At 42.6% G+C, this 144,179-nt stretch overlaps 2 protein-coding genes across 5 annotated transcripts; one reads left to right on the top strand and one right to left on the bottom strand.

The window, feature by feature from the left end:
- The first annotated feature begins 25,501 nt into the window (after positions 1-25,501).
- Positions 25,502-112,746, top strand: ATXN7 (ataxin 7). Of its 2 annotated transcripts, XM_021695037.2 has the most exons (12): positions 25,502-25,814; positions 26,035-26,103; positions 66,085-66,189; positions 93,862-94,114; positions 96,174-96,433; positions 97,111-97,193; positions 101,116-101,381; positions 102,919-103,117; positions 103,474-103,595; positions 108,189-109,146; positions 109,979-110,045; positions 111,927-112,746. In XM_021695037.2, exons 1-12 carry the CDS (start codon positions 25,502-25,504, stop codon positions 112,034-112,036), a joined length of 2,805 nt encoding a protein of 934 aa, XP_021550712.2. In that variant the 3' UTR covers positions 112,037-112,746. The 2 variants fall into 2 exon arrangements, with proteins under 2 accessions (XP_021550712.2, XP_021550713.2); XM_021695038.2 differs by lacking the exon at positions 109,979-110,045.
- A 10,892-nt stretch (positions 112,747-123,638) lies between these two features.
- PSMD6 (proteasome 26S subunit, non-ATPase 6) lies at positions 123,639-138,661 on the bottom strand. Of its 3 annotated transcripts, none has more exons than XM_021694933.2 (8): positions 138,420-138,661; positions 137,633-137,838; positions 134,343-134,488; positions 133,872-134,091; positions 133,639-133,747; positions 128,555-128,723; positions 123,975-124,052; positions 123,639-123,849 (listed from the first exon to the last, which is right to left on the bottom strand). In XM_021694933.2, exons 1-8 carry the CDS (start codon positions 138,562-138,564, stop codon positions 123,753-123,755), a joined length of 1,170 nt encoding a protein of 389 aa, XP_021550608.1. In that variant the 5' UTR covers positions 138,565-138,661; the 3' UTR covers positions 123,639-123,752. The 3 variants fall into 3 exon arrangements, with proteins under 3 accessions (XP_021550608.1, XP_044772618.1, XP_044772622.1); XM_044916683.1 differs by having other exon boundaries at positions 138,537-138,564; XM_044916687.1 differs by lacking the exon at positions 138,420-138,661 and adding an exon at positions 138,276-138,356.
- Between the last annotated feature and the right edge of the window lie 5,518 nt (positions 138,662-144,179).

Genomic DNA, 144,179 nt, shown 5'->3' with positions numbered 1-144,179 from the left:
AACTTGACAGACACTCAAGTGTCTGACACCCAGCCTCAAGTTAGCATCAACAATGATAAATGTACACTTGATATGATGTAATGAGAATGGCACTTTATCTCTGTGGTCTTCCTCCTCAAATTCGATAATCCCATTATAATTATGAGAAAACCGTTGGTAACTTGAGACTTTCTATAAAATATCTAACTAGTACTCCGCAAAACTGCTGTCAAGGTCATCAAAAAAGGAGTCTGAGAAACTTTCACAGTCTCGAAGAGGAGTAAAGAGATAGGACAACTAAATGTAATGTGATATCCTGGATGGGATTCTGGACCAGAATAAGGACATTAGGCAAAAACTAAAGAAATCTGAATAAAGTACAGACTTCAGTTCAGAATAATAGGTCAATATTGGTTCATTAGTTGTGACAAATGTAGCATACTAACGGGAGGGGTTAGCAATAGGGGAAACGGGGTGTAGGGTAGAGAGGAACAATGTGTGGTCTTCACAACCTCTCTGTAAACTTAGCATCATTCTAAAATTAAAAGCTTATTTTTACACAAAGACGGTGGCAAGGACAAGAGTCTGTAGTTCAAGTTTAATTTTCACCATGCTGGGAGCCTGAAGTAAATAAAAAACCTTGGTGTCCTAGGCTGATTATGGTGTAAAGTGGGGCAACTCTTCTTTGCTGTCATCTTGTAAAGCCATGACAGTGTGTTTGCAGAATCAGAGAATGCAGGAATTTTAAATGTTCTCCTGTGGAATTTCCTACCGGCATGACTTTTTTTCCCCCTTTGCTTCTGCCGGGTAGCAGTCCCTTGAGTGGCATTTGCTGTCCTAGTTAATCAGAGGGTAGGAGAAATGAAAAACTCTCCTCTTCCCCCTCCTATGAAGTTTCAATGGGCACTGGAAATGTAGGTCAAATTGCATCACTGTAGAAAGGAGCGAACAGGGAGGTATTTATGAAGTGCTGCCAGCCTCTCTTTAGATTCCGAGTTATGATGAGCCAGTGTTGAGCCAGCTTAAGTGTGAGATACATGGAATCAGAGAGTCATATTTTTGATGTAGTCCCAGAATGTTACATTTAATCAATGATAAAAAGATTTCTGTCTAAAGCCCTAGTGAGAATAACTTGTACTGGATTTGTTTAATTTGCATCTCCCAGCTTCTGGAATTCTTTTTGTCTCTTATTTATTATTGGTATATTGCAGCAATTTATATTAATTTAGCCAGAGAGATGTTTGAATTGTAGAAACTATTGTTATGTGTACATGTTTGGTAATCGTATAAGTCTGATAATGTATTTTGCAAATTACACATAATCAAATGCACAGTGGGATCTTCATTAGCATACAGAAATCACGAAATATGTTTTTAAATTAGGTTTCAAGTACACCGTCCCATGGCTTTCTATTTTTTTTTTTTAAGATTTTATTTGTCCGAGAGAGAGAGAGAAAGAGGGAGAGAGAACACGCACAAGCAGGGGGAGCGGCAGGCAGAGCAGGCTGAGGGAGAAGCAGGTTCCCCGCTGAGCAAGGAGCCAGATGTGGGGGCTTGATCCCAGGACCCTGGGATCATGACCTGAGCCGAAGGCAGACGCTTACTGACTGAGCCACCCAGGTGTCCTGGCTTTCTATTTTTTTAATGGCAAAATCTTACCGATTTTAAGATAAGCCTTTAAATACATGTTTGTATTTTTTTTTTAACATTGTATACTACTTGCCCTTTGTTAAGACATCCAGATATTTACTGCCCAAGTGCTCTCTCTTACTCACATTGTCATGAACAGTAAGCATCCTGACAACAAAACCAGTTGTAAAACCTACTCCATTTCTACTCTTTCCTTGCCTCTATTAAGATCCTGGGTAGTTTGTATACAAAATGGGAAATCCAGTGGTAAAAAAAAAATAATTGCACAGGTTTGGGTTTTATTTAATCTTACAGGTTGCATAAATTATTCTGTGAAATATGTTTATAATCTAACATACTTTGTTATTTTTGACTTTTTATTTTGAAATAATGAAAGATTCACAGGTTGCAAAGGCAGTTCAGAGAGGACCTGGTTACTCTTCACCCAGTTTCTCCCATCAGTTACATCTTTCCTATCTATACAGTACAATATCAAAACCAGGAAGGTGACATTGTTATAAAGTATGTGTGTAGTTTTGTGTCATTTTATCTCATGTGTAGATTTATTTAACCACTACCATAATCAAGATATAGAACTATTCCAAAAACAAAAATCTCCCTCATGCTATCCTTTAATGGTTATAGTCATTCCCCTTACCTTCACAACCCCTAACTCCTGGCAACCACTAATCTGTTCTCTAACTCTATGATTTTGTCATTTTGGGAATGTTACATAAATGTGATTTTTTGAGATTGGCATTTTTCATTCAGCATTTTAAAAAGAATTTTATTTTAAAAGAGGCATCAGTGTTAAACATTTAAAATTTTTATTTATTTTTTAAAAGATTTTATTTGAGACAGAGAGAGAGAGCACAAGCTGGGGGGCGGGTCAGAGGGAGAAGCAGACTCCCCACTGAGCAGGGAACCCGTCATGGGGCTTGATCCCAGGACCCCGGGCAGATGCCCAACCCACCGAGCTACCCAGCACCCCCAAAAATATATTTATTTTTAAAAGAAGTTGTTGTCCAGAGTTTGATTAACTGATTTTCAAACCTGTACTTTTCTAGCTTGGATGTTCTATAGTCTGTTGCTATATTTGAACAGCAGCGAAAGTCGTATATGCCGACGTAATAGCTGATTATAGCATTAACCTTACTGCCTACTGTAAAAGATGATACTGCAAAGTTAAAGGGAAAATTACCCCTGGAAAAGCCCATCCCGCCAACAAATTAAATGTTGCAACTGTTTTACTGAGCAAGGAGTAAGAAAACCAAATGTATACTTTAGTTATAACAAATAAAGTAACTGACCCACATTTGTGTTCATTTCTTCTTGAAAGAACTTTTCAAAGAGAGACTCTTTGGAACATGATACTGAAATGAATAGCAGTTTAAATATTTGCATTAATTAGATAATGAAAGATCAGAGAATTGCTATACAGATCTTCCTTGACTTATAATGGGGTTACGTCCCAATAAGCCCATCAGAAGTTGACATTATAAGTCAAAGATGCATTTAAAACACCTAACCTGGGGTGCCTGGCTGGCTCAGTATGCAACTTTTGATCTCAGGGTTGTAAGTTTAAGCCCTCACTCAAAAGAGATCATTTAAAAATAAAATCTTAGAAAAAAAAAATTTTTTTTAAACGCCTAACCTGCCTAACATCATAGCTTAGCCCAATCTATCTTAAACCTGCTTATATTAGCCTACAATTGTGCAAAATCATCTGACACAAAGCCTATTTTATAAGAAAATGTTACTATCTCCTGTAATTCATTGAATACTGTGCTGATAGTGAAAACCAGAATGACTCTATGGGGACAGAATGCTTGTGTGTCAGTTGGGGACCCTCATGACTGCAGGGCTGACCGGGGGCTGTGGTGCTGCTGCCCAGCACCACGAGAGAGTCCTACCACATATAGCTAGCCTGGGAAAGAGCCAAATCCAAAATCGCAAGTATGGTTTCTACTGAATGTGTATTACTTTCGCACCAGTGTAAAGCTGAAAACTCATTAAGTCAAAACATTGTTAAGTGAGGGACCTTCTGTATGTGGTTAGTGTGAAATGTAACCATAGGAAGGCCAGTGTCTGCATCAAGTGTCTGCATCATGGCAACACTGTCATAGTAGGAAATGGAGTCCTGTGGTAGATGAAGGATAGGAACAAACAGCCTCAGAAGGAACAAATCTTCCTTAGATGACTGTAGGTTGTTTTCTAACAAAATATAAAAAATATGCTAGGAGCCGTAGGAGGACACATTAGTGTTTTGCTGCACAGAATGATACCATGGCTCTAGGGAATCCCATGTGGCCAGACCTATGTAACTGAGCAAATAGAAGGTGAGTCCCCAGGCACCATTTTACAGCTCACTAGCAATGAAGGGGGGATGTGAGCATGCACTCCTTGGCTTGCCCAGAATTCATGTTCCTGAAAATTGTGTCAGAGCAAATTTTTTTATAAATGAGATACTCTTATAATTGGCAAATGATCTTTATTTGGCTCTAGCTCCTAACATTTTAGACAGTCTTCCTCCCCGTAGGAAAATATTCTTTGTAGTTAAAATCAGCCTCTACTTACCACTTTAACATTTTTCTTTTTCTTTTCTTTCTTTTCTTTTTTTTTTAAGATTTTGTTTGTTTGAGAGAGGGAGAGAGAGGGAACCAGCCAGCAAGCACAAGCTGGTGGGGGGGGGGGGGGCAGGGAGAGGGAGAAGCAGACTCGCCGCTGAGCAGGGAGCTAGATCCCAGGACCCTGAGATCATGACCTGAACCAAAGTCAGATGCCTAATGCCCTGAGCCACCACCTTAACATTTTTTTCTGATCATCTTGTTTTCTTCAAGCAGCATATGATTGTATTTGAAGTAGCTGTTAGGATAGAGGAAAAGGGAAGCAATCATTTATCGATCATCAGCTGTATGCCAGGCACTGTGCAAAGTGTATTAAATAACTCTTTGTAGCACGTAAGTCAATTTTCTTGGTCAGATTTACTTAAGAGGCCTGCTGCTCAAAACAGAATATGTATGTTATGTATTATATATATTTTAAGATATATATGCTAATTTATATATAAGTAGATAAAGAATATATATTTATTAATTTGTGTACTCATGAAGCAATGTGTGAAGTGATATGGAATATAGGGATGTAAGACCTACCCCTCCCATTAGCAGCTCTCTATCCAGATAAGGAAAACCAATTATAAGTAGAAGAAAAATCAGCTAACTACAGGAGTGAAAATTGCTCCGCGCATCAATGCAACATATATAATAAGGCAATCCATAAGTAATTACCAAATAAATCCTTCAGATTATAAATGTTGTAGTTGTTCAGAGGAGGAAAAGATTATTGATCTCTGACCCTTGATTGTGTCACCTGTAAAATGCAGATGATACCTACCTCATAGTGAGAAATGAATAAACTGTATGAGTGAAAGCCTTATTATATATATTGCCTGTTAGTACACCTTTAATAAATTGTAGCTGTACCATTAATAATGAAAATTGTAATAGCAATAGCAGTAATGCTGTATTAGGGTGGGCTGACTGTTGCTACACAAAACTTTAGTAGCTTAATAAAATGGATGTGCATTTCTCACTCAAGTCACAGATTGGTGTAGGTTGGCAAGGAAGCTCTTGCTTTACCCAGTCATCAAGGGGTGAAGTTTTGTGGCTCTGCCCACCTCTAGGGGTTTGGAGCCCTCTCCATTTTACCAGCCTAGGGTATGAGAGACTGAGGATCAAAACAAGGAGGTTTATATGGATCAAGCCTAGAAGTGGAACCCAACGTTTCTCTTCATATTTTAAGGACTCACATAGCTACACCTTACTGCAATGGATATTGGCAAGTTTAGTCTGTGTGTTCAGGAAGGTGAAGAATGTGGATATAGGTTGACATTGGCAATCTTTATCTCAAATAATATTTAGAAAGGCTTATTAAAGAAGGGGTACTGTCCCTGGATCTTTTAGAAAAGCCACTAAAAGTTGTAGTAGGTTGCCCAGCCTGCCTTTATTTAGGTGGCCTTACTTAAAGAGGAAGGGTAGAAGAATTAAAAAACAAACAAACAAAAAAACCAAACAAAAACCCCACAAAACCCTGCAAGCATTATCAATAAAAATTACGTATTTATTGCACTAGCAGCTGCCTCTACTGTGAGCCATTTGGTAGTGACCTTAGGCAAGCTATTTTACTACTTTAGACCTCCATTTCTCACTTCTAAACCTTCTTCATAGAGCTGTGGGGAACATTAAACAGGACAGTGCATGTGAAGTACTTAGGACAGGGGCTGGCCCAGAGTAAACACTCAGTAAAAGTTGTTACTGTTATTGGTAGTGTTAATAAGTATGCCTCCAGAGTGAAATACTTGCTAGCTGTTCATTTATTTGACATCTTTCCTAAGGGACTGTGTTAGAATAGCAGAGAAGGATTTGAGCATATTTGTGTGGATTTTAGAATTCTATAACCCTACTCCAGTAACAGGAGATTAATGTCCCCCTGGCTGAATATTGGGGGAGAAACCCTTTCTGTCCCTCCTAGGCTCCCGTCTTCCCTGTCAACACCACAGACTTTTTAATTCCCCTATCAAGAGGACAACAGGAGTCATGGACTTTACTTTTCATCCCTTCTTCCCCTTTTTCCACGATAGGTGGATTTGGCTGGGAAGAATGAGGGTAGATGCCAGAACAGCTCCATATTGCTCAGGCGTAATTGCAAGTTCTCAGCAAGACAGGAACATCCCGCCCACACACACCCCCTATCCCCAGGCCCACGTTATCTTGAGTGGTTGGGTAGCTGTTAGATCCTGGAGTTCCATTGAATTCAATTCTATTCAGTAGGGTTTTATGACCGCTTAGCATATCAGGCCCTGGGGATGCAAGGGTGAAATGTTGCAGACCCTGCCTCGAAGAAGCCCACAGAAGCAGGGAGGTGTGATGACCTGAAGAGTTTATCTGAATTTGTTTTGAAGGCTGGATGTGAGTTACTTGGAAGGTAGGAAGGAAGGAGTGTAGGGTGGTAGGAACAGCAGGTGGGGAGAAACAGAGGTAGGAATTGCTGTGCAGGGTAGCAGTAGAAGGAATGGTTTTCAGCTCCACATTAGTATGCAGCTGCCACAGTTCTGCCCCTTTTGGGCCTCATCTCACAAGTCTCAGTTTTTTCTCTGCTAAAGGAGGATCATAAAAGTTCCTACATCATAGAACTGGGAAGATGAAGTGAGAATGCATGTAAAGGGTATACTGTGTGTTGCAACTGGGCGCACAGTAAGTGCTTAGTGAATGTCAGCCACTGTTAGTGTCCTGTGCTTTTGTAATAGACCTGCAAATCTACTGACTTGAGCAAGTATTTTGCACAAATTGGAGAATTATTGACAGTTTTACTATTCTTTTTGTTTTTCCTTTAGGCTAATGGTGAGATAGTGTACTGTAGTCACACTTGATGGACAGATGGCTTACCCCTCAGCTAAACGGGCAGTGGGCGGGGGGGGGGGGGGGGGGTTAACCTCAGTGAAGCCTGGGAGAAATGGGGCTTGAGATAGGAGAGCCATGTGACCCGAAATGGCAAGGGAAGTGAGGGATGGCTACACTGAAATCTTCCTGAGAAGGGAGGGGCTGGTGCCAGGCACTGGCAGGAAATGGAGGCTCCTTTTACGCAGTTTCGCGGAGGGTCAAGAAAGCCCTATGACTAACCGCGGAGACTAAAATGTATCCTTGAAACCTAGGCCAGAGGTATCGGAGTCCTTACTAGTAAGCGATTTCAGCTCCCTGTTTAGCGGTTATGTTTTCATGCTCTCATTTGGTGTTCAGTGGAGTGACCCTGAGAGCAGGCCCTGTTGCTCAGTAGGTGGGAACACTCCAGCTGACCTTTGAAGAGGTGGAGACCCAGAAGCACCGTTGAAAAGTCTGGTTGTGTGGAGTATAGAGTTTCATTTTTAAATTTGCTTTGCCAGGGAGAAAGCCTGTCAGGGTGAAAGCAAGGAAGAGAATGAGTAAACTCAGGGCCACGCTAATTCATATTTTTGGAGAATTACAGGGGACAAGTAATCTGTTTTTAAAATGTTTGGTCTGTGGTGTTTCATGTGGGAGAAGAGCCTGAGGATTATCGCATAGGCTAAAGGTCACACACAGGAGATAGGTGTATAGAGAAAACAAGTGATGCAGCCAGGTGGGAACTTTGAAAAGAATGTGCCCAGTGAGTGACAAGGGGTGGCCCATGACAGCATCCCAGTTATTCCCCCGTGCAGGGGAGCTGCCCCCTGGTGGCCACATTTTTTAACTTTCCAAGAGAAAAAGGAAATACGGAATTTTATGTAAGCCTTCCCACCTTTTAAATATTAGCGACAAATCTCTTTTTTTCCTCTAAGATCGCTAAAGTAACAGAGACAATAAAGTGACCTGTTTTAGGCCTGTGGACTCTGTTTGCAGCGAGCGTCAAACAGTGGAGAGAAAAATGTGCAGTCCAGGCTGCGCAGCTGAATACATGGTCAGCTCTGGTGCCAGGCACGGTGCCTGGCATGGAGCACATGCTCAGCATGTTTTTGTTGAATAAATAAATGGGGCAAACCTCTGTTGCTAGTCGTTCTTTCCATGTGCAGAATGGAGTGATTGGAGTGAGCCTCCCCTCAGCTCTAACTTAGAAGATAGAGGATCCAGTCAGAACTTGTATTGCCCTCCTTGCCGGACCCTCTCTACCCTGTTCTCTTCCCTTTCATGCCCTCTCCAAGCACCTAGGGTACCTAGGGGTTCAAGCTTCTAGATTTTAAGAAGGTTTAAGAAATAAAAAGAAAGTTCGTATTGTTACACTTCAATACAAGACTGATTCAGTTTAGCCTGGTTTTCTTTCCTCTATTATGGTTAGTGCATTTTTGTTTAATTTTGACAGACTTGACTGTATAATAAGTGATCCAGATTATAGTGAGGCTCACACAGAATCTTACAAGTACATAAAAATGTTCTCCTAGAAAATAAGTCCTTTTCCCTATAAAGGTTGATATAACATTGCTCATGTAACAGTGTGGGCTTTTCTCTGTTTAAAGATAATGAGAGAATTTTTCTGAACCCTTGGGCATCTCGCAGACCCTTCTTTTACAACAAATTCTGGTGATATCTGCCCTTTTTAAAATAAAAGTTTTTACTGTCTTGAGCAAGATTATTTTTGTTGCACTTATCAAGAATCAGTTAACATTTAAGCTCAGAAGAGGGGAGCCATTTACAGGTCCGTGGGATTCTTAAACCCTTGGGAAAGGAAATGCTTTGGGCCTCTGGAGGACCGTACCTGGGACAGGAAAGTCCAAGAACAACCCTCCCCCACCCCACCCCCCAACACAAACTCTTTCCCTTTCTCTTCTCTGGGATTTCATGGCCTCCTGGGTTGGGTTCTCTCTGAGCAGCGTGTGTATTCTTCTCTTTGCTGACTGGCTTTTTCTTACAGACTGAGAGTACATGAGGGTAGCTTGCAGCTGAGACCAGAGTAGACCCTCTTCATTCCAAATTCTAGTTCCAAGGAGAACAAATGGAATGTCTCAGTTTGGGTCATGTGTCCAACTTCAGCCAAAACAGAGGAGGAGTTTGGAGTCGCATAATACAAATATCATTTGGCAGGGAGTTGAGAATTACATAGTACTTAGAAAAAAGGGTCACCATGGGCTAGGCAGCTCCTCTAGAGAAGAAAGCCATCTTCTACAGTCTTGCCCCCCTCTCCCCCCCAAGTAAATAAACATATGCATCTCTCAGGACTTTGGAGAAATTCAAGTTATATATTTTTTCTTTTTTAAAGATTTATTTATTTGAGAGAGAGGGAGAATCTCAAGCAGATTCCCCTGCTGAGCACGTAGCCTGATGCGAGCTTAGCTCGATCCCAGGACCCAGAGATCATGACCTGAGCCAAAACCAAGAGTCAGACGCTTAACTGACTGAGCCACCCAGGCGTCCCTATATCTTTTTTATTTACTTCTCTCCCATCTTTGCCTGTCATTTAAAAACTATCTTATTGAAAATTATATTTATTGAATGTTTGTTACATAGTAGGTGGTGAATGAATAAAAGCTGTCCAGTTTTATGTTTCTATTCTTCAAAAATACTCTCCAGTCTACCTTTTAAACAATTATCTCTTTGTTGTTTTTTTTATAATTTTTTTTTTTTTTTAATTATCTCTTTGTTTTTGCAAAACAAAATTAAGTTGCTGTTTAGGCAGTTTGGTGTACTGGTAAGGGAACTAAATAACATCAGAGGCCTCCATTCTAGTTCCAATTCCAAACCATTTATTTACTGGGTAATCTTGAGCAAATTATGACCTCTCTCAGTCTGTTTCCTTGCTAGTAAAATGGGGACCCTAACAACAACTTTTTTGAGCACAATGTTCTTGTGAAGATAAAAAAGGAGAACATATACAAACATAGGATGGTTGTCTTTCTACCCCCTGTTCTAAGAGAAGTTGCTATTTTTAAATGCTTATTTTTAGTAACTGCCACTACCTTTTTTTCCTCTAAGAATAGAGTTTCCCTTAAAGCATTTTTAAGGTATGCAGGCTAGTAAATGGTGAATTCTTTTAAAGGTAAATGCTGTCCTGGGGGCGATCTCACAGCACCCCAGATCTGATGACTTCCTTGCATACTTTGGGGATAAGGCTGGAGTGTCCTGATGGAAAACGGAAAAATAGCTTGACCTAATGAAATCCTATCAAGCACAGAGTTTAATCTGATGCCAGTGTTGTTTCACCTCCAGTCTGCTCTGAAGGAATCCCTGGCAGCGGGCTGAATGGTTATCTCTAACCTAACATCTTTATTGGCTGTCTCTATCCTGGTGATTTGTAGCTTCCTTTGAGTGATTTTGCATAGCTGTAAAGTGTTTATGATGCAAAGAAATGAATTTTGGCTCAGGACAGACATGTTAAGCAAGATAGTGGCTTTTATTGGAAATAAGGCAGAAAAAGAACGCTAAAATGGAAATCAGAGAAAACTTTTAAAAGATAGGAGACTAGGAAGGAATTAGAAATCTAGGGAAGAGAAACATCTGGCTTATAAAGATTGGAGGAATGATTACTGAATGCTTACATTACTGAATAACATTTTGTGGATGAATGAAACTGAAACTGTTTTAAAAAGCGAGAGGGAAAGGATATGATCCAGGAATAACTTAAGAGCCAATAAAGATAATTATGAATAAATGTTCAAAACATGGTATAGAATTTCAGCTGCTGACTTTCAGAGATGCTTTATTAGTGTCTCAGACCATAGAAATTTTTGGCTTACTATCTTAGAGTATATGAAAGTAAATAAAAGTTAAGCAAAACAATCTTCTTGCTACCCATCCTTGGTATATAGGTTGTAAGGATCACAGGAAGCGAAGTGTATTAATAGTGAATTTTTCATATGAAATCATCCTGCCTTGTGCTTTACACCTTGACAGCATCTGCTTCATAGCATGTCATTACCTGTATTTGCTCTTCTTTCTCTTGTGCTGCATGTCAGACTTGAAAACCGACTTCATTTCGAACTCTAGTTTGTTAACCTCCAATCCCTTGACTCCTTAACTCAGTGCTCCTCTCCAAATTAATTTTAATAGGAACCACATTCTACTTGAAATATATATGTATGCATAACTATGCAAATACATGCATGATGAAACACATAATTCCCTTGTGCTTTTTAGGAGGATGGCTTAATTGAGTTTTTGTTTTCTATTTGTAGTGTTATGAATTGCTTTTTTTAAATTGCTGAATAATAAAGGACAGAGTGAGCTCTCCAAATAATAATCTCATTCAGTGTTGTGTGTGTTTTAAATTTGTGATACTGACAGGTTTCATAGGAGCAGGCTTTCTGAATAACCACTTCAAAAATTAAGTGAAAAGTCATTAGTGGCAAATTACACACAATGATTTTAAGCCCCAGGAGGCTTCCCCTATGTACACATTGAATAGTCATTTGTTCTTAGGTTATTGTAAATATAGCCAGTTAAATTCACTGTAAAAAGGGAAAAAAAAAACAAAACTGAATTGCATTTGTTGTGAAATTGGTAAAGTGCCTCTAATTTTAACAGTTTGGCATTTCAAAAGACATATAATAATTTTGGAACATCTGGCAGCGAATGAGATTGTAGATTCCTGACTAGCTTTATCCATTGTTTCATCCTTTTTTCCCTTTTCTCTTTTTGTAGATCTGAACAGAATTAAGAAGAAAGAACTTCCACAATCACAGCAGATGAAGATCCACTGGTAAATTGATCAGAATTTTTGGCCTGCCCTCCAAAGAAAAGGTAACTGGCTGTCCCAACATAGCACAGCCGAATAAATGCAGTGCTTCTGGTTACAATAGAGTTTGACTTTTACCAAAGGATGATAGTTTAAATTAAAGTTCAGGGTATCTGAATAAGATCTCCAGTATAACCCTGAAATGATCTTAGTAATATGAAATGACAGTGAATTTAAGAATACAACATTTTTTGGTGTGTGTTTGTCAAAAGAAAAAGTGTTAAATAACCACCCCCAAACTTATTAACACTGTAGGAGGACTTTGGAGATAGGAACATTTCCCACTCTCCATCTCTATCTACCTTTTCCTAGGAATTTATCCAAGGACATGCTCATGTGTTTCTGTTCAGTTCCACTTTACCTCACTCCTGTTTTCTTCTCTCTGTAAGGAATGCCGACCCAGCTGCTCAGAGCAGGGAAGATCCTAAGCAAATTTTAAAATAGGCAGGAGTTCTTCAGACACACGCTCTGGGCCCAGTGCCTTTGCCCAGATTGCCAGCAGTGTGTGCTCATGAGCAGTCCTAGATCACTACAAAAATAGCAGCCACTATTAATTGAGTTTCTCACTACATATTTGCCATTGTGCATTTAATATATGGGGAGGAGGGCGGTAATTTTCACATACTGTGAAAAAGAGGAAGAAATTCCTGGAGGAATTATTATTACAACAACAAAAAAGTCCATTTTCCCATCTACTCCTGAAAGGAATGAGGGAGCTTGAATTTAAGATGCAGTTTAAGATGAGTCACTGAGGGATAAAACTGAACATGATCCAAATAGGGAAGACCAAAGGAGTTTCAGCTTCTGAAATGGATCAACTTGTATATTTAGGCAACAAATGCAGTGCTTCAAACAGTTTTAGGCAACTGTAGCAAAGATGGAAACATTTTGAACAACATGAACGTTCATCCTCAGAGATAACATTTTGAACATTACAAACAAACAGGAGCTTCAGGGAGGATGTAGCAGTTCTGTTTAGGTGCTTAGAACAAGTGACTGGATAACTCTGAAGTCTCTACCTTCAAAAGGGGCCCTTAAAATTTTCTGACCTAAAGCTGAAAGGCCAGCATTTCAGAAGTATCCTTCAGGGATCATCAAAGTCATCACAAAGGATGGCATTCATTGTGGAATGTCTGGAAAGTGCCAGAAAAGCAACATTTTCCTAGATGGTGGTGAGCAACTGTCAGTGGGGGGGGGAGGGGAGGTAGAGAGAAAACACATTTGACTGAAATGCTAGAGGAGCTCTTTAGTCTGTAGTTGTTCATTGAGCTTCTACTGTGAGCAGAGGGATTGTCCTTGAAGAGGAAAAGAGAATAGGAGGTGGTTTTCACAGGCTACAATTATGACTTATTTTTTTTTGAGTAGTATTCAGATGAAAGATTAATTTGATACCAGGAAGTCAATGACAAGGGGCAGGGAAGGAAGAAGCATAACAAACTCAAGTCCTCAGGAAGAAGTGTGACAAACTCAAGTCCAGACAGGTAGAGGAATGAAATGCGCCAGGTAGAACTGCAAGGAACTGTCAAATTCATGACCAGTCTGAAAGGGCAGCCCCTTTTCAGTGCCAGCTGATTATAGGCCCAGTACCATTCAGCAAATGTTTCTTGAGTGCCCACCTATGTCATGCTGTGCTCTCTGGGCATTGGGGATTAATTAGTAAATCAGAGGGACAAAAAGTCCCCGCCAGGGCGCCTGGGTGGCTCAGTTGGTTGGGCGACTGCCTTCGGCTCAGGTCATGATCCTGGAGTCCCGGGATCGAGTCCCGCATCGGGCTCCCTGCTCGGCAGGGAGCCTGCTTCTCCCTCTGACCCTTCCCCCTCTCATGTGCTCTCTGTCTCTCTCATTCTCTCTGTCTCAAATAAATAAATAAAATCTTAAAAAAAAAAAAAAAGTCCCTGCCATTGTGCCACCTACTTTTTCATGGAAAGAAACAGATAATAGAAAATCTAGTAAGTAAATGTAGTATACTAGATGATGATAATTGGTTAGAAAAAGCAGATCAGGGTAATGAGAATCAGGTGTGCTGATGAGGGGTGAACTTGCAGCATTAAATAGGGTGTCAAGGGGATGCCTGGGTGGCTCAGTCGGTTAAGCACCTGCCTTCAGCTCGGGTCATGATCCCAGGGTCCTGGGATTGAGTCCCGCATCAGACTCCCTGCTCAGTGGAGAGCCTGCTTCTCCCTCTGCCTGCTGCCTCTCCCTGTTTGTGCTCTCTCTCTCTCTGACAAATAAATAAAATCTTTAAAAATAAATAAATAAATAAATAGGGTGTCAGGGTAGGCTTTTTGAGAAGGTGAGATCTGTGCATTAACGATGAAGGAGTGAACATTTCGTGCAAAGGCCTAAAGCAGGAGTCTGCCTGGGCCTTCCGAGAAAGGAGAGGGCCAGAGCTGCGTGAGCAGGCAGGAGAATGATAGTAAATAAAGTCAGACAGGTACAAGACCAGTGGGTACAGCCTTAAAGGCCATCCCCAGGCCTTTTATTCTGGGAGGAGAGGAAGGCCACTGGAAGGTTCTGAGTAGAGGAATGGCTTGATCTGACTTGTTTGGTTTTTTTTTTTAAGATTTTTTTTTATTTATTTGACAGAGAGAGAGAGAGAGAGAGCACGCGTGTGTACAAACGGGGAGTGGCAGGCAGAGGGAGAGAGAGGCAGGCTCCCTGCAGAGCGGGGAGCCTGATGCAGGACTCAATCCCCGGACCCGGATCCCACTGGGGCTCGTGACCTGAGCCCAAGGCAGACGCTAAACCGACTGAGCCAGCCAGGCACCCCTGTGACTTCTGTTTTAATAAAAGTGCTGTGGCCACTATATTGAGATGGGCTCAAGGGGGCAAGGGTAAAAACCAGTTAAGCTGTGGGTATTGTAATAAGCCAGGCAAATTTTTAAGGGAACTGAACTTGACTTCAATTATTTTCCTTGAGTTTTTCAATGATATCAACTAATTTAAGAAAGAAAACAGTTTGAGTAAACCTAAATAAGTCTGGGATTCTGCCATCTGCTGACAGTTTGCTACCTCACCTATAGAAGTGGAGAAGGAATTCAAAGGGTGAGAACTTCGGGGTAGGCTAAATTGGGGAGGGTAAGAGTTGATTTGAAACTCATGTGAAAGCTTGACTTTGTTTAGCTGGTAAAGCTGAAGGAAGGGAAAGATAATGGCATGCAACTATTCATGATAGCCAAAAGGTAGCAACAACCTAAATGTCCCTCACTGATGAATAGATAAATTGTGGTACTTCTACACAATGGGATATTATGTAGCCATAAAGAGGAATAAATTATAGATATGTGCTCCAACATGGATGAACCTTGAAAACATTATGCTGAGAGAAGCCAGACACAAAAGGCCACATATTGTGTGGTTTTAATTATGTGAAATATCTAATATAGGCAAATCTATTGAGACAAAACAGATGTGGTTTCTACAGGCTGGAGGAGGGATGGGTGAAGGGGAGTGACTGCTTAATGGGTACAGGGTTTCCTTTTGGGGTGGTGAAAATGTTCTGGAACCACATAGTGATGATGGTTATAGCATGCTGTGTATGTACTAAATGCCACTAAGTTATACACTTTAAAGTGGTTAAAATTGTGAATTTTATGTTTTGTGAATTTTGCCTCAATTAAAGAAAAAAGAATGGTACGCAGAAAAACATTTGAGGGATGTCTATTTTAGGTCCTGTTTAGCTCAAGTGGAGACTTTGTAAGGGGGACAGATGGGTGGTAAAGCTGGAAAAAGGATGTTGGGCCAGGTAATGAAAGGTGTTGCCTGCTAAGCCAAGGAGTTTAGAATCTCTTCTGTTGGCAGCTGTGAAATATAGCAGCGTATATTCCATGAGAAAGAATGAGACTGAAGAGGGGCACCTGGGTTAAGCAGCTGCTTTCAGCTCAGGTCATGATCCCAGAGTCCTGGGATCGAGCCCCATGTCAGGCTCCCTGCTCAGTGGAGAGCCTGCTTCTCCTTCTCCCTCTGCCTGCCTCTCTGTCTACTTGTGCTCTCTCTCTCTCTCTCTGTCAAATAAATAAATAAAATCTTAAAAAAAAAAAATGAGACTGAAGAGAGGTTGGTACTTTGGGAATCCCAGCTTCTGTGTTTCAAAGCAAAATAAATGGATTCTGGCCTTATCAGTCTGTGATAATTGCTATTCACTTGGTAAAATTTTGTGACAATCATACAAAGGTCTCAAACAAAATTAATTTAGAGTTTCTCCTTTAAAAAATATCCATATTATAGTTCCTGGTTTTATAAAAGGTTGTTGTTAAAAAAATTAAGGTAACTATGTGAGGGGAGTGGGATGTGTCAACTAACCTTATTGTAATCATTTTGCAATAAGTGTATCAAAATATCATGCACATCTTAAACTTACATGTTATATGCCAATTATAATCCAATAAAGCTGGAAGAATTGAAACATTATATAAATATATATGTTAATAAAAATCCCTTTAATTACATTCTTTCACTTCCTGTTCCCCATAAGTCCAGAGTTATCTAGACTGTTTTCTATGCATAGACTTGTCATCTTTATCACTATTACTGTTTCACAAAAATAGGCACATATTACGTATAGTATTTTGCATGTTGCTTTTAAAAATTTTTACCTTAGCTGTCTTTCCACTTCTTTTTTTTGGACTGCTACATTATATGCTAACTTCATTTGTAAAAACAAACAAAAAATGAAAAGCAAATGCTATTTACCTCTATTACAAAGAGGATGAGGTATCATAAAATATAAAAGTAGCTAACAATGAGTGCTTACTATGTGACAAGTGCTCTTCTAAGCATATTACATAATTGACTCCTTGTAACAACTTCATAAGGTAGGATACTGTTACGGTACTGCATGGATGAGGTGTAGATACTGTTACAGTCCTCCTGTTAGAAGCTAACTGAGGCAGAGACAAAACCTGTCCTATTACGGTCCAGAGTTAGGCAGTGGCAGAGATGGGCTCCAGGACAAGTTTCAGCTCCCACTGATGGTTGTCCTGAGGGACCTTGTGGCCAATGGTGTGAGATCGTAGAGATTTTTCAGAAGTCAATCTGGAATTTTGTGTGAAATTTTCAAGTTTAATGCTGGCTTTAAAAAAAATTTTTTTAAATTGAGCTATAATTCAAATACCACAGATTTACCCATTTAATAGTTTTTAATATAGTCATAGTGTTGTATAACTGTCACCTCTATGTAGGTCTGAACATTTTCATCACTCCCAAAGGAGGACCTTATTTCCATTAAGCAGTAACTCCTCATTTTCCCCTCCCCTCAGGTCCTAAAAGCCACCCATTTGTTTTCTGTGTGTATAGATTGGCCTATTCTGGACATTTTATATAAATGAGATCATATAATATGTGGCCTTTTGTGTCTGGCTTCTTTTACTTAGCTTGTTTTTCAGGCTCATCTACTCATCTGTGTTGTAGCATGTATCAGTACTTTACTCCTTTTGATGGCTGAATAATAGTCCATTGTGTAGATATGCACAGTTTTATTCATACATCAATTGATGGGCACTTGGATTGCTTCTACCTTTTAGCTATTGTAAGTAATGCTGTTAAGAACATTGGTGCACAAATCTCTGAGTCCTTGCTTTCAGATCTTTTGAGTATATACCTAGAAGCAGAATTATAGGATCTTATTGTAAATCTGTGTTTAACCTTTTGAGGGACTGCCAAACTGTTTTCCACAGGAGTTGTACCAACAATACAAGAATTCCAGTTTTTCTGCATCTTTGCCAAGACTTGTTATTTTCAGTTTTGTTTTGATAATAGACATCCTAATGGTTGGGAATTGGTATCTATTGTGGATTTTATATGTATTTCTCTCTTTTTTTAAAGATTTTATTCATATGACAAAGGGGGAGAGAGAAAGCGCGCACGCACAAGCCGGGGGAGCAGCAGGAAGAGGGAGAAGCAGACTCCCCGCTGAGCAGGGAACCTGATATAGGGCTTGATCCCAGGATCCTAGGATCATGACTTGAGCCGGAGGCAGATGCTTAACCCACTGAGCTACCCAGGCGCCCCCATATATGTATTTCTCTAATGAAAAATGATACTAGGTATCTTTTAATTTACTTGTTGGTTATTTGTGTTATCTTTTTGGACAAATGTCTGTTGAGATCCTTTGCCAATTTTGAAAATTAGATTATTTGCCTCCCGCTCCCTTTTTGGATTGTAAGAATTCTTTATACATTCTAGATACAAGTCCCTTACTAGATACAAGATTTGCAACAATTTTCTCCCTTTGGGTTGTCTAAGGTGTCCTTTGAAGCACAAAGGTGTAATGGTTTTGGTGAGCCCAGTTTATCTATTTGGCTCTGTTTTTAAGAAATACCTGGTAAATAGGATTCCAGCTTACTAACCACTTATATGATTGCTGCTCTCTGCTGCCACTCCCCACAGAAACCATTTGGAAAAATCCTAATGCTTTGTGAAAATACCTGTTTTCTGAAGTGGAGAGAGGCAGGAGGCTCTGGAAAGTAGCAAAGGTAGATTCCTCACCAGTAGCAATTTTGTTTCAATTCTGTTTTTCTGCCCCTGCTGAAATTCCTTTACTTAGAGCAGTTTGGTGGGGAGGAGGCTATGGTGGAAAGTGAAGAGTCCTGCAGATTTTACATTGATCAAAAAAAGGTTAAAATAGGTTAAATAGGTTAAAATGTCAGAAACTTTGCCTTCTTTCATAGGTTGTGGCATTTAAAATCAGAATGGCCATGGGGATGCAGTAATTGTGTGTTTCTAGGAAGAAAGGTTTAGGGACCATCACATCTAGAAAGTCATTTGGTTTAAGGTCTCCCCTTCTGTATGAGAGGATACGTGTTAGAATAAGGGGTTGAAGACAGAAAACTGTGTTCATTCATTTACATGTTTAGTGAAAAATAGTTAAATCTGCATGCCATTTATGTCTGCCAAGAAAAGGAAGGTTTTATTTTGGAGGTGGACAGGGGATGCAAGCCTTTGTGGAACAGTCTGTCCTTTGGGAAGCAGTACAAGCTCAGATGGCTACAGGATCGGGGGCACACAAACAATGGGGAAAAGTCAGGGGGGTTGTATTTGCGGAATCTAGGGCTTTGCTCAGAGCTGGAACTTTGCTGAGGAAAGAAGGAAGAAAGATGTGATGTTCCTTCCCTTTGTACTAACACACTTGCACTGTTAGTCCTGGAGTTCAGCCTTAAGGCATTTTGCTGACTAGCTTTGGGAACTGGCCACCACACATCTTCAGTTTGTGGGTAGGTACATTCTAAGCTCCCAATGACACCCTTATGTTGGGAATGCAAACGTTTGATTCCTGGGAAGATTAAGTGTATATCTCATTGCCACCTTGATTTCAGAGCAGGTACTCTTAACCCCAATCCATGAAGTCCTATGATTTAGAGGTGGAGATGAGTTCTCATGTGCTTAGTGTGAGGAATCGGGAAAGATTTTGTTAAAGAAATGGAGTTTAAAGAGGGACTTGGTTGAACAGTAGGATTTAAGCCAAGGGAGGCAAAGTTTTATAAATAGAGTGACCTTTATGAACAAAGCTTGGGCGCCAGGCTCTGGAGTGGGGAGCATATTCAAAACCATAGATTGGTCATTTTGGCTGGACTGTAGAGTACCTGCTGGAGGGAACACAGTGGCCGTGGTGATGTGGAACCAACTTGAGAGGGCCTTGAGTGCCAGGAGAGAAGTTTTTATTGAATCCAGTGGTCAGTGGGGAGCCCCTAAAACTGGTAGAGTGAGGACTAACATAACTAAAGCCATTCTTCATTCTGCAAGACTGACCTGATAGTATAGCGTGGGTAGATTAAAATTGGGACTTTCTGTGTGACAGACACGGTGTTAATAAAAATAGCTAACACTTACAGGGTGTTTTTGTACTGTGGGGTTTGCTAATATTCCTCATAAAGTAGATACTCCTGTTTTATTAATTTTATAGATGAGGAAACAGGTACAGAGAGGTTAAATGGTTTCCCCAGAATTACACAGCTAGTAAGTGGTAGTACAGGGATTCAACCTGGGCAGACCAGCTCTAGAACTCATGTTCTTAACTGCTGGGCCCATAAGGTGGTGATATTTACAGTCACTTTAGTGAAAGCTGTATCAGCAGAAAGAAGACTTAGGAAATTATTTTTAACAGTGTGTTTAATCTTTGCATTTTATTATATCTGAGGCAGTGCACTAGAACTTTATATAGTCAGCTTCTTTTTATAGCTAAATGCTGGTCTTCTCCATTTTTCCCCATAAATTTTTTTCTAGACACCCCCCCTTTTTAAACTACTTAAAGCCTTTAAGTGAAGATTTTAAATCAAGTTTGTTCGTAGTTTAAAATTATAGGCCAGTATTAAATCCCTAGAAACATTTGGTCTTTATTCAGTTCAAAGTTAAAACTTACTATTTTGTATTTTTTTAAAAAAGATCTTATTTATTTGAGAGAGAGTGAGCAAGAGAGAGAGCATGAGCAGGGGCAAAGGGAGAGGGGGAAGCAGAAGCAGACTCCCCTCAATCCCAGGACTCCGGGATCGTGACCTGAGCTGAAGGCAGAGGCTTAACTGACTGAGCCACCCAGGCACCTCTATTATATTGTACTTAAAATTTTTCTCTTCCTTCAAATAGTTTGCTATTACTGGTGAATGTTTCTTTGGGAGAATTCGCCCGTAGCTTACACATGTGATTAAGAAAACAAATTTCAAAATTTTGAATTTTTTGGCAACTGACACAGCTTGTAGAATGAATATGTATACAGGTTAAATCTTTAAAAAGGTAATTACCCTCATCTTTAAGTTTCCACCTTTGCAGCTATCCTTATTATTTCTAATTTTGCACTTGATTGTCAAGCCTTGCCAGCTACTGAGCTGAATTCAATTTCCTCCTTCCACTGTTCTCCCCCTGCTGGAATAGAGGTATTCATGACAGGCTGTAAGTATTTCACTAGAGGGAGCATGGTTAAAGGGTCCTTGCCTGCCAACCCCACATGCAGAAGAGAGCAGAGCCCTGGCTCTGGAGAAGAAAGAGGGAGAGAGAGAGAGAGAGAGGTGTGGTCAGAGGAGGAAGAGAGGAGATGAATAAAGGCTCAGCCAATTTTAGGAGAAATAAAGAAACCAAAGCCAACACATTCCTAATTCAGGGGATGAGTTTCTTGTTACTTAAATGACTACAGTCCTTTGGGGTTGATAATGGAGAATCTCTGTTACCAACCCTGTAATTTGCACAGATAAATATATTGTAGTTACTGGTTTTCAAGTTTATTAAAATGTTGTAGTGGGACCAGTAGGGTTTTTTTGTTTTATTTTGTTTTTCCAAATAAAATGGCTGGTTGTGTGGGGTCTTGCGTCTTAGAAGTTTTGGACAATTCAACCATTTTACATTAAACCAAATTTAAAGACTGGAAAAGATCAACTTCTATTTTTTTTTCACTTAGTGATGCCTTTGGCCTTTGAACAAAGCATTTTACAAGTGAATCTGCTGTGCAAAGAATACTTTTTGTAAAGAGAGACCTTGTTACCCTTGGCACCTACTGGGAACATCCCTAAATTTGGATGGTGAAGTAAGGCCATATTTTAAATGCATCCCTGGAAGGGATGAAATGATCAGAATTTGGCAGCATTTCACTTCTGACGGCCTAGTTCTTATGCCACATACAGCCTAATTGGTGGTGACAGCCTTTTGCATAAGAGTATGTTGATGCATTAAATTTTTTTCCCACTTCTTACTCTTCTCAGGTCCTCAGCAAAATTACTATGTTGTGTTTACCAATTGTGCCGATCCGAGCACCAGGTATGTGTTAGGCAATCAGGAAGTATTTGATAAATTGAGTCCTCATTACTCAAACCTTATGAAACATGTCATTTATCTGTGCAGATGGATAGTGAATCCTCAGCGCTATCAGACATCATCAGTACCCTGGCAGGAACACTGATGGATAGCATACAAGGGACACTACTATATTAAAATAATTATATTAGATGAATACAAATTGTATTGGTAATTTACATTTTATATTTTTGGGGTAAGGAGGGGGATATTTAGGTAAGAAGTCATCAGGTTTTTTTTATTATGGCCTGGTAGGTAAAATTTGATTTTCTGCTGTACTCTTATTTATAGACCGTGCCCTGTTTATAAGGAGTACTGTGGAAATGTTGCCCAGATTTGCATATCAGAACACTGTACTTTCTCAGCTACCGGTTTTGACTTTTGTTGGTGACTCAATTGAACTATTGGGAAACCCAAACCAAGTATGGATATCAGAATCTGGAAGGATTTAGGACTTATGGGTGAAGAGAGTGTAGTAAAATGCATTGGCTGCAGCAGAATAGAATTGGTGGGGGGCTGCGAAGAGTTGCCTGTTATTCTTTTGGTCCCCACATCTTCAACTTTAAATTCAAATAAATTTCACAGGTAAGAATTGATCTGGATTGCTTAGTTTGATATTAGACACTTATGTATAGGGTTTATTTTGTGTTAAGCTTTGTACCAAGTGCTTTCTATGGATCGTTTCCTCAGAAGAAGCTTGGCTTTATCTCCATCTTACATATTAGGAAGCTGAAGTGCAGACAAGTTAGATTAGGTCATTTGCTGTGGTTACACATTTTGTAAGTGGAAGAGCCAGTAGATGGACCCAGAAAGAATTCATAGCACCTACCTTCCAGAGCCCTCCTCCATTGTCCTTATTTGTAAGTTGCAAGTAGTACAACTTCTACCTTATACAGTTTTGAATATTAATTGAGATAATGCAGTAAGGTACCTCTGGCAATGCTTGGCACCTAGTAGGTACTCAGTAACTGATAGTCGTTATTAGTAACAGTTTCTCTTAATAACTATCATAATGCTAAGAGGATACTTAGTATTTTTCACTTAAAGCCCTATTGTGTTTTCTTTATTAAGCCACTCAAAAACTGTGAAGAAAAAAAAGAGGTATTGAGCAAGAGTAAGGACAGAAGGTGAAGTATTATAAAGTGCCATGTTGAGCCCATTGACTAGAGGTTATATTAATGAATCTTGAAGGATTTTCACATGTAAAAAGAGGGAAATCAATCATTGTCTTAGGGAAGTCGGTCTGTACTTAGGTTTGCCATTCTTCCCCTTATTTCTGTTCTCACATTGTTTTCTCAGAGATCAGAAGGGCTGTACTCAAACAGGCAAGCTCCCTTTGGTATCTATACAGCTGGGTGGCCCTAAGTTTTTTTTTTTTAATGGCAGCTCCAAATGACATTAAAATTCAAATTTTCATTTATCTTAAACATTGAACTACAAAATTCAAAGCAATTAATAAACTGTATACTTTAATCTAGGAACACCGAGAAATTGGGCATTTTTATGTAATTCTACAAATTCTTCAGTGATTTGGGATGAATGAAAAGTTGAAAGTGCACTGGGGACTTCCTCTTCCAATATTGAGGGCCTATATCAAGAGGTAGGAACCCTAGCAGTGTCAAGGGAATTATATGTTTTGTCCAGGTGTTTTTCTCACTGATAACTCATGTAGGAAGTTAAAGCCTTAAAAATGATTTGTTTTTTTATCCTTCCAGTAATTTCCACCATTTTTGGTTATTTTGTTTTCACTACTTTTTTTTTTTAAGATTTCATTTATTTATTTAGAGAGGGAGTGTGTGACTGCTGGGAGGAGTAGAGGAGAGGGAGAGAAAGAATCTCAAGCAGACTCCACACTGAGTACAGAGCCAGGGTGGGTCTCCATCTCATGACCCTGAGATCATGACCTGAGCCGAAATCAGGAGTCAGACACTCGACTGACTGGGCCACCCAGGCGCCCCTGTTTTTACTGGTTCTTAGATAAGGACAGGAAGCATGCATAATTTCACTTTTTGGAACTTATGTTTGCATTCAATCCAGGAAAAGTTATACACCATTATTTCTAAATCTTTTTAAAATAAAAAAATGTGTGTGTGTATTTTTTAAAGCTTGTAAAATTTCAGTGGACACCCTTTCTTATAAGAGCCCTGCATTAAGTTTGGATTGCAGTCACATTTCCTTCTTAATTTCTGTTCTTATTTAAACATTTTCGTTTCTGCAAGTTGGACTTTGTTTCTTTAGCAGAGAAGTTGGCTACCTCTATCACAACAGATGTTCGAGATAAAAAACATGAAACCCTCTTCCTCCCCACCTAGAGAAAGCACCTGTAAGCAAACAAGTGTGACACATGTGCTGATATTATTGCCATGTGAAACATGATCAAAATTCTTGTTCTGTCTCAGGCTTCAGATTCTCACATCAGTTTGAAACAACAGAGCACTTATTGAAGGTGGCTGGTGTGGTCTGCTACTGTTTCAAGTACTTCACATGCTTTAGTTCATTAAGCAGCCTTTTATTCTGCTATCTTTACCTATCACTTAACACTTAAGCAAAAGCTTTACATCCTGTGTGTGTGTGTGTATGTGTGTGTGTTGGGGAGGAGTGCTAAATTTTGTGGGCTAGTGCTTAATTTAGTGTACAAAATCTGACAAAACACTATCTTCTAGACACGTTATCTAGGAATGCTGTATATTCTCCAAGCCCTGGGTTCCTGCCCTGCCCAAGCAAAGGCAACCATAAAGAGGGAGGGACCAACAACTCGAATTAAAAATGAGTACGATTTTAAAAATGGCAAGATTGTTTTGTTTTGTTTTAATTTTCGGGGCGAACAAATCACTTCTGGGGGCAGTGAAAGGGTAAATAGAGAAATTTTGCATAGTGTCTCCAAAACATGTACATGGATTTCCTTCCGTCTCTCTCTCTCCCCATCTTACACTGATTTCATGGTCTCTTTGCTAGACGAGAAGTTCAAGTTCCCAGGGCGCATGCTGTGACCTCTAGTGGTGGGCATCGGGCAAACACCAGGCTTCAGGCTGACACCTGGGATGGCACCTGGGCCGCATTTCCTTGCCGGCCCGTGGTTTCCTACACGTTAGGCGGTGGCTTGCCATTCATGCTTTTGACAGCTGCGCGGCCGCAGGCGAGCGGAGAGCGAAGTGCTCCCTGCATCAGCCCCTGCGCCCCGGTCCGAACCCCCGGGTGAGAGGGCCCGATGGCGACAACACTCGATGGTGTTCCGGGCCCCGCCGGCCGGCTCCTCCGTAGGTGGCTGCGTTTCCGACTTCGCCCTGGCTCCACTCCGGGGGCTTGACGTGCAAACTTCGCCGGAGCGAGCTGAGAGGGAGGGACCGGCGAGGGGGAGGAGGCGGCGGGAGGCGCCTCTGCTTAAGGGAGCCGGCCGGGCGCCGCCGCTCGGACGGACGCGCGGACGGAAGGAAGGAGCGGGACCGCCGGGCCCGGCCCGGGGATGCGAGCGGCCTCAGGGTGGGCAGCCCGAGGGTCGGGGGTGCGTCTTTGGGCCTCCCCGCCGCGGGCAGCCGTGACGGAGGCAGCTCCGGGCGCCGGCCTCCGTGCGGGTCTCGGCGGCAAAGGCCGGCAAGGGACCCTGTGCCGCGGTGGCGGGCCGCCGCCGGCTCGTCCCCTCCCCCGAGGGGCCGCGGGAGTCGAAAGCGAAAGCGAGCCCGCGCCGCGGACTTTGCGCCCGGGGCGGGGGGTGGCCTCGGAGGAGGCGGGTTGGGAAGGCTGGGCGGCCGGGGGGCGCTGTCAGCCCGCCCCACCCGGCCTGCGGGCCGCGCACGCCGCCGGAACTCCCCGGCGCCTCCTTAAAAGCGGCCCCCGCGCGACTCTTTTCCCCCTTTTTTGTTACATTGTAGGAGCGGAAAGAATGTCGGAGCGGGCCGTGGATGACGTCAGGGGGGAGCCGCGCCGAGCGGCGGCGGCAGCGGGCGGAGCAGCGGCGGCGGCCGCCCGGCAGCAGCAACAGCAGCAGCCTCCGCAGCCTCAGCGGCAGCAGCAGCCGCCGCCGCCGCCGCCGCGGCGCCTCCGGCCGGAGGACGGCGGCCCCCCCGCCGCCTCCACCTCGGCCGCCGCCGCAATGGCGACCGTCGGGGAGCGCAGGCCCCTGCCCAGTCCAGAAGCGATGCTGGGACAGTCGTGGAATCTGTGGGTCGAGGCTTCCAAACTTCCTGGGAAGGACGGTGAGTGTCCACGCCCTCCTCTTCCCCAAGTCCCCCCTTGTCCCTCATCCTCTGACCCTTCCCCCCACCCTGTGACCCGCCCCCTCGGGGGTCAGAGATGCTATCGCTCGGTTGGGGTACGCGGAGGTGCCCGCACCTACTCCGTGCGTGCGTGAGCGTGCGTCACACTCCCGGCCACTGATCTGCCTCTCTCCTCCTCCTGTGTGTGTGTATCTCCTAGGGACGGAATTGGATGAAAGTTTCAAGGAGTTTGGGAAAAACCGCGAAGTCATGGGGCTCTGTCGCGAAGGTGAGTCCAGCCCCCCATTGGAGTTTCTGCAAGCCCTGAGGAAGTTTCCTTGCTCGCTTCGCCCGGGTGGGGGACTTCATCCCACCTTACCCATTCCTTACCCCCGCGAAGATGCTGCTGTCTGAGGAGGAAGAAGGGGGAGAGCGGAACGTTTGGAAAATCTGGTTTCCGGGGCTTCCTGTAATGGGGAGCGTCCTGGAACCCTTCACTTCGAGGCCTGGCTTGCTGCAGCATGAGCTGCATTGCTCAGTGATAAGGTTTGGGGACCGGCAGTGAGTTTAACCCAAATCCTTTCTGGTCTGACCCTCTTCCCAACAAACACAAGTGGAGAAAGGAATTCTTAGCTTTCGAAAGCATTTCCACGAATGCTTTAGGAGGCTTTGGAAAGGAAATCTTGCCACCAGAAATTTTCTGCTGGCAATCAAAATTGATTTCAAACTTTTTAGAAAAGATAACGCTTTATCTGTGTAGCCTTATTTCTATGGGATTTAAGCTACAAAGTTTAGGATGCCTCAGAGGGATCATCACAACTGAGGAGCAGTTGTTCAGACTTTGTGTGTGAGCTGCCAAGATCAGGGCAGGAAAAAGTCCAGAATTTTATATGGTGAAACAAGCGTTTAGTGTCCATAGTTAGTGAAACCAGTGTCTAATTATTGTCAGTTTTTAATAAAACTGATACTTAGGCAAATACTTGTAGCTAAAGGTATGTTTCCAAATGAAAGGTCAGGTATCTAGAAATCGTCAGACTTTTTTTTTTTTTTTTTTCAGATTTTATTTTTCTTTGAATAGTCAACTTTGCTATCTAATGCTTGTGCCAGGCCTGGGCACAGTGCCGTCCAAAAGGACTTCTGGAGGCCAGTCGACTTTAGGTTCAGTCTAAGTTGCTCTTTCAGTGGTAGTTAAGGACAAGGCCTTACATTAGGTTTGGTGTCCAAAATACTGAGTTTATATTCCCCAGTGCAATTTCATTCCTCATGTGTAGCCGTTTACTTCGACATAATTATTGTCCAGAGCCCAAGAATAGGTAGAACTTTGGCGAGCTGAATGTTTTAAAGTCCAGAGTTGGCCCATTGTTACTCTGTCTCCATATTTACTTCTTGTTTTTAGAGCCTCTCTTTTCTTCATGTTCGCTGTTTTGGTGTTTTGAACTGGCCTCTTGTTGGCCTCTTGGCACTCGCAGGAAGAGTAATACCAGTGGCAGCTCTGTGAGAGCTTCCAGTTGGAACAGATTATAGAGCAAATTAGTTGATTTTGAAAATGAGAATCGCTGTTTGAGTTCGAAGGAAAGAGAGGGAAAGCAAAGGACTTGGCTGGCGATGTTGCAATAGGAAAAATCAGTTGTTAGTCCGGTTTTAGTGTTGAATTGGCAGTCCGCCTGAGCTTAAAAAATTAAAATCACTAGGTGGCAACTCTCATAGGAAGCAGTTGGAGTAGAGCATTAGAGGACCTGACCCACTCTTGTTCTTAGTTTTTATTCTTTGGGTGTGGATACATTTCCCATAAAGGGTTTCTAAATCTGTTTGAAAACAGCGTGCTAATTATTGGTAATTCCCCAATAGAGGGTGAGTAAGTGTATTAGTGTATCACTGGGCAACTTGGTCTGGACTGACCCAACCAAATTTAGTGGCCTGAACCCAGTTTTTGCCATATTTATTATTTTCTGCTGGGACGTATTCATCAGATTTTACCATGAGGATCTAAGACCTCTCAACTACCTTCTTGAGGCAAAAAAGGGTCATAGATTTGGTTGTGTATGCTTCTGACCTATCAAATGATGAGTGATTATTAAAGGTGCTATTTTTTAAAAGGTACTCTAACCATTCAGAGGATGCTGAAGGGGCCAGGATGGCTGAAATTCTGCCTGGCTGTTTTGAGTAGAGACTGAAGTTTTTAATTCAGTCAGTTCTTGATTCATTTGTGACTTGATGGATTTTCTGAGACAGTTTTAAAATTCAGGCATGAGAACATTTAGCACTCATGCAGTGGGCTTTGTCTAACAAACAGCTCCTGTTGGACTGTTTAAGAAATGAAAATACATTTTAAAATTATCAAAAATTATTGGACAGTTATCTTTTGTCTTTGGTTAGGATTATCTCCTTCCAAGAAGAGGTGTATGGAACTAAATCTGTACTAATTCCTCTTGGCAAGGAGGTTAAATTGAGAAGAAAATGTAGATAAATTGACCATACAGTTGAAGCACTAAAAATCAGAAACTTCCCATGTTGGAAGAGATCTAGGACTATGGACAAGACTCCTTGAGTTCTCATCTGGGTCATGACCGTGGACCTATGGGTTAAAAACCTGGGTGTGAGAGCAGGTTGCCTAACCTTGCATCTGTCATTTGACCTCTCAGAATCTAGCTTTCCCTCTTTATAAAAGGAGATGACGGTACCTGCTTCCCAAGGTTGTTGGAGTGCATGTTAAATGAGATAACGTACGGAAAAGGACTCTGTGCATCCTACTTCTTTCAACCCTTTCAACTGCTGAAAATCTTTGATTTGATTTCTGAATTCGATATTTATCTAGGTCAGGGGATTTTAGTCTGGGACTCGAATGGGCTTCAGGATGGTCGTAGTTGCCTTGCAACGGTAGGCAAAAGTATGCGTGTCTACTTTCTAGGGCAAGTGTCGACAGCTTCTCTTGAATTCTCGAGGATCCTTCATGTATCTCTGACCCCCAAATTCAGAACTGCTAAGCCAGGATTTCTGTCTTTTTCTTTTTCCTCTTGTAGCTTAGTTTGGCTAGTTCCCTCATGGCAAGACTGCCCAAGGGCTAATGCTGTGGGAGAGGTTAGAACTATTGATTTAGATGGAAGTGAGATTATTTGTGGTTTAGCTAATATATCATCCCTTTTCTTCCTATTGACACAAGTAGGCACATGTTAGGATAAAATTTCAGTTATCTTTCAGGGGTCAGCCTATTTTTCGTTTGCATCCTCCTATTTTTATTGCCTTTTGTTTTCTGTAATTTGTAATATTAGTTGATAACAGAGTTGATCTGGGTGGAAAAAGATGGATAATAATTTTTACTTTTTTTCAAACGATTAAACTCAGAAGGCAAATTACTCTTTTCTAAAGGTGACTTGTGAAATTCTACATTTAACAAAATTATTTTTAGATGAAATCAATTGGTATAAGTAACTGATTAAGGTTTCCATATTAGTGCCTGAACATACAGAGAGCCTTAAAAAATGAAAATGTTAAATGCCTTAACTTCATGGCAGATTTTAAAAAATAAATGGTGTCATTGTGGGAGTCAACAGTAGAGTTGGAAAAACGACCTTTTCTTTGGGAAGTCATCCCTAACTTTTTAAGCCACCTGTTGTAAAACAGTCAAAGTAGCCTGTACTTTTCCTTCCAATAAACACTTAGCCTGTCACCATTGAAAAGTATGTATTATGTGGTGGCTCTTTCATTAGAATGTCAGCTCCCAGAGGACAGGAGCATTGTTGATGGAGGCATATTCAGCTTCTGCACCATTGGTGCTCAGTAAATATTTGCAGCCCAAAATGAATTAATTGGGCTACTTAGAAAAATTGAACTGAGTACTCAAGGATTAAGAGGGCAGATGATAAATTTTCCACTGTGAGCCCCCACCCCCCCAGGTACCTACTCTGTGGGAGGTAGGCTTTATGGCCCCAGGGAAGGCCAGAGGCTGTCTTTCAGCACTTCCTGTTGCTTTGTCCTGAGTTTAGCACTCCATTTACACTTTCCAGAAAGTGCAGACAGGACACCACCTCTCTTATCTGTGATATTTAGGCAAGGGAGTAGGATGGCAACCCAGAGTGATATCCACACTTGATGATAGGTGATTTCCCTGTCATAATAACGATGACATAATTGAGCCTAGGGCAAGATGAAAAAGAGGTTAGTTGGCATCTACGGGCAGCTAGATTAAAAGAAAAGAAAATAAAAGACAGACTAGGAGGTGGGTAGCTTCAATCAACACAGACGGAGTCAGCATATCAATACCAAATTTTTCTTTCCTAGGAAAAAAAACGTTCATAGTCAGTTACTGAAAACAAATAGGTATCTGTGTGAAGTACTGTAAAAGTAATTGCATTATAGGCATAAAACCCTCTTCCTGAAGTGAAGAACATTTCTGTTTTTCACTAGGGTTTCTCTCGTTTCTTCCCCTAACTTTTTCTTATGGACAATTTGAAATCTACAAAAGTACAGAAAAAATTTTAATGAGGCTTGTTGTATCCATCATACAGTTTAAACAACTAATGAGTCCTGACCCAATCTTGTTTCATCTCTACCCCATTCCCCACATTGAATTATTTTGAAGCATGTCCCAGACAGCATATCATTTCTCTTGGTTTTCTTTTTTCTGCTTACATGGATTTCACCTTGCCTCTTCCAAAATGGAAGCTTGTATGTGAGCTGTACATTCTTTTGAGGCAAGCCAGGCTGCCATTTCTGACCTCTTCCATGGGTGTGCAAGGGTCTGCATTCTGCCTACATTTCAAGTGGAGATGGAAACTGAGCCTCAGATGGGAATCAGTGAGATCCAAGTTCACTGCATCAGAACTCTGTTAATACTCATTTAAAGAGCACTCAGGTGATTCCATTTCAGGTCACCCACACTTGATGCTTTGTGGATGAGAGTTAGGACTGCATTGAGAGTGGGCAGTGTCCTTGCTGACAGTTCATGTATGTGACTCTCTGCCTCTAAAGTCTGCACTGACTTGAAAGACCCCCTGGAGGCCTAGAGACCCTCCCACAACAGGGATCCCTTTCCTTTGATTCTGGCTCCTTAGCTCTTTTAATGCAAACTATAGCCCACCTGTGGGCCAAACCCTGCCTGCAGTCTAGCTAAGAATGGTTTCTACATTGTGAATCATTGAAGGAAAAACTCAAAAGAAAATGATTATTCCACGACCTGTGAAGAACATATGAGATTGAGATGTCAAGAGTCCATAGTAAGGTTTCGTTGGAACACAGCCCCAGCCATTCCTTTACTGATCGTCTGTGGTGGCTTTCTCCATACACGGAACAGCAGAGCTGAGCAGGTGCACCCGAAGCCATACAGTCCGCCGGGCCCAAAATTGTTTGGTTATCGACAGAAAAAGTTTGCCAGTTTTTGTTCTCATGGGTTCCTTGGTTAATGAAGGGAAACTCATTCTGCAGAATGTGGTTCTGGTACTCCTCGTACTTTTCTGTTCTGAAGGGGACATCCTTTAAAATACTAAAATCCATTATTCTTAAACCAAAAGTTTGTTCAGTATTGAAGAAGTATGTTAGGTTAGAAGGAATACGTAAGACTCTATGTAAGGTTTTGTGTAAGAAGGATCCTATCCTTGTCCACTCTTGTCATTCACTGCCACTTCTCTAGGACATAGATCTTTTTCAGGGCAATTTAGATACAGAGCATCAACAGAGCTGTTATTGTCTCAGCTTTCAAGAGCCTTAAACTGTGAGGATGGTGTTTGGCTTCTGTTAAGCCCGAATGGAGAAAGAATCGAACTTTCATGGGATCTTCAAAAGGATACCTAACTCAAATTCTTCAGCATTTCTGCCCTTGCATTTGGCTTAGAGAAGCTGAAGCCTCGTTGGAGGTTGTCTTGGGAATTCTAAGGCAGATTCACCAGGAAACAAGTCTGCATTTTGATTGATGGAGAGGGTACACAGCTTCTATATGTGTGCATTATATCTCACATTTTTAAGAGTTTGTACTTGCTGAGGAGTGTAACACCTGGCACAATCCATGCTGAATTCCTCAAACATCAACGCCTTGTTGTTCACGGAAATCCTTTACATTAGCTGTAGTAGGATGGGATTCCCGAGCTTTACTCCCGTTACAGTTGTGTTTCTTTGTGAACTTTTAACTTTGGAGGTGAAGCATGAGGAATTTATGCATCATTATTGAGTGTGACCTACATGTTCTGTGGCCTCATTTCTTACAAGGATATCGTGCTTCTCAGTGCCGTATCTCACAATGTACCTTATACGTGTGTGGACAGCTTAAGTTTGGCGAGACCTTTCATTCTGTGCCACCACAAGTTTTTCCTTATGTAATTTTTACAGCACCCGTGTGATCTCGGTGTTACCATTTCCCCCTTTTACAGAGGAGGAAACTGAGGCTCAGAGAAATGAGGTACCTCAGTAAGATCACAAAACAAGTAAGAGACTAACCGAGATCTGCCTGACTCCGAGGCCCACATGCTTGACCCTCTGCTGTGCTGAGCCCATTCCAGACTGCTCACCTGCTTTTCATGAGCTTGAGCCGGTTGCTGTGACCTTTGTTTTCCATGACCTTTGTTTTCCATATCCTCGGCTAGAAAAACTGAACCTTACTGCCCCCCCCCCAAATTTATTTTAAAGATACTGGAGCCTTTTCCTTGCTGTGCCTTACAGCAATTTGTACGTTGTGTTTAGCAGTTCTTTTATAAAATCTTTTCTTTGAGGGAGAGGGGAAGTGTGTGCGGTTTGCATTAGAAGTAATTGGCTTTAAAAAAAAAAGATTAAATGAAAGCTAAGGTTGCAGCAGATAGCAAACACAATCATCTGGGATTTGTGCCATTAGAAAGAATCCTTGAAAAAAGAAATGAAATTCTACTATTTAAATAGCATTTCAGGGCAAGATTGCTTTTAATCACATTGATATTCGAAGTTTATGGCAGTATTTTTAATAAATGTGCCCCTCTGATTATTAAAGTATTTTTTGATTGAAGTTCTAAGGAGAAAAAGAAGCCTGTTAGTAGACTTAACAGTTGGAGTTACTGTACTTTTGAGAGAAAGGCAGAGGATTACATTTATATTCATCTTGTACAGCAGGGATTATTATAAATGAGCAAAAGAAGGAAAAGAATGATTTTTGCATTTCAGGCACTCAACGTAAAACTAGATTAAGTGTTCTCGTTCCTCTTTGTAATAAAGACCCTGCTAACATGAAATGCATTTTCTGTTCTGTGTAAGCTTATGGCAAGCAAAAGTCATAGGTTATTATCAATTATATCCACAGTCTTAAAACAGAAAATGTTTCCCTCCCAGGTTATACTGATGTTTTCCACAATCTTGAACTGTAATGCAGTAGGGAAAAAAAAAAAAAAGAATGTTTTTAACCAATGGTCCCAGGCTTTTATATTTCAAACCAGAAAGTTTCTTAAATAAATTGGAGACCAATGCTAGGGTTGCTAGCATTCTAGGATATATATAATTAGACACATGTATAATTCTTACCATTATAAAAGTATGAGGGCCACTGTTTTGGAATATGGAACAGTTTTTTAAAATTGAAGAAAGGTTAAGAAAGGCACAATGCATTGTCCTTATTTTTCTCATTTCTTTATGGACTTCTAGGAGATCATTATTTATTTTGGCATTTGAGAACCAGTGTTTTATTATTTGTTTATTTTTAAAGATTTTATTTATTTATTTGACCGAGGGAGAGAAAGAGTACAAGCAGGGGGAGCAGCAGACGGGGAGGGAGAAGCAGGCTACCCCATGAGCAGGGAGCCCGATGCGGGGCTCTGTCCCAGGACCTTGGGATCATGACCTGAGCCGAAAGCAGATGCTCAACCGACTGAGCCACCCAGGCGTCCCGAGAACCAGTGTTTTAAATCCGTTTCCCCAAGTGTCTGTCATGCAGCCCTGCTTCTGTGTGCTGCTATTAGAAGTTATGCAGAAAAGGAGTTCCATGTGGTAAGTTTGAAAAAGACAACTTTAGAGGCAGTACTGGCAACTTACCAGTTCTGGAGGTAAACAGACCTGGCTCACATCTCAGCTATAGTTGTTGAGTAACTTGCTACCTAGCTTTGCTAAGCCTCAGTTGACTGACCTGTAAAATGGAATAGTAGTAGTACCTCATAGTGGTTAGGAGGATCAAATTGTATAATGCAGTTTCAGCACTTCATACAGTGTCTAGCAGACTAACTGTTCACTGAATGTTAATTGCTAATTCTGTTAATTTTATCAGTAATGAAAACGAAGTGTCCTGAGCATGCCTCGAATCCAGTGGTGGACCAGGACTGTCAGGGGGGCAGCAGGCAGTGAGATGCCAATTTTCCTTCAGCAGGCCGTATGTTGGCAGTGAGAGGAAACCTCAGCATGCTCAAGGGGGCAGAGAGTAGGAAATGAACCCAAGTTTCGAGTTTTCTCGGACCGTAGTAAAAATGAGAAGTGGGATTTGACATTTCTTGTTTCTTCCTTTAGCCCTCTCTTTTTGACTTGCAGAGGGCAGCCCAGTGTGGTTATTTACGTGCTCCTGCTTGTACAGAATGGCACTGCTCCTCTTTCTGGAAGCCTCAAGTTTGTCTTTAAGGAGCCTCTTAAAATGTTTTACAAACCTCTTTTTCTGAGCAAGAAAGGTAAATTGCAGCTAGTAGAACAAGTCATCCTCACTAAATTGTGCGGCGGATAGGATGACGGAGGCGCTCCCATTTATGTGATGTGTATGTGTGTGTTGGTGGTCACAAGGGGTTTTTTGCCTGATGAGGGAATTTAGAAAAATGCCTTTTTAATTCTTGGAAATTTCCAGTCCAGCTTGAAGCAGTTCTTCATTTAAGTCACCTTGTTCTCTTTGAAAACTATATAGGCAGATATGTTTTCATGGGAAAAAAAAATCATTATTATTATAAAAGTGAATGCTTATTCATTGTAAAGATTTTAAAAATAATGGAAATATGGAACATGAAAACTGTCATTCTCTGTAATCCCATTCTGGCCAATTTTAAATCTTCAGTTACAGGATTTGGATTTAGGGCGATTCATACTTGATCAAGGACACCCATGTAGCTGCTTTGGGCTCTTCACGATAGGACTCAAAACTTGCTAGCCTGGTCATTTTATTTCCTGACAAGGTCCAGACCTTGTCTTTCGGCAGGCCTCAGGATATTTTGTCCAGCATGATTCCTGCCTCGAGAATCCTCTGGCTGTTTTGCCTTTGTTCGTTTAGCTTTTAACCCACAGGCGTTTGATAGACATTTTATGTGTGCCTTTTGCTGGCCTAGAGTCTGAGGGTACAACTGCAGACAAGGTAAGAAGGCACAGCTGTAACCCCCAAGTCAGGCAGTTGGTCAGCAAATATTTATGGAGTTACCCACTAAGTGCCAGGTTCTCTGATGGGTGTTGGGGATAGAGTGACACAAGTCAGAAAGAGCCCCTGCCCTCTGCCAAAGAGAGACACAGTAAATACACAAATATTTTTCAAGGACGTGGAGTGCTGTAAAGTAGGCTAATGATGTGGGGGTGGGAGGAGGGTTCTAGCTAACATGACCAAGGAAGGCTTTTCTGAGAATTTAGCATTGGAGCTGAGATATGAATGGTGTGAAAGAAGTGGCCACTGGATCTTCTGGATGGGGGAAAGGGTGTTCCAAGCAGAAGGAAAAAGCAAGTACACAGGAGGAAAATGAGGTGTATGAAGGTTGGATCACAAAGGTCACAGTCAGGATTTGGGTTTATCCTCAGGTACTGGGAGCCTTCAGCAGGGGAATGGCCCGATTGTGAGGTGTGCAAACCACCAGCTCTTGTATGTTGAGCGGTCTGAGGGGAGGGGGTGGGCCAGGCAGCTAGGTGAGAGGTGGGGGTGGCAGTGGCCGCACAGACAGGATGTCCTGCTAAGGGTCTGCTTTGGAGGCAGATTTGACGTGACTTAGTGAAGAATTGGATGTGGATGAGGGAGAAGGGTAAGAACTGAGCAGCCGAGTGGTACCAAAGTAAGCTGAGGAATGGTGGAGAAGGTGGAGCCTGGGTCAGGAGCTCAGGTTTTGGCCCCAGTGTGTGTGATGAACTTAGCCTTCACACGCAGCTCTGGAGTCGGCCGCGGAGTGTATGGTCTGGGGCTCGGCGGAACAGCCTGCGCGGGCGGCCGTGTGAGTATCTGTGTCACCAGTGTATGGAGAGTGTGGAAGCTTGGCGCACAGGGTGCTTCCTCCAAGGTGCCAGTATCCGTGATGAGTAGAAGAGGGCCAACAGCAGAGGTGGTGGGTGGGTGAGGAGGAATCTGTAGGAGGAGGGAGGAAGCTCTGATGGGCAGGAAGGGAATCCAGGTGGGTGGTGGTGTAGAATTCAAGAGAAGAAACACTTTAATTGCGGAGCGATTGCCTACGTCAGATGCTGTGTGATGTGAAGTAAAGCCAGGCCAGGGAACTGATCTTTGGTTTGGCAGTGTGGAGGTGGTTAATGATCCTAATCAGGAGAGTCGGAGAGACTGATGCCTCATTGGGGGTGCCTGTTGGAGTGGGCTGTGAGGACCAGCACTGAAAAAGTGGAGAGGACAAATGTGGGCAGGTCGCCAAAGGGTTTTGCTCTGAAAGAGAACGGAGAAATGCGGCGGTAGCAGGATGGGAGCATGGATGAAGGGGAAATAGGGAAGGATTATTTTATTCCATTTTATTTAGTTTTACTTATTTGGGGTAATATTAGGGCATGTTTGTCTGCCACTGGAAGTACCTAGGAATGGGGGATAATTGATTGCATGGGAGAAGATGGATCATCACGAGGATAATACTTTGAGATGAGAAAAGGGGATGGGATCAGAGCCCAAGTAGACAGGTCAGCTTTGGATAGAATGAGGCTTTTTTCTGTTGTAATGAGAGATTTACAGATGCAGTTATAGGTAGAAATGTGGAATTGGGGAAGATAAAGTAATTAGTTCTTTCCTGTGAAGTAAGGGAGAAGTTAGGAGGTCATCAGTTGAGAGTGAATAGGAAAAAGAATTTTGTCTGCCACTTTTTCAAAGTATCTAGATGGGGTGGGGGAGGCTGGATAGCCAAGTAAACTGGCAGTTTTGTATCCTTTGGGGGCTTCCCAGTGCACTTGTAGGAAATCCAAACTTCCTAGCAAGGCCTGTGAGGCCTTGGATGGTGAGAGGGTAAGCCCAGAAAATCAGGAATCTTAATAACTCTGGTGTGGAGGACAGAGTGGGTTGGTGGGAAAGCAGGGGTCAGGTAAGGGAGGCTTCCTGGAGATGAAAGGGAGAGTTGGTGCTATTGTTAATCCTTGAAGGAGTTAGCCAGTCTCGTGTGGGAGCAGCTTCTGAGGTGGGACATCTCTGCGAAGGAGCCTGGAATCGGGCTGCAGCCCTGGGAAGTGAGCACTGGAGGGCACGAGGTGGAGCTGGTTGCAGCAGGAGGAAGGTCTCTCCAGAGGGTGGGTGTCAAGAGATCAGCATGGTAGCCGTCTGGAAATTGAACTGGCTGTGGCTAAAGTAGAAGTTGGAGGCCAGTGGGGCATTAGCTTATCTCCTTCATGTGAAATCTCACATGTCTAGGTAAGGATAAACTCAGGAAGTGAGGTTTTAAAATACAATTTTAAAGTCTAAAGTGGATTGTTTCTCTCTGGTAAAACTCTTAAATGTCTTTTTTTTTTTTTTTTAAGATTTTATTTCATATGAGAGAGAGGCAAAGGGAGAAACAGGCTCCCTGCAGAGCAGGAATCCCGATGCAGGGCTTGATCCCAGGACCCCGGGATCATGACCTGAGCCAAAGGCAGACGCCCAACCGACTGAGCCACCCAGGCGCCCTAAATGTTTCTTTTTGTTGGTGTTCATTCAGTCAGCCTGTTATTTATTGAGCATCTACTTTGTGCTAGATACTGTTCTGATTTTCAGAAAAACAGCAACTGTTCTAGAACTGCCCTTTTAAAAAAAAAAAAAAGGAACATATGAATGTTAGGTGGTAATGAGCGTTCTGGAGAACGGTAAGTATGGAAGGGTACGATTTACAATAGGGCGAGGAATTTTCTGAACCAAGGCTTATAGGATATGAAGGCGTGAGCCATCTGGATGTCATGGATAAGCTTCAGGCAGAAGGAACAGCAAATCCAAAGGCCCTGGTGGGAGAGGATCCTAGGGTGTTGACAGGCAGGGGGCCAAGGTGGCTGGGGAAGTTGAGTAGGAGTATGGTAGAAGTCACATGCTAAGGGCTTGGGGTGAGTTGGGGAGGCAGAGCCCATCAGGCTTTGTAGCCCCGTGAAAATTCAGATCCTTTTCCTGTGGCCCACAGACCCTGCTTGGTCTGGCCTCTGCCAGGCTGTCCAACCTCCTCACCTTCCGTTTTCCCCTTTGCCTACAGTGCCTCAGGGGTGCTAGCCTCCTTCCAATTCTTCACACACTCTGGGCTCTTTCCCACTTCTGAACCCTTGCATATACTGTTCCCTCTTCCTGGGCTACTGCTGCTTCTTCTGGCCCCACACTTTCCTTAGCTTAGGGGTCACTTTCCTAAAAGGAGTCCTCCATGTCACTATCCCTTTGTAGCCCTTATCAAAAACTGTCCTTTAGTATCTTGTGATGATGTAAAGCAAGCCGTCACTTTTACTAAAATGTGGCCTTACTGTTAGATTTGGGGTATAAATGCCGGGTAGAAGGAATTATCACGACACAGGTCTTGGCTAAATTTGCAAAATTGGTCTGCCTAGAGGGGAAAAAACTGTATAGACCACCTGCTAATAATATTTTTTGGCCTCTTTTTGTTGGGGAGACCTGGTAGTGTTCACTGCAATAACCTTCATTCCCTTGTTGGATATAAGGTTTGATAGATCCTTGTTCATCATTGCTTCCAGTGTTCTAGCATCCTCTTTTTGGTTGAGTAACAGTGTGCCATGAAGAGAGAAATGGTTTTGGTTTTGGAATAACTGGTTTTATAGGAATAAATGACAGTGTGCCTGAATCCCTCTATTACATCATCGGGGTTTCTTTCCCAAGATAAACTCTGTGCTTTTTTCGGCCTCTGAATAGGAAATTTATTTTCTTCCTTCCCTTTATTCCTGTTTCTAGGCCTTTTTCTGTCTCCTCTGATGAACCACTGTACTAGAGACAGGCTCAGAGTTTACTGTAGATTTTATGTACTACACTTTCTATTCCTCTTATCTTACTTAGCCTCATGTCTGAGGAGCTTTTCATTGTTAACTGGCAGCTGCAATGGCTATTTCTTTAAAAGATCTTGTGTGTTTGGTAGATGTTTTCCTAAAAGCTAGTGGCTATTGCTGAAAATAATCTGTTGTGTGAGTTTACAGTCTCTCCATGAATCCTAGTCTCTTCTCATTAAAGAGATAGTTATGTCAGGGTAACAAATAAAAGAACTAATTTTTTTGTAGTTTAAAAACCAAACCATCCAGATAGATTACTCAAGTTGGTAGGCATTAGTAGTCATCCATTGCCGTATAAGTGTAGAAATTTTGTGAAGATCCTCTTTTTTTTCCTCGCTAGTAATTCTGAAATAAAAACAGCTCCTTAAATATAGGATTTCAGTAAATGGCATTTAAGAATTATGAAAACATGTCAAATCCTGTTAGCTATATGGTTTACATACCCATTTTACTTAACACTGGGAAAATGCTTTTAAGAAGTACATTAGAACTTGAAAAATTAAGCATTTTAGCCAGTACCTAGTAACTAGTATTAGTGACTCTCATTACTTGACCACTTCCTGTGTGTCAGGCGCTATACCAAGAGCTTTACATGGATTGCCTCACTTAATCCTTACAAAGTACTACAAAACAGGTACTTACATTATCACCATTTTATTTTTTTATTTTTATTCTTTTAAAGCAGGAGTGGGGGGCGGAGGGGGAGAGTGAGAAGCAGATCCGCCCCCCCCCCCCCCGAGCTGAGCCCATGGGGGTGGGGTTGGCGATCCCAGGACCCTGAGATCATGACCTGAGCCGAAGTCAGACGCTTAACCAACTGAGCCACCCTGGCACCTCTATATTATCCCCATTTTAAGGGTGAGAAAACTGAGGCTCAGGAAAGTTAACTTGCCCCAAATCACACAGTTTATAAGTGGCAAAACTGGGATTTCTGGTCTGGCTGACCCCAAAGCCAGATGGTTTACTGATTTGTTGCTTTTAGCAGTGACCAATTTCTGCTCGTTGAACATTCCTTTATGAGGGGACACTTGGAATAGGCTTTGATTTATTGGTAAACAAGTAGAGTATCAATGCACACTCCAGAGAGCAGTTTAAAATCAAGGAATTAGCTTGGTTGGTGTTTTAGGGACTACCGGCAGCAGTGAAGTTCTGGTGGGGAGAGTGGGTTTATTGTCTGAGAACTTTGGACTTAAAATGTTGGGGATGGTGGGAGAAAGAGAGAGAGAGAGAGAGAGAGAATTAGGCCATGCAGGGATTCATTTAAAATCCATAGTAAACATAATTTCTAGAATGCATGGTGGAGAAATGACTAACTCTCCGAAAGTATATCCTAATGGTTTGTTAACTGAAACAGGAAAAAGTAATTTAGACATTTCTTAAATGTAACAGGGAAGTGGTATGTATACTAATTTTTGAGGACAGTGTCTTCATCTGGGCAGATAAACACAGCTAATACAGTCTTTTATAATAATGCACAAAGATGCTTGTAATCCAGAGATTCTCCAGGAGCATTTCTTTTGAAAATGAGACTACTAAATTGTACTGTCTCACTTACCAAACCATTTTCTGGTTGGTATTAAGTAGCTAAATTGATTGATCTGATCTTTCATTCTTGTCTTTGCATCTCTGCTGGTCTTGTTGGTAGTGCTTCCTGAAACAGAAATAGGTTACAACAACAACAAAACTTTCCATCAGAAATTTTATTTGCTTTGGTCATGTTGTGTTACTGTGGTCTTGCCTGCGTGCAGCACGACTAGCACAGGCAAGTGGGAGTTTTCTGGAAGGCCAGGCCAGCCTGCTCTTCCTGGCTGCAGAGCCACTCCCAGCATTCTGTCTTTCCTCTGCGCACAGTGGGTTCACGACATGATTGAGAAGCTCCCCAGCCATCCACAGGGTGGATGCTCGGTAGCCTTTGGCAGGAATCTAGGGTCTTGAAATGGTTATGACTAAATTGGACATAATTAATTAACTTCTTTCTTTCTTTCACAGGAAAAATAGATCTTAATGTATATTTTAATGGTTTTCAAATAGTGCTAATTACTTTGAGAGGTCAGGCTTTAATGTTTGATTTTGGTAAAATTTAGCAGACCCTGTTCAGAGACAGCTTTTCCTTCCATTTTAAAAGATAACAAGTTTTTATTTTTATTCCCAAATCCCCAGGAAATTTTCAGTGCTGTCAGTTTTATGAAAAGGTAATTAGGGAGTGAGTAGGGAATGTGTCTTGCAAGCGGTTGGTTTGGCATCATCACTGAAGTTCTTATTTGCCTGATGAAAATATCTCGTAATAAGATCCCTTTGTGTGCAGCCCCTCTACAGCTTTCCCTGGAAGGCCTTGGCCATAATTATGTCTATATCTGGGCACTGTCAAATGAAGAGAGGAGCCAGAGTAGACGAACAGCCACCTGATCTTTTTCAGATCCCACAGTTTAAAATTTGGGGTGACTTCTAACATACCCCTATTGCTTAAGGATTTTTGTATCAAGGTTTAAGACACTGGACACGTGGCTACTTCTTTGGAGACATACTAAGAGCATGTGTACTGATTTTGTTAAATATGTCTGTGAAGTATCATGTGGGGCATGGGAGAGTGGAGCTGTCTCTTTCAGACAACCACTAAAGAATTAAAGTGAAACACAGAGGGGTCTAGAAGAGGTCAACCCTTAAAGCTGGAGTCAGTGGGGAGTGTACAGTGGAAGTTCTAACTTCTTGTTTCTACTGCTGATCTTATTTACTTGTAAGCACCACCCTCCTCCCCTCCCCACCAAAAAAAGTGGAGGGGAAGACATGAAGCTTAATTACTCAAAATTTTAACATAGTTCTGATAAAGGGTTTGTGAGCAATTATCTGTGGATAACCATGTGTGGAGTCGATGCATAGAGGGTGCCTGGCCTTGACTGCAGTGTCAGGAAGGAAGAGCCCCTGGAGACGAGAGGGGGCGTTCATGCACTTGCTCTTCCTGCAGAAAACAAGCCAAAACCCTGGCCCCTGAGGCCACTGACGGACCGATCCAGTGTTCATTCCCCTTTCCTTATAGCCTTTTGCCTTCTCTTCAGAAAAAAGGTACATCATTACCATCTCCCCCCCCTTTTTTTTTTGCTTTGTTTTCAGTGCTCTTGGCTGTATTTTTTCTGGTTTAGGTGGTCTGCTTTGTACACCCACACCCTCTTTAAATTGCACCCCCCAAACTCTCCACTCTTACTTCAGGAAAAGAGTTCACATGAAATCCTGCTACCTTTTAACGTTTCCAATTTCACGTCGTGATGTAGGTGACCGCTGTAAATTGTGACTGTGAAACACCTGGGTCACCTTTAAGTGGAGAAGTGGGAGTAGACCTACAAAGAAGTTACTAATGCAAGGGCTTTGAAATAAGTGGTTCTCAAACTGGGTTTATTTGAGCAATGGAGGTCCTTGAACCCCTTTGTAGATACATGCAAAATACTGTCAGTATTTGCCTAAGTATAGTTTTCTAAAAAGAGAGAATATACTTTTGAACAGATACTCAGAGGCCTTTTAAAGGTGGTTTGGCACCACCAATAAAAATACCCAAAGACTTCTTATAAGCTTGTAGCTAGTCTCCATTATTATTTTATTTGCAGTTAAAGCAGGTTTTTTTGTTCATATTTAAGATAATTTTAAAAAATCTCCTATTCAGTTTCTAAATCTTTTGTTTTGTTTAATGCTTTCATAGCCCTATTTTTTTCTATAATTTTCATTAGAATCATATAGCATTCTGGCTGCATTCAAGGTTAAGAGTCATAGCTGACCAGCCTGAGAAGATACCCATTTTTTGTCATAGTGATGCCTTGTGGATCTGCATCATCTCAGACAGACAGGCAGATAGATAAAAAGCTCAGTCCCACCTGACATTTTGTCCTGAACCTGTTTATAAATTCTGAGCAAATAAGGCACAGACTTTAGGACGTGGGGTGATCTTTCTAAGACTCACATTGAATAATGTTTATTATTGCTTAAATGACTTGCTCTTGCTTAACTGACTTCACGGATTCCCATTGCTCTTGGGGTAAAGCTAAAACTGCTCAGTGTGGCTGCTGGACACGGTTCTCTTTACCTGAGGCTGTCACAGCCTCTGGGCTCCTTCGCCTTTCCCTCGGGGTTATGTATGTCTTTGTGCAGGGTAACTACCCCCTTACCCCAGACACCCTTCCCCTCCCTGCTCCCTTCTTTACCCTAATTCCCTCCCCCCAAAGAAAGAAAAGTAACTTTCATCTCTCAGGTCTCACCTTCTACCTTAGTTCTTTCAGGCAGTGGCCCAGCTTTAAGCCAGCCGCATGTTTTTTGTGTTCAACCACAAGGAGAGCTTCCCATGTCATTGCGTTGAGTTCTGCCTTTTTTTTTTTTTTAAATCCTGCATTGTAGATTGTATTATGAATATACTATGGTTTTTTAAACTCCACTTCAGTGGATGGATATTTAGGCTCTTGGTACTTTTGCTGCTTTTATCAACAGTACTTTTACAAGCTTCTTAGCACTAGTGAAATTTTTTTTCTGGTTTTGTAAATGAACAGGCAAATGGAAAGTATATTTAAGTAGATAATGCCAGAGTGCCCTCCAGAAAGGCGTTTTTGGTGTCAGAGGTCCATTTAGATGACAGAAAAGTTGATGGCAGGGAGCACAGTTCCTTTCTCTTAGAGTCTAACTCTCCTTATGGAACTGGCAGGCTTACCTTTTTTCCCTGATTTCCTACTCCCCAAGTTCTGCGCTGTTGAAAATGGAGTCTTCCGTCCTGTAGAAACTTAGAGCCCTGTGATTTGAAAATGCAGTCTCACTTTCAAAGTGTTGTTAAAGGAAGAGTTCATTGGATGTTTCCTGGTTACAATGATTGTTTTCATCTGAGAATCACAAAGTACCTGGGGTATTCCTCTTTAATCCATGCAGAATTGGGGGTACCATTTTTGCCACCTATTGTTGATTTTCTTCACCTACCCTGCAAAGCCTCAGCCTCCACGGTCTCAAAGGCAAAAGCTATTTTCTACCTCCCTCTAGAAAGTCCACGATGAGTGAACTGTACATCTCATAACAGGATTTGGAGTTGAATAAGGAACACAATGTTAAGTGACTGTAGTCTCAGCTACTTTTCTTTTACAAAAAAAGAGGAAATAAAATTTTCCTGTGACTGCGGTAATCTCCCTTGTTGTCCCTCCTGAAAAAAAGGACATTCTTCATTGGGTATTGAAATAAACCTTTGCAGAGCAGTTTGTTAGGTAACCTTTCTGGGAAGGGAGGTTAATGGTTCCTGCTGAAGGGATAATAAAATTGGTGTCTCACAGGTACCAGATGGAGCAAGTAGCTAGCTGATTTTTGTTGTTGTAGTTTGTATCGTATTTATTTTAAGATGGAACTGTAATTCTTTTTTATTTTAGAAGAAAGTTAATTGGAAGTTGGGTGATTGATTCATTTGCAGATTTTGCACTTGAAAAGCTATTAGTGTTCATCCTCATTTTCAGAATCATGAATTGCCCTCACACCTTCGCAGCTAATGGCTAACACTGTATTTGCACAGAGAAGCCAAAGACTAATTCCTCCAGGAGCTGGGGAAGTCTGAAAACCACCCCCTTGTGTCCTATCCTTTCATATTTGCCTGCCAGCTGGCAGCCTCTCCCACCGCCTCTTCATTCCTGCCCACTCAGAGGTTATGGTTGAGGCTGGTCTCTGGCGCACGGGGTGCCAAAGTTACGCCACTTCTGGGAAGAGAATTCACAAAAAGAATTGCCTGTTTCTCTGGGTTCTTGGGGGTGGGGGATGTTTTTGTTTATGCTGATGGGAAACACTCTTTGAACAATGGAAGGAGAAATCAGAAATCAGACGGCCCTCCTACTGACACACCTCTTTCCAGAGATCAAGATGGGATGGGGGAACACTGGAAAGAGATGGCCTTTGTGGGAGGCTAGAAAGGGAATACCTCTGGATGGTAACTGAGGGAAGAGAGGGTGAAATGAAGAGTGTTACATCCTGGTGACTCAGTTCTTTTAAGTACTTCCTCTCTGGGTTCCTGTAATCATACCAAGAGTTTTGTAGGGTGTTAATGCTTGTTGCACCGTGCTTCGCATTTCCTGGGTTACAGTCCCTGCTCCATCACTTCTCCACTGACCTTGGGCAAGTTACTTAATACCTCTTAGCCTCCATTTCCCCACAAGTGGGCATGGGTTAGGATAGACTTTTCCCCATACGGGTTTTAAGGGTGCTTTAATTAATGGAGGGTTTTTCAACCTCAGTGATAATGACATCTGGGGCCAGATAATTCTTTGCTGTGGGGGAATGTCCTGGGCATTGTAGGGTATTTGGCAGCATCTCTGGCCTCTGCACTGGATGCCAGGAGAACCACACGCCCCGTTGTGACAACCAAAAATGTCTCCAAACATTGCCAGCATCCCTTTAGGGGCAGAATTGCCCTTAAATATAATATATATAAAAAATACATAATATAAAATATATATAATAATATAAAGGCCCTCACTCAGGTCCTGGCATACAGGAATGTTCTTCAGTGTTGGATGCTTATGAGGTACTCGATAAATGTTTGAACAAATGACTGAATGTTGGTGTTCCTGGTGTGATGCTGCTGAAAGACTGCCAGCTCCTTCCTTAGAAATCATATTATGGAGGAAATTCCTTGCTGAGATTGTTGTGGTGTTACATTAACTACATTCTTCTGGGTGACTACCAAGAGAAGCACTCCCTTCCTTATCCTGAGTTTCACTGATGTTGCACAGCCACACCTGAGAAGTCCCAGAGTAACTGTTACTGTATATCCTTGATTCCAAGATGCCACTTTTTCTTTCTTTTTTAAAAAATTTTATTTATTTATTTGAGAGAGAGAGAGCACGCTTGTGCGTGTGCGCGCGTGTGTGCATGAGTGAGGGGAGGGATGAACAGAGGGAGGGAGAAGCAGACTCCCCCTGAGCACGGAGTCTGACCCTGGGGCATAATCCCAGCACCCTGGGATCATGACCTGAGCCTAAAGGAGATGCTTAACTGACTGAGCCACCCAGCTGCCCCACATCTTTTTCCTTTTAATATTTCTGAAATAAGAGTGGACTATAAAGTTGAAAGATACACTATTCTTCCCCAAAGGCTGATATTGACACACCCTTGATGGCAGCTTTGAAATGAAGGGATGTGGTATTTCTGTGAATGTCTCGGCTTTGCAACTGGATTGGAAGCTCTTTATGGGCAGAGGCTGCTTTACCATGCTGTTTTTTCCCAGTACTCAGCACAATGCCACAAACATACAATCTCGAACATTTGAACAGCCTGCACTTTTCACTGTTCTGTGATGATGCCCTTAAACTGCTTTTCATATGGTTTTGGACCTTCACACAGCTCAGGACAAAAAGCAGTGCAGCCTCTCACATGATGTTGGTACCAACAGTGTTTTTTGCAGTTGTCCCTGTTTTGTCATTTCAGCAGTGAGTGTGAGTGGTTATGTGACTGTTTTACTGCATTTTGCTCACAAAAAAGATAAATAGTACAAACTAGTTTCCTGACACTGCTGATAAAAAGAAACCTAGGTCTTGGGGTGCCTGGATGGCTCAGTCAGTTAAGCATCTGCCTTTGGCTCGGGTAATGATCCCAGGGTCCTGGGATGGAGCCCCGCATAGGGCTCCCTGCTCAGCGGGGTGTCTGCTTCTCCCTCTGTGTGTGCACGCGTGTGTGCACTCTCTTTCTCTCTCAAATAAATAAATCTTAAAAAAAAAAAAAAAAGAAACCTAGATCTCAGACTTCTACAGGAGGGTTGCTTCATACATGCTTGTAGCTTCTGCAAATTATACCTTACGATGGCACAAAAGAGAAAAAACAGTGTGGCATATTTCACTAGTCATTCAATGCATATTGCCCTGAAATGAGCTTGAAAAGGGAGGTGTGAATCAACTAAGATATAAGTTCCAGGAGGGCAGGATTTCACTCACAGCTGTATCTTCAGCATCCTGAAAGAGTGTTTTGAACATAATGAATATTGATTGCTTTTCCTTTATTTGGAGATGCTTGTGGGAACTGAGTCCAAGTGCAAGCATCTCATTGTCTTGTGATTCTGGTGTTGAATTACATGGGTATTTTCATACGGTAAGGCCCCTAAATACAAGCCAGCTATTTCATTTGGTAGGAACAGCCATCTGTTCTAACATCAGACACACAACTGGCTGTGCAGGACTTACGGGTTGGCCTCCACACGGTGTCCGAGACATTTTTAAGGATGATTTCAACTGATGTTAGAAACTAACCAACCAATTCCTTTCCTAAAATGGAACTCCACTGTTAAGATCAAGACAGATGAAAATCATCAGGCATGCAGAAAACTGTAATATCAATTATATGTTAGGTGGGCTTAAGCTGGGCTCAGGGGACTGTTGTATTTACCTTGAAGTACTAGACGTATATCCCTGGAGACTGTTTTAAAGGTGATCCATAATTAGAAATTCTGTGATTTGTGGGGTCGAGTACAGGATCCCAGTAACCTCTTGTTTGACTTTCACATAGGGTTTGGTGTAAGAAACTAGGGGATTGCTTGTGGTAGGTTCTAGGTAAATTTGTGTTGATAGATTAATCTCCGATTATAATGTAGTGAAAGAGGTGAAGGTCTTCCCTGCAATAAAGCTTGATTTGTCTTCATCCATGATTCCATTCAGCCCATATTTTGTGCCTTTGACTGGCTGGTCAGTTTTCAGTCTGTTCCTTTTCTTCCTGATTGCTTATTCATGCTGGAGTGAAGAATGGAAACATCACAGTCTCCTAATAACTTTAATCTGATTTGCAAGCATTCTACAACTCAAACCCATTGAAAGAAAGGCAACAAGCCCCACGATAAGAAATCTCAAGAAGAAGAGTGAAAATGTTCCCACTTTAGCCTTGTGTAATTATTTTTGCTGTTCGGTTGCATAGGCAGGCTGCCAGAAGATAGGGGTACAAATTAATTAACCAACTGTTTGCAGAGATATGGCCATGTCATTACCGATAAGCACAGACGTAAATAAGGCAGCGTGTTGGCTGTTTTTCCGAAATGAGGGAGGACAGAAATATGTTAACTAAAATAAAATAGACCAAAGGCTTACTGGAGTGAAAAAGCTTACTTTGTTAGTTTCCATTTATTAGTACATAAAGTTCTTTTTCTGTGTTGTCTTAAGTGCTTCGTGATATGTTGAATGAGGGGAGAAAGTGTGGATTGTCATGTTAGTCTTTTAAGAACATAGCTGAATGCTTTGTACTTCAATCGAACATACTTAGATCCCACCCCCACCCACTGAAAAATTTCCAATGTAATTTTTATACACCATAATTTAAGGTAATTGAGATTTATTAGGTCAGTGGTGAATTTTAAGTAATATGTATAAAGTAATATATGTGAACAGTTTTGCCCACACAAGTGTCTTAAACAGTTTTCATAATGTCAGAAGCTGTGTCAATTCTGTAAGGGTTGGATCTTTGTATTTCTTGTTTACTTTTCCCCAGAGGTGACATTAGTGGGACCCTTAGTGAATACTTGTTGAAGGAGGGAATGAAACTCTGTAACCAGTGACATGTCATTACATGCTGGTTAAGGACCAGGATCTGGAGTCAACTAGATTTAACCTTTAACCCCAGACCCATCTCTTGCCAGCTGTGCCACCTTGGGTGAGTCACTTAATCCTTCCATGCCTGTTTCCTCATTTGTAAACTTAGGCTAATAATAGTACCTCTACCGCAGGGCTGTTGTGAAGATTACATAACATAAAGCATGTAAAGTACTGAGCACACTGTGTAGCCCAGTGAGTGCTCAATAAATGTGTGACGCAGTGACTATTGTTATCATATTGTATTTTAAATGTTTGACGGTAAGCACTCAGACAGACAAACAACTGAGGAGAAATGGGTGTTTAACTTGAGGCATCGCTCTGAATTGTGGCTCCGCAGGGTGTTATCTACCAACCACATCTGTTTGCATACGGTTGTGGTAACTGAGCTTTGAGTACCTTGTTCAGGTGTGTGGACCAGTTTGCCCTGGAAGCACAAGGAATGCAACTGCGCAGTCTAAAGAAGTGCAACTGAGATAAGAGAATGCATGAAGCTTTCTGGTAAAGGTATTGCCCATTAACTCTTAGCGTTCTTGAAGCAGAAATGAGCTAACAGTCAGAACAAACTTGAGATACTTAAATATTTCCCAGTAGTAATAAACTACACCTAATCTGTTTAAACAGAGAAAGCCTTTGTAACATTAGGAGAGATTAGGAGTAGAAGTAATTAACCAGCAGTCAACACTCCTCTTTCTTTCTCCCCTCAGTGTTCCCTTATAAGTCTCTCCCCTCCCCATACCCACCCGGAGACAGCAGCTGTACAAGTGAGTTTCCTGCACAAAGGGAAGGACTACCAGAAACGTTTATAGAACTAAAGATGTATAATATTCAGAAAAGTCGGCGTTCAGACCAAAAGAACAATTTGCACTTTGATGACCTAGTCTGATCCAGCTGTCTCCTAGGTCAGACCAAGTGCTGTCAATTAGGAAGCATCTAGTATTTATGGAATGAGTGGAGGCGTGAACGAATCTGATTGATTTGAGCTGTTTTCACAGGCATCAATGAGAACATTAAATTGACATGTGTACAAGTGCAACAGCATCTTTTTAGACACAAGGGAAGATTTATCTTTATTTTTTATTGTAATTTCTCTTTAAATATAGCTGCCTTTGGGGAAAGCTTTAATTCATTTGAGTGTAAGCAGTGAGTAGTTTCAGGCATTTATGCCTGGTTCTCATCATTCTTGGAAACATATTTTTAATTCCTGGGTGACTTTGAATTATTGACACTTAGTATTTATGCCTTGCCTGTTGTTTTTGTTTATTCCATATGGAGGAAACAATGTTTTAGGATTTATAAGACATTTCTCTAAAATCGGGAGTAGGGGTGAGTCCTCAGGATGAAGGCTTCTTTGGTATCTTCTTGGAAGTCTCACAGGTACCTAGATTGCAGATGTCTCAAGTGTATGTTCCTCATTCGCAGGCCTGGCATTCTTCCAGAATTCCTTTTCAGACACGGGTGCCACCCATCCATCCTGTTCTACAGGACAGGAGATGTGGCGTCATTCTCTGTATCACCCTGTGTCTAGGCCATTACCAAGACATGGCAACCGTTCCCTATGAATGTCTCAGAATCTTCTCTGTGCCATCACCCTGCCATCCCCAAGTCCAGACTACCCCATGTCTCTCACCAGTACTATTGTAAACAGCTCCTGTTTGGTTTTCTCACTTCTCCTTTGAACCACGAACCTGCCTTCTCCACACTGCAGTCTAAGCAGTGTTGAAAATAATAATAAACAGTCCGATGATACTCTTGCAGTAAGCACTTCCAAATGGCAGAGTAGGGACCCCTGAAAATCTTCTCCTCCATAAAAATGGTAAAATGCTGTCAAGAATTGTCAAAATTAACTTTGTCAGCCTTCTGAAAATTAAGACTGGCAGGATCTGTTGAACACTTACACAGGAAATAAAGCTGAATCTCTGTAAATACAGCAAACTCTGGGGAGTTTTAATTCATTCTATTTCAAACCCCACCACCAGCTCCATAGTAACTTTGAAAACCAACTGCCCTACAACTATGATAGCTGTGAAAACCAGCAGCCTAGAAGCCACCAGAAGGGACAGAAGGGGTTTGGAGCTCCCCCAAAGTCCTATTCCCAGGCATTTGTCACTCTTTAAACTGTGTGGTAGCTCCCTAAAAAGTTCCATTCCCAGAACTTATCTTTACTTGAGCTGGCTCAGGGTTCACTATGTGTCCTGTTTATTCAAAAAAAAAAAAAAAAAAAAATTAGTGGCAGTTATTGACCATTACAGTTGTCTGAGGTAGTGATACCAATTAAGGCTAACAACAGTCTGACCAACAAACTAAGGCTAACAGCAGTCTGACCAACAAGGGAAAAGATGTCAATTGGGAGACCTGAGAAAGCCCTAATCTCTTACCTGGCTGACCTTGAGGCTCTAGGCAAGCAGGAAGTGAAGGCTGAAGCAGAGTTGTAAAATGCTTGCTAGAGCATTGAAGACATGCTCCAACATAACACATAGAGCCCCTTGGCAAGGGCCGGGAGACTCAATGGTTCAACATATTTAAGGAAATCCCTGTCTAATAATTAGCTAACCATACAGAGACTTTTGACCTAACCACACATAACAGAGAATATAGACTTTACAACAATTAGACCACCAGGTAAATCACTAAACAAAGACAGGTGGATGTGATTTCCAGAGTTGCCACATTATATTATTTGTCCAGTCTTCAGAAAATTACAAGAATGGCAAAGAAACAGCAAAATATGGCCCACATGCAGGGGGAGGGGGAAAGCACAAAGTCATGTCAAAGCAAAGCTTTTTTATATATTGTTAAGTTGGTTTTATTCAGATTGCATTGTTTAAAGTTATTAATTGTAATCCCCAGGCCAACCACTCATAAAATAACTTGGGACAAAAAGGGAAAAGAAAAAAGGAACTAAAAAGGTATACTAGAGGGGCACCTGGGCGGCTCATTCAGTTAAGTGTGTGATTCTTTGTTTTTAGCTTAGGTCATGATCTCAGGGTTGTGAGATTGAGCCCCACATTAGTCTCCATGCTGGCTGTGGAGCCTGCTTCAGGTTCTCTGTCTCCCTCTACCCCTCCCCCCCACTCCCTCTCTTAAAAAAAAAAAAGGTATACTAGAATATATCAGTTTAACAAAAAAGGAGATAGTAATGGAGGAACAGCAACAAAAGACACAATACATTTAGAAAAAATAGAATCACAGACATAAATCTTATCTTACCACTAATTACATTAAATGTAAATAGACTAAGTACTAATCAACAGGCAGAAATTTGCAGAATGGATTTTTAAAAATCCTCTAACAATATGCTATCAACAGGAGACCTACTTCAGGTTCAAAGTCAGAAATATGTTGAAAGTTAATGGAAAAAACATACCATGCAAACGTTAGTCAAAAGAGAACTAAACCAGGGGTGCCTGGCTGACTCAGTGAGAAGAGCATGCAGCTCTTGATCTTGGGGGGTTGTGAGTTTGAGCCCCACATTGGGGGTAGAGATTACCGAGAGAGAAAGAAAGAACGAACAAACGAATGAACTAGACTGGCTATACAAATATCAGACAAAATAGACTTTAAAAATATGTCATTAGATATAAAGGAGGACATAATATAATCATGAATAAGTCAATCCATCAGGAAAAAGTAACAATTATAAAGACACATGTACCTAACAGCAGAGCCTCAAAATACGTGAAGAAAAAAAAAAACTGATACCAAAAGGAGAAATAGACAATTCAAGAATAATAGTTGGAGATTTTAGTAACTCCCTTGCAAGGATGGATACAACAGCTAGGCAGAAAATCAACAAAGATACAGAAGACTTGAAAAACATAAACCACCTAAGCTAACCAACAACAGCAGAATACACATTCTTTTAAAATGTGCATGAAATACTTTCCAGGTTCATATGTAGGTAGACTCAGTAAATGTAAAAAGACTGAAATCATCCAAGTACAAAGTAGGATTTCTAACCACAGTGAAGTAAAACTAGAAATTAACAACAGAAGGAAATCTGGGAAATTCACAAACAGTACACTCCTAAGTAAGCAGTGGGTCACAGAAGAAAGCACAACAGAAATTAGAAAGTACTTTTGAAGTTAATGAAAATGAAGTACAATGTATCAAAACTTTTACACTGCTGCTAAAGCAGTACTTAAGGGAAAATTTAAAGCTGTAAACAGCTCTCTTAAAAGGAAGAATGATCTCAAATCATTCCTCTAACCTTCTACCTTAAGAAACTAGAGAAAGGAGCAAACTAAGCATGAAGCAAGCAGAAGGAAGAAAATAACAAAGGTTAGAGTGTAAATAGATGACCTAGAGAACAGGGGAAAAAAAAAACCACCACCATAAGATAAAATCAGTGACGCCAAAAGCTGGTACTTTGACAAGATCAGAAGGCTTTGATTTTGATAAAATTGGCAAACCTTTAGCTAGATTTCACCATATTATTCCTATTACTAAAATCAGGAATTAGATGACATCAGTACTGACCTTACAGAACAGAAAGGGGTTATAAAGGAATACTGTGAACAACTGTGTGCCAACACATTGGATAACTTAGATGAAATGGACAAATTCCTAGAAAGACACTACCAAACTACCATCACTGACTCAAGAAGAATTAGAAGATCCAAATAGACTTAGTACAAGAATTTGAGTTAGTAACTTAAAACTTGTCACAAAGAAAAGCCTGGGTCGGGATGATTTGACTGGTGCATTTTACTATATGTATAAAGCATTAACACCCATCCTACACAAACTTTTCTAAAAAATAGGAAAAGGGGGGACACTTCTCAACTCTTTCTGAGACCAGTACCCTGATAACCAAAACCAAAGACTGAAACTGCAGACTAATATACACAGTATACATTATATAGTATACATTTATTATATTCTACAATGCACATATACTCAGTATAAACTTGAGCAATATACATTTGAGCAAGTATGCTCAAGATGCGTTTGATAGGTGGACAGATTAAAAAAATATGAATTATGTTATGAATAATTTCACCAATATTGGTAACATTATTCAAGCTTTCAGTCCAAATTGTATGATGCTCTGTTTTCAGCACATCTCAAACATTTATGTAAACCATCTGAGAATCTTGTTAAAATGCAGACTCTGGTTTTGTTAGTCTGGGTCAGGGCCTGAAATTCTGTAATTCTAACCAGGTTCTTGGTGATATGGAGGGTATGGTCCATGGGCTGTACTTAAGCAGCAGGGGGCTTTGAGGGGTGAACATAGAGTTGTAGGTGCTTTTTTTTTTTTCATTGTGATCATTAAGGTAGAAGATCTCTGACCCATCTTTTCTCTTACTTGATGAATCTCAACCAAACTCGACATTTACTCTAGTTTCATTGTCTATTAAAAGTCAACCTTCTGGGACATGTTTTTGGTAAGATATGTAAAGACTTTATAAATATGAGCTAATTATGTTTTATAACATCCCCTTAAGGTACTTACGAAAGATACAGATCTCTAGTTTGCTACATTCATCACAGCCACATGGCTGTTGAATAATACTCAACTATACTGTAAAGCAAATAACATGCTTAACAGGCCAACTGAAGGCTAGCCATTTAATTTCAGCTTTCACGGGTTCATGACTAGTATGTAGAAAGACTGTTGATTTTTGTGTGTAGGCTAAATATTGGTGATCCCCTCCAAAATTTATATGTTGAAACCTGATCCCCAATGTAAATGATTTTGGAGGCTTGGCCTTTGGGAAGTGATTAGGTCATGAGAATTGGAGACCTGGGATTAGTGCCCTCATAAGAGAGGCTCCAGAGAGCTCCCTCACCCTCTTCATATGGGGTACACATGGAAAAGAAGACTGTGAGCCAGGAAGCAGGTTCTTACTAGACACGGAATACAGTGGCACCTTAATCTTGGACTTTCCAGCCTCTGGAACTGTGAGAAGTAAGTGTTTGTTGTTTATAAGCCACCAACTCTGTGGTATTTTGTTATAGCAGCCCAAACAGACTAAAGCAGTTTGTATCCTGTCATCTTGCTAAACTGGTAAATTCTAGGAGGTTTTCTTTTTTTTTTTTAAAGATTTTTTATTTATTTATTTATTTGAGAGAGAGAAAGAGAGAGAGCATGAGAGGGGGGAGGGTCAGAGGGAGAAGCAGACTCCCCGCTGAGCAGGGAGCCCGATGCAGGACTCGATCCTGGGACTCCAGGATCATGACCTGAGCCGAAGGCAGTTGCCCAACCAACTGAGCCACCCAGGTGCCCCTCTAGGAGGTTTTCTGTAGGTTCCTGTGATTTTCTACATAGACCGTCAGGGCATCTGCAAATAGGCACAAGTTTTATTTCTTCTTTTCCAATCTGTATGCCTTTTAATTCCTTTTCTTGCCTTATTTCTCTAACGAGAACTTCCACTATTATGCTTAATAGCAATAGTGAGGGTGGATCGTCGGTTAAGCACCTGCCTTCGGCTCAGGTCATGATCCTGGAGTCTCAGGATTGAGCCCCATGTCGGGCTCCCTGCTCAGTGGGGAGTCTGCTTTTCGTTCTGTCCCTCCATCTGCTCTTGTGCGCTCTCTCTCTGTCTCTCTCAAATAAATAAATGAAAAATCTTAAGAAAATAAATAAATAGCAATGGTGAGAGTGGATATCCTTGCTTTGTTTCTGAGCTTAGGAGGAAAGCATATAATCTTTCTTCATTAAGTACGGTATTAGTTGTAGGTGTTTTTTGGTAAATGTTCTTTGTCAAGTTAAAGAAGTCCCCTCTGTTCCTGGTTTTGTGGAGGTGGTTGTTGTTTATCCTAAATCTTTTTCTGCATCATTTATGATGGTATGATTTTTCTTCTTTAGCTTCTTAATATTATGATTACATTGTTTGATTATGGATTATTTGAAATGTCTTTTTAGTTTCCATGTATTGGGAAATTTTCATGTTATCTTTCTCTTACTGATTTCTAATTTGATTCCATCATGGACAGAGAACATACGTGGTATGATTTGAGATCTTCTGAATTTGTTGAGGTTTGTTTTGTGGCCCAGCATATGGTCTGTATAAGGCTAACCATTTAAAAACAGAGCTAGGTCAGGAGGCAGAGCTATTCCATAGCACTTAGTTATATGAGAGCCAGGGATTTTCTGCATACAAGATACTGACAGGTGTAGTGTTGTTGTATTGACTGCCTTTTGAACAAAAGAAGGAATGGTATTCTCAGTTGAGTCATTAGTGATGAAATTATAATAACCATAACAATGATGGTAAAACTAACAGTACTCTTTATTGAGTCCTTATATACACTCTCCTTACTGTATTTAGAATAGAGTTAAGCATTTTACATGAGTTATCTCATTCAATCCAACAGTCTACTGAAATAGATACCATTGTTTTTACCATTTTTCAAATGCAGAACTTGGAGGGGGTCTGGAGGTTAAGTACCTCGCTTGAGGTTACAGTACCAGCGAAGGGGTAGACTCTCTTTTAGCCCACGTCTTACCCAGGAGCTACAAGCTTAGCTGAATGGTAGTGTTGCAAATCAGATTCAGTAAGGATTTTGGCAGGCACTTCCAGATTTAGAACACATGGCATTTCAGGCTTGGGTTCTGATTTGAAGGGTCAGAATTTACTGACAGTATTTTGAGTAGCTTAAGGTACACATGAGACAGCCTGTCATGTGTACTGCCCATTTGGTCACCCTTGTAGCCTGACGGTGACTTCCCTAATGCAGATTCCCTAGGATTTTGCTGTTTGCCTCCTCTCTTCTGTCCCAGGCACTGTATCTCACTTTCAGTACAAGCAGTGCCAACATTAGCACTTGTGACTTTTATCTGTGGAGGGTCACTGTAAGCTGGCCACTCATATTCGGACTGTTTTCTTTGATCTAACTCTTTGACCTCTGCTGTTTGGTTAATTGCTTTTTGACTTAAAACATGTCATTTTTCTTTTTTTAATCCAATCTTTATTGACTACTTTAGTTCAAACAGGGCCCCAAACCATATATATCTTAGCAGGCTGTTGATTGGCCTTTTTGTCCCTAGTTGGTTCCATTGTTTAACATCTTATGGTCAAAGGAAAGTCTGATTTCCTTTAATTATTGGAGTATAGGATATGAGTTTGGGAGAAGTGTGTGTGGAAGGTAGCAATAAAATTCTATTTTATCCTTTCCCAATTGAGACATTCAAGCTCATTTAATAGCAATTAAAAGCTTTTCTTAGATTATTGATATTACTTTTGATTATCTAGAATTGGGAGTTAGCATTTGAAATAAATTTGGGACTGACTGTAGTAAAAGCTGTCTTGCAGACCAGCCTTACAGGTCTGCCAGGTTATTTAGAAGTGTTTCAGACACTGACGGGGCTGAGCGTCCTCATATCTAAGGAAACCTTTGAGGAGCAATGAGAGCAGACCATCCAGAGGTAGATTAAGCAGTCTGCTCTCTGATAGGATGCCTTGGTCGACTTTGATTAAAAATGGCAGAAGGGCAGAGATATCCTGAGAGAGGTAGGGAGGACACTGAGTAATGGAGAGGCTTGTGTACTGAGGTGGAGAAGAGCATGTACTTTCGAAAGCCACCTTCAAATCCCAGCTCCTCCATCTACTGACTCTGTGACTTTAGGCAGGTAATTTCCTTGTGCCTTTCTTGCTTTTTTGGTAAAGTGTGGGGATAGTAATCTTGAAAGGCAGGTAGTATTGCGAAGATCAAATGACTTAATACTCAGCAGTGTTCTTGGAACGTAGGAAGCATTCAGTAATTGTAAATTTTTATTATTTTTGTCTTATGTGTTAATGTTTCTTAGGGTTTCTTGTGTGATTTTTGTTCACTGATACATACCCAGTACTCAGAATGGTGTCTAGGCAGAGTAGGGATTCAATACATGAATGAATGAATGAATGAATGAATGATGTATATAGAGTACTTGCCATGATACTTGTAAGTACTTAATACATAGTATCATAAGAGGTGCTGGCTATAGATGGCAGAGATTGGAAGCAGTGGCCAGTGTAGCTCACTGACAGTAAAAGTAGAAATAATTAGAATCATGATAGGTAAGGTAGACCTAGCACATGTCAGACACACTTCTAAGAGCTTTATGTATACTAACTTCATCCTTATAACTACCCATTAAGATAGCTGCTAACATCGTCTCCGATTTATGGAGGAGCTGAAGCAGGGGAACTTGCCCTAGGTCATACTCCTAGTGAGTGATGATGGCACTGGGATTTAAACTCGGGAAGTCTGGTGCAGAGGGCTTTCTCAAATTCTTTTTTTGAGAATCTACTGTGTGCCAGGCACTGTGCTGTGCAGATATGGCACCCACCCTCATGGAGCGTCCATCTTAGGGAAAGAGCCAAAACACAAAGAAGAAATAACTAATGAGTGAAGAGAAGAATTATCTGAAGAGACAGGGGCCTGCTTTAAATGAGGGAAGTCAGGGAAGGTCCTTCTGTTGGAATGTAAGCTGAGACCTGGAGCCAGCCAGGCAAAGCATTCCAGACAGAGGGAACAGAATTAGCAAAGGCTCTGAGGTGGGACAGTGATTGGCATATTGGTGTAATTGTCAAGGAGGTGGAAATTATGGGGTGAATACTATGTCTTGAGGTTGCAGAGGTCAGGCAGGGCCTTCTAAGCATTGGTTTTCATTCTGACTACATTGGAGAACTACTAAGGGGTTAAGTCAGACTAGGTGATATTTTGATTTAAAAACATCACAGGTTGCTGGGGGTGGGGCTGGGGGGTGGAAGAGGTAGAAGGGAACATAGCTACTGTTTAGATCAAAGACCAGAGAGCAGTGATAGGGAAGATGATAAAAAATGGCTCACATTTTAAAGTACTTGGCACGGTTGAAGCATTTTATATTCATTAGTCCCTTCATGGGGTGCCTGGGTGGCTCAGTTGTTAAGCGTCTGCCTTCGGCTCAGGTCATGATCCCAGGGTCCTGGGATCGAGCCCCGCATCGGGCTCCCTGCTCCGCGGGAAGCCTGCTTCTCCTTCTCCCACTCCCCCTGCTTGTGTTCCCTCTCTCGCTGTGTCTCTGTCAAATAAATAAAACCTTAAAAACAAAACAAACAAACAAAAAAAACCAGTCCCTTCAACAACCTGTGAGGGAGGTGGTTATAATTACTTGACCCATTTATAGGTGAGGAAACTGAGTCAAGGCTAGTAGGTGGCATGACTGGGATTTGAATGCAGCCAGTCTGGTTCCAGAGGCCGTGCCTTTACCCACTAGGCTCTATTGTCTTTGCAAACAAAGTTCTTCCATCCGTGTCTCCCATGGTCCATGTGCTCACAGTAGCTGCGGTGAGGAAGGAACTGCAGACCCATCTCTGGCCTCCTCCCTTGGCCTCACACTCCACCCACAATCTCCTGTGGGCTTGACAAGGTCCTCCAGAGCTTGTCTTCAGCCAGGTTTCCCCCATTTTCATCGTACGGGCATTTTGTGTCTCAGTCTGTTGCATCAGCCCTTTGGGACCATTGTCCTCGATCTGTTTCCCTGCTGCCGTTACCTAAGTTGATCCACACTCATGCCAGAGTGACTTTTTCTGTCATGTGGCTTCCTCACTTATTTTGGGTTCTCCCTGCTTGCAAGGGTATGGCTTAAACTCTGAAGCATGGGCCCTGACCCTCCACAGGGAGAGGGGTGCCAGCAAGCCTCCTCTGCTGGCCCGCTGCCTTTCATTGCTTACAGGGAGGAGTGTGTGGTCAGCAGCGGGATTACGAGACCACTTGAGTGTTCAGCTCACATTGTAAAAGAGTCCCTATTTGTGTATGTATCAGTCTTACGTGATTTTAATTAGTGAGAGCTGGGGCCCTTGCAGCAGACATTGCTAGTATGAATATATTTTTGTGGTTTTGTTTTGTTTTGTTTTTTGCTCACATTTGTTGAGTGTTTACTACATGCTCAGCACTGAGTGCTCCCCATGGATTAGTTCATTTAATCCTCAAAATAACACTTGGAAATATAGGTCCTGTTAACTGTATTTTACCGACGAGGAAACTGAAGTTCAGAGAGGTTAAATGATGTAAAACCATGATCACACAGCCAGTAAGAGGAAGAATAAGGACTTGAATCCAAGTAGTGATTCCACAGCTGCTCTTAGTTACTGCACTGACATACTAGCGAAAGAGAAATTGCTGATGTGCATATTTGAGAATCAGACCCTGAAACGTGAATTTTTTCCAGAAATGGCCTCCAGGAATGGGATCGATCATGTCTTCAAGGGAAACCTTCTCACCCTTGCATGTGTGTATCACTAAATGGCATACCCAATTCTAGTGGATGACTCTGTCATTAAATGACATAAAGGCACAATTATAACCTTGACTTATGATGGCCCCACCGGGACTTTAATACTTTGCTTATTATTCATCAAGTAATATATGACACATATTTATTTGCTGCTTCCTATTGGTCAAGTTAGGCATTGTCAGTCCCTTTCACTAGAGCAGGAAGCCAGACAAATACAGAACTTTTTCTAGTGGGAGGAGATTAAGGTTCACACGGCTAGATGGATTGTTACAGATTGGGCATGGTACATTGTGGAAAGGCTAAAACTAAGGCAGTGCTCTGGGAACATACAACAGGGTCTGCCTAGCCAAGTCTCCAGGACGGTGACCTCGAGGCTGAGAGTGAACGGAGTAAAGCAACAAGCCAGGTAAAGATGTGGAGAAGGTGGTGGTTCCAGGCAGATGGAACAGCAGGTGCCTGGGTGCTGTACAGGAGAGAGCATGATGTGCTCCAGGAACAAATCAAAGGCCAGAAGGGCCAGCTGCAAAGAACCAGTGGGGAAAGGGGCAGGTCAAAGCTGTTCGAGGCCTCGTGGGCCAGTTTTTATCCTAAGAGCAACTGCAAGCTATGGAAGAGTTCTAAATGCTGGTCGTTACCTCACAAACAGACAGCGAGAGCTTGCTTCTCGGGATCCGTGCTAGGGAAGGCAAGGAGTCTGCTGTCAGGCAGGACTACAGACGTGTCTGCTTATACCTTAGCATTCATAAGTCATGACTCAGTGAGCAAAGGTCTGCAGTGGGATAATGAATGGTGTGAGTAAGAGCACAGTGGAGAGGGCAGTGGAACTGGTTCTTACTAAATGGTGGGAATTCCAGGAGGAAGAGGGGAAAGTTTTCCATGCTACAGGAACTGTTCTGGCCAAAAGATAGGATTGTGGGAAGACAAGGCAGGCTCTGAGAAGGCCAGGCAGTCTTGAGACTGCAGCAGGTTAGCTCAGACCAAAGAGCTGAGAGAAGCCAGAGTGCTAGGGGCCTTGGTCGAGGAGAGGTTGGTCAGGGCTTCAAGCCCTATTTTGGAGCCAGCAGAGGTCAAGGAAAGGAATAGTGTTAATGCATTCTAGGGCTCTAGCTTTGGCAGTAGGGTGGAGGAGGCTGAAAAGGGAAGAAACTCTCGTTCTGTTAGATCTGTCCTGGTGTGTGGAGGCCACCACTGTGGGTACCGGCAGTGGGATTGGCATGGAGGAGGCAGATTTAGGCAGTGTTTCTTGGGAGAATGTTGGGAGTTGCCTGGGCTTGTGAGCCCCGCGTATCTGGGTGCAAATGTCAACTCTGCTTCTTACTAGCTTGTAAGGTCTTACTATGTGCCTTAGTTTCCTGAGCACTAGTGTGGGTGCATGACTCCTATCTCACAGGCTGGGGAGGGGGCTGTTGCATGAGCACTGTCTAAGCTCTCCTAGAGCTTTGCATGTATAAACTCTTTTTTTTTTTTAAAGACTATTTATTAGCAAGAGAGAGAGAGTGCAAGAGTGCACAAGCAGGGGGGAGGGGCAGAGGGAGAGGAAGAAGCTGACTCCCCGCTGAGCAGGGAGCCCGAAGCGAACGTGATCCCAGGACCCAGGGATCATGACCCGAGCTGAAGGCAGTGGCTTAACCGACTGAGCCACAGCATGCGTCCCTGTATTAACTCTCTTAATCTTTCAATCTTGTGAAGTGCCCAGTAAACTCGGTACTGTTTATCATTACCATTTGACACATGAAGAAACTGAAGTTCAAGAAGCTTAAAGACTTGCCTAAGGACACACTGGATTCAAAGTGATAGGGAGTGGTCCTCTCCCTTAGCCACTCTGCTTACAATACCTGTGATAGAGAGTAACTAGTTGGGGGGGCGGGGGAGGTGGAGCCATTTGAAGAGAAGACACCTGAGCCAGACCTGACAGTGTGTGAGTGTACTAGGCATCTTATGACGAGAAAGGGCAGAGCCTAGCTGAGAATAGCTTTCTGGGTGTAAGGAGAGAATGGAGGACATGTGCCTGGAGCAGAGTGGGCCAAGGAGAGAGGAGCAGGGAGGGAATAAGGGAACAGAGAGTGAGAAGGAGGTGGATGAACATCTGGCGGGGCCCTGGGGGCTGTGCTAAGGGCCGAGATTTTATTCCCAGAGGAGTGGGAAGCCACTGGAGAAATGTTAATGGTAGTGATGTGATCTGCTGGAGGACTTAAAATCACTTTGTCAGCCGTGTGGAAGAGATTGTAGACCAGCTGGTAGATGGACTTCTTCCATAGTCCATCAGAAAGGTGCTGGAGGGAGGCTCTACAGCAGTGGCTTAGATAATGGAGAGGAGTGGACGGAGATTTTAGAGTAGAGCCAAGCAGACGTGCTGGTGGCTTGGATGTGATGAGGGAAGGGGGGAGTCAGAGATGACATTTGGGTTTTTAGTTTGAGCAATCAAGGAGATGAATAGTCATTTACCCAAGAGAGGGAAAGTTTTGCTGGGTGGAAACAGGGCAGGGTGGAAAGTGGAGTTCTCTTGGACATGCTTATTCCTTTTGAGATGTATATAAGACGTCCAGATGGCAATGTCTAGTAGGAGTTGGATATATGAGTCTAGACAGAGCTCAGGAGCCATCTGGGCTAGAGATGGAAATGTGGGAGTCGTTGGCATGTAGAAATTGGGGAGCATGGGAGAAGGGAGACACCCAGGGTACTGCAAAGGTGGAATACTTTGCTTACAACACACACGTTCTGTTGTTGGACTCAGTTCTCAAAATGGGGATAGTAGCACCAAAGTGACTGAATACATTCCCTCCTCTTTAGGGTCTGGTTTCAGGCAGAGAGCCTTCATTCTACATTTGCCTGTGGAGGTTCTGCACACGTCCTAGTGTATACATGTGCTTAAACACAGTCCTTCCTAGTATGCGGGCCTGGGGTCTCCAAAGTACATTGATGGCTTAGATGTGGGTGCTGGGCTACTTGCTAATTGGAAGATTAGAGTGACCTGAATCCTGACAAAGATTTAGGGCTTACACACAATAAAATCCATTCTTTCAAACTACTTCAGAGTCCAGGGAGCCAGGTACAATTTAAAAACTTTTCATGATTTTGAAGTATATAATGGTCTAAGTTGTATGTTTACAGTGTACTTTTTATAAACTTTTTAAAAAATTCAATAGTAACTAATTTTTATAAACTCTTTCATTTTTTGGTTTAAATCAATCTTTTACCTCCTTGCATTTGGGCAAGTTTTATATGTTAATTTGTAGATAGGCTGATTATAAACTTATGCTTTAAAAATATTCAGAAACATACATACTGTCTCTCACAAAAATTTCATTTTCTCTGTTGCCACAACATTCCACATTCTGTTCCTGTTGCTAAGGCCTCTGGAATGTCCCAGTGCAGAAAAAGGATATAGAACTCTTTTTTTTCCTCCTGAAGACATTTTATTTAAATTATTTTGTATCTTTAGCTTACTTCCAAATATGGATATCTGGAAGTAAAGAATTTAGAAAGCTAAAATTAAAGTTGCTTTCGATTTTCATAACTGGAACTCGATTTCTGAGGGCAGCATGAATTGGATTTAAGTGTACCATGTTTCTTTCCACGGGGATTGTGTGTGCACGCGCACACACACGATCATATGCACCCAGTGTGTGCGCGCGCATGCACACACACACACACGATCATATGCACCCAGGCAGGCTTTTTCGGGAGTGTGATGTGCTGGTGAGATATTAAGAACTGAGCTCATAGAGCACACCTGAGTTTGAGTCCTGGTTATGCTTTCTTGGTGGGTGATAGTAGACAAGTTCATGTCTCTATCAGTAAAATGAGGATTTTATTGTAGGAAAAACCATATAAAAAGTCCTTAGCACAGGGCCTGGTACATAGCAATCTCTCAATAAAGGCCAACTGTTTATCCTCATTATTGTCATCATCGATTGCAAATGATCTTAAGTTATTGAGGAAACTGAAGTTTTTACAGAAGTATAGATTCCTGGTCCCTTACAGAATGACTCCTACCTTATTTTTACTAGTGTTTCTAAATCTCACAAAAGGAAGAAAGGAATCACAGCAAAAAAGAACAGTTTTCTATATAAAGGTTATTGTGGCTAGTTGAATTGCTATTACTTGAAAGGATTGGTACAGTTCTTAATTTTTTAAAGTTGTTTTATTTATAAAGGGGTTGGGGGGCTAGTCCCTAGAAGTTATTTGGTGTCTGGCAAAGTGATATATTTTAAACAGCATTGCTTAACATTGAGTGCTGTGGGAAGCCACACAAAACCAGCACATTGCAGTCATCTAAATCTAAAGTGAGACAATTTAATGCTGTTTTAACTACCATTTAATTAATAAAACTAATTGAGTCAATTTCATTAATGAAACTGATTTGATATTTATAGACAATTCATACTTCACAGCTGTAAATTATGAATGCTATGTTCTGTAATTCAGATTTTCTTAATTGGTCTTGTATTGGAGGCATTTAGCACAGGGGTATATGGAACTTAAAGGAAACTATATTTTATTTTTAAAATGAAATATGTCAAGAAATTGTGGCCATGGAAAATGGCTTATTACATGTTGATCATTGCATGGATGTAACCTTTCCTTTTCTCCCACATGTACTATTTTTAACTTAATGTGGGCATGCTTTCAAGGAAAATAGCACATTGTTTGGTTCTTATTTTTCATTAAATTATTAAGTTTAGTCACAGAAGTCAGTAGTCTACTAGAAGCTTCTTGCATTATCTAATCAGTTTATCAAAGGTGTTCAGCTCTGACATACCAACTTAATGGAGGTGGAAACTGGAAGGAATTTCTAGAAATCACGTTCCTCTGATCTTCAAGGGACCAGATCCAAGCCATTGTTGTGAGTCAGAATGGAATCCCAGCTACTGACGTAGACAAAGTACTTCATCTCTTTGTGAATCAGTTTCCTCCTTTTTAGAGTGGGGTTGTAATGGTATCTACCTAGGTAGTTGTGAGAAAAGAATGAGATCATAGCACCTAGAAACTGCTCAGTACTGCCACTGCATCCCAGAATCTTGTTGGTCCCTGGTATATTTCAGATTTATAGCTAGCGATCTGTGCAATTCAGTGTAATAGAAACTGTTTAAGAAAATCTGAACTATATCCATGTGTAGATATTAGATTAGTAATTTGATGCTTTTAGACTATAATCACTTTACATCTCCTCAGGGCATTTTCTTTTTCCTGTAAAACTACCATGATCACCCAGGCTGGAGAAAGTGTGAAATTAAATCTTACAGGAAAGAAAATGGATGCCAATTAGTTTTGGATCTTTTTTCCCCTTTAAACTTGGTATTTGGTCTACTAAACTATTTGTCTAATTGAAATATGCTAATTATCCATTCATTGCAGATATTCTAAATAGTGTACAATACTTATTTAAAATCAGCAAATATCTTTTTTTTTTTTTTTAAGTAATCTCTATGCCCAATGTGGGGCTTGTACTCAACAACCCAGAGATCAAGAATCCCATGCTGTACTGACTCAGCCAGCCAGATGCCCCTAAAATCACCAATTTTGATTTAAGACATTAGATTCTGGATCTGAAATGTTAGCACTGTTCCCTACCTGGATTATTGTTAATAAATAATTATTCATGGTTAGGACTTTTTAGTTAACCACATATTACCAAATATCAAGTCACTTTCAGTTTTTGTGTATATGCAGATAGTTTAGTTTTACATTTGTAAAATGTTTTAATTGTTTTAATTAAGTTAACTTCTTAACTGTAAAAAGTCGAACTTGTATCTTGCCCTAGTCTAGTAACTGAACTGAGATTAATGCATGAAATGCTGTGTTTGTACCAAAGTTCCTTGTGTTCAGGAGCACCAGTATGTGAGCAAAAGGACTAGAGGTTCTTGTGACCTGAAAAAAGAGTATAAAAATAATTTTCTTTGTATTACATGCTGACCAAACTGGCAATTTTACTCTTCAGTGAAACCTCTGCTTCCTTTCTTAACTGTTCCATAGAACTCAGAGACCAAATGGCTGGAATAGAATGCATAGTTAAATCAAACCATTAGATGATACAGCTTTGTGAATTGCTAAGCATTTTATGTGGTTGCAGATTCTTACCCATAACCCTTGGTGGAGTTCATCTAAAGTTGCTTTATTGTGTGAGTGTATTCATTGTTTGCATTTTAATAGATTTGTCTGTTTCACCTCATACCGATGATTTTTGGTGCCTTTTATTTTAACTCTGAACAGTGTTTCTGTAAGCCTGATTTGATTTCTCTCTTAATAGTCATGGTGCCTCAGTTACTTTTACATGTTACTGGAGTAACATTTGAACTGGTGTACCTCATCTTAAGGCAGCTCCTTTAGAAAATATTGCTAGCCTAAATGGTTTCATATTCATCAGAACCAGATGAGTGAGTGATGCTCTTTCTTTTTGCAGACATGCCAATATTTGGTCTGTGTCCAGCCCACGATGATTTCTACTTGGTGGTGTGTAACGACTGTAATCAGGTTGTCAAACCGCAGGCATTTCAATCACATTACGGTAAGTGCTCAACCATTTAAAAATCATTATTAGAGGGTAAAAGGTAAAGCAGGATTAAACTGAAGGCCAGGGCGCCTGGGTGGCTTAGTCATTAAGCGTCTGCCTTCGGCTCAGGTCATGATCCCAGGGTTCTGGGATCGAGTCCCACATCGGGCTCCCTGCTCAGTGGGAAGCCTGCTTCTCCCTCTCCCACTCCGCCTGCTTGTGTTCCCTCTCTCGCTGTCTCTCTCTCTCTCTCTGTTGAAAAATAAATCTTTAAAAAATAAAATAAAATAAAATAAACTGAAGGCCAGTGACAGCATGGATAGGATATAATATCCCTCCCTCTGTCAGGTTTTCTAATTCATCGAATGGGTTAATGCCTATCAGATGTTGGGTATTTTCTGAATTTTATTAAAAGTGATGTGTATATTCTAATTTATTGAAATTAGACAAGGAGAAATGTATTTCATAAAATCTCTTGAAATAATTGAGTCAGTATAGTGAAAGGTTTATTTCCTTCTAGACCTCATGGTTGTGAATTTAGTGGATGGTAAAATCATATATACACAGTGTGGATACATGTCTTTCTTAAAGAAAATGTGATTTTGAAACTTCCAAGTTCAGTAGTTCTAAATCCAGCTTGACATCATCTTCAATTTGTGAATATGATGAAGCTATCACATCTTCTCCATTAAAATGCATATATACTTAGAAATGAAGCCATGTGTCTTTAGGGATTTCATGAACCCCTGGGCTTTTAGGCTCCACGCCTGCTGTCTGGGTGTTTAATCATGGAAGAATCCAAATAAAATGGCTTTGCTTTGTTATAATGCCACCTAAAGACATAGTTTTATACCCAGTTGGGTTCAATAACAGCTCAGAAGTATTTGAGTCTACACCTTGATTCAGGCATGAGGATGTATAGTATGATCCTTATTTACCTCCTTGGAGTTTGCAATCTAGCTTAAGAGACAGGCAAAACTAACTAGAAATACTTTTTAAACAACTGTGAGTTGTTTCTTCATTGTCCTCAGTACTACAGATGCAAGCTTGAGACAGAATAACAACAGGATCGTTCTATAGATAGAGTGTTTAAGTGAGACTTCTGAGGAGGTAACCCTGGTGACCCGAACTGTACGTGATGGGATGGAGCCACCCATGTGACAGTCTGGAGTAAGAGCATTCTTATACAGAGGGAAGAGCTGGTGCACAGTTGACCACCATAGGTGGAGGGTAGTTAGTGAAGGGAAGTAGAGACTAGAGAGGTTTGCGCTTGTGGGCAGGGACCCTGATCGTGCACAGCCTTGAAGGCCAGAGTAAGAAGAAGCTTGGGGGCATTGTAGGGCTTATTATATAAGAAAGTAACGTAGGCCCACCTCACTGGTGAATTTGCTGAGAATAAATTGTAGAAGGGTAGAAGCAGGGATGAGTTCAAAGGCAAGACATGATAACAGATTAAGGCTAAGGTGGGGCACTAGAGCAGGAGAGACAGCATAGCTTTGAGGCGCATTTTATTTATTTAATTAATTTATTTATTTATTTTTAAAGATTTTATTTCTTTATTTGACAGAGACACAGCGAGAGAGGGAACACAAGCAGGGGGAGTGGAAGAGGGAGAAGCAGGCTTCCCGCTGAGCAGGGAGCCCGATGCGGGGCTCGATCCCAGGACTCTGGGATCATGACCTGAGCCGAAGGCAGACGCTTAACGACTGAGCCACCCAGGCGCCCCTTGAGGCGCATTTTAAAGCTAAAACTTACAAGGCTTGCTGTTGGGACAACAGTTGTTTTAAGAGTCACGTCATCATATCAACATCCCACCATGTTTTCCTGAAGGAATAGATTTTTTTATGTAACCAGAAAAAGGGTTTTTGAGTTTCTGATTCTCAGTGAAGCCCTGGGGTAGGCTCTAGAGTGAGTACAAAGGTGAATAAGATATTGTCTTCCTGATTAAGAGTCACAGAGGTTAGTATTGGAAAAGGCAGTTAATCAATTGCCAAGTGTTTTAGAGTTCAGGATTTTTAAGCCAAACTAGACTGGATTTAAATTTAAACTTGAAAGAACCATAAGCTGTTCATTTGCCCTGAGAAAGTTTTCCATCCTCAGCTTCCTTTGTTACAGTGTCAGAATAGTAATAGCAACCTCATAGGTTCTTAGTGACCATAAGTGAAACAACATGGTAAAGCTACATACGCCTCATACAATGCCTGACACATAATAGGCATGAGAGAGAGAGATAAAAGTACAGCTGTAGATACAGGAAGGTTTGTGTCTAACGTCAAAAAATAGTCCAGGGTCTTAAGAATAAGGAGGAACACAAATTGCTTCTTGATGAAGACTTCTTAGAGAAAATTGCCTTCGGGTTAGGCAATTCTGAAGAGTAGAATGGATCTGTTGTCCCATGTGCAAGTGTTTTTCTTCAGTTTTTAAAAAGGTATGTAATACATGTCCATTGTGGAGGATGCAGAAAATACTTTTTAAAAATCACTTATAATCCCCTAAAATGGGAAGTGTTTTGATGGGGATAGATAGGGCTACCATACCTAACTTCACAGTTTGTGCGCTGAACAGCCACATTTGGTGGCCCTAGGTTGGCAGTAGCGATGATATGAGCAGAGGCAGGAAATTCCTCGCTGTCTGGGATGGACTGCATGGAGTCTCCTTTGGCCAGGGCTGATGTTCCCACACATGGATGGGCAGTGTGCCGAGACAGGCTGGGGCTAGCTGTCAGAACCTCGGTGCCCATTAGACGCCCCTGGCCTTGATGTGTTGTGGGGATGTGCTCCAAGTTTCTTAGCCCCAGAGTGGTGACTTAGTGGTCCTCCAGAGAGGATTGGTGGGGGGCCAGACTGGATCAAAAGGGACCAAAAATGGCAGTGTGAAAACAGCTGCAGCTTAAGGCAAGGCCCACTAAAAAGGTGTTACCTCTTCCAGGACTCCCTTAGGCAGAAAGGGGCCCTTTTGGTCCCCTCTTCCAGAAGCACCTCACACAGTTGTTCCAGCGCATCTTATGGAGATGATTTTCTCTCTCTCACTCTCTTTTTAAGAATGTCAGTGTACTGGGGACAGGGGTGAGGGAGTCCCATAAAATCACATTTTTACCCTTTTTCTCTACCAGTCCCTAGTCCACCCAGTATCTTCTAATAAGATACTTGTAGAAGGAGAAAGGAATGGTGGTCACTTCAAACATGTAAATGAGAAGATGTGAATGCAAGATTCACATACTCAAATGCCTTCTGTGGCTATGCAGGGGCTGGGATGGGACTGATAAAGCCACGGGGGGGGGGTGGGGGTGGGCTTGGTCCCTCTAGTGGCAAGAGAAATATTAAAGCTGTAAGAGAGAAGAGTCCCTGGCAGGAAGTTGGGTCCCAAGTGTTCTGAGAGAGGTTTTCAGCTGGGAAATGTTGAAGGACCTCCCTCTATGAGGCAGAACCAAGGAGAAGGCTGATGGCAAACAAACAGGAGGTTTGGACATGCGTAGATGTGAGGCATTGGGTGCAACTGCATGAAGTGGAGGGAGGCACCATGTGATGACCCTGGAGAGATTTGGGACCCACACACCACTCACCTGGAGGGAAGGAGGGGTGGGCAGGGTCTCCAGTGCCAAGAAGCATTCCCGGTGCTGCCAGTGTCTCTTCTATCCTTGGGGATAGGGGTTATAACAGGAAAAGTTTGGTTTTGGTTTTTGTTTTTTTGTTTGTTGTTTTTTTGGAACCCATATTTTTTTTGTTGTAATTCCCCAAGGCCCATTCTTATGTGTTAACACCAAAAAGAGATTTAAATTCAAAATCCTTCCCAGTGGCCATTATAGTTTGTTTATTAGGTATTAGGAAGAATCCATACCTGCCAATCGAGGGATTCTCTTTTCTTATCTTTGTGAATGAAATTGGTGAAAATGTGTGGGCAGTCTTCTGTGAATTAATGTATTACTGATAATCATCTGTGACTTTTATGAACAAGTGAGCAGTTGCTGCAAAATCCAACAGGCAGTTCCTTTAAAACCACTGCTGCCAGGGCAGAGAAGGAAGCCACAATAGCAACAAGGCTTGTAAATCGGTTCTTGGTGGTGGTAATGTTACTGTGAATTGGTGAGCAGCTTATTACCAAGAGTAGTGAGAGATAATATACTTTTTTTGCTAGCCGAGCTGCTTATTTGGGAGCTAACGATTAACCAGGATTTCCATGTGAGCAATGATGTTGATTGATAGTAGTGTCATTTTGGCATTCCCAGTTTCTCATTGGTCTATTTGCTTTCATAGTGTAGATTGCTTTTGTTCTTGGAAACAGCGTAGTAATATACTTTCTTGATGTTGTCTTAATGTTTTGAACTAGTCCGGGATACTTCATATTTTTCCTTTAGTTACTTGGTATTTTTGAGAGCAAGATGTTCCTTACTGTTAATTTCAGATTTGAAAGTATAATTTGAATCATTGGATCCCAAACCTTCTGTGCATCTGAATCAGAGAGGAGCTTTCTAAATGGGCAGCTTCCCAAGGACCATTCCGACTGACTAGATGGGAATCTCTGGGATAGGACCTAGCAATCTACATTCTAAACCACTCCAGAGATGGATAGTGACCCCCAGGCTGGCCGGGATGCCCTGGGATCACAGCAGATCCCTCCACTCTGTCAGGGTTGTTGCTTTGTGTTCCTGGTGCCTGGCACAGTGACTGACGTAGATTGGCACTCAGCAATTTGTTGAGTCTAGCAAGGATGGCACGAAAGGAGGCCCTTGTTTTTTTAAACTGATTTTTAACTTTTTTTATTACGTGCTGGAAATGCCCTGTTAATTGCCTCTAAAACTTTGAGTACGGAGGAGGGCTGAGATGGGCCAGAAGCCTTAGGGCCAGAAGCACCCTTCTTTTGAGGTTGTTGACCAAGGTGGGAACCTCAGTTATCTAGTAGTAAATGTGTTGGTCCTAAATTGGCTACTGAATAGCATAAAATGTGTAGTCCTATTTACATATGTTGGCTATGGATCTGAACAGGTTGGGTTCGCTGGTGATTTGTGGGGTGTCTTTGGGGTTTTGTTTTGGAAGAGCTTCCCAAATGATTCTGACACACTGTGCATGTCCTGGTCTTTGCTCTGCTGCTTCTCTTTGAGTTTGCTTACGAAGAATACCTTAATTCCTCTCAACCTGTGTTTTGTGCAGACATGAGGTGATCTTACCTAGGTTAAATAAGTGAATGCTGGTCGTTCAGCTTGGACAAGTGCCACAGTTAGAATCTCTAATAAATTGAAACCCTGCTTGAAAGTCAGCTGTTAAAGTATTTTGCCCCAGGTTAATTAAGTTGACCCATTTGTTCACCTTTTGGCTCAGCCCTGCGTCCCTGAGCAAGGCCTCATGGTCACATGTGCCTCTGCCACCTTTCCCCGATTTTAATCAATTGGGTTCTCTATTTATGATGTGCTTACATAATTCCACTTAATATTTTTCTTTAAATCAAACCACTTCTATTTAAATAAATCCTTTACAAAGAAAATCTAACCAGAATCCTCAACAGGAAAACTGGTGTTGTTTTCCAGAGATGCTAAGTGTAAAAATAAATAAAGTGAAGAGGTGATTAAATTCTTTGTTGATGTTCTTGCCTGTGCTAGCTCTGAGCCCTGAGGCCTGCTCCCTTTGTGGAAAAGGAGACAAGCACGTTTTAGGCAAGTGTTATCCACCCGGTGGTGTGATGTTTGTTACCAAGAATTGAAAGAGATTTGGGAAAGGAGTAAGTTGTCACTTGAGATTTAATGTTGTTAATGATGGGGAATGATACGTACACAATGTTTTGGGGAACATGGGCTCAAGCTGTTGGATTTGGTTTCCTCTCATGTTTAAGGAGCTGTCTGTCCTCTGAGGCCAACCCCAGCCCTAGGAAGTTGTCATGCCTAGGAAGCAGATTCTCAAGTCACATTTTGATCTGCAAAAGGATCACAAAAGACAAATACCCTTGATCTTTTATCAGTTGGTATTTTGTATTGATTATGTACTGAGCCCCTTCCAGTCACCATGAGTGGTGTGTGAGTCTGGTCCTCAACGTAAAACCTATTTCCTCTCTCAGACCTCTGTTCATAGATGGGAGGTGTGGTGGGGGGTTGGAATTTTATAAGTCTGGCTTTTTCTTAACTGTGAAAGTAGCATTAGCAGAAATACTGCTGTGATCTTATATCTTTCTCTACTTGCAGATAATTACGATCCTGCAAAATTAACAGCCGCACGCATTGCTTGAATTTAATGTTCCTTGAAGTGCACTGAGGTGGTTTGGATTCTTTTAGATGCCAGCATAAATTATATTTTTCAAAAATGTAGTTTTCATCAGAAGATGAGTAAACAGAAATTACTCATACTTTTTGAGCTAATTAAATTGGTTTCAAAGAATGTTAGTGTACGAGCAGAATGAGTCTTAATCTGTGAGAGCCGATAGGCTGGTTCTGGCATAAATGCTGATTCCCATTGTTGACAGCATTTCAGTAGTTGTGACCAGTAATTGCTATCATTTGATTGAATTAATCTACATCACAAAGCAGAGCTTTTGCTGTTTAATAAAGAACACCCTTCCCCTTTTGCCATATGGTTGAAAGTAACAATTTCAGGTATTTTGAATGAGTTATTTTATTTGGCCATTAAGTAACTTTGTTTTTGGATAAAGAAAAAAATGTTCCTCTGTTCTGTCCATTGTGCTGGCTAAATTTGGCCCCTGCATTTTTATAATCTGGGCCTTTTTCTGCTTTGAAACTTTTAGTGATAATCTTTTCAGGATTGCCATTCATCTAAAAGTCCACAAACTAATGATGATTTTTAAAGTATTTGGTGATTCACAAAGCATTGTTGTATGTATTGTCTCATTTCCTGTTCTTAGCAACCCACTGAGTGGATAGTTCTATTCCCAGTTTACAAATAAAACTCCTAAATTAAATTTCTTTCACATGGATAAAATGTACCAGGCCAGCTTTTCTGGCGACTCATGTCTATTTCTCTTGCATGTAATAAGGATGTATAGAGTTAAAAGAAAATCTAGGGAAGATGTAATGAATTCCACATGTCACAAAACTATCATTAGTGACAGATGTCCTAGCTCAGGTAGAACTTTAAAGTTGGCGTAGAGTAGCTGGGTCAGCATTGTACACCCATTTGCTCAGAGAGAACATTCAGTAATTCGAAGACGTAATGGTAGTAGGTAGATAATCGATTTAGCATAGTTGCTGGATTTCTCTTCAGCCTGTTCTCCTACTCTGTTTTAACCTTAAATCCTAGTAGTCCAAAGCCAAGCTCCTCCTCTTCTTGTTTCAGCCGCATAACATGCTGTAGCTGTTGCTGCTGCTGCTTTTTTTTTTTTTAACATGCAGATTTTAACAAATTTCTTTTTCTTTTTTTTTTTTTAAAGATTTTATTTATTTATCCATTTGAGAGAGAGAATGAGACGGGGGAGGGTCAGAGGAAGAAGCAGACCCCCCACTGAGCAGGGAACCCGACGCGGGACTCGATCCCGGGACTCCAGCATCGTGACCTGAACCAAAGGCAGTCGCTTAACCAACTGAGCCACCCAGGCGCCCCTAACAAATTTATTTTTCAAAAATAAGGTCTGTCATAGTCTGATGGCCCCCAGTCGCGGACGGTAAGGCGAAGTCCATCATCATTCCGTAGCTTCTTTAGAGAATTGGTTGGCATATTTATTTCTGCAGTCAGTATAAAGATTGAAACTTGTTGCAGAGCCAAACATACTTCACTCTTTTGCTTCTGAGACATATGCCAAGCCTTTCTCCAGCAGTCAGGGCTGAGTCAGGGAAGGGAGCTAACCAGAGCAGGCACATCAAAACGTGAATGATATGAAGGTGGACGTTAGTGTAACTCTCAGTGGAAATTTGAAGTTGACCATTTGACCTAAATTTCTTGTCACCAAAAAAACATGATACAAAATAAATGCAGTGAATTCAGTTTTTCTTTGCCACAAGCGAAACAGTGCTAATTAATTTTTTTAATATAACTACAGTAGTATCAAATAAAGGACCACTTTGTCCCTAGCTAGTATTTTATCTTTTTTCCTCAGTTATATAATAAGCGGTATCTTTAAGTGGTGTTATTGGGGTGCCTGGGTGGCTCATATTGTTAAGTCTCTGCCTTCGGCTCACATCATGATCCCAGGGTCCTGGGATTGAACCCCACATTGGGCTCCTGGCTCAGCAGGGAGCCTGCTTCTCCCTCTCCTTCTGCCTCTGTGTCTCCCCCTGCTCAAACTCTCTCTCTCTGTGTCTCAAATGAATAAATAAAAAATATCTTTTAAAAAAAAGGTTATTTATGCCATTTATAGGAGCAACATTTAAATTTATAGTTATAAAATGTATTGATTTTTCCTCTTAATGAATCTCTGCCTCTATTAATGTGCCTTTCCAATTGCTTAAAAAAATAAATTGGCTGTAATATTATTCATGCTTTTAACAAATATTTATTGAGTACCTAGTGTCAGCTCTAGGCATTGCTCCTACTGAACTACTAAAGCAGTGTCTCTTGCAGCTTACAGTCTGGTTAGGGAGGGTGGAGACAAAATCAAGTAAAATAAGATTACGTCAAGTAGTGATAAATGCTAAGAATATTGTGAGAGAGAATGACCACTGGGGCAAGACCCTTTATGTAAGGCTAGTCAAAGAAAGCTTCTCTGAGGTGTTGATTTTGAAACTCCTGAGAAAAAGAGCCAGGCTTCTGAAGATGTGGAAGACCGGTGTTGGACACAGAGAAAATAGCAGGTGCAGAGACCCTGAGGTGGAAATGCGCATGGCAGAAAGGCCAGTGAGGAGGTGGAGAAGCAATGTGTAAGGACGTGAGGGGTCTGGGTTAAGGTTCAGAAAAGGGGGGACTACTGGGGATCTTCTTGGGGTCACCAAAGGATCAGGATTGGACAGTGCAGGTGATTCGAAGTTGCTGGAGGGTTTTGAGCAGGAAGTGTCCTGATCTGATTGATGGTTGCTCTGTGGAACATAGGGGCAGGAGCAGAATCAGTGAGACCAGTTGGTGGGCTGTTTTGCTCTAGTCCAGTTGAGAGCTGAATCAGGAGAGAAGGCTTACATCGAGATTGTAGCAGAGGCTGCAGAAGCTGAGAGTGTGGCCGGAATTGCAGTCGGCATGGAAGGAGAAAGCCAGCAGGGTCTGCTGATGGACAGGGGATTAGCAATATGGGGAAAGAAGGGACAAGGAGTGACTCTTGGGGTTTTGGCTCAGGCAACTGGATGAATTTACCTAGTTTATGGATCCAGGGGAGTTGTTCTTCCAATTTGTGTGGGGGCTTTTTTTTTTTTGTAAATGAGGTGTACTGACTGGAATGAAAAGCCTTGATGTATTATATTCAGTCTTTAGGCATTTTCTAAATATTGTAGGGGTTGAAAATAATTATTGCAATGATGCCAAACTTAGGGGTCATTTATTCTTTTTAGTTTGTTGTTGTTGTTTTGTGGAACGGTAGTTACCTAGTCCTAGGTGCCTACCTAGTCCTAGATGCTGGGAAGCAAAAGAGGATGTGCCTGCTTTCCTGGGACTTCTCAGCTTCTCATTCAGCTAACAAAAACATACCGATTCCAAAGCAAAAACACAGGCATTTTGATGTTTTTTTTATTATTAACGTAGTAATATACATTGTAAAAGAAAAATAAATACGAAAGAGGAGGATGAATATGAAATCAGAATGAATAAAGCTCCTCCATGTTACTTTTCAGGGCTGCAGTTTGGCATATACCCTTGGAAGCTTTCTAGACCCAGCACATAGACCTATTTGGCTGCATATTTCTTGTTCCCTCATTCACATTAACATTGGATATGTTATAAATTTACTTTTAACTTAATAACCTATCTTATTTTTTCATGTGAATTCATACTACGCCACTTCTTTTTAAAGACTGCCTATTATTCCACTTTATTAGTGTATTTAAATGAATTTCACCAGTCCTCTATTGGTAGACATGTAGTTTCTCAGTATTGCATTATGACAGGCAGTGCTTTAAAGAACATTCTTCTTTGGGAATGTCTGTCATTTATTTCAGAGTATTGATTCTCCACATGGAGGCTGGTCAGAGCTGCCTTCCAGCTTAGTATTACTGTGATTTAATGAACTACTTCAACAGTTCTCATTTGCATCACCGGAATAAGGCAGTGAAAATGTGGGTTTCTAGCAGCATTAATCAATCAGTAAATAAATACTGTTTATCCACCAGTGCTTTTCTTGACCTGTCTACTATATATAGAAATCATCGGGATGGCTGTGCTTCAGATTTTAAAGGGGGATATTTCAGTATATAAAGCCGCATTTTAGTTATATTTGCTAAAAGATGTTTTTCCTGAGTCACTTCACAAGACTAATGTGTATGTTTACTGGTTATGATACACAGACACCTGCTATTCCAACCCTGTTCAGCTGTGGTCTTACATATGACCAGAAGAGGGAGTTTTTATTGCTTCTTTATGCGTGTCACACCTACTACCTGGCTGGAATAATTCCGCCCATGCATGTGCTAGTCCAAGCCCATAAAACAAACTGGTTTGAGGCAAGTGGCTAAACTTAGCTCTTGGCTTCCTCATTTCACATTGTGTATATAGAAATCCAAGTCTTTAGGTTTACTTCTACGTTTTGTTATTAAGACAACAGTTCTCAGCTTGAACTTCAAAGAAATTTTATACCTTTTCCTCTTGTGTATTTGAAAGCTTAAAAAAAAAAGAGAGAGAGACAGATCAGGGAAGGTAATTATCTCAGTTTTAAAAGTTAAGATACAAGCAGTAAGCCCCTAATCACACATGTTAAGAGTTCCTGATCTATAGTCTCCTAGAGTCAAAAATAAACTCTGGAGTGAAATTTGTTTATTGCTTCTTATGCTTGATATTTTCAAAAGATTGTTAGAATTTCTAATACTGAAGATTTGTAGTGAGCTTTAGAATGTTAAAATATTGTTTCGCCAGAGTGGCTAATAGGCCTTTTTTCTGTGTGATTCTTAGTGTGTTCAGTTGTGCTACTTGAATCTCAGTCTGCTTAGCCAAACAAATGAAATGGGAGCCCTAATCAGGATATGCTTGTTTGATGTAATACCAGAATGTAATGCTGTCTAAATTTTTCTTCGGCTCCTTTCACATTGCATTTTTTAAGAACAAAAATTTGTTAAATTAGTTTCTTTATGGATTTTTTGAATGATGCATGAATATATTAAATATATAAACATCATATATTTTTATATATATACACAATCTCAAATACACTGTTTCACTTCAGCCTCCTTTTTTCTTATTTCATTGGCTCTTTCTCCCTACTCGCTGTCTCCAACTGTTAAGTCTTCTCTTTCTGTACACCATCTATGTAACTTGATACAGTGTAGTACATAACTTAGTTTACATACTTCTATATTTTTTCTCATACTAATAAATCTATATGAACACATATAATCCTATGTTTTATTAGTTAGGGACTTTTGATCATAGTTTTATGAAAAATGGATTCTATTACGCACACTTTTGCTTCTTTTCTACTCAGCAGTACCACATGGGAATTCATTCACAGGCCAGGATAACGCTAATCCCCCCTTTTTAATGGTTGCTTACTGTTCTAAGGTGTGGCTGGGCAGTAGCTTTCTCCTCGAAGTCCTCTTGTCTGTGGACATCGCACTTATTTCCTGCTTTTTGCCTCCATGAACAAAGCTACAGTAGCCCTCCTGCTACAAACATCCTTAACTACTGGTGGCTTTGTTTCTGTGGGATTAGAGTCTCAGGAAGGGAATCCTGGGTCAGAAAGGATATTGATAGGCATTGTTAATAGCTGCTACTAGATTGTTTTCCACAAAGGCTGTAATACTTTATATCTACTAGGCATGTATGAAAGTATCACCATCAGGAGTAAGTGTTTTATTTATCTTTCTAAAATTCAGTTTCTTTTGCTAAAGCATCTTAAAGTGTTTTATACACACACACACACACACACGATTGATTGTAATTTGACTTTGAACCAAGTCTCTGAAACAAGCACAAACTTTTTTTTACCAGTGTTAGCACGTATCTTCTGAATTTGAGTAATATGGAATTATATGAGGCAAAGAGATCTTTCAAAATGAGCAATGATTTAAAAAAAATATTCATTTAAGCAATCATAGGCAATTTTCCTGGCATCTGTGGGAAATTTCTATTCATCCTGCTTGGAATTTACCTTAGGAGAGAAATCTAGGTCTGCTAGGCTGGGATTCCTCTCTGCAAAATGTATAGGCTCCTAGAAGATAACAGTTTTGGGTGAACTTAATTGCAGGACCGATGATTTTAATCTGTTGTCAGTTTTATTTCTGATCTCATTATCCCCCTTGCATTTGGTGTGATTGGTCACCTTTTAACAGTGTTCACTTTGTGTATCAAATAATGACTGGACTGAGGTCAGACTGTGGTTAACACAAAGCCTCTGTAAATCAGGCCATGAGGTTATACTTACTTTATTGGCCTGCCTTTGAACAACTAGAACTGTTGAAAAGGGGATACACACATGAAGTGTGGCCGAGCCCTGAAGAGCCATCCACCAAAAGATCAGATGATGCCAGCCCGAAGAAGGCTGCTTCATGATTAGCCCCCAACGTGAATTATCCCCGTTTCTACTTCATCTCCCACCTCTCCTAATCTGGCGCGAGTACCTAATGAGCGCTGGGTAACAGCGTAGCAACATTCTTTGGTGAAGCTAATCTGATTCTGGATAGCAGGATTCCAGGCCCGCAGCTGAATGAATCGTTTGGTATTTCCAAGTTTGAAAATACTTTCTCCCCCTTTAAGTGTTCCTTGGCAGCAGGTGAGGAATGTTAAAGCTCCTGTAAGTGCCAATTAAGGCCAATTATAACTTGCCCGGCCTGCTGAGACACTGAAGTGGAGTCAGCGGAGACTTGCGCTCCTGTGAACCAGAGCACTGACTACCACCAGTGACATAGCACAGCCTTCCCCGCCCCCGCGGCCGGCAACGTGTTGGGGGCCCTGCTGAACGCCGAATGATACCGGCCGGCCTCTCCGGGATTTGATTTAGGAAATCCCAAGATTTGCTGGGGACGTCACTAATTTCGGCAGTAGGCACCTCTTTGTCCTCTTCCCCCTTTCTTTGAAATGATGCCCACCATCTAACTTCTCCTTGATTCCACTCATAAGAGCTAACCTGTATGGGGCACTGAAGAGGTGCCAGGCTCCGCATTATGTGCATGACCTCCTTACTCCTCACCGCAACCCAGCGGGAGGAGGCGGTCTTAGCACTTCCCAGGAGAGGATGCAGACCCTGAGGGACAGAAGGTTCTTGGCCTGGACTAGGCCGCACGACTGGAAGTGATGAGACTGCAGCGGGCTGGTTGCCCCCTCAGCCCAGGCCCTGGAGGCGCTGCCCTTCCTGGCGGCTGCTGGTATGCTCCTTTGCTGGGAGCAGGCCCATTCACCGAAGAATTTTTGTCAGCTCAGGACTCCCTTTGTGCACCAGAATAAAACTGATGAATGCACACCATCCACAACACAGCCGATACCTGCAATTTTTGGTCTGTAAGGCATGGATGTTATTGTATTAAAATGGTATTTTAGTCTGCAGTCTTTTTTTAGTCTGTAGTCTTTGAATTTTTTTTTCATAGGAAAAATGAAATGTGGCCATGTCCCCAGACCTAGACACTTAAATATGAGCCATCATTGGGAAACTTAGTATCAAAATAAACTTCATTTGGATAGGATATCTGGAGCTGGTTTGTAGAAAACAGTAAGAATGCTGTCTGAGCAGAACAAAGTGGTATTTAAGTATTTGCTTAAACATTTTACTCGGGGCATTCAGGGAGGAGAATGTATGTGTTTAAAAATTTAAAGCTTTATGCCCATTTTTTTTGTATTTGTATATATTCTTATTGTACAAAATTATATTTTCCTGACTTACACTGTCATTCATCCCTTTTTGGTTATAGATCTTAAAAATAAGTTTGAATTGCTTCTCTCTTGTTTATGCAATTGACCCTTGAAAAACATGGATTTGAGCTGTGCAGATTTTATCCATTTATCCGCAGAGCTTTTTCAGTAAATACAATACAGTACTGTAAATGTATTTTCTTTTCCTTATAAGTTTCTTAATAACATTTTCTTTTCCCTGCTCATTTTAAGACTACAGTGTGTAATATGTATCACATAGAAAATATGTGTTAATTAGCTTTATGTTAACGGTAATGCTTCTCATCAGTAGGATGCTTTTCGTAGTTAAGTTTTTGGGGAGTCAAAAGGTAGACAGATTTTTCCACTGTAGGGTGTAGGGGGTCAGTTCCCCTAACCCCCACATTGTTCAAGGGTCAGCTGTTTGTGAAATTAAATATAGATGTGTATTTGTAGCAATTAAGAGTGTTTGCGGAAATCCACCCTAGTTTTCATCAGAATTAGAGATAAGATTTGGTTCTCAGAACTCATGGATTGACTGGGGTTTGTAAGGATTTTTTCCCCCTTTGCCCTACCGCCATCTACAAAAGGGAACATTAGAAAGTCAGGTCAAGCATTTGTGCTGGGAGAACAGCAAGGACTCTGGGGTCTGGCCTGACAGGTGCAGTGATGTGGAACTGAGGCTTAGTCTGAGAAAGGCTGTCTTATCTCAGTTTTGTCCTGTGGCCGATGACATCAAGGAGACTCCTCAGCTGCCCCTTGGGGAGGGTGGGTGGGTGCAGTGAACAATACTAAGACCTGTTGCAATCAGGTAGGATAGCAGTGGAATTTTTTCTTCTAGCTTAAGAAGACCTTTGGTGAATTAACCTAAACTTCTTATTTTTGCTAAACTTTTGGAAGATTTTTCTCATCCTGGGCTTCTGAGACCTGCTGACGCCCCTTACCTGGTGTTCTGGCATCTTCTAGGGATGACCATAGTTTTGCATTGTTTGAATGTGACTGTAAGAAGTCTGGGGGGAAAAAAAGTAGGTTTCAGAAAACCCTCTGGATCTTAATATTGCTGCCTTGGGTGGGATCTGAATGATTGCCATGAAATTAAAGCAGTGTGGCTACTATTCTTTTGTTTTAGAGTAAATTTAGAATTTGTGTCTGGTCTAGTAGAAACCATTTCCTACGACTCATGACTCTTTCCCACCCCTTCCAAGCCAAATCTTTTCCACACATGTAATTCATGACTTCTAGCCAAATATTCTCTATGGGGTGATGGGATTCTGTAGAGGAATTTCCCCCCTCCTTTTGACATTTAAAAGTGTTCATTCTGAACTATCAGGCATCCGAGTCTATTTATGTGTGCAGCCTTTATCATCATAAAACTCAGATCAGTTGGCCATTTTTTTCCATGTCTATTTGACCGTAAGATTTGGGGATTGAGAAATGGGGGGTGGGGGGTAGCTTTGTGGGGAGTATGATAAGGCTGAGATAGGGAAACAGACCAGGAAGACACTTTATAAAGAGCCATCAGTGAGAGAAGTTTTTGGATTAAAAGTATAAAAGGTCCCAGCTTTAGTCAGTCATGTAATGATTGAACACCAAACTCTGGACGATCAGGTATATATTCTTCTGACATTAGATGCATTTTACAAAAATGCACAGAAAATTGGTTAAGATTTTTGTTACTGGGTTTAGGAAGGAAAAGTAAGCTTCAGTATGACAAATTTTAATTATTTTTAAGTACAGATCGTGGGGACATAAAATGTTGAGAGAGGCTGCTGATTTTTATAGAAATGCATTAACTTTAAAACTTCTAGGTCTATGGAGGCTTAAAATGTAGGCTGTGTAATGAATCATGTAAGTTTTCTAATATACCTGGATGCAGCAGCATCCATTTCAAGGTATTCAGAAAAATCAGGGTGTGAGTAAATTCACAGTTTAGCAGGTTAAATTCATAAGTTCCATCTTCCCCAGTTTTGGCAAGTTGCCTCTCAAGTAGAAGGATTAATTTACACCAGCCAGGACGCCTTGTATGACCATATTAGATGAAATTAGACTCCACCCCTTGTTTTCTGTTGATCTGCCAGGACCTTTGTAATTCAAGTGCTTTTTACAGTAGTAGCAAATGTTACATAAGACCAAACATGGAGCATATTTGGAGTTGGTGGGCAGACCCAAGTCATGATGCAAGCTTGCAGTAGCAAGTGTGCAGTGAAGCACAACCAGATTATGTGAATGGAAGGTGACAAGAAGCCTCTCCAGAACAGCCCTTCCTCCGCGCGAGGGCTGAAAGCTGCACTGGGTAAGTTTTCCGAGGCAGTTTCCAGAGGCTGGGCTTGGCTCGGGGCCCAGTTGTGGATGAGCTTGCGGGAGGTGGGTTAGGTCTTTGCTCTCGTTACATGGAAGAGCTCGTGCAGGCCTCTTTCCTCCTGGCGTTTGGCCTTCTCTGCCAGCAAGCCCTGAGCTGTACGGTGCTCAAGTCGTGGAGGGAGTGAGCTCTGCAGAGCTAGTGGATCAGAGTGGGTAATCGCAACAAGGGGGATTAGCTGCCGCAAGCCGTTCACAGGAGCCATTCTGAAATGTCATTTGAGTGGTCTGGACAAAGTTCAAACGTAGACAGGAGTCTAGTTTGTTATTAACTCCAACAAAATGCTGAGGTTTGCACCAAACAGTTCCCGTATCTCAAAACAGGGAAAGCATTAGTTACGCCGCTCTCTAAAAATGGAGGAACGCTGTGACATGCTTTAACTGTTTGTTTTTTATCTCACTTGTGGTAAGTGAGGTTTTGTGACAGGCAGTTCATAGTGTTTCCTGTAGAATGTGTTTGAAAGCTGTTTTGTCAGATACTTCAAATCCACAGCAAAGTTTCAAGCAGAACACTGTGTCAAGAGGAGAAACAACTTCAAAAAACAAACAGTAGCCCTGGAAAGTCATTCAGTAACTTAAAGTGAGTGTATAAAAATTTAATTACATACTGACTGCCAGAAAGAATGATTTTTTTCGGTTATGTTATCAAGGGTAGCCAGTGCAGCTCAGCTGGTTGTGTTTGGCTGTGTTGGGAGTCTGTTCCCAAAGTTGCCCTGTCTCCTGCTTCTGTGGGTGAGCAGGGCGTGAGGTGACAGTGGCGTTCTTGACTTGTCCCTGGAGTCACATTTCATGGCTTCTGCAGTAATGAGCTTGACCGGATGATTTTAATTGAGGTTGAAATTTAGCTACCAGTTTGAAGGGCTGTAAATATAGACAGATTTTAAACCTTTAATCAAATTGCTATTAATTGCCTAAAATTTATTTTTTTTTTTAAACTCTCTCTCGTCAGGCAGTTTTAGTTTTGCTGTTTGTGGTTTCGTTTTTGAACATTGCTTTTGATGTTCATTAGGTGATAGCTCCAGCCTGAAGGTGGGGCAGATACTATTTCTCTTTTAAAAAAAAGAAAAAATGTGTGCTACAGATTCATTGAACACATTGGCATTGTTAAGTAATGAATCACCCATTCCTATTAACAGAGTGCTTAATGAAGGCTTTTGGGGCTGTGTTCTGAGTTTGAGGTTTTTGTCATTCCCGTGTTCACTGTTTGCTTCCCTCCCCCATTCAGAATAAAGTGAAATTAAAAGGATACAAAATTAGTGGGGAATAGCAATAAGGATGTGACTTAGACTCAGTGTAGCTCTTGGTGGCAGATGGTGCTGTCATTCCATTGCACCTTGGACTTGCTACTCCTTTTTGGCCTGGGAAGACAGTGTTCCCTGTGGGGATTCGTGCATAGCAGTTTTCATTTTAAAAAAACAACACAAAAACAATGAAAAAGAGAACTCTAATTTAAATTTTACCAGGTTCCTTTAATTCAGTCTCTTCCTACACGCATGTGCGCACGGGTGTGTGTGTGTGTGTAAAATTTGGATTGGAGTGGGAAAGGCATACTTTGTTTTTTTTTTAAATTCCCTTTTTGCATTTTGATGATAGCCTTGTATCTTTCATTTGGGACATAGGCCCAAAATGTGATTACAGAGAAGCTTGGGTAAGGACTGAGTATGTTGATGATTGAACTGCACTTGGTATATAACAAATTGGAACACTAAACTTGGAATGATAAGTCACCGAACTGTAGGATGCTTCGTTCCCTAACCAGTGAAGGATTAAACCAGAAGTAGCCGGAGACGGGTCGATTTTTGGTTTTGGCTCTTTTTTCTTCTCACATGTTGATACCTGAGGAATGCAGATTTTTCAGGGCATTGATAACTGCGAGAGAGAGAGAGAGAGAGAGAGAGAGAGAGAGAGAGGGAGAGAGGAGCGAATCTGGGGGAAATGCTGTGCATCACTCGGTGAGATCATGTTTGTTTCAGGTAGGGTGATGGCTTGCTGTACTCTGCCAGCATCCTTTGGGTAACACTGTGCTTCCTGAGGACGGCAGAGCGAGGTCCTTAGGACTGTTAGCAGCATAGAAGTGTCAGCCAGCATGTCATTTGTGGCACGCCAGCCTGTAGTCAGAAACGGTGGCAGCAGAACTAGAGTTTGGTGGCTGTATTTTGCTCAAGGCAGCAGCAGCCTTTTCCCCAAAGGTACTTTCACTAAAAACATCTGTGCATGCCTGTTCGAGATCATGATGATAACCCTCAGCTCTGAGTCTGCACCTTGAACACAGTCGCAGAAGCATAGGAAGGGCCCCCATCGGGAAATGAACTGGTCATTCAGACCATTCACTGTCCCTTAAAACAAGCTGTCTTAGGACAGTGATTATGAAGAAATGATGTTATACTCACAGCCAAGGTGATCTCCTGTGATAACCATTCAGTGCCTCCTCTTTTTCTCTTTCATTTCATCTCCTCTAACAAAGTACTTGACTTTTTAAAAAAGTCATTGTAACAGTGTTTGCAGAGAGCTACAAGTTAAGATGGCAGGGGAGGAGTACCCCTAGATAGTCAGTTGGGTTTTTCATATTTCTCACACACTTGAAAGCAGAGTACAGAAAGAACAGTCCCTCCCCATGGGAGGAATTCCTGGCAAGAGGATTATTTGAAGTTGCCATATTTCTGCTCCCTTCTTAGCAACATTATTTACAATCCATTCACGCCTGCCCCTTCCCCCACTGGAGTCGGAGTCGTTCTCCCTTGTAATCTGCCCTTTGTGATCTGTTCTCTTTCATGCAGCTAGTGTGAATGGGGATGCTGCAAGTGCGCACCCTGCCCAGAGACGGGGAAATGCCAAGAGACCCGGCATACTTTAGTGGGGCTTTTATTTCCGTCATAAAGCACTGACTTGAAGAGCTTGATAATTTGATGATAGACCTTTGGTGAAAAGTTGTTTCAAGTGGCCCAAGTGCTGTAAATGACTCTCTTTTCTGCACTTTCCCCTTATGTTTTAATTTAAAAGCACCTCTGCATTAGGGGGAGGAGAAATGCATTTGGCAGAAGTCGCAGTTGGAGACTAATTTGTTAGGGCAGCCAGTGTTGAAATCATCCTTTTCAATTAAATCTCTCTAGTGGAAATGATGCTGAGTGCTTTGTGGTAAAGACTTTTTCTTCCTCCCTGTTTTTCAGTGCCGTTTGTAACCCACCTAAGCATGCTTTTCTGAGGCTGCCTCCCAGCTCCAGTTTTGGCTAATTGTCCTTTGAGGCCCTGCCTGTCAGAGGTCAGCTCTGGATTCCCCAACCTGAGGTTTGAATATTCCAGGGATAGTCTTATGGATTGGCTGTTTTTTTAGCTGTGGACTACACTAGGCTCTCTCTGGAGTAGTCTAATCGAGTGTCCGGGGATCCTAAAGAAGTTGGATCAAAGAAAAAGCAGATTGAGAATTAAAGAGAATATGCAAGGACAGAAAGTGGGGTAAGACCGTGTTTGCTGGTCAGACACATGAGCGTGCCTTTAGACAAGAAGAAGAAAACTTACAGGGAAAAGTTGACTGTGAAAGTAGTGAGAAGACATCATTAAATGCTTCATGTTCACATGCAGTGATTTCATGTCCACACTGTGAATTTAGATAGGATGCCATGTATTTTTTTTTAATAGTTATTAGGAACAAAATAGATAACTACTGTGTCAAACACAAAGTCATGGTTTCACTGATAATGCTTAGGAGAATGCTAAATTACATATGCCTAGTCAGCTGCTGAATTTTGAAAAGTATAGTAAGAAGATAATAATCTAGATAATGTATAGAAATGACGCAAGATCCGGAATGGGATTCAGCTTTGAATGTCAAAAGTCTAGGGAAAACCCTGATGTGGAGCAAAGGAGATGTGCAAGGAAGATGCTCTGAGAGTTGAAAAATGTTTATGTAGTCTTGATTTATAGTTCCTTGATCTTGGATGTTTTTTTTAAGGGTCATTCTTAGAAAGACGGCTGATGCCAATTGACACCTCCACGAGTCGTGTTTGGCAGCTTGAAAGTGAAGTATGATAGTTTGGGTTAATTGGGAGCTGGATAATAAGCACATTAGCGTTATTTTTCAACCTGGATGTTAAAATAAACAATTTAATAAGTTTTGTGAAGGGCCTGCTTAATGAATGATCCTAAGTTTCCAAACTGAGCCTTTTGTTACATGCAGTTATTACTTGCTATGCCTGGCCAAACGATCCATACATGTGCATTTAACATTTTATAGCCATGTTACATTGATTTTTTTTTTTTAAGATTTTATTTATTTATTTGACAGAGAGAGAGAACACAAGTAGGCAGAGCATCAGGCAGAGAGAGAGGGAGAAGCAGGCTCCCCGCTGGGCAGGGAGCCCGATGCGGGGCTCGATCCCAGGACCCTGGGATCATGACCTGAGCCGAAGGCAGACATTTAACCGACTGAACCACCCAGGCGCCCCTACAACCTTGATTATTAAAAAATCCTTGCTTTCAAAGGGAGCAGTTGTAGAGTATTAGTGGGACGGGGCTGTCAGAGACCTCATGAAATCATACATTCCTTGAAGTGTGTGGATTGGTATTTTTCATAAGGCCTTTCTGTACAGAATACACACTCTTTGTGACCTTATCTGACCAAATCTATCCAAAAGTGTCGGTTTCATTTAGAGAAAAATTTGTGAGTTTTAGGAATCATTTCTTCAATAATTGGCCTAAAATTTCCACCTTTGGATCTATAAAGCTGAATTTGAGACTTGATCTTCACTTTATTCCATTCCATTCACCTGCAGTTCTTCCTGAGTGACTCATTTCTGTCAGAAAAATGAGCCAACTTTTTATTGATAAAATAGCTTGAATGAGCGTTCTTTTTGGTTGGTGTAAATTTACTCATTTTTAAATGAATTTTAAAAGTTGTTCCTCTGAGCTTTTAGGAGAAGAGCTTAGTCTCTTCCTGGACTGACATATGCACTAGATATGCAGCCTACACCTGTCCCCCACCGGAGAAGATAAATAAGTGGATTAGGTTTATTAGTAAGTGATTTCTGCCTCCTTCGATAAGCAGCACACCTTTCTCACAGAAGTCTGTAACTGGCATTAGCTGAATTAACAGGGGCGTTTGTCTTGGTGCCTGCTGAGTTCCCGGTGCCTGGTCCATAATCGTCCCTGCGCTGTGGGGTCTACAACTCTCCATCGTTTAATCCCCAATAGCCCTGCAGGGTAGGCATGACAGATGAAGAGGCTGCCAAGGTGGGTGGAATCAGGTTACTGTCCAGCGATACCCATCTGGTAAGTGGCAGAGCAAGGCTTTGAACCCATCTGTCTCTTGATTCCAAAGTTCTTGCCCTTTCAGGGAATCTATAAAAAAAGGATTCTTTATTTTTATTTGGATTCTATTCAGGCTGGTTAGTTACTTAGCCCATATCAAGACTGTGCCTGACAGCCCTGAGCCCCTGCTGGAAAGGCGACCATGACCTACCAGAGACCAGAGAGTGACAAGAAGCATGCATTGTATTGGTCCAGAGTGGGGGGGGGGCAGCCTAATCCTATAGAATAGGTATTTGCTGCCCCTCCTGATGGTTCTTAGTAAAACAGGCTCATCTGGGAACTTGGTAAAATGTTTCTTTTTAGCCAGAAAGACCGCCCTGCCTGATACTTTCTATCAAAATTTACTCTTCAAACCATCTCTGATGGCTTAAAACTCTCCTGAGCAAAAAAGAATAAAGCTACAGGGCGCCTGGGTGGCTCAGTTGGTTAAGCGACTGCCTTCGGCTCGGGTCATGATCCTGGAGTCCCGGGATCGAGTCCCATATCGGGGGGGGGGGGGGGGGGTCCCTGCTCAGCAGGGGGTCTGCTTCTCCCTCTGCCCTCTTCCCTCTCGTGCTCTCTGTCTCTCATTCTCTCTCTCTCAAATAAATAAATAAAATCTTTAAAAAAAAAAAAAACTACACTGGCTGACATGCATAGCTAATCTTTAGGATAGCAACTTGCAAAATGGAAAGATGAAATCCACAAGAACCTGGGTTTCCCTTAAACGGATTCTGGATCCTTATCCTGAGTTCACAAAAATTGTGTCTCGACCTTGTGTGTTTAGCCTCTGCAGCCTGTTGTTCTGGCAGTTAGCCTCTTTTTGCTGAGCACCTGGGAAGATGGGTTTTCTACTGTTTTATGTCCCAACCCTCACCGTCACCCCTCTCTTCTGCCTGCCTTTGGACCACATATTATGGCTTGCTAATAACACCACATAAGAGCAGGTGGATTATAGTGTGGTCCAGCCTGGGTGCTAGAGTCAACCTGCCTGGGATTGTATCCCAACTATGCCTCTTAACTAGTTGGGTGATGTTGGGCAACTATCATTGAGTCCTTTAAAGCCTTGGCTTCCTTATCTGGAAGTGGGGATCATAACAGTATCTGCTTTGTACAAAGATGGTCGGGACTGAATGAGATAACCTCTGTAAATTACGCAGCATGGTGCCTGCCACGTGGTTTCTGCCCAGTAAACAGTGGCTACTATTGTTGATGTTGCTGAAGGTGAGACTTCTAATCAGTCAGTTGTTTGAGTTATAAAACATTAATAAAAGAGCCCTGAGCAAAAATAAGTTTGTGAAGTGGTCCTAGTAGCTCTTAGGTGCTGTTGCCTGCTCTTACGTGATGACCACTGAGAATGGGACCAATTGACTCCTTGCTCATAAACGGTAATATGCCTTGCTGTAGTCTGGCATGTGTGAGACTGAGGCTAGTGCACCATAGGAAATGCCCTGTTTTTTTAAAGTATAATCAAGTAAACCATAGTTATTGTAGAAAAATAAAACAATATACAAAATTTTTCAAAAAATAGACACTAATCCCAGGGAAAACTGCTTAAAATTTGACATACATCCTTGTAGACTTTTTTTTTTTTTCCCCAGCATGAATGGTTTGAAGTTACAATTTGCTTTGACAGCCTTTTAGGTTTGTGTCCTAACTTTGACACTTGTGCATATAAATTATTTTTAGTTATTTTCAAAACAGTATTTATTTATGACTTAAAAATATCTAATGATTTGCTTTGAACTTCTATTTGGTTTGTACCTGGGTGTCAACACGTACATACATATATTTTTAAACCTCTGCATGAATCCCAGATTGCAAGCTCAGTATACTTGGTTGCTTTCCATTTTGGAAGGCTTAAAGAGAGCTGTCCTCTACCTTACCCTTCCCAATATCCTACCATTGCCTTCAGTGGTAGCACACGTTCAAGCCACAAGGGGAAAAAGCCCAATGCATCTATCTCTTGTATGCTGGCACATGGTCTCTTTCTCTCTCCTTCCCCCCCTCCCTCTTTACCTGTACCTCTTTCTCCACATCTGTCTGTCTGCCCTGTTTAGCCCAAACCCCCAATACCACTGCCGCCGCTTCTCCCCCTGCCCCTGGCCTCCACTCACCCATGCCTGTCGGTTGGTCTGGGTCTCTGCTCTGTGTTTCCCTGTATCTATATTTGTCTATCTGTTGGTCTGCCTGATTATCTCTCCCTCTTGCTGGAGCCATTCAAAGTGCCTTCCTCATTCAGGGACAACAGAGTGTGATTTCTCTGAGCTGGTGCCAGACCCTGGAGAGAGGAGTGCTTTGAAAACTCAACTTGGACTCCTTACCAAACCACACTGCAGTTAAGCTTAGCATCTGGCCACCAGTTTGCCCACTTAATATAAGGTCCCTAACCCTACCCATAACTTGCCCATTTCTCTTTTGATCTAAGAACACTTTTTTTTTTTTTTTTTTAAGCTGGAAGCCCAGTTTAAAATCTTATGAAAAATAAAGGCCCACAGTGAAAGGATGAGGAGAGTCCAACTCAGCTGTAATTAAATTTGTTTTTTCCTCTTTGCTTTCTCGCAGAGGGTAAGCCAGATACCGCCCTTTCCAGAGAATATGTTACCAGACCATGAGGTGAAGGAACAGCTTAATTCAGCAGCATGACAAGGATTTGAGCTGGCACTTTTCAGCCAGAATCTGTTACACGCGTACCCACACACACATCACACGAGTCTGTTTCAAGTTTTAGTGAATGAAGGAAATTCACATGATAGACTGCCATTCTTGGTTTCTAAATAGCTTTTATTATTGAAGTAGAAAATACAATTTTTTTGAAATGTTATTGATATATCAGCTGACTTCTAATGTTAGGAAGCTTTGATGCTTGATTTTTCTAGTGCAAAATCCCATATCAAGAGTTAATAGACTAGAAAAGAAGTGTTAGCTGAAGAAAATGGCAGCAATGGACTATGATGGGAGTAGAGAATTTAAAGGACAAGCTTGAAGTTACAGTCAGTTCTGCTGTCACACAGCATGCATTCCTAAGAAATTACTGTGTTGTGCAGAATCGTGTAATACAATCTACATGAGACTCATTGGGAAAATGGGATTATGGGCACAACACTCAAAACTTTATTAGTGATACAAAAAAGATAGGAACCTAACAAAAATGGTAGGACAGTTTTACATGGATTAAATGGTTAAGAGTAGGTAAATAGAAGAAAACGACCTGACATTTGCTTCCGGAAGTAGGTGTTGGAAGGGCTGCGGCTTATGAGCCCTTGTGAAGTAGTGGACAGAGGTTATCTGAGATTGAGGGAAAGTTGTAGCACCGGTTGTGCATGGGTACGGCTCCTCACATCCATGGTGGCCTGGGGTGGATGGTGGGTGTTTGGGGGGAGGGGTGTGTTTTGTGTATGCCCACGTGGCTCGGTTTAGCCAGGTGTAATTTTCTGCATTGACGTAGTGCTCTTTGCAGATGAAATCTTGCAAAAGCAAGTGCAATATTTCATTATGCTCAATTCGTTCCTTAGTGTATCAGTGACTTTAAAATAAATTTACTTTCTCAAAACAAGCTTTACAGCCAAAACTGTATTGAATTAGATTGAGAATTTTATTTACATCATTTGATGATCAAGAGAAAATGCATCACATTTACTCTAAGACACTTGCTTGGGAATTCTGATCCCCAGAGAATAGTAAAAAGAGTGTACTTTGTTAAAGTAAAGTTGTAGTTGGGGTTTTTCTCCCTCTTCCTAGCAGAAACATGGTATTATCCCTTTAGTACGCTTCTACCGGAAGTGTACAAGATTGCTGTGGATGAACTTGGAGGAATATTTTGATATTTATTTTAACATATGTCAGAAAATGTATATAACAAGCTTATCAAAACCTATTTTGTAGATACTGTTGTTTGGAGAAATAGCTCTCAATTGAGGGTGGTACTGTGCTTCACATTGGGTGATGTAAAAATGGACTGGAAGGTAGTTTCAGGTTGCCCCTGGCAGAGGGACACTGCTGGTGATTAAGGGATAGGGGGCAAGACCTCTAATCATCCTGAAATCCTGTACAAGAATTGTTCTGTCTGAAACACCAGTGATGCCCCCCTGAGAGAGACCAGTTAATCTTGGCTGAGGAGAAGGATGGAACAGTAGAGTTGATCATTTAAATAAAAATGTTGAGCAAAAAAGAGCATTTTATGTGGCTTTGTTAAGAATGATGAAAATAGTTTGCAGTTGATGGAAGTCTGGAAAGCACTGGTTGAGAACAGGTAGTAGCAGTGAGCTTTACTTATTAGACCCCGATACAGAGAGCCATGGCCCAGGCCGTGTTCTCAGTGCTCTACAGATGTTAACTTAACTCAGCCATGTCTAATGGTTCTGGAGCATTAGCCTAGTATGAGGAAGGCTCTCAACCTTGACTGCACGGTGGAATCACACAGGGGCGCTTATAAAAGTCTGGATGCCCAGACCACATCCCAAACCAGTTAAATCAGAATCTCTGAGGCTGGGACTCAGTATTTTTTAAGCCCATTATGTTACATCAGTGTGTGGCCAGGGTTGAAAACCATTGGTCTAAGGCCATTTGACAGTCACTCCTCCTCCTCACAAGAAAAGCTGTACCAATAGTTGCAAATGTTAATTGAAGGTCTGCTCTGTGCCATGCCTCAGAGGGGCAGAGATGACCCAGACAGGAAGCTTCACCATCCAAGGGAGGAGGCAGAACCGGAAACCGATTTTTACAGTTCTGGCTGACAAGTGCTGGTGCTTGGAAGGATCTTCAAACAGTGTTTGGGGATCACAGAGGAGAGAGAAACTAAATTAGAGGGGGGGGGGGGAACGACACCTCTCGGGTGCCGAATTTGGAAAATTATTAAACTTAAGTTATTTTAATTTTCCCTCCCATACACACAACTTTCATTAGAGGGGAAAAAAAAAAATCAACAGGCACTTAAAAATCACTATCAGTTTAGCCATCCTAACTTGGTTGTGGCCCTTGTGTGGTCCAGTTGGGCAACTGGAATTTTGTCTGTAAAATAGGTTCTTAAGTACTGCATAAAGTATCATTGAACTAATGGCCTCCTGGGAATAAGTCATCTCAGCTTCCCAGAGAGCCTCAGGACTGGTATAAATGACCTTTAGAAATAAACCATTTGTGTGATGCTTATAATCATTGATTCTAGTTTGCTTAATTTTTAAAATATATAGCTTCTGTATTGTGATAAGTAAATATTGGATCCCATGTATTTTAAAACGTAGAGTTAAGCCATGTGTCATTTTAAATTGCAAGTTTAATTGAGGACACTCACTAAGCTACCATCATAAGGTACTTAAGTAGATAAAGTTACTAAATAATTTACTTGTTTCAGATAGTAGCATTCTTCAACAGCTCTCAATTTATTTAGTATGGATTGCCTTATGCCAAGAAAACCTGATTCTCCGGTGGGTAGACTTATTTTCAGTTAAACCCTGTGTAGTCTGTATTTAACCATGAATTACTTCCTGGTTTAAAAAACAGGCATAGCTATTTGTGGTATTTTTGTCTTGCGCCTTTGGCATCTTAGTGGTGTGAACCAGAGCTATGCCATCTGTAGTTGAGTGAGATTATTAAAAAAAAAAAAAAAAGGGAGGGAAGTGATTCACTGGAAAATTGCAGAACAGATTCTTAAAGAAGGATAAGATAACCCTAGAAACATTCTTATTTGGTGTCATATGCTGGTGGGTAGTGACAAAAAAAAAAAAAAAGGTACAACTTGTTTCTTAACATTTTGCAATTGGAAAGATACTATGCTAGCAAGGAAGAAAGAAATCCATGCAGTGTCAATTAGTACAGCTCTGGAGATGAATGAATAATTTGCCTCTCCAACTGCAAGTTGGAGTGAGGTTCATTTCTAGCCTGCAAAACCAAATATTCTCAGGTTTAGAATGGCTGTTTAATTTCCTAATGGCTATCTATGTATGATAAACCGCTTTATGCTGAGATGTTTCCGAAGCAGAAGGACCAGTTCCTAGAATCCTAAATAAGTCTGTGGGGCCTAGATAAGCCATTCTGAAAGCTGCTGAGTTAAATATATTTTCACTTAGTGACGCATATTTGAACCTAAATGTGTTGATTTCAGGGGACTCTTCCAGGATTCCATTGGAGACTTGCCTGAAACCATGTCTTTTTTTTTTTTTTTTCTTCCTGTTTTCCTTTTCAGAAAGAAGACATAGCTCGTCCAGCAAGCCTTCTTCGGCCATTCCTCCCACTTCAGTATTTTCCTTCTTCCCTTCTCTGTCCAAAAGCAAAGGAGGCAGCGGGAGTGGAAGCAGCCGCTCTTCCGGTGGAGGTGTCCTAAGCGCATCCTCATTTAGTTCCAAGTTGCTGAAATCACCCAAAGAGAAATTCCAGCTCAGGGGGAACACCAGGCCAATGCATCCCATTCAGCAAAGTAGAGTCCCCCATGGTAGAATGTGAGTATGGCCATCCAAGAGCGTTCTCAAAGCTTCCCTGCTGCAAGTGGAGCTGTGCACCCCAGTGGCATCTGAGAGTGCTGTGGATAATGGGGGAGAGAGGCTGCTGGTGGGGGGGGGGGAGGCAAATAGATGTTGTTTCTTTTTGTCTCCCTATCCTATTGGGGAGGCTTTACAGAATAGTAATAGTAAGGTTAATAATACTGATACTTTATTGTGGGCCAGCTATGGAAACTTGGCTCTCTTTGTGTCCTGTCATTTGATTATCACAACAATCCTATGAAGCAGGTCTTGTTGTTATCCCCGTTTTGCAGATAAGGAGAAGGAAACATAATAAGGTCGAGGAGCGTTAGCCAAGGAGCACTCCCGTCAGACAGGCCTGGGTTCACACGCCCCTTCTGTCACTTCCTAACTGCAGGGCTTTGAGCGAGGCACCGTTTCTCTCTGTCTGTGAGAATAACAGCCACGGTGCAGAGTTCCTGGGAGGAGTAGAATTAACATGGTAGCGTCAAGCACCTGGCCTAGTGTCTGGCCCACAGGAGACAGTAAATGAATGGACACTGGTGCTTCTGCTGCTGCCGTTGATAACAGTGGGAATAAAAAGGTGAGGTGATTCCTAGATGCTGTGCCAGGATTTTCTGGAGCCTGCAGAGCAAGAGGGAAACAATGCTTCCTCCCCCACAGTCTTGGGTTCCCATCACAGTAGTGACAGGGGAAGACTGGAAGAAGTTCCCACTGTCAGGCAAGGCTTTGGCACGTTTGTACAGTGGGTCTGGAGGCTGCCAGGCTCCTTGTGGTCATGTGAGGGAGCAGCCCAAGTGCTCCACAGAAACCTATCATGGCAGCCCTCGGCCCTGGTGGTGGGTGGCTTTTCCCTGGCCTGCCTCCCTTTTGGAGGGTACGCCCTGCATCTCCGTCCCAAGGTCTGATAACCTGGTTAATCTCAGGGCAGCGTCTCACACCTGCTACTGCTCGAGGACCTTGCCAGCTGGGAGAGGCCATGGCTTCTTGCAGCGCCTCTGCTGCTGTCGGGCTCTTCCAGGTACAGCTGTTCGGTGCTGTTTGTCCTGGTTGCTGAGCCCCCAGCCTCTGCTCATCTGTCAGGAGTACAAGTACGGCAAGCTTGGCTTCCGTTCCTGGACCTGTCTGAAAGCCAAAGAAAATGCCAGTGCTGTGCATAAGTCACTTGCCAGCTTAGCAGCTGCTGGAGCACTGACTTCACTGAACAAAGTTTACAAAACCTCATCAATCCACATCTTCTTTATTTGGACAGAGCTGGGCTTTAGAGGCGGACCAGGCCGACTGTTAGCTTTGTACCAACATTTGCTACCCGAATGATAACGTAAGATTCCCAGAAAACGCAGTTCTTTATTAGTGGCCCAGGTGTTCGGGGCTCACCAGCTGTGTGCCAGACACTTGACTTCTGCGCTCTTATTATAGAAACTCAGAGACTGGAGAATTAGCACTTCAGTGACACATCACACAACTAATTAAACATCGTCTCCTTCATTGACAGGGGCAAAAAGCCTCTTCTCGGAGATACGGTTAGGCTCATTTGAATTCTTGCATGTCCACAGAGACGTTTCTTGGACATATTCTCTAATTCTAATTATTCTTTCCTCTGTTCACTCACTTTACTTAATTTTGATGAATGCTTTCTTAAAAATGATAGTTCTCAAGATATTCTCTAAAGGTTTTGCAGGTAGTCTTTGGTCCCTTTAGACCTTTTTATGTTCTGCTTCTTGCAGGAATTGAGTTGGGTATCAGGTGTAGGTCTCCCATAGCCTCATGTGTAAGATTGTCCTGGATGATGAAAGACCAGGTAAATCTGACGGTCCACTGGAGCTTTTTGCTTCACCAGGAGGGCTTAGAGACTGAATCATCATGAATCTTCCTGAGTTTTCTGGGTAGTCCCAACACATTTTCATAAGTTTCCTTTGGGGCCCTAGCTCTGTGCAGTGCATGGGTAAATGGAGGCTCTGCCCTCTGCCCTCTAGTTCCCCACTTCCTTGGGGCTATGGGGCCCTCAGGGGCTGATGTTCTGCTCCCCCTCTGACAGCATGACGCCCTCTGTCAAAGTGGAAAAGATTCATCCGAAGATGGATGGCACACTACTGAAATCTGCGGTGGGGCCCACCTGTCCTGCTACTGTGAGTTCCTCAGTCAAGCCTGGCCTTAACTGCTCCTCAATACCAAAGCCAACCTTGCCTTCACCTGGACAGATTCTGAATGGCAAAGGGCTTCCTGCACCATCCACTCTGGAAAAGAAGTCTGAAGATAATTCCAATAACAGGAAATTTTTAAATAAGAGATTATCAGGTAACTTCACATTTTTTGTCTTAATGTTCTCTGTATATTAATTGGGCATTCATGAGGGAGCAGATGGGCTGCTATCTGTCAGTCCTCTCTTTAAGACTGGTCAGCTTCGGGCGCCTGGGTGGCTCAGTCATTAAGCATCTGCCTTCAGCTCAGATCATGATCCCAGGGTCCTGGGATCGAGCCCCATGTCAGGCTCCCTGCTCAGCGGGAAGCCTGCTTCTCCCTCTCCCACTCCCCCTGCTTGTGTTCCTTCTCTCACTCTCTTTCTGTCAAATAAATAAATAAAATATTAAAAAAAAAAAAAAAAAGACTGGTCAGCTTCAGCTTTATGAGGAAGTTCCTTAAGTACAATGTCTGTTCTCTTCACTCTTGCTTTTAAAAGTACATGGGTCTGTAGGTGCTGTAAAACTAGCTTTCTCGGGGTGTCTTTGTGAATGGAGTGGTGTGGTAGTGCTGACTTGCACACTCTCTTTCCTGTCAAGTGATGGCGATAGTCCCCCGCTCTCTTTGTGGTGTCCGCTGCTTTGCAGGGCTCACGTGTTGTAGAGTTTATACTTATTGATGATGTCGTAGATTTTATTCAAGTTATAATTTGTCTGTTTTGAGATTGCTCCTTTTGTTTTCAAAATGAAGGAATGTTTGGTGAGCCCATGGTAATGTCTGTGTGCTTTTGACAGAAAGAGAGTTTGACCCTGACATCCACTGCGGGGTCATCGACCTCGACACCAAGAAGCCCTGCACCCGGTCTTTGACATGCAAGGTAGGTGGCCTCCTGGACGGGACTGGAAACTCTCTGGTAAGCACAAGGAGCTGGGGTCCGTGGCATGGCCCCTCAAGTCACTTGAACCTTGAGGGGATCTGATCTGTGCATTGTTCTGAGGGGATTGTAAACGAGGGGATGGCTGGGCTTGGATGAAGAATGCCTGCAGTTCAGAAAATGTGATATCTTCTGTGATAAGCTGCAATCGTAAGAGGCATTTTGCCCCCAGTGAGCTTCCAGTGTCATACCCAGGGGAATAGTGTTCTTTCCTAATCAGTCTGTTATTTTCAAAGACTGTTAGTATTTCTGCAGAGAAATTTAATGTGAGAGGCTACCCTTTACTGTGGTTTAAATTGTATGGACTTAAAACAAGTCCAGAAATTTCCTTTGCCTATGTGTGAATATTCTTTAAAATGCTTGTGTAGTATGTGGTTCTTAAAGAGCCACTTTAAAATCCTCTGATTTTCAGATAGACTCATTTTTCCAGTTCTAAGAAAATACTAGATAATATACAATCTTACTAAGTGAAGAAAATATTATAATCCTCCTTTCTGTCCTGAGTTTTCCCTTAAAATGCCGGTATGCTAATAAGAAGGTGGTGTATTTGCTGTACAGTTGGAGTTGCTGTGGAGTGGCTTCAGTGGACCCCCTGCATAAATGAGCAAATGTGCTTATGTGCCTTTCTCCGGAGAATGTCCCCAGCTACCCTTCAGAAGGGTTCAAAAACTATTGAGAATCATTGCTTTAAAGTAATTTTGTAAAAACACTTGTTTGGAGAAGGGGGTAAGAATTACAAAAATGAGTGTTCTAAAAATTTAATAAAATTTTTGGTCTATTATTTTAAATTTTGCCAAAGATTATGTTTGAATAAAGGACTTCGGGCCCTACTCCACCCCCTAACAGTGGAGGAATGTTAAAATCTTCAGAAAGTGGAAATGTTGTTTTAAGTGGTTCTTATTTCAGTTTAAATTTCTAATTTAATTTTAGCATGTAGATTTTATCCTACAACAGTGGTTTTGAAGCTTTTAAGGAAAGGCGTTGGCCAATAGCTCCTTTAAATATCTAACTTAAAAAAAAAAAATCACAGATCATTTTCCCCAAGGAAAAATACCTGTATACACATATATATTCTGAATTTTGCATTCTGCCTCAGGGGTTCGCACATATCTTCACCCCAAGCCCCTGACCCTTGAATTCCCTAGGCTAAAATCTCCTTTCTCCGGCCAAACTGCTTTTATTTTATATAACATTAGTTGAACACAGAGCACCGTGTGTTGTTGGAAGGTAGCCCTTCGAGCTCTGGAGAACCGTGGCCCGCTGCAGCTGCCCCGTTGGGAGTTTGCAAGCACAAGCCTCGGCCGGGTGCCACGGCCTGGTCCCACTCAGCCTGCCGCCTGCTCTCGGCTCTCTTGCCGCCTCCCTGGCTCTCGGGACCCTGGATCTCTCAGTATTAGGGTGCCTGTGGTCGATGAAGAATGCTTGCTTTATCCAAAAGGCTTGCCTTTAATCATCTCCGGGGCATGCCAGTGGACCAAAAGCTTTATCAATTCATAATGTGTAGGATTGACTAGCCTTCTCTCTGAGCCTTTATTGACAGTGAACAGACCTCATACGGGTCCTGCATTGTCGTCCCGTGTTCCTTTTCAAGTCGTGTGTGCTCTCCGTGTGTTCTGTGAAGGGTGTCGTCTGCGTAGCACGGTGCGGGGCCTGCCTTCATGTTAGTTTGCATCTGTAGCCCTGGCGTGTCCCAGGTCAGCAGAGAGGTGGCAGGCCTGTCCTTTCACAGGTGGCCCTTCCTCTCCTCCTGTGTTCTGTTTGCCGCTGCTTCTCCCGCTCCCTGCCTCCATTTTGGCCTGCATCTCTTAAGCTGTGGAGGGCTGCCCATGCTTGAGGGCCTCCCCGCTGAGCATCTCCCACCTTCCCGCCCAGGTCTGTCCTGCCTCAGGCCGAGAACGTAGTCCTTCCTCTTCAGGGTCTGGGGACCTGCTGCTGCCCAGTCTGTCGCTCATCCCCTTTGTCTGCCTGCCACCCTCTCGGTCCCCTCACTTCCTTGGCTGTCTGATGTCCTGTTTCATGTCCTCTCTGTCCTCCACGCAGACGAAATTTGGCTCTGGTTTCCTTGCCCCATCAGTCATTGTGGAAAGTTGATTGCACATATTTGAGCACAGGCCCCATTCTGGGTCTCAGTAGATACAGGCTTTAACAGAATCAAGGCACAGCCCCTAGCCTTGAGGGGCTTACGGTCTCGTGAACGAGAGGGAGGTTACCTTCATAATCATTCGTACATGTGTGAAGTTACCACTGATGAGTAATAAACAGGAAGGAAGCCTATGTTATGGCAGCCTTCAGTAGGGGATTGAGCCAGGGAAGTCTCACGTCTCCTTTGCCATAGGAATACTGGGCTGAAATCCACAGGATTTAACTGGGCAAAAAGGGGTGGGAGAAACCAAGGAAGCAGCCTGTGTAAATATTCAGTGATGGGGCGGAATAGACATACGTTCGGGTCTGAAAGGGCCGCCAGGAGGCTGAGGAGCAGAAGCAGGAGGAGGTACTTGGTACCAAAGGAGTGGGGCGGGGGGGTTGGGGGGGGGCAGGAGCCTAGTTACATACCCAGTCTTTGTCCTGTGATACTTGGGTAGCCCTGAAGAGTTCTGATGGTGAGGGAACTCTGTGGAAATCTGGTTATTCTTCAAATCAAGCCTCTAAACTTCTAGAGCAATAACACATTTGTATAATGTGTAAGGCCATAAACACAGAGAAAGTACATTTGCATTACTTTTGTAACATAAAAGAGTGGAGGAAATCTGTAGATGAATTAACTTGTATTTGCAGTATGTGATTTGTGGCCACTGTCTCCTTATATTTTTTACAGACTAAGACCCCAGCAGTAGGGAATAGTCAGTTAATTTGACTTTATCTTCTTCTAGGAATAGTATTAGCCCCGAGTGAGCCTTAAAAAACAAACAAAAACAAAAAGAGGAATTATCAAATGCATTTGGAGTATAGACATTTTTTATAAGATATACCTCGGGATTGACCTTCTTTTTCTCAGTGTGCCCATTGCCTAATTCTGAAATGAGATGTTGTCTTAAGATCCAGAAATGCGGTCGGTCCCGTTTTCTTGATTTGCATAGTGAGTGTCTGTTTATAGGGATTGACTCTGCTTCATCTCCCCCGGTTCACACCTCACTCCTCTCGGCCTTGTAGTCTTTGCTTCTGTCCAGGCTTCCTCCGCCAAAGCACTCCCCACCTCCAGGATGTTTTGAGCCACTCTCTCTCCTGACTTGGCATTTTCACGGGAATAGAGAGAAACACTTGTCTAATTTTTATTCTCTGGCTGTTACTGAGAAAGGAGTCCCTGATACATTTTTTTAAAGTAAGCTCTACGCCCAGTGTGGGGCTTGAACTCACGACCCCAAGATCAAGAGTCTCACGCTCTACTGACTGAGCCCGTCAGGCACCCCTCTGGTACATTTTTATGGCATAAGCGTTTTATCCCTTTTAATATTTAAAATCTAAATAGCCCAAAGAGGGATTTTTCTGCTTGAGTTGGTAAGAGCCCCGATAAATAAGCTGTTAAAATGGCACGAAGCATGAGTCCCTAACACCTGTTTGTTTCTACTGTTTGCCATTAACTTACATACCAGGTGGCACAGCTAACATTCCTCCTTTCTCCTGGTAGAAGTAACAGCACCACATTCTCATATATTTGGAGCCTGGATTCTATTCTAGCAAAAGAAAAAAGGTCACACTCCTATGATTTTTAGCTTATCAAATGGTGAGCAGCCTTTAACTATGCTAATGGTCCAGATTGTTTTGTTTTGTTTTGTTTGTTTTAAATTGGGAATGGTGTTTTTGGATATATGACAGAGAAACAGTTATTGATGAGATTCCTCAGTTTTTGTATTTTTTTGGTCTGTAGACACATTCCTTAACTCAGCGGAGGGCTGTCCAGGGTAGAAGAAAACGATTTGATGTGTTATTAGCCGAGCACAAAAACAAAACCAGGGAAAAGGAATCGATTCGCCATCCGGACTCTCAGCAACCAACGCAGCCTCTCAGGGACCCGCAGCCCGCCCCTCCTAGACCTTCACAGGAGCCACACCAAAACTCTCACGGAGTGATTCCTTCTGAATCAAAGCCTTTCGTAGCTAGTAAACCTAAACCTCACACCCCCAGTCTTCCAAGGTAAGCCAAATCCTCCAGCGCTCTCTCTCCCTCCTTCAGAGAACAGACTTGCAGACGCTACAAAACCCCAGTGTAGTCATGATGTCGAGGAGTGTGCATCAGGCTCACTCTAAGAAGATGAGAGATTTCTCTGATTGGGTTTTAATTTAAGGAAAAAAAATTGTTGAGTTCATCAGTAAGTTTCAACCAGGGCTCTTCTTGGCCAAATGCAAGCAGCAGAATGAAGCGAGAATGATCATCTCCACCCCTGCTCAGCTTCAGGGGTCTCTTAACCCCATTGAGCAGGGCTGAGACGCGGGTCCTGACTGCAGGTTAGTGCCTGGAATATCTCACATGGCTTTGGCAGCAGATTGCCATCCGCTTGTCTCACTTCTTGCAAAACACAGCCATGGGAGTCCTTGCTGGGGATGGGCATTCAGCCTGAGTTTTTACAGCATCCATTTATCAACCTGTTTTTTCATTCATTCATTCGAGACCTGGGCCTAACCGTGTATTAGGCATTTTAGCCATTTCCTAAGCGATGGATCTCGGAGTGTTTCACAAGAACTTAATGTACGTTCCTCGGAGACAGTGAAGGTGGACTTGGATATATGTGTGTTTGTGCTTGTAGATTTAACGAAGTTGAAGTGAAGGACTTTGTCCCCAATTTCTAGAGGGAAGGGCAAGAGAAAGGTATAGAGAATGAGGGTCTGCCCTGTCGGACACCGGCAGCAAGGGCTTCTGCTTAGGAACGTGCCAGGCCCTGGTTGCTGTGCCCAACCTTTCCCCCCTTGTGCCTTTTCCTTGACATGGTCGCATCGGGGTAGAAGTGGCTGCCCACGGAAACCCACGTGTGTAGTCGAGCCACTCCCAACACGGGCCCTCTGGTCTGTGAGTAGCGTGGTGGGGGAGCAGTGGGAGGCGGCACCCCAGAACGTGGCCAAGCCCAGGCTGGCCGTTCCGTGGCAAGTCCTTTCTCTGGCCATCTTCTCGTTGAAATTTTTCCGTCTATAAAAAAGTAAGCTTAATTCTAGAATCACCAGGCATTCATATATGTAGGAAACCTACAGTACTGCCCCTGAGTTGTAGGCCGTAGATTTTCCACATCACGTGGTCATGCTGCCTCCTCCTTTTATCACCTCCTGTCCCTCTCAGGGTTAGAGCACGTTGCCAGTAACCTCATTTATTGCCTCAGTAACCCAAGTCCAGGTGAAATTTGAAGAGGAATCAAAGAAAGACTTCTCTTAAGTTCCACTTCTATTTCCTGTTCTTTGGGGAGACTAGGAAGAGGCCCCGGGCCATTCGATCAGCTATAGAAAGGAGAACCATTTACAAGTTACCTTTGGGTAGATCTGGCAGACAGCTTCATGTGACGTCGTGCGGTTCAGGAGAGTGGACTCTTCGCTCCCTGGCCACCTGATCAGCATCTGTTGCCCCCAGTGCTAGTGGGGGACCCCAGGACTCCCTAGGTGGTCTCAGACACGTTGTTGTATCTGGGTTAAGGCGGCTGATTCCCAGATGTGTGATCTGATCGGTGCTGCACTTTCTACTCACCAAGGCCTCCAGGCTGCCCTGCTCAGCAAGGTGGGAGTGCCCCCATTGACCCTCCTCCAGTCCATGAATCTCCACACCCTCCCCTGCCTGCCACTGAGCCAGCTTCTCGGTTATCCAGTGAGGAGGGAGAAGGCGATGACAAAGAAGAGTCTGTTGAAAAACTGGACTGTCATTATTCAGGTCATCATCCTCAGCCAGCATCTGTAAGTTCCACATGTACCCCCGTGTTGACCCTCCCCACGCAGCAGGGACAGGGCACTGCAGGGGGGCGTGCCAGGGGCCTTGGCATGCCCATACGTGTGGGAGACATGGTCAAGATGTGAGAGCAGCTCAGAACAGGGCGCCCCAGAGGCGGCATGCACTCTCTCCTGGGACACCTCTTCTCCCTTTCTCTTCCATGAAACTCAGGGCTAGGCATCTTCACTCTCATGCTTCACAGCCTACGATACTCAGAGTAAGCTCTTTGATGGTTAGCTCCTTTCCTGAAGGAGAGAGAACCCTCACCACCGGTGCTCCTGTCGGAGTGAGCAAGCACGTGCGGTTGTGCTCTCTCTTGCAGTTTTGCACATTCGGGAGCCGGCAGATTGGAAGAGGCTATTACGTGTTTGACTCCAGGTGGAACCGGCTTCGCTGCGCCCTCAACCTCATGGTGGAGAAGCATCTGAACGCGCAGCTGTGGAAGTGAGTGCCTGTCCCACCACCTCTGGGGTGCGGAGAGGGGACCGACTTTACCCGGTGCTGCATCCTCTCTGTTTCTTATGGGACTGATTTGATAATGATGATGATGATGATTTAATAAGCTTATCTAAAAATTTATTTTCCAGCGAGTAGGGGGAGGGGCAGAGGGGGAGGGGAGAGACTCTCAAGCAGACTCCCCACTGAGCCCGGAACCCGACACGGGGCTTGATCCCACGACCCTAAGACCATGACCTGAGCCGAAATCAAGAGTCAGACGCTCAACTGACTGAGCCACCCAGGCGCCACAAGATAAGCTTATCTAAAATGAAAACATGGCCTTTGACTGTCCCTGAGAAGGCCCCTCATCATTCATTCACTCAATCTTTCAGCAAATAGGTCTTGCTCTGGGTGCTGTGGTTCCAGACAGAGGGACTCCCACATGTCGGGGGAAACAAAAACCACTAAGCAGAAAATCAGGAGAGGTTATAGCTTGTCAGAAGTGAGATCATGGAAGCAGCAAGAATCACTGACACTTACTGAGAGCTTACTGTATGCCAGACAACTTAGATTTAATTTTCACAATATGCCGTCTCGGGGGACCTTGATTATCCCTCTTTTACCTAATGAAACCAAAAAGCAAGGTCACACAGCAAGTTGGTGAGTAAGGCCAGGATTTGGATCCAGAGGCGGTTTGGTTCCTAACAGAGAGCTGCGATGGGAAAACAAGAAGCCAGAGGGATTCAGGGAAGGCCTTGCTGAAGAGGCGTCCTTGAGCTAAGATGGATGGATGAGAAAGAGTGGCCATGGGATGGTAGGGTAGAGCGGGCTCTAGGCAGAAAGAACCGTATGTGTCAAGGTCTTGAGTCAGAAAAGATCGTGGCTTGTTTGAGAAAAAACAAGAAAGCGAGCATGCTCTAAGATGAAACTCAAGAAGCTGGCAGGGGCCAAATGACCCTGAAATTGATTCTGAGTGCAGTAGGGAGCTGCCGAAGGTTTCAGGAAGAGGAGCCATGTTCTCTGGTTTACAGCATGAGATAAGACAGTCATCTTGTGAGCCACAATGTGTGCTAGTGTTTCCTACATGGGATTTTAAGTGGAAGAAGAGTTTCATGGCCAAAAGGCTCAGCTTTTTCTGAAGTGAAATCGTTTTCATTATTGCAGGACTTCTCAGAGCCTTTAAGGGGGGCACACTGTTCATTGTAACTCTCAAAGCAGGGGAGATCATGTATAATGTGGAATATCTCCCAAGTTCTTTTGACCTGGGAACCTCTTTTAGGGGAGCATCTTAGGGAACTAATGTTGGGTGGAACCTACTTTGGGAAACCTTGAGTTTTGCTAAAGGAAGGGGGCTGTCCAGTCATCCACATGTCATTCCATATTCTCCATTTGGGCATCATTTACTAGTGCCTTCCTGAGTGGACTCTGCCAGTACATCCATTTGCCTTACTGCCTTGGTTTCCTCATAAAGTCAGAGGAAGCTGGTCAGAGGCCTCAGATAGTCCACAGTCTGAACTAGCTTCATGATCATTAATAGGACTTGCATTTATTCTCTTAGAAAATCAGACCCAGAGCAGTGCTGCTCTGCTTTTCTAGTTCACATTTCTCCCTGGTCTTTTATTAGATAAGAGACTCCTCTTCCCTCTTTATGAAGGAACTTGGTCTTTGCTTAGAAAAATGAGTCCGGACACTGGTTTGTTGGGATTCTGGGGGTCTCTCCACATCAGAAAACCCCCAAATAGGTGAAATCTCAGCTGCTTATTTCTTCAGACGATCTGTTAGGACTTGAAGAGTTCATTGAGCTCCCCAAGCTGTGGATTTAGTGTCCTTCTAAGAGTTTAGCAGGGTCCTCAGAAGGCCTTATTCCCATTATACTGATAAGTGGTTTATGTCCAGCAGTTGGGGTGAATATGGTTTCGGTTCATAGTGGCTGCTGGGGGGAGGTTTTTGTCTTTGTGCCATGACCTCTTGAAGACGCAGAATCATGAGGTTGTCTCCACGGTCTCTTTTTTCAAATGTCAGAGGCGGACTGCCTCATCAACCACTTGATCCCAGCAAGGAGGAAATCATGCCTTTCTGTTAACATGAACTTTGGTTTTAAAAAAGCCAGTACAACAGAGAGACGTTTTGCTCAGTGGTGAGCTGGCACACAGGCCTGGGGCAGACAGGAGCTCGGAGAGAGGTGCCGGGAATGAGGCCAGGCAACGCAGGCGAGCTTCTCAGGCAGCCCCTGAGATTCGCTGGAAGGAGCTCAGCACTTCTCAGTTCAGGAACAGTCCTCAGGTGGCATCTTTGACTTACTCAAGGAAACTCCCAGAGTGGTCCAGGTCCCATCCTACTGGCTCAGCCAAAAGTCTTCCTTTCCAGGAGGTCTTCCACTTTCAGTGGCAGCCTTCTCAGTCCTTTACCCTGTAGTTACTTGTTATGGTTAATTTGGGGATAAGTGGAAATGGGATTTGAGTATGTCAGTGAAATAAGTCATCTTCAGTGTATGGAGTGTGAACACTGGGGAAATTAGACCAGAATTTCCTCTGGAGCGTGGCCATGACCCCAAAGGCCAGTTCTGAGCTCCTGTGATTTCTTTCAACTGCTTGTCTGCTGTTGATTGGGGACCTCTATTCCACACATCCTAAGGAAGGGATGGGATCCTTAGCAAAGGGTTTTTCTTTGGCGGCGGGTGGGCATTGCGGGGGAGTAGAGTGGTGGGCAATGGTACTTAATTTTTTAGATTGGTAATCAATTCACTGGGGTAAAAAAAAAGAAGAATGAATGTAAAGAGGTATACAGTTCAGAGTTTTAGTCTCCCTGACCCCCACATTCCTATTTCCCACCCCACCCCTCCACGGACAGAAGCATTTTTATTAATTGCTTATATATCTTTACAGAGTTCACTTACACAGACATAAGTCAGTACGACTACATATTCTTTGTCTTGTTTTTATACGAAAGGTAATGAATGACTTAAAAGAGCTTTTTTTTTTTTACCAGGAACCAGTATGTTGTGCAGAGAGCTCCGCATCTCTCCCTGTCTGGAAGCTTTTCCTTTTTCCAGGATTTAGTTCCAGCAGCCTGGTCTTTAGGCTTCGTCTCCCTAAGCCCCCCTGGTGGCCGTGAGGGGCCACTGCACCCAGTGAGCAGGAGCGGTGCTACACCCCTACCTTCAGAGCAGGGCTTCCCAGAGGTGCCAGTGCCCACAGATTGCCTGGGGATCTTGTTGAGATGCAGATTCTGATGCAGTAGGTCGGGGTGGGGTGCAGGGACTCTTCATTTCTCATAAGCCTTTCAGATAACGTCCGTATCTGCCCTCTGTGATAAGCATGGGGATAGAGCCCCGCTTCTCAGTTTTTGCTTCATTTTGGAATCTCCCAGAGATTGAGAAACCTCTCATGTCTGGACCCTGCCCTACAGGGATTTGGGTGTGGTCAGTCTGGATGCACTGGTCTCTGGGGCAGAACGACACTCCTGAATGGGGTGGTTACAGCTGGTACAAATACAGTCAGTAGTTGCTAAAAGCTATAGGCCTTACAAAGCATCTGGAAAGCACTTTAGCAGCAGTTGAGGACACCTCTCATTTGGCAGATGAGGAGTTGGAGCCCCAGCTGGTGCAGTGACTGGATCCGCCAGAGCTGCCCCATAAAGTCAGGAGCGGTCCGGTCTGGACACTTGCCTTCCATTCAGGCTGTTTTCTGTGTTTTCACCTGGGTGTTAATTCTGCCATAGGGGTTTTTGAAATTTAGATGCTGTCATATTTTAAAATCAGAGCAAAAACAAAAGGGGACCTCCCTGGTTTGCCATTTGAATGACTCATCTTCAGATAGGTACCTAGCCCAGACATTATTAACAGAATACCTTTTTCCAATACTGTGATTGGAAGCCCCGGGAGTTGTGATTCAAGCCTGTAGGTAGCACCTAGCAGTTGCTGTTAAATCGCTGTGCCCTTCCTTTTTTCACATTTATTCATGAATTCCCTCAACATTTGCCTGCCTTCTGTATTCCTGGCACTGTGCTGGGCACTGGGGTACAGTTATAAATATGCTGTGGACTGCTCTGTCTGTAGGGAAGTTAGACCGTGATCAGCAGTCACACATGGAAACTGCTTTGCGTGCCCCCAAGTCTGGGAACAGGCAGTGTGAGTCTGTGGAGGACCAAGCAAGTCCGGATGATCAGGACAGATTTTGTAAGAAAGTGATGATGGTCTGAAACTGAAGGGTGAGCAGAATATGGGGTCAGAGCGTTGTAGGCGGCAGATAGACAGTGCCTCACATCCAGGCCTGTTTTGCGATGTAAGCAAGGTCGGTGGGTGGAATCTGGGAACTGGGAGGCGCGGGGGCTGCGGGGGAGAGATGGGAGGAGGCAGTGTGAGGCTGGGGACCGGCAGGGAGTGAGGCACGCATGCTTTGCAGACCATTATTCAGAGAGCCCGAGGAAGGCATGAAGGAATTTGAAGGAGAGAAGTGGCAGGAAGGACGGGCTGTGCATTTCAGATGGATCTCTCTGACAGGTGTGTGCTGCTCAGTGCCAGAGGTGAAGAGCACGTCCATCTGAAAGCTTCCGTGAGTGGCTGTGGCGATGGTTACTCACTGTCCTCTCTCTTTGCAGGAAAATTCCCCCGGTGCCCAGCGCCACACCCCCCGTCTCCACACGTGTTCCCCATCGGACGAACTCGGTGCCGACAGCACAATGTGGGGTTGGCTGTCTGGCCACAGCCACTGTGTCGACATCCCCCGTCCTGCTCTCGGCCACCTGCATCTCCCCAAACAGCAGATCGGTACCAGCTCATGGAACCACACTAAATGCACAGCCCGCCGCCTCTGGGGCAATGGATCCTGTGTGCAGTATGCAATCCAGACAAGTGTCCTCTTCATCCTCGTCCCCCTCCACCCCCTCTGGCCTTTCCTCAGTGCCCTCCTCCCCGATGTCCAGGAAACCTCAGAAGTTGAAATCCAGCAAGTCATTAAGGCCCAAGGAGCCTTCTGGTAATAGCACTAACTGTCACAATGCCAGTAGCGGTACCAGCGGCGGCTCAGGAAAGAAACGCAAAAACAGCTCCCCGCTGTTAGTTCACTCTTCCTCCTCCTCCTCCTCCGCTTCTTCTCATTCCATGGAGTCTTTTCGCAAGAACTGTGTGGCGCACTCTGGGCCTCCCTACCCCTCCACGGTAACATCTTCCCACGGCGTGGGCCTCAACTGTGTGGTAAATAAGGCGAACTCCGCGAGTGTCCGGCACGACCAGTCAGGGAGGGGCCCCCCGGGGGGGAGCCCCGCTGAGTCCATCAAGAGGATGAGTGTGATGGTGAACAGCAGTGACTCCACGCTTTCTCTCGGCCCGTTCATTCACCAGTCGAGCGAGCTGCCCGTCAGCTGCCACGGCGGTTGCTCACACGCTCACACTCCCCTGGACAGACTGCTAGGAAAGAAGAGAAAGTGCTCGCCCGGCTCCGGCGGCGCCAAACCCACGAAGGTTGCCAGATTGCCAGCCGCCAACAACGTGCATATGAAGCACGCGGGCGCCAGCCCGGGGCCCCCAGGACTGACGAACAGTTCCCTCCCTCATCAGGTAGGAAAGGGACCGTGAGCCCGGTGGGGAGGCCCACTTCCTCCCCCTCGAGCTCTTCGGCCAGCCCGGAGATCGGTGTGCTGGGGTTGGTTGGTTTGCCTGTAAACACGTGTCCAGCTTCGTGGTCTCTTTTCAAAAAGGAAGAGCTTGTGGCCATGTGAAGGTAAAACAGCGTTTCTCTGCCAGAATTTCCTAGGACTTGGAAGATGCTCCTGGGTCAGGAAACCACGAAGTGCACTTTAGTAGCTAGGGCCGCAGAAGCCATCCCGCGTGACGGCAGGGGGCGCCCGCCGCAGCTAGGGGGTACGGGCCCCAGGGGCGCGCGCGTCCTGGGACACCGTTCGGGGAGGATGTTCGGGGAGGATGCAGGCCGTGCGTGCCTGGGGACTGGTTCTCTCGTTTGTTCCTCTGAAGAAAGCTGGCCTGCAAGCACACTGATCTAGAAAGGGATGGGTTGAATTTTTGAAAGAAAGACCTTTTAATAATTTTCCCACCAAAGGACTTCGGATTTTCCGGTTAACTCTCTCCTTATCTTTTCGCCCAGTTTTCCAGGGAGCCAGGGAAGCAGCAGTAAGTGTGGGTAGAGACAAAGACTAAAATCTCATTTAAGTGAAGAAATGTGAATGCAGGCCCATCTGTAGAGCGGTGGCTAACTGGGTGTCAGATTCATAATGACCCGTGCGTGAGTCTCTGTCTTGCGCTCTCTGGCCCCGCCCTTCCCTTCCCCCCCAGTTCCCGTCGTCCCCTCACCCTCTTCTCCTGGAGCTCCTTCCTCCAGCCTCCTTTGCTCTAAGTGCCTGTTCATCTCTCCTCTTGTTACTTCACTCATCAGCGTGTCTCCTCTCCTTGCCTGCACTCGGGGATGTCAGCAGCACCCCCCCAGAGCCCTGAGGTACGGTGCAAAGCTGTTCTGTTCTGTTGGCTTCCTCCTCTGCAGAATTCAACTCAACTGGCAGGTTAGGATTGTTCAGAAAATACCAGGAAGTTTCTTACAGCAATAGAGTTCCCTCCACTATCTGTGTGAATGAATACCCACTGCCAAAGGTGTGGGGAAAAGATTTATCCGTGAATTTAAGTAGCAACTGTTTAAATTCTTCTCTTTGAGCCTCAGGTCCATAGGGGCTGTTTATATGTTGCTTGGCTGTTTGAGCAAGGGGTCCCTGGACATGTGAAAATGAGCTTTCACCACTTGGTTTGTAGTTATTCCTTATAGTTTATCAGCATAAAAATTCAGTGCAAATACTGCAGGAAGTGGTTTAGCCAGCCATCCTTTAAAAACTTCCTTCTGAGGGTAGTTTCTGTGAACCCGAGGGAGGGGTGTTCCCTTGTGTTGCGATGCCCCACACGTTCTTTTACTGCGTGCACCTGTCTTCCCACAGACAGCGCTGCCAGCCCTTAGTGCCCACAAGTCACAGAAAGGAGGGGAGGAGGCTGGTGGGTTCAGCGGAGATTAACAGTGCTTGTGGAAAACGAGGGAGTGGGAGCCCATCTACACAGAGCAGGTGCTCCCAGAAACCTGTCACCCATTTCAAAGAAACTGCAGATCTGGACCTGGCATGAGAAATTTGGCCATGTTTAAAAGTTATGTAGTGTGTTGTTTTGAAATCTCGTACAGCCCACACATCTCCTGACCACGTCTGGCTCATGAGCTGCCAGTTTGCACTTCTGATGCCCACCATTGGGGAGGGCCCTGTCCCACTAGGACAAACAGTCTGAGTTTGGGTTCTTAAAATTAGTTTCAACTTAAGTGTGGATTTGGTAGATTTCCCCCGTGCGGTAGAAAACTTCATTATGCTGCATAAATCTTAAGGGGGGGGGGGCATGGCTAGAGATTGGAGGATCGGTGAACCCCCAAAAAAGTGTTGGGTATTTTTAGTGTCTGTGCTCATTTATCTGCAGGAGGGATCCTATAGCTTTCATCAGGATCTCAAAGGTATCCATGACTCCAAAATGCTGTAGAGATTGCTACACTTAGAAGAGTAGGAACCTCACCTCCCTGTATCTTGGGGAGCTGATTTTAAGATTTAATTAGTTTATTTTTTAGGTTGGTGGGGTGGGGCAGAGGGAGAGAGAGAATCTCAAGCAGACTCCATGCCGAGGGTTGAGCCCGACACAGAGCTCGATCCCATGACCCCGAGATCACCACCTGAGCCCAAACCAAGAGTCGGACGCTTAACCGACTCTGCCACCTGGCCGCCCCTTGTGGAGCTGATTTTAAAACAGAAAACTGAGCTGGCTGAAGACCCCTAAACCAGGGAATGTGGGCGTGGTGGGCTGTACTGGGAAGCCTGGCAGATGGGGCTTGGCAGCTTCCCCCATCCGCCCTGCAGTCTGCTTGTGGCCTCTCCCGCCCAGGACTTCAACAGCTCACTGTGGGTCACTAGGGGCCTGAGTTCCCCCACCCCAGGCACAGGCACCTGCGTGTGCTACCCCATACGACCTTGTTCAGTTCTCAGCTGACAACCTGGAAGACCTTCAAGGAAATGAAATCAGTAAATAAAACCAGAAGGCAAACATGAGAGCCTTTTCTCTGAGCTAGAAACCTGGCCTGCTTCTCTTCTGGACGGTTTTCTCAAAGTCAGTGGTTTAGAATGATTGTGCCCAAGGCAGGCAGTTGAAAGCCAAGGCCAGGCTGCGTAGCCAGTGCTCCTGGCGTCACCCAGCGCCGGAGAGAGCGGAGCGGTGTGTGGCCTCGGGATGCTCTGTGGGCGTCAGGGCGGTGCCGCGTGCAGCTGCTTACTTACCTTTTCATTGTTTCCCTACCCCCTCTTTTTTGAAAGCCAAAGGCACGTCCCTGACAGCTGAAAATAGCGCGGGGAGGAATAATCTGGACACTTTTGACGACAAGTTACACCTCCACTCAGCACTATGGACTCCACGATGCCTTTGAGTCTGTTTTCCCAACCTCCTGTGGGCCTCGAGGGTAGAAATCTGCCGGGCTGTTGTTGTAACGAGGATTTCCCTGAAGCTATGTCTGTAGCAGTGAGTACGTGTAAAGGACACTGGATCAAGTTCAGCCACCGAATTGCTTCTGTCAGTGTTAACGTGGTCTGGACTGCTTGCTACCAATCTGTGAGAAGTTGTTGCTTTGTTTTTTTAACTTGCGGTAAATCATGGAGCCACTCTTTGAGTAGATTGGCGGGGCGAAAGAATGTCTTGGCAAGAGCATTACTGTAGACTTTTCTCCCTTCTTCCCCCTTCCCGTCCCAGTTCTTTTTTTACACTGTCTTCTGTAGGTCACCCTCCAGCAGTTAGGTCCCCCATCTGGAGACGCCTTCCAGAGGAGAGCAGAGCTGCGCCCTGAGCAACCCTTCAGAGAAGGCATGTGCTGTTAGGTTTTTATAGCAATGTTCCGGGAATGGAATATGGACGTTAGCACGAGGCATCATGACAAAATAGCCTGTATTTTCCCCCAGCTTTTTGCAAGTAATTTGGGGTAAGAAGCTGTCAAAAGTTTCTAACTTACAAACTGGTTTAAAGCCATCGACGCCCAGAGAGCAAGTATACCACATTGTAGAGGCTTACTTTTCAAGGTACTTTTCATTCTATGTGATTTTTTTTTTTTAAGAAAATGCAAATGCAAACTAGTTTTGATAATGGAAAGCCAAATTTTGGTTGGGGGACGGGGGTGGGGGGTGGGTAGATAAAATCACTATGGGGGAAATGTTTTTCCAAGATTTCCAAAGAGGTGGAATTTTTTATCCTTTAAGTTTTCATGTTATACAATAAGGCAGATTGGGTTGGTTGCCCTGCCAGTCTCCTGTTTTTAAAAAAAAAATGCCTTTGTAAAGTGAAATTACTAGAATGCAGGAGAAACTGTCATTCACGAAGTCATTAATATATGTAAATGTTTCCAGGGCACTGTGTGCATTACCCTCAGTCTCGGTGGTTGCTGTCCTGGGACTCCCATGTCAGTTTCTGCTGTGAGCACTCCCCGTCTGGTGCGTGTCTGCTCTCCCTTCCTCTCCACAGGTTCACTGGGATGCCGTTGGGTCTCCCGGCATCCAGGGAGGGGAGCAGGCAAATGTGTACACATACCCAGGCAAAGATGACGTGATGCATACACTTGCCCGACAGACCCTCCTTCCTGGGGATTAATACCAGCCATCTTCCAGAGAGTTCTGGAGTCCCTCGGGGTTATTTATTTATTTATTTATTATTTTTTTGAGTACCCCATCCCAAAAGAAAGAGCTTCCTGTGTTAAAACGTCAGTGCTTGAGAAGGTATCATTGCATTGGGCGGATGAGCTGGGGCACTGGCACTGGTGATTCCACGATCACAGCTCCTGAAACAAGAACCCAGGCACTTTTGCTTAGAAGAACACACAGAGTTGCCGATCACCACAGGGTACATTTCCCCGGGCTCTGATCGCTGCTCCGGGCAGGGCCTGGACAGAGCCAGGCAGTGCATCCTTTCTTTCCCTACAATTCTTGGGTTACAAACGTCAGTTTCAGGGAATTTCGAGTCAACAACAAGTAGAATGAGTAAATACTTGGTTACCAGCCTAATAATGTGAATTGCTACAGAATTATTCTTATTATGTAAGACAACAAAAGCTATATGCAGATACTTTAGCTATAAATTGATGTAAAATATTGATTTTTTTTTTTTAAAGGAAGGGGAGAAGAGTATCTTGTTCACTTATTATGCAATCAGTAAATATTTTTAAAAAATGATACTATAGGAGAGCTTAGTAAGGAGAGCGCATGGAAGGGCCAGTTTGGTGTAGTTAGGAGAAATCGGTCTGGTTGTTCCATCCCAGTGGAGGGAGAGAACGGAAGTAAGAGGGAATCAGAACGTACTTAAGTTGATTCCTTGGTGACAAGTGCAATGGGGCTATGGGTAGAATTTATTTTCAGAGCCAAGGGGACTTGATGGATATAAATAAAGTTGCTTTTAGCGATGGAATTTATAGACAGATCATGTTGTTCCAAAAGATGTGAATAAGATCCGTGATAGCAAGTTGATTCAGAATTATGTAGATATTTAGATAAGCGAGTGTTGATCATTTGATTTCTTAGACTGAGGTTTTAAATGAATTTCATTATGTCTCCCGGTAGTACACAGATCATCGGGATTAGGAAATTAGCCATTTTGGATTCTGCCTGCCACAAACAGACCTATTCTGAACAGTGCTATTAAATTTTAGACTGTTGAAATATTTTATTTTCTCCTACAACTACTTTTTATTATAATGAACAATTAAGACCATTTAAAACACGGGAGTACAAGTATTTTTTTGAATTAAATTAACTTGCAAAAACCAAATTTGCAGTGGTTGGGTTGTTTCTAGACAGACTTTGGTATCAATTTAAAACCAAGATAATTTTTATATTCTTTCCAATAGAATTTCATGACAACTCCTGCAGTTTTCTTAACCTACAAAAAAAAAAAAAAAAAAAAAAGTGCTGCATTGATGAACAAAGAATTCTACAAAACCTACTTTTGTATCTTTATTTTGGAATTTCTTGTTCTATTATAAATATGGAAGTATCCCTATTTCAGAAGACATATTTTGTTAAAAATGAATTGTACATATTTAAATATGTATTTTTGCACAGGTCTTTTTTTCTGATATCCTGTTTTGGTACAATTGAGATCATCTAGTATTTATTTATTAATTAATAAAAGTAAATACCTTTTTATAATTTGAAGTGGTTCACTGCCAAGCCAATAGTTCTAGATCCTGCCTCCTTTACAGTTTAAGGGATGCCTCTGTTCTGTGAAAGTCTTTTTGTCCCTTTAATGTCTCGGGAGCGGATTCATGCCGATCAAGTGGGCATGGCTTCTCTAGTTGCCTGATTTCCCGATAGACTACACGTAACAAAGTGACACACTGCTTTTCTTTTGTTCGTGTTTTATGTGTGAGTGCGCGTGCGTGCCTGTGCGTTTGTATGTGCACACTCTGAGCACGTGTATGTGTTCATGTGTGATGTGGTTTAAAACTAACGGGAAAAACTGAAAGTGCCTGAACCTAGTTTTAAGCTTCGACAGATTCTTTAAAAAGACTTGAATGTTCAGTTCAACTTTTGGAGTTTGCTTTTTCCACCTAAATATTGTTTCTAAAATCTTAGGTGAGGAGTTGAAAACCACCAATGCTGGTAATTTTATTAGGTATTTTAAAATTAAGGCCTTTTGGTTCACAGTAATTCAACTGGTGACGGATTGCCTGGTGGCACCAAGGGTTACAAATCTTTTGGTCAGCCAGTGACTTTCACAATATGTCCGTTTTGTTACTCACTCATGAAATACAGAGTTTAAAATAGAATATTTAAAAGATTTTATATTCCAAAAATATAATACAAAGTACCTCTGAGAACATTGAAAAATGCATAATTTGAAAAATGTAACTTATAAAGGCAGCTGTCTTCCTGCAAGAGTTCTGTTGCCAAGGAATTTCTTAACTATCTCTCTGTCCGGGGGGGGGGGGGGGGGGGGCCGCTGTTTGGGAAAATGTTTGTTAAAAGTTTCGTTGTTTAGCAGAAAATAATCATTTTTACATTTTGTGCAAAACGTTCTGCATTTTCCGATCATTTAAATGAGCACTACATACTGTCAGTGTGAATGTAGAGCCTTGAAAAGCATTTTGCTGTTTCTTTGAGCTTGGTTATAAAAGCAATCTCCTGTGTTAAAATGTGTGAATAGTTTGATAATTTGTACACGTAATCAAGAGCATCTCAGCTGGACTTTGTGTTGGCTGCTGTATAGAACATGAACAAATGTCAAGGGATAGAAAATTACTTTGGATATTTAAAAGAGAAGAAATATATAGTCTATTTGTTTTGTAACAAGTTTCTGTAAATAAAATAATTTATACTATTTATAAGAAAAGGTTGTGCTTTGCTTTATGAGAAATTAGTTTGTGGAACAAACATGTTACTAAATGGGCAATAAAATTAGGACTTCTCAATAAATAAGGTTGGCTGCATGAAATATTTTACATGTTTCTGCCTCGTGATACTAAAGCCCTTTCAATCTAGTCTGAATTGGCTTCATTTTTTGGCATCAGACACCCTTGTGAAGCACCTTTGGTTTCCTTCCCTTCTGCGTAAGGGCTTACGATGTTTCCCTTCTTGGGCACAAAGCTTTGTTTTGGAGAAATTAATAACTGGGTAAACTGTGAACACTATTGCAGGTTTGTCAACAAAGGGAAGTTGATAGATTGAGAAACACGTTCTGTTTGTACTTGCTTATGTGCAGATTTGATGGCGTGTGGTCAGTTTTCGTTCTTCTCCAGAGGTAAGTTTTGTTTCCACAGCTAGTGTGATCCCTTCCTTGCTTTTACGTACGACTTCCCTCCCTGGAAGCGCAAGTGCATTTTGGTAGTATTCAGAGCACAACATAATCTTTTATCTGTAGAAACTGGGCCAGTGTTTCCATTTGCAAATCATTCTAAGAAATTAAAAATTATTCTCTTCTTAACATAGTAAGGGAAGCAACCGATTTGTGTGATGGAGAAAATGTCCACATATTACACAAAGGAGCCAGTCTGGTTTCAACCCCCACCACGCCACGGACTTCCCATTCCCTCCTTAGATCAACTCCTAAAATCATTTCCGAGGAGCTCCTTTCGCCTCAGGCGTCCTTCTTAAACTTCCTGGGAAGAGGCTCACTCAATTTCTTAACCCTTTTTACTTCCATTCCCTTGCAGGTAACCTGGCCGTGGACAGCAGGAGACTCTCCCGATTCAAGGAAGGGGGGGGTTGGCAGGAAGGCAGGGTAAGAAGGTCATTGTCGGCAGAGGGAGCAGACTGGGCAAGCACAGGCGGGAAGCAATGTGGAAGAGAACCATTCTGGGTGGAGCTTCTGGAAAGGAGGGGCTGAAGGGTTGCAGAAGTCGGCACCAGGTTGTCGAGGACCTGAAGTCATGGGGCCTTCACCGTCAGGAGCATACAGTTTAACCAACTGTAACTGTCACAGCCCAGAGAGTCCCGGGGCCCGGGGCCACCGTGCTGCTGGCGTCAGAAGTAAAAGCCATTCAGATCTTTCCCTTTTTCTTGCACTTCCCTCTCTTATGCCTCAAACCTCATCCTTTACACCTTTCTCTCTTCTCTCCTCCTCCCCCTCCCCATCTTAATCAAAAAGCTCTCCTCCAAATCAAGCCCACAGCCCTGCCCCTTTTCATCCCACTTTCTACTCTTGCAGTCTTTTCTTTCTAGTAAGAAACTTTTGCTGCTGTTGCTCATGGGAGTTAATTAAACTTGTCTTTCATTTTGTAAGGCTGTGTGATTCTTGGCACTTCTCACCCCTTTTTCCATAACCAAAGCCCAGGGACCAAAGCTGGTACTAGCAGAGATTCTCTTTGAGGGGAGGAGGAGAGGGAGCCAAAGGAAAAAGTTTTCAGGAAGAAGGGAGATTCAAACACATAATTTAATCCCTTTTTTTTTTTTTTTAAATCCCCATCCCATAAGGGCCCTCCAGTAAGTATGGAGGACAGCATGGACAGGTGAGAACCTTGGTACAAAAATAAGTTATGGTGCTGTCGTAACAATCCAAGGAAGAGCTACTGAGTTTCCAAACTAAGGCAGTGACCATGGGGATAAATAGGGAACTGACTGTAGAGATGCTTTACAGGTAGAACCGACAGGTCCTGCCTGAGGTCTCATTATGTTGAACATTAAGGGGAAGGTTGAATCCAAGATAACATACAATTTCTAGCTTAGCCAAACTGGTTGATGAGCCTTACATATATGATCTATGACAAAGAAGGAAAAACCTACAACAACGAATTTGAGTAGCCACTGGGAAACTCACATTTAGTGCCCAGTGGCGATATGTACAGTCTGGACGGAGCTTAAGAGAAAGGTGTGAGCTGTAAAATGGAGGGTTGTCTTCCATTCTTAGATGGTAAATGAGGTATGGGAGTGTATGAGTTCACCTAGGAAAAACAGGGTCGCTATTAAATTTGGCTCATTGTTAAAATAATGCCCATCTAGTTGAATGCTTACAATGCCCAGTGAAGCATTTGGTAAACATTCTCTCTCTCACAAAGCCCCGATAGAGTAGGTAGTTTTGATCCTAGTCAAATGGAGGAGGAACATCTAAGAAGTTAAGTGTCTCGCCTACGGTTCCGCACCTACTGGTAGCGTTGCCAGGCTGTGAATTCAGGTCTGTCAGATCAGTGGTTCTTAATCTCTTTTCGCCCCCCCCCGCCAGATTTCAAGAAAGGAGTATGGACCCTCTCTGCCAGAGGCACAGACACATCTCATTTTTTTATGTTCTGGCTCCAGGACTTCACAAACCTGAAGCCCATCCTCTGTGGCCCAGGGAAAGAAGAAAGCCCAAGATGAAACCCTGGAGAGCGTATTTTTGGTGAAGACAAGAGGATGAGGTTGAAACGGTTTCGTTACAAGCTTAGACAGTTGACTCCATTGTAATTAACCACACCAACCCACTCAGGTAATGTTTGCTTTTAATTTTTTTCCTCCTGCCTCTTTCTTGGGGATAATCGGAACAACAGGTATTAGTTGAGTGAAGAAGTTAGAACTTGGGCAGGGAGCTTGCCCAGCAATTAAAGCATATGAGGGTATGGGTAAGTCATGGATGATGGCCTTGATTGGGACATTCAAGGAACCGAACCAGAAGCCGCCCTGCAGAATCTTTGCAGACACTCTCAAGACATTTTATTTGTAATTACCCTTCTGTTAAGTCTTACGATCCTCCTTCCAGGTAATTTGTCTGTGATGAGACAAGTTAAATGGTTTATTCACCGTCACAGAGCTAAGTCCACGTTCAGTTCAGTCTGGCCATTACTGGAAGAGGGGCTGACAGAGGCGGATCCAGGTTACAGAGTTATGATGGTGGCGTAGCACTTCTAGGGACAGGTCAGGGAACAGAGGAATAGGATACTAGGGGTTGGAGTAGAATATCAGGTTTCAGTTTGAACCACAGAGCTGTTCAGAGGTGCTTGAGATTCCTGGGTCCTAGGTGAGACCATGGCAGAGGTTGGAAGTGGCCTGGGGGGCATGAACACTGAAGTTCAGGCCAAGGAGCTGTGAGGCGTGGCTCTTTCTGTGTAGGTTGCCGGTTTCCAAGTGGTTGCGGTTGAGAGAAAGAGCCAGCTGCTTGGTCTGGTGTGTGGAGGATGGAGCGGCTTGGAGGTCTGGCGGCAGTGAGCACAGAGAATTGGTGTATTGGTGGGTGGTGAGCAGCTTCAAAGAGAAGGCATTTTGAATGAGGGTGGAAATCCTATGGCCAGGAGACAGCAGCGCAGACTAGGAAAATGTGGACTTCACGTTGGGCCCACGTTCCTGAGGTATGATTTGAATGAACAGCCTCTAACCCAGAGGAGGACTTCGAGAAATGCAGAGTCCTCAAAACCCAAGTGCAGAGTTCAGCAGCCTTGATACTCTGGTAAACTCCTCAAGGGGGTTGGTAAGATTGTCAGGACGCCACCTAGTAGCAGTCTTGACTAAAGCGGTCACTTCTCTGAGGCCTCCTCGGGATTTCTAGAAGCTAGATGGAGGCCGATGGTTCACTGGCAGATTGTCCCTTTTACTTAAGCTCACAACCAATCTCTACACGAAAATTATGCCAGACCTTTGTGAGTGACAAACGGTGATCCTCCCCTGGACCAAACTGCTACAATTCTTACTGTCTTTTGTAGGTCTTCAGAAACACAAGACTAATGCACGCCTGGGGCTCTATGCCTCTGAAACCCACGTTAGTCCACATTCGAGTTTGTCACGTTTTTCCAGATAGGGATTTAACTTTACTTCCCCATTGCCAATGTGGAGGTGGCAGGTTGCTACAATTTGTAGTTTGTACAGCATCAGGAAGGTGAGAGATTATCGTAGTCCCCCTCCTTTCCCTCTCCTAATCATGAAGAAACAATAAGATTTCAGTGATCAGCCATTAATCCTCTTTAAAAGCCAGGTTAAAAACAGCACCAAGGATTAATCCAAAATTAGGCAGTTTGCTAATGATCAGTAACCTGCTGATGAATTAATACTAACGCTCGGTCAGGCTACTACAGGACTAAAGGTGTTGCATCATAAAATGGGGACAGAATGGGGCAGTGGGGCGGTAATGCGGGGGCAGCAAACTCGAGTGCCGGTGGGCCCGGCAGGTAGTAGAAGGTAACGGGGCCCTGCTGGAGAACCCGTGCTAGCTGGGTAGCTTGATGGGGAAAGTGAGCCCAGAGTTAGCCTCATCTGTCCATTTTTCCACAGAAGCTGGATAAGTGACCTTTGAATTGTGCTTTCAGTTTTTCGAAGGTGACCGTAAATGAATTTTTATCTTGAAAACTAACTGGGGCGGGGGGGGGGTGGTGGCAGGTGTGGCAGTGTTGCAGCTCGTATGTGACCAGTCTCCAACTTCGTATCATCAGGAAGCATCCTTTGCCATCCTGACTGGCTTTGGCCTTTTGAGCTTTTTTTTTTTTTAAAGATTTTATTTATTTATTTGACAGAGAGAGAGATAGCGAGAGCAGGAACACAAGCAGGGGGAGTGGGAGAGGGAGAAGCAGACTCCCCGGAGAGCAGGGAGCCCGATGCGGGGCTCGATCCCAGCACCCCGGGATCATGACCTGAGCCGAAGGCAGACGCTTAACGACTGAGCCACCCAGGTGCCCCCTTTTGAGCTTTTTTGATCCCTACCTGTGGGAAACATGGGCCTGGACCTAAAATGTCTTTGACAAGCCTTTTATTGGGTTTTAAATACTCCACCTGTCCATAAAGCAGACGTTAGCATTCATAATTACATAACAAATGTTAAGTTTGTTAAAAACATCAGTTTAATCTCGATCAAATACAAAAAACTCCGTTTTCAGCTTATTCTATAAAAGTTGGCTGAGGTGGCCCAATTTATTTATCGTATGTGACAGTAGTTTTCTACTAACACTCAGTGTACTAAGAAATATTTTAGTACTATTGCTTCAGTGTTCAGTGTGTTAGTGTTTTCACACACAGAACTGCAGGAGTCTGATTGCTCCCCCGCTCTGCAGATGCGGGGGAGGGGCTCCCAGAGATGAAGGCCTTTCTCCCTGCATCAGGCAGCTAGCGTGAGGAGAGCTGGGACCAGGATTTGGTTTTTCTGGCCTTCCTGTCAGTGCTGTTTCTCCCATACCGTATGGCCTCATTTAAAAAGAGATGTGTCGCATTCGAACTTTGTTTTCACCTCCAAACTGATACTTCTAGGCTAGCAGTGTTCCTCTGGGACTTGTAATTGCATAGAGTAACTTATTAACAACATGTAACAAAAGCTCCAATTTTGTATTAAAAACTACATTTGCATAGTATTAAATGTGGCAAGCATGAAAATGTTGACAGTAGCTGTCCCTGCTGGGTGGGACTACCAAGGCCGTCCACCTTACTTAGTATCTTCAATTTTTTTTGCAATGAGCACACATTCTTTTTCAGGAAAAAAAAAAAAAAGGAAAAAATGGACTCCGTCACCTCAAAACTGTATTGTTTCCCTCATAAGTAAGTTATCAGCTTCTGGAGTTTTCAGTTTCCCTATCTTGAACTCGGAATGGATAGCACTTGTTTCTTTTGGCTTCCCTTACCTATCACCCTCGCCTACTAATTTTAGACAAGTTGGGCTGAAATAGTGAAAGAAAAATAAAATCAAGTACATTTTAAGCAAGCAGAGGGAAAAAAAAAAAAGTGTTTTGAGAATTCCCTGTCTAGACCAGGAGTTAGTCTAAGCCTTCAATGAAAAGCCAGAATTGCTCTGTGATCACATCCGTCCCCGCGGTCTTAGAGGAGGGAGCCCAGGGAAAGGGCTATTTTAAGAAACTGACGTTTCAATCCTACTTTTTTCCCTTTAGCATGAACTGCAATGAGTCAATTTGCTAAGAACAGAATTCTCATTTTTGAACGGACCCAAGGAACACAGTGAGTTCTCAATGACTACATGTTGGATTTAAAATTGCCCTGATTTTCAGGATCATGGGTTTAGAATACTTATATTCACATTTTCTTCAAGAAATTATAGTGATTATTGTTAAGGTTTTATAAATAAGCATTTTCGGGGATCCGTAAGTGGATATTCTCCAATGCTTAAGGCCTATGCAGCATTGACTAGCCTGCCATCCACCGTGGCGCCCGCAGGAGAGCGCGGTCACCCCCCGCCCCGCCCCCCAAGCACCACACTGACGCTAGCATGGTCGTGAACTGTGTCGTTGGAATCGTGCTTTGATTTCCCAACCTTCATGATTTCTAGTTTACTTACGTTTTTTATCATGAATGAATGTTGAATTGTATCACATTATTTTCCATCGACTGAGAGGCTTTCTTCTCTAATGTTAATGAATCATTCCGATCGGCCCATAACTAAAACAGCATGTAAACTACAAAAGCAGACTTCTCTCCCCTTCCTTTTACAGTACAATGCCATTTCCCATTCTTTTTTTTTTTTTTAAAGATTTATTTATTTGACAGAGAGAGAGACAGCGAGAGAGGGAACACAAGCAGAGGGAGTGGGAGAGGGAGAAGCAGGCTTCCCGCGGAGCAGAGCGCCCGATGCGGGGCTCCATGACCGGAGCCGAAGGCAGACACTTAACGACTGAGCCACCCAGGCGCCCCTCCCATTCTTTTTTTTTTTTTTTTTAAGATTTTATTTATTTATTTGAGAGAGAGAGAGCTCATGAGAGGGGAGAGGGTCAGAGGGAGAAGCAGACTCCCTGTCGAGCAGGAAGCCTAATGTGGGACTCGATCCCGGGACTCCAGGACCGTGACCTGAGCCGAAGGCAGTCGCTCAACCAACTGAGCCACCCAGGCGCCCCCTCCCATTCTCTTTTTAACTCAGCTCTACCGAGATGGCTTTGTCAGAGTCAGCATCCAAAAAGCTTGGGGTCATCCCAGACTTTTCCTCACCCCCCCCCCCCCCCCCCTTCTAATCTTTCAGCAAAGTCGGCTGCCTGCCCAGTCCACACCATCATCAGGCATCCCCTCCAGCCGGTGACACGTCAAAGGCCATTCCTTGGCTTAAAACCTCCAGTGACTTTCCCTCTTTCTTCGCCCAGATATTTGCATGTTCCTCCTCTATTTAAATGTCACCTTAGCAGAGGCCTTCTGTGACACCCCATGGGAGAGCTCATCACAGCCTACCTCTCTCTCTCCTTTATCCGGTTTTAGATTTCTTTTTTTCTAGCACTTAGCCCCATCTGACTCACCGAGCTTATAAGAGAAAAACAAGGAACAACTTTGTTTTCCTTACTGTAGGTCTATTTGTTGGGGGGAAAAGATCCCATTGCCAATATCAATATAGGTTTTTTTTTGTGGTTGTTTTTAAGCAGTGGTGAGATTGGCAGATTCTGGAATCCAGGGTTATGGTTGCCTCCTAAGTGTTTAGTTATGGACTACTATATGGCATGTACTCTTTCTAAAATTCAGGAGACTTGGGTAAGATATGAAGGGTTTGTATTATCCCTACTGATTTGAACTCACTCAGGCATTGTAGTCTCGGATTACAGTCTCAAATGACATAAAATGACCTTATTTTAACATTACTGGTCCCTATCCTTAAAAGGGGGATATATTAAGAAAAATAAATTGAAACAAACAACAATGCAATATTTATTTTATACAGTTGAACTGGGTACATAGTAAACTATAAAAATTCCAAATAGTTATCTCTAAAGGAAATCCTTTGTTTACATGGTTTTACATATTAATTACTCTGGAAAGTTTCTGAACTCTGTTTAGTAGTAGATCGCCTTTCTTGATAGTTTCTTGGTACTGCCAGTTCTTGCTATCGGGCCTATAAATAAATTCAAGAAAAAATGAATTATTTACCAGTCACATTACTCCATAACAAGAGTCGACCTACTTTTAAAAGAATGCCCCTTATTCTAACACACAAATGACGTACAAACTTAGCAGTACCTGTTGGTCTCCACTATTTCATTTACTTTATCTATTTTGCAGTGTAGTCTCCCTGCAGCAATAAATCTGGACAGCTCCCTACAATTAAGAGAGGGGGGGGGGGGAAAGAAGGGCATTAGAGTATGAGCCTTACACAAAATTCTTAAACTGCACTAAATACATGCTTCCACTCCTCTCAAGGTAACATTCAGTTGGCTTCCCGTCTGCGCTTTTGACTATGCAGCAGCTGGGACAATCATCCCAGAAGATTAAATCACTTACTGGAATAAACGGCAAATTCATATTTGAGTGTACGTATCAAAGAATGAAATCATTCGTAAGCACATCTTTAAAGCTTCAGAGAAAAACTTGGAGGCAGAAAAATAATAAGGAAATAATGAAACAGCAGATGATGCTCAGGATTTTCAAATTAAGAATATGCCACAAGAAATAAGGATCAGGAATGCACAGCTGATACTAATCTGCTGTGAAAAAGTATTTCTGAATATCTATTACAGTCATAACCCAAACATCAAAATTAAGATAGGTAGAACATGCTTACACATAAATCTCAATAAGCATGAGTAATGAAACACTATCAAAGATTGTCTACCAACAAAGAGGAAAAAAAGTAAATGCTTAAAAATGTACAAGAGCTATATGAAGACTTTACATGGAAAGATGACTGCTTTAAAATAAAAATCTGCTTGTAATAGAATTGTTAAATTTAAAAATTATATGACCAGTTACTCTCCCAGATACTAAAACATCTCGATCCTAGCACATAAACAACAAAAGTGCCATTTGAAATCCACGGGAAAGAGCTGCTTTGAGACAAATCCTAGGAAAAAAACTGATAAATCTGGTTACATACAGAGAATGTTCACATAGGATAATACCACCAAACCAAGTCACAAACTAAACGACAACGTGGATAGAAGATGTTTGCAGGAAAAAATGGGGGGGGGGGAATTCCAGACAAAAGGCTCATTTAAAAACAGAGGCAAAGTACATACACAAAAAAGATCAATTTTACTCATTAAAAATGCAAATTAAAGCTATAATGAAATGCCATCATTCTAGGGAGAACAAAGCATAATGGAATGTTGAGGAAAGTCAGAGACAAACACCGTGTCTCACACTTACTGGAGAGCAAGTAATATAATTAGATGAGAAAGTGTGTTACTTGGATTTGTGCTTTAAAAGTGTCAAGTATCATAACTAATTGCCCCAGTAGTCAGTGGTGAAAAGACCCACTATGCTTTCTGTACTAGTTGTGTCCAAAAAAAAAAAAATCTATGAAAAGGAACTAATTCTTAATGCTTTCTCATTCTTCTTAATAAAGTGTTTTTAATAAGGAAATGTATAATTTTGGAAAATCTGGTTATGAGCTTCAAAAAGCCTGAACACAAAAAAGTTACTGCTATTGGAAGATCTTAAGCTGGAGGTCATCCTAAACTAGCAAGCACTGTTCAGTTACAGAGCATGCCCTATTTCTATACTCCCTGTCAAAATATATTTCGATCCAGTTGCTACAGTGTCCAGTCTTTTTCAACTGTTTGAGTTCTTTTACTGAGTGGCTTTCTACACTTGGGTTCATTTTCCAGACACTTAAATAGTTCCATCTCCACAGGGAACCCATTTGCAACTATTATTCCGGGACTGAGGTTCACAGAGAAAATCATACAAGATCTAAAAGCCTTCCTAGTCCCACCCTAAACTTGAGACAGGGGGAAACCTCTGAAAGTGGTTCTGACTTACAAAGAAGCTCCAGGGATGCACTCTGACTCAAGAACGCCCTCTGCTGAGGTGAGGACGGACTGCCCCATTCTAAGAGCCGTACTGTCCACACACCTAGGCGGACGGCGAGGCTGCTGCCCGCACCAGCATCACTGGACTTGAGGCCTTCACGTAACCTCTGCCCAGACTACTTGAGGAGAGCCTGGCACTTAAAGCACTGCTTATCTCAGTTCCTGTACATACTGCCACACACTCTATCCAGTACAACTAGGCTACTGGTTTCAAAAACATGTATCTGTGCTATTTCTTCCATTGGGAAAGCACTTTTTTCCTTAGCTTCTTACAAAAAATCTTAAAGCAGCAACATCCAGTCTACAGGTCCACCAGAAGGCATCTGTGGATGTGTCCATTTCTCAGGCACTTCAGTCAGATACAATGACTCCTAGGTATGCTCATTCTGAACTATACGCATCAAGAATAATCTGGGCACAGCTTCCTTTCTGGTTACAACAACAAAATTTAACTCCAAATGTCCTATGTTTCCATTCAAGTCCCATTCCCAGCTTTAGAGCCAAACCACTTGTCATCTCCCTATGTGCCAATCAAACACATCCCAGGATGACTCATCTTCCCCAGCCATGATTTCTCCAAGCCCTGAGCGTGGTGGCTCATACACAGAAGGTATGCAGTAATGATGACCCGAGTATTTACTGAACAACCAACCTACCAATCAGATTTGCATCCATTTCAAACAGAAGACCTACCAACAAAGTTGTGTAACACAGTGCATGGGTTTCTAACCTTAAACCTGTCAACAGTAGCGTTTCCTCAAATAACGGACCCTTCCTATTCTCCCGACAATATCTTACTGAGTCTAAGGAAGTAGAGAAGTGGAAGAATGGTGTAGAATTATGTTCAACTTACCAAATCAGACCCTCCTTAAAAAAGGATTTCACCTAAAATGATTTTTATAAGGGAGGAGAAAAAGAATCTGGGAAAACCCAGATGTGAATTGGGTATCAGAAATTTAAAACAAGATCTTAGGTAACAATTAGAGCTCTATACAACTTTTGCCTTTAGAGCTGGTCTGCAAACATAAAGGGAAAAAACTGAAATACCACCTGAAATGTACCACGTCTGGAATGCAGAAGTCATTGTAATGACTTACAAGAAGGAAGGCTGCAGTATGTCTAAGTGACATGTTCCTGCTTTAGTTCATCCTACCCAAAATTTCATGTGAGCCTCAAATGGCCCCCACGTAGTGAAAGCTGTATCACCTCCAAGGCACAGTTAAGAAACTGAGGAAGGGACAGAACCAGACCAAGGCCACAGGGCTATTCAGTGGCAGAGCTAGAACAAGGAGCCAGGCCAACCCTGTTCTTCATGCACTCCTCACCACGGTAAGCCACTCGTTCCCCTGAGTCATGAGAATCACACTCATAATGGCCATCCCCCATCCCAGTAACCAGCTCTCTTGGGCAGTGGTAACCAGACTTAAATTTCAAAAATTAGTTCAATTCCAAAATAAAACTAACCTAGGAAGACCAGCCTTCTATTTTGGTAAGGATAATTTTTAAGATGCAAAACTATCACTGCCTTTTTTCTTTCAAAGGAAGAGAATAAGGGGATTCCTGGTGGTGATTGCCAGACAGTTTAGGTTATACATAGATCTTATGTACTGGTGTCTGAAACTCTGGAGTGGTTAAAAAACAGGATATGTAATAAAGCAGATACAACAACATGTTAATTATAGAATCAATCACTTATGGGAATTCACTATTTCCTTAGAATTTCCTACATGTTTGAAATTTTTCGTAATAAATTAGAAAGATCAAACCCCTAAAAAGAGAATTTTTTTTTTTAAATGAAACATACCATCACTGAATTTTACCAAATGACCATCTTTTCTACCACCAGCACTTAACAGATCTATCTTTGGGAACCACGGATCCAGATACACTAAGGAAAGCACATACTCTGTGCAAGTCTCCCACACTCCACTCCCACCACCCTAGTCCAGGCCACCGTAATAGCTGCTCCATGAGCTCCTGTATTCAACAGCCCACCAAGTCTCCCTGTCCCCCCGAGGTCTGTGTAAGACAGGGTTTCATGCTTGATCACTCATGCTTAAAATCCTCCAATGGCTTCCCACAGGACCTAGATTAAAACCCAAGCTCCATACCATGGCCTACCAAGCCCTGCACAAACGTACACGTGCCTGAGTCTCCCACTGCTGCCCCTCCCCCACCACTACCTCCATGGCAGCCACACGCATCTTTTTGTTGCATTATCTCAAGATTCATTTCTATCTGAAATTACCTTACGTATTTATTTGCTTACTTGCTAACTCTCCCCATATAAAAAGCATCAAATATTCAAGTCCATGACGACAAGGACCTTACTTTTAAACAATGCCAACCATACAGTAATGGCTTAGTATTTGATGAATCATTGATTTAAGGGCTAAAAGTCTCATCTTTAACAACTAATGTGACCAGAATTGCAGCAGCAACCAAAAACAATGAAGGCATTATCAGAGAAAATATGACCTTAATGTGAAACATGAGAGTGGCCTCTAGGAGTCACCACCATTAACAGCAGTGTGGTCCACAAAGAAGGGACAGAATACTCCTGTCATAACACCTGGTCTGACTTAACCACTCTACAACTCAGTATTCCCAGCTGTTAATAAAAGGGGCACATCATGAAGGCAGATGACAGATGATTATTCTGATAATGTTTAGAGAAAAATTATTTTTTTTTATAATTGAGGGAAGCAATGTAAATGGAGAAAATGTATTAAGTTGAGACATTAAATAACTTTAAGAGATATGCATTAACATATTATTATTTATACTTACTGATCAATGAATTCCACACCAACACCAAAGGCTTCTGCCATATAGCCAAGAGTTAATGACCTATAGGATTCCAGCAGCTGGCTGTATGCATGAATTCTCATTTCTCTGACATAGTATCGATAGTGAGGAGCAAAAAGCCAGTCCTTTTTCATTTCCTGTTCCACAATAGCTGCAATGAATAAGACGACAAATTATAAGAGATAGAGCTTTTAGAAATAAGACTGAATGGTAAAATGTACAGAGGATATTGATCAGCAATCCAAACAAATACAAATTATTTTACTAAATAACTACTATGTATCACTACTCAGAATAGTGAGGATATGGCAGTAAACCAAAAGACAAGATCCCTGCTGCCACAGAAACTAAATTTTCAAAGAGCAGAGATAAATGAATAAACAAAATACTCTTAGTAACAAATTCTGTGTTGAAAATAAGACAGGGCGACTAGGAGGCCTTCTGCTGGATTGGGGTGGACAAGGAAGACCTCTCGGAGGAGCCAGGCAAATAGCAGGAGGCACAGAGCAATGCAAATAATGCAGAAGTTGTTGTCATCCCTCTCCGCCCCCCCCCACCCCCCACCCCCATGGGAAGAACCAGGCTCAGCCCAGAAGAGAAAGGAGGACAGATTCAGTATAAAGCAGCGGAGGGGGGCAGCTACAGGGATATGGAAGGTGAGCAAGACAAAAGAATCAAAAATAGACTTGTGTCTCTGGCTTTAACAAGAAGCAAATCCCTGGAGAAGAATTTTTGTTTTCTGGTTTTGGAGATTTTTTTGGAGGGGCCAGGGCAAGGGAGATGCACAGTGTTCAAGTGGATTCACCTGCGCATCCAAGTGAAGATACCAAGGAGATACTTAAGTATGGGTCTGGCACTCACTGAAAAGTCTGGGGCTGGAGACGTGATTTTGGGAATCACTGCCATCCAGATATATTTGATGACAGAATGAAGATGGAGACAAGGGCAATGACCAAGTCTGAGACAGTCACTGAGAGGTCTAACGAAGGATGAGGTGGTAGGTCGGGGGGAAACAAGGCTGTGTTATTGTACAAGAGAACAAAATTGTGGCAAGATGGAAAGGTTGCTCAACATCAAAAGAGATAAGGATGAGTAAGGCTACACATGGTTTAGCAACACGGAAATCAATGGCCTTAAAATGAGATGATGCTCATTCTCACAAAAGAAATGCATAAACATCAAGTCATTATGTTGTACAGCTTAAACTTTGTTTTATGTCAGATCTCAATAAAACTGGAAAAAAAATACAGTAAGAAAATCTATGGTAGAGAATGGGAAGAAAAATGTTGGTCAGGATGGGTCACATTCATAAACCAAACATAAAATATCTTCTGTCATTTATGTGCCATTTAAAAGAAGACTCAAGAGTTCAATAACTGTCCTTGGAAACAAACAAGAAATGAATAAAATATGAATATATTTTTCTCCTCTCAGACTGGCTAAGAGTGGAGGGGGGAGGGGATGGGGGGAAGGCTCTCTTCAAATGATGTAAATTGAGGGGCACGCCTCACTGGCTCAGTTGGACTGTGCAACTCTTGATCTTGGGGTCGTAAGTTTGAGCCCCATGATGGGTGCAGAGATTAAAAATAAAATCTTTAAAAAAAAGATCAATGTAAATTAAAAGAAGTAGAAACTGTGAAACTATACATTAATCAGCATAGGGAACATAGTAATGTATTAACTTTGTACGGTGACAGTAACTACATTTATATGGGTCATCATTTTAAAATGTACATAAACATCAAATCACTATGTTGTACATCTGAAATTGACACTGTATCTCAGTTATACTTCAGAAAAAAATTGCGTAAATATAAATTGGCACAATATTGCTGGAGGGCAACAGTGATCAAGATATAATGTATTTTCACTTTGTAAAATTCACTTCCTTGGATTTTTTTCTTAACAGTAAGGAAGTAGAAAAGATGAATTATAAGAAAATGTTCAAAACAAAGTTGCTCACAACAGAAGAAAACTGTAAACAGCGTAATTTTTTTTATCTAGAGGATAAATTATGGCACATCCAACACACTGAAATAGAAGGTCTTCTAAAAGGATAACTAGAAGCTCCAAGGAGCTCCACCTGTTTGATTTACCACTACATCCGCAGTGTCTGATACAGGACAACTACTCAAGTCATTGAGTTGACTCAATGACCAACTATTTTTATAGAGTCATGAAAAGATACTCGCATTATATCGTGAAGAGAAAAAAAGCCACTTAGAAAACAGCACGTAAAATACACCCACATATGTTTAATGGTGTTACGTGCTTATATCTCTGGATACAAATGTCCCTGTAGGACACACTTGAAACTTGATAGTGGCAGTCACCTCTAGAGAAAGGAATCTTGACAGGTTAGGGAGAACCTTTTTCTTCTTCATAGGACAGTTCGAAATTTTTCCATGGGTGTGTATAACCCTGGGTTTTTGGTATATTGTTTTCCATTTCTTAAAGGGCATTTAAATGAACAAAAGGTTTGGAAAGATACATAAAATCTTAAAATGGTTATCTGTGGAAGAATTTTGTGAGTGAACATGTGTATGGATTTGGGAACAGGGCCTTCTCTATTTTTAATTTTAAAAACAACTGGGTATTACCTAGGATAGGATGCAGTTTCCTTTTTCAAATGAAATATTTTAAAGTACATACATTATGAATATTCAGGGAAGCAAACAGGCTCACAAAACCAAATAAATCCTACATGTCTCAGTACACTAGAGAGAATAAAGGATACAAATAATGATGACTATCATCAAAGAAAATTTATCCTGTTTTCTGCATTTAAAATATCTGGGAGGGGCTCCTGGGTGGCTCAGTCAGTTAAGCGTCTGCCTTCCGCTCTGGTCATGATCTCAGGGTCCTGGGGTCGAGCCCCGTATTGGGCTCCCTGCTCAGCGGGAAGCCTGCTTCTCCCTCTCCCACTCGCCCTGCTTGTGTTCCCTCTCTCACTGTGTACACTCTCTCTGTCAAATAAATAAATAAAATCTTTAAAAAAATAAAATATCTGGGAAATGTACACATTTGGTAGAGATAAGTTTCACCCACAGTGTTCAAATAAAAGATTGCGGTTAGGAATGGGGACAGTAGGAAAAGATTAATATCTAAACAATTCAAAGGTTTCCCAACGCCATGAATTTCATTTTTTTCTCACTTTCCTCTTAAATTAACTAACACAACAGATTTGCACAGAGCACGCAATAATGTACAGGCAATGTGCTGGTGTCCAGTTCCTTACAAAGATTAAAAAAAAACAAAAAACAACCTGCTCCCAATAATTCCAGTTAGTAGAAGGAACAAACAGAAAGAATCACAAAATAACATACTATTTTAAAATGGGGCACATGACCAAAAAGCACACAAAAGAGGTTCAACATCAGAGAGATCAGAGAAATGCCAATCAAAACCACCAGATACCACTTACACACCCAGTAAGAAGCCTATAATCAAAAAGACACAACAACAGGGTGCCTGGGTGGCTCAGTTGGTTGAGCGACTGCCTTCGGCTCAGGTCATGATCCTGGAGTCCCGGGATCGAGTCCCGCATCGGGCTCCCTGCTCGGCAGGGAGTCTGCTTCTCCCTCTGACCCTCCCCCCTCTCATGTGCTCTCTTTCATTCTCTCTCAAATAAATAAATAAAATCTTAAAAAAAAAAAAAAAAAAGACACAACAAGTACGGGATGTGAGGAGACTGACACACACACACTGCTGGCGGGAATGTAAAATGGTGTAACTGCTTTGGAAAACAGTTTAGCAGTTCCTCAAAAGGTTAATCAAAGCATTACTGTATGACCCAGCAGCTCCACTACTAAATATACACACCCCCCCCCAAGAGAAAAACCATAGGTCTATACAAAACGTAGACAAATGTTCCTTATAGCCAAAAAGGGGAGACAACCCAGACGTCCATCAACGGATGAAGGGATTGTAAAAATGTGGTATTTCCATATAATGGAGTATCAGTCAGCCATAAAACGAAATGGAGCACTCACTGAGACATGCCAAAGCACGAATGACCCAAGAAAGGATGATGTTAGGGAAAAGGAACCAGGCACAGAGTGTCGCACAGATATGATGCCATTCATATGAAATGTGAGAGTAAGAACACACAAATCTATGGAGATAGATCAGTGGTAGCTGGGGGAGGAACAGGAAGTGACTGCTCAATGGGAACAGAGTTCCTTTTGCAGTGAAGATGTTCAGGAATTAGTGATGACGGCACAACCTTGTCAAGATGATAAAGCCACCATATTTTACACATTTTAAACTGGTGAATTTTGTATTTATATATCAAGTAAAAAAGGGGGCATAAAATGAGAGCTCCCCAGAAATGCAGGGAAGGGATTCATTCTGAGTGAGGAAGGGAAAGGCCCCACATTTGAACAGTAATTCTGCAATACGATCTTGTGTGCAAATGCACCTGTGTATACATTTGAGAAATTGAGGCCAGGCAGGTAACTCATCATACGCCAAGGGCCCTGATTCCCCCATTACACAGGGCAAGTAGTATGAATTCTTGTGTGTATGAATACATACTTGTATTCATACACACAATTCATTCATACTTGTATGAATACATACTACTTGAAGCAGCCTAACTTTCATGCATGGAGAAAGCACTCCATAAACACTGGGCCAAAACCCACTTCAGAAATAGACCAAGCATTGGGGAGCCTGGGTGGCTCAGTTGATTAAGCGTCTGACTCTTGATTTCGGCCCAGGTCATGATCTCACAGTTGTCAGACAGAGCCCCGCGTGTGATTCTCTCTCCCTCTTCCTCTGCCCTTCCCCCTGCTCTCTAACATAAATAAATCTTCAAAAAAATTTTTCTAAACAAACCTTTAACAGCGTAAACATCAATCTTACCTCTTGGGCCATATAAAAACAGTCTGCTAACCCCCCTCTTCTAAACAAAAAGGGGCAAAAAAATGGAGCCACAGTAATCAAAGACCTGCAGCAAAGACCTGCACGGTCTGTCACATATGTGAACAATCATCTTAGTTATCTGCATACAGGATCAGGATTAAGACAAAGCAGATCACTGAAATGAGCAGCTCTATCCTTACCTAAGGACTGGAAGAAAACTGAGTAACGACACTCATAGAGTGAAAACAGGTACTGCCGGACCGCTGGAAGGCTATGCAGCACCTCGAGGATCTCGGCTCCTTTAATTACCTACAAATGAAAAAAAAAAAACCAACAAAAACAAAAAACACACAAATGTATGCCTTAAGGTGTATTTAGGTTAGAAAAGTTTGGAGTAATTTCTAAATATGAGTATTAAAGATTCAGGCATTACCTTTTCCCTGAGATCTGGTCTTTCTAAGGCAATCATGCTGACGTAGACAGTGTAAGTCACAAAGGTCTTATAATCCATAAGTTCATAGGATGTGAATGTTGACACTGTGTCAAGGAAGAGTTCAGCTGCCTGTTTGAAATCACGAATAGCCACACAGTAAAGACCTTGATATACCTTTAGGCGGTTTCTCCTGTCCCAATCTCCTCCTTCCTCTATTAAGCTATAAATAAAAAATAGTAAGGTCACAATCTGGAAACAGACAAGGCCACCTTTTGTAAGTGTTGTGTTCTTTTCAAACAGAAAACAACAACTTGAATCAGAAGACAATATTTAAAGAAAATATCTTACTAAAAAGCACATCAATTATTTGACCTAATTTACTAGTTGTAAATAAAATAGGTAAATTTCTTACATCGGTTTCTTATTTATAGCATAATTTACAGGAAATATATCGCCATCATTAAAAAGTACCTTTTGGCCTTCTCTGTGTTTCGTGTGATGAGATCATTATCCATATAAAATAATCCAATCCTAAGAAGATAGAACACAATATCCAGTCGGTGACCCAAGGCCACAGTTTTGTCGTATGTCTTGCGAAAGGCTGTCAGAGCACCCTCCTGTCAAGAGAACCAAGGCAACAGGTGAGAAAAGGTTAAAAGTTTCAAATGCTATCAGCTGTCTGGAATTCTCTTAAAAAGGGGCAGAGGGAATAGGTAGGAATAAGATATCCACGAACTGGTAACGCTGAAGCTGGGTGATAACTGCATGGAGGGGGGAGGGGTTCAGTATACTTTTCTCTCCACTTGTATAAAGTATAAAAAATACATCAGATATGCCTAAGCATATACTTAACAGTCTAAAAAATAATGTAAGAAAAACATTCAATTTATTCTCAATTGTTTCAACATTCTTTGTTGTACATATTCAGCATTTTTTCCCTTAATTACAATTTATTATACCACTATCCTGTAAATTATCACACTACTTTAAGGGTAACGGAAGCTTTACCTTAGTCACTGACCATGAGAATACAAAGGAGTATTTAAATATATAAGTCTGTGTCAAAATATTGTGGAATAAAATGTTTCTATTGCTTTAAAGACACAAACATGAATAAAATCATTTGTCTGTATGTGGTAATTCTTAGTCTGTGTCTGGGTTTATGTAATTGTAAGTTATACCTCACAAGTTAGTAAGGGGGGCTCGTAAGACAGTAATGGGCACACCTGGCACTCAGATCTTGGTTTCTAAATACAACTCCCCGCCCCCACATGCTAAAAGAAACCAAGGATCCTTGGAGAAATGGATGATTCCAGGTTTGAAGAGTAAAAATAACAGGTGAGCCTGTAACAGCTTGTTGCGTGAGAAAATAAGGAAGACCAAGGAGATGTCAAACAAAGACGACTTCTTGAAGGAGCTTCCACTAACATGCCTGTAACAAGATGAGTACCATAAAGAGTAATGACTGTGAGCAATGGTAACACAGCGAATAATAAAAATCCATTAAATAAGTTAATAATATATTTAAAATGAGAGTAAACAGGAGAGAAAAAAAGAAAGCTCTTCTTTTTAGAAAAATGCTACTTAATAAACATGGAAAATGACATGAGCACATCACCAATATAGAACTCCTGATGTTGACTCAAGCATGTTCTTGTTGAAATTCCTCAAATCCAGAACCAAAAGCTTTAAGTTTCTCATTTACATCTAATAATGTATCCTCTTTAAAACCAAGCCACATCACACAACTGAGAAAACCACACAAACTGTTGGCTATTTTTTTAAAAACATTTATTCATTTGAGAGAGAGACAGCACACACTCATGGTAGAGGGACAGAGGGAGAAAATCCTCAAGCAGACTCCCTGCTGAGCGCAAAGCCCGTCGTCATGGGGCTGGATCTCAGGACCCTGAGACCATGACCGAAGCTGAAATCAAGAGTCCGACGCTCAACCAACTGAATCACGCAGGCACCCCCATTAGCTATTTTTAAGTTGTTCTGTATTTCCCAAATTTTGACAATGACCAAATCTTAAATTTACAATAAGAAAAATCTTGTTTTAAACCTAAAATGGGATGCCTGGGTGGCTCAGTCGCTTGAGCGTCTGCCTTTGGCTCAGGTCATGATCCCAGGGTCCCGCATCGGGCTCCCTGCTCAGTGGGGAGCCTGCTTCTCCCTCTGCCTTCCGCTCCCTGCTTATGCGCTCACTCACTCTCTCTGGCAAATAAAATCTTTTAAAAAATAAACAAACCTAAAATAATAGTTCTTATCACTAACATTTGAGCTCTCTGCCCCTATCTTTAATCCTCATTAAGCAGGAACTGTTGTTACCATATTTTACAGATGAGGAAACAGAGAGTCCAGTAAATGGTATTACTGAAACCAGAACTTTAACCCAGGCAATCTGATCCAAGAACCCATACTAGTACTTTTTATACTGATGCCATGACATCTGTCATGTAAATACTTCAGGATGCACTGCTTAAAATTAATGACATTCAAAGCCCATCCTCCTAACCACTATTAACACAACTGCTAAATTAAATTCAAAAGATGTAATACCTGTGGACATCCGTCTCATGCAGTGATAGGAAAGTACCGATCAGGTTGGCCACTACTGGAAGAAATGGCCACATATATTAAGACAAAAGTCCTTCCTTGTCCCAACAATTCCATTTCCCAGAATATACCCTAGAGAACAGCATATATCCACAAGGAGGCACATTCAGGCAGGTTTCTCCATCAGCAGCTTGTACTAGCAAGAACAGCTGAAAACAACATCCATGTCCACCAACAGCTCAAGAGTTAAGTAAACTTTAGCACAGCCTTACAGTGGACTAGCTAACAGCTGACCAGAAGACGTATCCCGGTTATATACATTAACGTGGAAAGGTCATGATACAATGCTGAATGAAAAAGTAAACAGGACAACATGAGTTCACTGTAGGCCCACTTACTAAAAAAAAAACCTTTTTTGTATTTCATTTTTTTTTTTTTAAGATTTTATTTATTTGACAAGAGACACAGCGAGAGAGGGAACACAAGCAGGGGGAGTGGGAGAGGGAGAAGCAGGCTTCCCGCTGAGCAGGGAGCCCGATGTGGGACTCGATCCCAGGACCCTGAGATCATGACCTGAGACGAAGGCAGACGCTTAACCATCTGAGCCACCCAGGCGCCCTAATTTTTTTTTTTTTTTAATCTTTACATGGGGCTCAAATTCATGACCCCGAGACCAAGGGTCACGCGCTCCACTGACAGCCAGGTAGGTGCCCTCAAAACCAATTTTTAAAAATATAATACTACCTAATTTACGTGCCTGTAAATATATAATAAAACAACTTAAAATGCTCACCTTTGAGAAGATAGGGAATAAAGAAAAATCAAATAGAACTTCAGCATTAAGTCTAATGTTCAGTTTCTTATAAGGAGACTATTACTTGTATAAATAATAATTTTTTAAAATTCAACAGTACCAGTGGTTTCCAACCAACGTGAGAAAAGTGGACTACTAAACTACTAAGAATGATCCCAATTTTGTAAGAGCAGTAAACCAACAAATCTTTGCAAGAGCCCTTAAGTTTTACTGACAAAGAGAAGAACACACACACCCGCCTGGACAGGGGATAGAAAGAAAACTTTTTCTTGACTCATTTTTGTGCTGATTCGCTAGGCCAGGTAAGCACATTACCTTTGCGCTTTTTTTTTTTAAAGGAAGTGAATTTTTGAAATAGTGCCTCTCTGCGGGGACCATCTCCACTCACCTTGTCGCCTATCCGGCACAGGTACTCGGCCTTGGCCATCATGGCATCCCGGATTTCGCTCTCTCCCAGATTCTTCTCTGCATCTTCCAGCTCCTCGTCCAAACGTTTCAACTCTTCCTCGTTCGCCTTCTTCATTTTATTGAGCAGGTCCGTGTCCATCTGCCAGTCGAGGGATTTGCACAAGGCTTCGTAATAAGGAGCCATGTCTGAGAGCCAAAAAGAGGGACAGGACTTACAAGCCGGCGCCCCTGGTACCCTCAAAATCAGTGTCCACCCCCTTCTTACACACACACACACACCCACCCACCCGTCGGCTCATCCACCACTCCCCTCCCTGTGACCAGGAAGGCATGGGACAGAAAAGCCTGGCAAAGAGCTTGGCAAAACGTAGACGTCTGCTGCCGGGAGACGGCTCAGACACATCCTCAGACATCTATGTTCAAGTCTACACAGCCCAGGGGCACCGACCCCACTCCACCCCGTCATGCGGACAGCTGACCTCTCCTACAGGGCTGCCCCAGCCCGGGCCCGGTCGCTAAGAACAGCAAGTCCTGAGCCTCTCTTCCGGGCCTGGCTCGGAGCTCGATCCCTCGGCATATCCCCCCAAAGCTGCTTTCAGAGAAGGGCCCCCACGGATGCAGACCCCCCAACCGAGAGCAAGCCTGGAGGGCCCCGAGGACACCCCCCACCCAAGCCCGGAGCCCCTTCGGGGAAAATGCCCGCAGGCTCCGGGGCGCGGGGCCAGCCCAGGCCTAGGCCGCTGACTCGGCGCTCGCGCGGGCCTCACTATTATCCCGGACGGCCGCCATCAGCTCGTCGCGCACGGCCGCGTCCCCGCGGTGCTCGGGCAGGCTGAGCAGGAAGCGCAGCTGCGCGATGCGCAGGTCGGGGTTCTTGGGCAGACCCTCCTCCTCTAGGTTCTCCAGCGGCATCTCGGCAGCGGGGGTAGCAGCTGAGGGCGGACGGCAAGTCGGCGCGGACTCGCGGCGGTTGCGGCAGCGGAAGCGGGAGGAGTGGGCGAGGGCGCCCGGCCGCCTCCGGCCCGGCTTCCGGTCCCGGGCCAGCCTCCGCCAGCAGCGCCTTCTGCTGGACAGGCTTCGGAACACCTCACCCGGCCTGAGCGCCGGCGCCCCCGTGTGGTCACGAACGGCTTTCCCTCGCTCCTGGCCGCGACAGACAGTCCCAGGATACGGGCCGCCCAACTCGGAAGATCCATTTTCCGAAACTCTCCCTCCCTCCCTTTTTAGCTAGTCTACTTTTCATCCTGTTCGAACTGACAGGAGCTGGCAAGCTTTTGAAATTTTTGAAAATATCATCATCATCCCATCACCATCACCAACAATAAAAACAGACTCTAAAATTTGTGGAGTCCTTCCTCTTTGCCTGAGCAAGATTGTGTATCAGCTATTTAGCAATGCAGAAATAAAAGCCTCTGAGCACAGCTCTAAAACCCATGTTCCGCCAGTCTAAGAAAATGCCACATTAATATTTTGTTTATGCATAATTTAAATCACTGCATGCCTGCATTTTCAGCCTCTTTTTGTTCTTGTAACTACAGTCTTCAGACTTGGTAATGGTCACGTGAAATTCCATCCAGTGAATTTGCCATAATTTACTTTTATTCTTCCTTCCATTACAGGTCCCTTGAGGTCGTCCAAAGTTGTTATTTTCTTAATATAAAACCTGAGATGAACATCACAGGTCATTTGGTATTTTACAGTTTGGGTTTTTTTTTTTTCCCCTAAGCATAAATTCCCATGCAGGATTAATAGACAAAAGGTGGGAATGTTCTGTGAGTTTTGAATATTTAATGTCACATGGTTTTCCAAAAGAATTGAACCAGTTTATACAGCCAGTGAAACATTTGGGACTGCCACATTTGTCCCAGCAGTAAGCATTATACCACACATTTTTTATGATTTACTTGTTTCGGTAAAAACAAGCATTTTGAAGACACCTCAAAGGACAATAAAGAACATAGAAAAACATTATGAGGACTCCATCATGTTAAACTTTGGGGGAAGAACTTTCTAACCATCTTTCATTCATTGATTCAACAGATTTATTACGTGGTTGCAAAGTACTAGGGGCGGTTCCAGGCACCGGCGACCCAGCAGTGAAGAACACAAGACCTTGTCCTTGTGGAACTTACACTCTAGAGACACTTAGCTTCACTGAAAGGTACCTAGATATATTAATAGGATCATTCTATACTTGTACCTGATACACTGTTCTGTTCCATCCACCATGTATAGTAGATACCTTTCCATGCCAATAAATATGGACTGACATCATCACCTCTAATGACCACATAGGATTCCATTGTTTTTATGTACCAACTTTTGTCCCATCAGTCCTTAATTGCTATCAATTTGGGTAATGATTATGTCTTCAGTCTCATAAATACCAAAGTGTTGATCATCTGTGTGCATATATTTTCACATTTATACAATCATTTCTTTTTTAAGATTTATTTATTTATTTGAGAAAGAGAGAGAAAGAAAGAGCAGGGGGAGGGGCAGAGAGAGAGGGGGAGAGAGAATCCTCAAGCAGACTCCCTGCTGAGAGCAGAGCCCAATGTGGGGCTCGATCCCAGGACCCTGAGATCATGACCTGAGCCAAGATCAAGAGTTGGCCACTTAACTGACTGAGCCACCCAGGTGCCCCTCTATAATCACTTCTTAACCCACATCCCTACAAGTGTAATTTCTAAATAAGAGGGTCTAAGCACTTTGTATTTTGACATATTACATAGGGATTATATAAATTATTTTTCCAAAAAATGACATAGCAATTTATATTCCCACCAATATTTAAAAAAGGACCTGTTTCCCTCTTTGCCAATACACTTTTATCAACCATTTTAAGCTTTGACAATTTTAGCAATGTTGCTTTCCTTTACATTTATTATTATAAGGTTGAATTCTTTTCACATATCTGCTATGTATATTTCCTCTTATGAAATGCCTGTTTTGCTTTGTCAATTCTCCTACAGAATTTTGTTAATTTGTAAGCACTCTTCATAGCTTAAGGATACTAACTGCCTGTCAAGTGTTGCAAATTTCCTCCTGGTTATTTTTTTTTAACATTTATTTTATTTTTTTTAAGATTTTATTTATTTGACAGAGAGAGCACAAGCAGAGGAAGAGAGAGGGAGAAGCAGGCTCCCTGCGGAGCAAGGAGCCCAATGTGGGACTCGATCCCAGGACCCTGGGATCATGACCTGGGCTGGAAGCAGCCGCTTAACCGACTGAGCCACCCAGGCGTCCCTTTTTTTTAACATTTTAATAGAATTTTTTTTCAACACAAATATTCAATACTTATAAATTTTATCAATCTTTTCCTTTATGGTCTTTGTTCTCACCATCGCATCTTAGTAAGATCTTACCAACATCGTGATTTGAAAATTATTAACCCATGTTTCCTCTAATATATTTCTTTCTCTTTTTTCTTTTCTTTCTTTCAGTGCTTTAATCTTTGATCCATCTGGAATAGATGTCTAAAGAATATGGTATGTCATATTTAAAATATTTCTACAATTTGCTCTGTAAAAAAAGTATGTATATACATATACATATATATATACTATAACCATATTTTTTTAATCCAGAACCCATTACTTAACATAAGATTTGACAGCAAAGAATATTTGCAATTAGCTTTATCTTAATGAAACAAGCCTATTCTCAATGCCTACCCTCCTGCTTATGTAACCCGAAGGAGTGGCAGTCCTGTGTCACATGACCCAGAGCTGATTAGACCAAGTGAAGCAAAAGGAAAACAACTAATTGTCTGGTTGGCAGTTCATGACTAATCTGGCTTGTCTCGACTAGATGAGCTGGTTGGGTGAATTGTTTTCTTCAGAATTTGAACTAGGAAACTCCCTGGTGCTCCTCAGAAGGAAGCAGTCCAGGAAAGCCAATACCTGAATAATAATTCTAGAAGAATAATTTTAGAATGATAATTCTAGATGGAATAGAGAAACCTGAGAAGGCAGACACCCTAGAACTAAAGGACATGGCATTTCCAGTTTGAAAGAATCCATTGCATACCCAGCAATGCAGATTTTTTTTTTTTTTTAAAGATACCTCATTGTGAAAACTTAGAACACTGGGTACAAGGAGACAATTCGTAAGATTTTTCAAGAGGAGAAATAAGGTCACTTAGGCAGGAATAAGAATCAGAATGAAAGGTATCTCCTGAAATACAACACTGGGGACCAGAAATTAATGGAACAAGGCCTTCAGAAAAAAATCAAAGTAAAATGGTTTCCAACCTAGAACTCCACACTCAACTTTTATTCTGCAATGAATATGGGCATTTTAAGACCTGCAACATCTCAAAACCGACCTCCCATGCACCCGTCCTCAGGAAGGAAGTTGCAGAGGATGAACTGTCCCTAGAAAACGGGGAATCCCACGCAAGAGAGGAGCTATCTCTGGGATGGTATAAAGGTAGATCTCAGGACAACAACCTTGCAGGTGACCTGGAGGGCTGCCCATTAGAAGTGCAGCAAAAGTGGGTTCTCTTTGACAAGTCTCTCTCTCTCTGTCCACAAGGAGCTCGTACTCTAACTCCGAAATCTATACAGAAGCTGACCACTTTCTATCATCCCTATTGTTAACACTCTGGTCCCGCCCACCATCATTTCTAGTCTGAATCACGGGTGTTCTCCTCATGGGTCTCCCTGCTTCCCGCCTTGTGATCTTCTTGACCAAGCAACCAGGAAGGCATCATCCTTTCAAAATTTAAGTTCCCCGTTTTGCTTGTGAAATCAAGCCCTTGCAGTGGCCCCCAAGGCCGTAAAAGATGACACCCCCCAAATTTCCCTTCACTCACTCTGCCGCCCTCCTTGGCTCCAGGGCCCTGCCTGCACCTACCAGGCATCTTCTCCTGGAAGGCCCTTGGCCCTGACCACTCCCTCTGCCTGGAATGTGCTGCCCCAAGACACCCTCCTTCCCTTCAAGGCTACTCGGATGTCACCTCTCAGAGGGGCCATCCCCACCTATTTAGAATTCCATTATGTCTCCCTGCCTGCCCTTCCAATCCATTTTACCAAGCTCAATTTCCCCCCCCACAAAATTCTTCTAAAGTACTATTTTTTACTATACTTATTGCTTATTTCTGTCTCCCCAGCTCCAGGGTAAACTCCAGGAGAGCACGAATTCTGTCATGGGCTCGGTTACGGCCAGTGCCTGGAACAGAGCCTGGCACCTAGCAGCTACCCACAGAGGCTTCCTGAGTGAATGAATGAGTGAGTGAATGGGGTGGGGCTCCAGAAGGGGGTCTCCAAGAATTAGAACAAACAGGTCAAATACATGAGTGTGAAAGTTCTGAGAACATTGATATTCCTGCCCACGAGTTCAGGGGTGAGATAGTTACAGGTGTTTGGAAAACTATGCCAAAAGAACACAAGACAATTATGGATTCCAGCTATATCAAAGTTCTACCAGAAAGCAAGTGTAACTCTACAGTCCTTCATTGGCTCCTTTGTGAGCGACATTTTTGTAGTTATAAAAACGTAAATGCTGGGTGCCTGGGTGGCTCAGTTGGTTGAGCGACTGCCTTCGGCTCAGGTCATGATCCTGGAGTCCCGGGATCGAGTCCCGCATTGGGCTCCCTGCTCGGCAGGGAGTCTGCTTCTCCCTCTGACCCTCCTCCCTCTCATGCTCTCTCTATCTCATTCTCTCTCTCAAATAAATAAATAAAATCTTTAAAAAAAAAAAAACGTAAATGCTAGGCAAGAATGGAAGCGAAGCTATGACAGAAACAGACTGGAAGAATGGGGGGCACGGGGACTGATGAGGTGGGACCGGCGATTCCGGATGGAGGCAGATTGCACCAACTCCCCTGCTGTTCTTGTCCTAATTTTCCTTTCTTCAGCCTGATAAGGGAACTTCCAACTACTTCCATTTTGACCAGTCAGTGCTTTGTGATAGATTGTGCTCTTCTTTCCAGCTTATCTCTTCACTCAGGCAAAAGACCCGGAGGGCAAAACATCCTGTGATGGGAACCTCAACTACCCCCCCCCCCGCCCCAGAAATAGGGACAGCCCTGGTGTCAGGAGGACCCCACGTGATGGACTCCAAGACAATGACCCACCTGACCTTTACTGCCCACCTGCACGCCCCCCATTACCTACCAGTCTTTGTCCCACATTCTCCTTACATAAACTAGAACTGTTTTCAGCTTTTTGGAGACAGTCTTTGAGATGCCAGTCCACTATCTTCCCGGTGTTGGCCTCACTGAAATAAATTCCTTTCTAGTTTCACCATCACTCATCTCTCTGCCTTTGGATTCTGTCAGCGGTGAATGGCCAAGCCGGGTCTGTTTTGGACGTGGGTCCCCGAGCTTCTGTTACAAGCCAGGACTGAATCTACCCTCAGAGAGTCTGAGAACACATGTCTGTGTGGGGCTTTACCTTCCATAGCAGGGAGTTCAAAGTTAATATTTAAAACTGGAAAAGAAGGAAAAAGTAGCACAAGTAAACTGTTTAGAAATATGGGGGTCAAACCCCCAAAACACAAGGTTAAAAGTGATGGTCTCC

The sequence above is a fragment of the Neomonachus schauinslandi genome, chromosome 1 (genome assembly GCF_002201575.2).
Source record: "Neomonachus schauinslandi chromosome 1, ASM220157v2, whole genome shotgun sequence".
Classification (NCBI taxonomy): domain Eukaryota; kingdom Metazoa; phylum Chordata; class Mammalia; order Carnivora; family Phocidae; genus Neomonachus; species Neomonachus schauinslandi.
This window is presented reverse-complemented; position numbering and strand designations above follow the sequence as displayed.

Coding starts and splice junctions, on each gene's coding strand:
- ATXN7 (XM_021695037.2), top strand. CDS start 25,502: ATGTCGGAGCGGGCCGTGGATGACGTCAGGGGGGAGCCGCGCCGAGCG. Junction 96,434..97,110: donor TTTAAATAAGAGATTATCAG/GTAACTTCACAT, acceptor TGCTTTTGACAG/AAAGAGAGTTTGACCCTGAC. Junction 103,118..103,473: donor ATCATCCTCAGCCAGCATCT/GTAAGTTCCACA, acceptor TCTCTCTTGCAG/TTTTGCACATTCGGGAGCCG.
- PSMD6 (XM_021694933.2), bottom strand. CDS start 138,564: ATGCCGCTGGAGAACCTAGAGGAGGAGGGTCTGCCCAAGAACCCCGAC. Junction 134,489..137,632: donor TGTGCCGGATAGGCGACAAG/GTGAGTGGAGAT, acceptor TTCTCTTGACAG/GAGGGTGCTCTGACAGCCTT. Junction 128,724..133,638: donor AGTTTTCTTCCAGTCCTTAG/GTAAGGATAGAG, acceptor TATTCATTGCAG/CTATTGTGGAACAGGAAATG.